Below are 144,179 nucleotides of genomic sequence, written 5' to 3'. Positions count from 1 at the left end.
TGCTAATTTTAAAGGCTTATATACAAGTTATTGACATAAAAAGTGTTTGGGGACCCGGGTCCTCCCCCAGGGGCATGTATTAATGCAAAAAAAGTTTTAAAAGAGCCTTTTTTTTGGGAGCAGTGATTTTAAGAATGGTTAAAGTAAAACAATAAAAATGAAATATTCCTTTAAATATCATGCCGGAGGGGGGTGTATCTATAGTATGCCTGTAAAGTGGCACAGTTTTCCTATGTTTAGAACAATACCACAGCAAAATCACATTTCTAAAGGAAAAAAGTCATTTAAAACTGCTTGCGGCTGTAATGTATTGTCATATATATGAAAATCATTGAGAAAAATGGCATGGCCCCCCCCAGTCCATTATCAGGCTCTTTGGGTCTGGTATGGATATTGAGGGGAACCCTGCACCCAATTTTTTTAATAAATGGCCACAGGCACTATATACTCTGAACAGAAGTGTATATATACTATATGACCTGCCCTAAATACTCTGCAGAAAATTGTGCCTTAGGTGTTGGTGGTACCAGAACACCATTAGCCCTCACAGTTGCTCTTGGTGAGTGCTTGAATGGGTCCTGCTGTGCAATACCATACCAAAATTGTAATTACATGCCCCTGATAAACAGGGGCAGAAAAATTGGGCCTTTGGTGGTGGTGCCACAACACTGTAACCCCTTACAGTTACTCTTGTTCGGAGCAGAAATGGGCCCTGCTGTGAAATATTATATCAAAAATTGTAATTACATGCCCCTGTTAAACAGGGCCAAAAAAATTGGTGGTGGTGCCCTAAACCAAAAATATTGTTGAAAGCTAGCATTATCAAATTTGAGGAGGAATAGGATAGTCACTCAGCACAGGCAGTCTTCATGGGATCCCACATCCATAGAAAATTCAGGTGCTTGATAGCTGCTGCTGATACAAGACTGATTCATTTTTATGAATATGAGCCTATCAATGGAAGCTGTGGACAGGCGCACTCTATGATCCGTTCCTGCACCATGTAATGCAGACTCTGGTGATGGTTGCTTGAAATGATCAGATCTTGGCTCTGAGGACCGAAAAATTGTCTAAAGGCATCGGTCAGTCGGCCACCTTGTCCACCGCTCTTCCTCTGATTGAACTTAGCCTCAGCAACAAATTGTCCAGCTGCAGCTAATTCTAACCCCCCAGGGTCTGGAAATGCATTGCACAAACCTTTCTTCAAGGCCTCCTGAAGATATTTCATCCTCTGTTCCCTCTGCAAAGACAGGATGAGTTCTGCAACCTTACCCTTGTAACGTGGATCAAGAAGGGTTGCCAGCCAGTAATGATCCCTCTCCTTGATACCATGAATCCTAGGGTCCTTTCGCAGGCTTTGCAGAATCAGGGAGGCCATGCAGCGTAAGTTTTCAGAGGTACTGTGTCACTAAGGATCACATGATCCATAAGAACCTCCTCCCAGCCACGTACAACTCCTTGGGTTTCTGAGGAATGAAAACCATCCCTTGAAGACTCCTGCTGAGTGTTATCCTCCACGTCCATGCTGACACAATCCTGCTCCTCCTCTTCTTCCTGTGTGTTTAGTGGACCCCTAGGAATACTATCTGGATAAAGGGGGCCTTGAGAGGTAAGGAAGTCCTCCTCTTCCTCCCGTTGTTCTGCCTTAAGTGCCCTGTCCATTATTCCACAAAGAGTGTGCTCCAACAGGAAGACAAGAGGGACAGTATCACTGATGCATGCATTGTTGCTGCTCACCATCCTCATGGCCTCCTCAACTGTTGATAGGACAGTGCATGCATCCTTGATCAGTAGCCACTGTCCTGGTGCCATACTCGCATGGGTACTCATTGATGGCTCTCTATTGCGTGTGCAGCCACTGCAGCATTGCCAATGTTGAGTTCCACCTGGTGGGCATGTCACAAATGAGGCGGTTGGTAGGCAGGTAGCATTCCCTTTGAATGTCAGCCAGCTGATCACTGGCATTGTATGACCGGCGGAAATGACCACAGACCTTTCTGGCCTACCTCAAGAGATTCTGTAAGCCTGGGTACCTGCTGAAGAACCGCTGCACCACCAAATTCAGGATGTGTGCCAAACATGGGACATGGCTCAATTGTCCCTGTCGGAGGGCGGAGAGAAGGTTGGAGCCATTGTCCCATACAACCATAGCTGGCTGAAGCTGGTGTGGCATCAACCACCCCTGCAGAGCTGACAGAATCTCTGCCCCAGTGTGGCTCCTGTCCCCTAAGCAGACCAACTCAAGCACCGCATGGCATCTTTTTGCCTGAGTGCTTGCGTAGGCCATTGGATGCTTACGGAGCACCACTGGTTCAGAGGACAAATTTGCAGAAGAGACCATAGAGGAAGAAGAAGAGGAGGGGGTTGAGGAGAGAGCTATGGCAGAATCACCACTAGCATTTTAGAGGCGTGGTGGTGGAACAAGCTTCAACAATACTGAACCCTGTCCTGCATCCTTCCCAGCTGCAAGCAGAGTTACCCAGTGCGCCGTGTAGGAAAGGTAACGTCCCGGCCCATGCCTGCTAGACCATGAGTCACCGGTAATATGCACCTTTCTGCTGCCCGCCCGGTCCAACGAGGCCAAAACATTGCCTTCCACATGCAGGTAGAGAGCCGGAATGGCCTTCCGTGAAAAGAAATGGCATTTTGGAACCTGCCACTGAGGTACAACACAAATTCATGAAAGGGGACAGCTGAAAGGCAGCAGTTGCAGTGCTAGCATTTGGATGCATGTGGATGGCTGGGACCAAATTTCTTTTTACAGTATAGCAATAGGGGCAGGGAAATTTGCCTGTTAAAATCAGATGGAGGTGTACTGATAGCAGATTGGCTGCAAGTACTTGGGACACCTATTGCTATACCTTTTATTCCTCTCAGTGCAGTTTTTGAGAGGGCTTGAGGTATAGTGGGGTTGGAGATTCCAGATGAGGAGCAAAGAGGAGTCTGCCTTTTTTCTTTGATGTGGGTCTTTCAAGTGCTGTTGCTATCGGACGCATTGGAGGTCGTCTTATGTCCGGTCAAGCATGTGGTGCCCAAGCGGCTGCTGTTCTGACCATGCTTAATCCACTTCAGACATAAGTTTCAAACAGAAATGTTGCGATCTGCTGCACACATGTCAAAAATAGCCCACACCAAGGAACTTTTCAAAATCAGCGGGGAGTCAGCAGCGACCTACACCAGTGGAGCTCTGCATGGGATGCAGTAGGGTGGCTGCCCACTAGAGGACATCCTGCCTCCTTGGAGTTGTGCCTCCTCCTCCTACTCTCTTCTATCACCCAAGTAGAGTCAGTGACCTCATCATCTCCTCCATCCTCGTCCCTGGAGCAAACTTGGCAGTATGCTGGGGAACATGACAGTTTCTTATCCTTCTTGGGCACCCCTCTCTCTAGGCTCATGCTACTCCCTTCATCAACTTGGAAACCAACATCTGAGCCTTCTAATTGATGCGCATCCTCCAGCAGCATGTAACCGACTCTCTGGTCAAATAGTTCGGGGGACTCCTCCGTGCATGATGGTGGAGCTACGGAAGGAGTGACTGTGTACAAGGAGCCAGTGGAATAGGCCACTTTGGCAGCTGCATTGGAAGGCAAATTACTCTGAGCCTGGGTGACAGAGGATGAGGACGGCTTTGTTATCCACTCCAACAACTCTTCTGAATGTTCTGGCTCAATAACACGGCCAGCAGCAGAAAAAAATGATACGCGTACCCCACGGCCACCTGCAGAAGATGCACCCCATGTCCATGATCAGTACTGTTGAATGTAGACACAGAGGCTGCTTACTGCCTTAAGTGTATTAGAAATAGTACACCACAGAATGAACTGTAGATATAGGCTACACTGGTGCAGAGTATATATATATATATATATATATATATATATATATATATATATATATATATAAATATATATATATTAACCGCTTGCCGATCACCTCACGCCGATGTACGTCAGCAGAAAGGGCTCATACAGGCAAACTAACGTACCTGTACATTGCCATTTAAGAGGCGGACTGGGGGCACGCAAGCACGCCCGCGGCAAGCTCCGTGAGTCGGTCATGGTCCCGTGGACTCGATCGCCACGGGGATACCCACAATCGTCTCACAGAGGGGAAGATGCTTGTTTACATTAGCATCTCCCCGTTCTGCCTAGTGACAGTGTCACAGATCTCTGCTCCCTATGATCGGGAGCAGAGATCAGTGACTTGTCACACGTAGCCACACCCCCCCACAGTTAGAAACACTCCCCAGGACACACTTAACCCCTACACTGCCCCCTAGTGGTTAACCCCTCCAGTGTCATTTACACAGTAATCGGTGCATTTGTATAGCACTGATTGCTGTATAAATGACAATGGTCCCAAAAATGTGTCAAATGTCCGATGTGTCCACCATAATGTCGCAGTCACGATGAAAATCGCTGATCGCCGCCATTACTAATAAAAAAAAATTATTAATAAAAATGCGATAGGGGATGATTTTATTTTGTAAACGCTATATCTTTTGTGCAAACCAATCAATAAACGCTTATTGTAATTTTTTTTTTTTACCAAAAATATGTGGACGAATACGTATCAGCCTAAACTGAGGAAAAAATATGTTTTTTTATATATTTTTGGGGGATATTTATTATAGCAAAATGTAAAAAATAATGTGTTTTTTTCAAAATTGTCGCTCTTTTTTTGTTTATAGCGCAAAAATTAAAACCAGCAGGGGTGATCAAATACCACCAAAAGAAAGCTCTATTTGTGGGGAAAAAAAGGACATCAATTTTGTTTGGGAGCCACATCGCACAACCGCACAATTGTCAGTTAAAGCGACACAGTGCCGATTCGTAAAAAGTGCTCTGTTCAGGAAGAGGGTAAATTCTTTCGGGGCTGAAGGGGTTAATATACCGCCTGAAGTATATTAGAAATAGTACACCATGGAATGCACTGTAGATATTGGCTACACTGGATGCAGCGTGTGATATATATATATATATATATATATATATATATATATATATATATATATATATATATATATATATATTATACCTGCCTGCTTAATCTAAATCAAGCTATCTCTTAGGGCTAGCGAAAAAAAATCTTGAATTGAGTTGAGAGGTCAAATCGTTTCAACAAATGTGTTTTTTTTTTTTTATCCACCAAGAACGGCGCTGACACCGCTCCGGTCCTGAGGAACTACGGGCAGCAGTTTTTAGGCGAGGCCGCAGCTTCGGCCTTGTCCGCGAGGCCAAATGCTGCAGACTAGGCCGAAGCCGCGGCGTCGCCTAAAAAATACTGCCCGCAGCTCCTCAGGACTGGCGCGGTGTCCATCAAAAAAAAAAAAAACATTTGATTTGAATCGTGAATTTAGGTTTTTTTTGTTTTTTTTTACAAAATGGCCCAGCTCTACTATCTCTCTGTCCATGCCAACAACACTACACAGGGTTGACGTGTAGGCAGCCTAATATAGTGTGGGGCGTGGACTTAGTCCCCCTGAGCCATGATTGGCCAAAGGCATCCCTTTGGCCAATTATGGCTCTCTTAGCAGAGGGTGCTGGGATTGGCCAAAGCATGCAGGTCAGGTGCATTCTTTGGTCAATCATCAAACAGCAATGCACTGCGATCTCTCAGTGCATTATGGGGCGTTCTGCGGGTGCTCAAATTTCCCTTGAACGCCCCATAATGTTCGTTCTTCAGCAAATGGCCGAACACCCGATGTTCGACCTGAACATTGAGCTCATCCCTACTGAGTATATGTAAGGATTTAAAACCACTTTAACTACTTGGCAACTGGGCACTTAAACCCCCCTCCTGCCCAGACCAATTTTCAGCTAAATGAAAAAAGACTGAAAATTTATTAGCAAAAAACGCTTTTTTCTCTGTTTCTGTGATAAAATTTTGCAAATTAATAATTTTTCTTCATAAATTTTGGCCACAATTTATACTGTGACATATCTTTGGTAAAAATAACCCAAATTAGTGGATATTATTTGGTCTTTCTGAAAGTTAGAGAGTCTACAAGCTGTGGTGCAAATCATACAAAATTGATCTCACCTGATGTACTGGTGGCCGATCTCATTTCTTGCAACCCGAACAAGTCAGGAAAGTACAAATACCCCCCAAATGATAGTAAGAGGAATTGTGAGCTTTTTGATGTTGTTTTTTTTTTTTATATGGCACTGATGACACATGACACTGATGGCAGATGGCACTGATACCTGGCATTGATGACACATGACACTGATAACATATGGCACGCGACACTGACAGGTGACACTGATGATAGATGGCACTGATACGTGGCACTGATGACAGATGGCACTAATATGTGGCACTGATGACAGATCGCACTGTGTGGCACTGATGACACGTGGCACTGATGACACGTGGCACTGATGTGGCACTGGTGACAGGTGGCACTGATGAAAGATGACACTTATACATGGCACTGGGGACAGATGGCACTGACGACAGGTGGCACTGGGGACAGGTGGAACTGATGACAGTTGGCACTGGGGACAGATGGTACTGATGACAGGTGGCAGTGGAGGCAGATGGCACTGACAGGTGGCAGTGGGGGCAGATGGCAATGGTGGCAGTGGGAACTGGTAGCAATGGGGACAGATGGGCACTTTATTTTCGTTTTTTTATTATTATTTTTTTTTCACTAACTGCTGCATCTCTCAGCGGTTCATCTCTCCCTCCTCACATGCTGTCTCTGTGTGAGGAGGGAGAGCCGGCAATGAGAGATGATCTTATATGTTTACATATGAGATCATCTCCCGTTGGGCACGCCGATCGCGCTGTAAAAGGCTGCTGTGATTGGCCGTTTACAGCAATCTGTGACGTGACTGGCTGTGTCCGAGGGACACGGCCAGCACAGAACTTCCCCGGGAAAGTAAACAGGATGATAGTAAACAGGAGAATATTTGTAAGTGCAGTTGCTGTAGATCACCGTAGAGGGGAAGCTATGAAATGAGGGGAAGCTATAAAATGAGGGGAAGCTCTGCTTATTTTATCATTCAATCATGTGCAGGCTAAAATGCTGTTTTTTATTTTCCTTACATGTCCTCCTCAGATCTACAGCGACTGCACTTCCAAGTGCACTTTCAAGGACAGTATATCATATTTACTTGTTACTCAGAATTATACTGTAGGTCTGCCAGAAAAGTAGTAGGTCAAAATGCAAGGGATTTTGTGGAAAGGTGGCTACATTTCCTGATGCTGAATTCTCACATGCATTTGGGGTTGAATGAGCACATAGCCACCGCAACCTGGTGTACCTTTTAATGCCATTCCTTGCACGCTTATTCTCTATTCTTATTCTTATTCTCTAACTTTTCACTGGAGCTGCAAAAGCAGCGGGCTAGGTTTAAAGTGGTTGTATACCCTTTTTTTTACATTTTTACCTACAGGTAGGCCTATAATAAGGCTTACCTATAGGTAAAATGAATATCTCCTAAACCTGCACAGTACAGGTTTAGGAGATATTCACTTTGAATGCAGCTGATGACGTCAGCGGCGCATGTGCTGTGAAGGTCCCTCTGACACTACCGGACCTTGCCAGAATGAAAAGTTTTTTTTTTTTTACTACTCCAGAACAGGCCCACGAATACTAATGGACTAATGTGCTAACATCTTCTAAGAAATTGGGAAATAAAATATCTCATTAGACTAATCGACCCTTATCACTTATTTTTTTGCTATTACCCCCCCCCCTCCCCCTTTTTTTTCTCTTTTTCTCACAGATGGACTTAAGTGACAATATAGCTAGATAAAACTAAGGGTAATTGGATGAAGCTGGATTGGGGAAATAAGATGGTGGTAGTTTAAGATTGGATATATCTGGAGCAGGGTGCTGGCCTTACGCAGAGCTTGGGTACAGAGGGCGATACATGCAACATACTCCACCTAGTCCAGGGGGGTATTGATTCTAATTAGTAAGGCGGTACCTTGCACCATACACCATGTGATCTCGGACCCGGGAGGCAGGTTTTTGGTTGTAGTTGCTGATATAAGCACGAGTAAGATGGTTTTAGTTAAAGCGGGGTTCCACCCTAAAGTGGAACCTCCGCTGATCGGATCCCTCCCCCCCTCTGGTGTCACAATTGGCACCTTTCAGGGGGGAGGGGGGTGGAGATACCTGTCAAAGACAGGTATTTACACCCACTTCCGGGCATAGACTCTAGTGGGAGTCTACGCCATTTCCTGTCCTGCCGCGCTGTCTGCTGGGACACACACGGGTCCCAGTGAGAGTGCGGAGAATTCCTATTGCGCTGCGCTACTCGCGCATGCGCAGTAGGGAACCGGGAAGTGAAGCCGATTCGCTTCACTTCCTGATTCCCTCACCTAGAATGGTGGTGGCAGCAGCCGAGGGCCGAGCGATCGATCGGCCTCGGCTGCCGGCATCGCTGGAACCCGGGACAGGTGATTGTCCATTTATTAAAAGTCAGCAGCTGTAGTATTTATAGCTGCTGGCTTTTAATATTTTTTTTTGGTGGAATCCCTCTTTAATGTTTATATTCCACCTCCCTTCCAGATTCAGATCTTGTATGACCTGTTGGGTAAATTAGCGCCTTTCATGCATCCTCCTCTCCTTATAGCCGGGGACTTCAATGCCATATTTTCTACCACTCTGGATTCCTCCAATGCATCTAGGATGGCTTAGGCTGACCTTTCTTCCTGGGTGGCTGCGGCTTCCCTGACAGAACTGTGGCGTTGGAAGAATCCCACCACTAGAAGCTATTCACATTTATCCAAAACACACAGATCCTCCTCGAGGATAGACTTAGCATTTGCCAATGCATCTATTTACAGTTAGTTGGTGGAGCCAGGTATCTGGCAGGTGGTATTTCAGATCATACATCTCTGTTGGTACATATTGGTCCCACTTCAGTTTTGGGGGGGGGGGGGGTGGAGGTTAAACCCGGGTTGGTTGGAGGTGGAAGAGGTGTCCTCTCAGGTTGCGCCACATTTTAGCAATTATTGGGAAGATAATGTGGGGTCCGCTGACCCTCCCACAGTATGGGATGCGTTTAAGGCCTGCATGCGGGGTCATTATATTTCAGCCATCAAACAGGCCCGCAGGTCCCACAATAAGAAGGAACAGGAATTGCAGGACAGGGAGAGGGTATGTGCCCTGGCACATGCAAGCAATCAGCCTGATGTCACCTATAGTGAACTGCTGGAGGCGAGGCGGGTACTAGCACTCCATTATACTGACTTAACTCATACATCCAGAACAAAGCTGGCTGAATCCCTTTTTGAGCAGGGGGATAAGAATGGTAAGTTACTGGCCATGCTGGTGGCAGAGCAGAGGGTACAGACCAACATACCATGCATAAAAAGTGATCAGGGGGACGTTCTCACAAATCCGACGGATATTCTGGACACCTTTTGTGGAGTATTACAAGGCATTGTATGCTCCCATCCCGACTTATAATCCCCTAGATTTGGATAGGCTACTGGCGTCTTTGAATGTCCCGGTGCTGTCTGCGATGGACAGGGACATTTTGGAAGCTGACATAACTGACAAAGAAATAGAGAGAGCCATTCGGTCCTTCCCACCTCATAAATCTACCGGTTCTGACAGTTTATGCATTGAATGGTATAGGCTACATTTGGAAGATCTGGTGCCTAGATTAAAGACTCTGTATAGCTACTGTCTGGAACACAAGTGTCTTCCTGATTCACTGTTGGAGGCGCAGGTGATCTTGCTGCCCAAGCCAGGCAAGGACCCCCTGTCATGTTCATCGTATAGGCCACTGTTGAACACTGTTGAATCAAGATCCCAAAATTTTAACAAAAGTGTTGGCTACTAGACTTTCTCAAGTCATTACTACCTTGGTGGACATAGATCAGACCGGTTTTATCCCACAAAAATCTACGGACACCAATTTACGCAGATTGTTTGCTCATCTACAGATTGAACATGACAGGATGGGAACTAGAGTGGTGGTATCCCTTGACATGGCCAAGGCATTTGACTCGGTAGACTGGCAGTATATGCTCGCAGTTTCGCGGCGTATGGGCTTTGGAGAGGTTTTCGTGACCTGGATATCCCTGCTTTATAGTAACCCCCAGGCAGTTATAAAAATAGGCACCTCGATCTCTTCCCAATTTAAAGTGGGCAGAGGCACGCGTCAAGAGTGCCCGCTCTCTCCAACCTTATTTGCACTAGCGATAGAACCCTTGGCTATAGCCCTGCGTAAATCACCTGAGGTTGAAGCATTGGAGGTAGGGGGTATTAGAGAATGCATAGCGTTATATGTGGATGACATGCTTCTCTTTCTGAGTGACGCAGGGCCATTCTTGGAAGCAGTGCTCGAGGTGCTTGACAGATTTGCCGAGTTCTCCGGGCTACGAGTTAATTAGGAGAAGTCTAATGTGATGGCTATTGACACGGAGGCCCACGCTCTGGTGACCACCAGAGTTCCCATTGCATGGGTACAGGAATTTAAGTATCTGGATGTGCGAGTGTCGCCAAGAGTGGGGAATTATCTGTCTCTTAATCTCCTTCCATTGCTGGCCAGGGTTAAGGTGCCACTAGATGCATGGAAACATTTGCCACTATCCCTAATTGGCAGAGTTAACTTACTTAAAATGAAAGTCTTGCCGATTTTCCAGTATTTTTTACGAAATTCGCCAATGTGGATTCCTTGCTATTTTTTTCGGAGAGTAAACAGTATGTTTAGTTCCTTTTTATGGGCCGCCGCACACCCCAGAATAAGTCCCCACGTTTTGCAGGGGCCCTGGGGTCAAGGTGGCTTGGCATTACCGGATCTTTTTAAGTATTTCATAGCTGGGCAGATGGTGGTCGCCATGCGCTGGTTAACAAGGGATGACAACGGTACTAGAGGCAGCCCTTCTGGGATCGTATGAGAGTCTATCCTACTTGGTATACAGGGTCTCACGGGCTTCACCCTCTATGACGGCCTCAATGCGAGTGACGGTAAGAGCTTGGGAAAAGGCACAGATCTTGATAAAGCACATAGTAGAGAGTTGGTCGCCAGACACCCCTCTCTGGTTTAATCCTAGACTGCCGCATTTTAGTGAGATTCCCGACCGGGTGATATGGGCCAGAGTTGGCATAAAACAACTGAAGCATGTGGTGGGGGGGGGGCTATTTACGTTTGACCAACTAAAAGTTAAATATAACCTTCCAAATTGGTACTTATTTCGCTAACTCCAGTTGTGGCATGCCTTTCTCTCTCAGTTCGGTTCTGATGTTCTGGAACTGGGAATGTCTTCACTGGAGAGGCTGCTGCGGACGGAGGACTTGCTGAAGCCCCTGTCCGCAGTCTATAAAGAGCTATTCGTGGACAGACCAAAACCGGTTCAAAAATGCAGAGACACTTGGAGTGCCCTAGTGACGGACTTCGGTGGGGGGGGACTGGGACGACATGTGGGATCACCCATTTCGAACCCTGGTATCAATCAGAGACAGACTTATTCAATTTAAAATTCTACACAGGGTATATTATACCCCTGTAAGGCTAGCTAGGATGTATGGTACGGGATCAGCGGGGTGCTGGCGTTGTACAGCCATTTGCGCTGACTTTGATCAGATATTTTGGCAGTGCCGGCAGATTAAGGACTTCTGCAAGGGAGTGACACACACCATACAAACAGTGCTTTCGGTGCAGATTCCTGTAACAGTCGCGGCATGTTTGCTTGGGCTGGTGGAGGAGTTAGCGCAGCGAAAGGCACAGAGGACTATGATCTCCCTGTCTTTGTGGTTGTGGGTCATATGTTTTGTATTACATGTGTTGAAAACTGTTAATAAACACAAATTTGCAAAAAAAAAAAAAAATATATCTGAGAAGTTTGGGGGAGGTAGAGGGAAGAATTTTTGAAAATAGAGGGTGGTTTATGATGCCTTGTGGGGATCAGCTTTCCCCCTTCTCCTTTTTTTTCTCTCCTCGCCTCCCCCTCCTCCATTTTTGTTGGGGCGGGGGGTGAGAGGAGGGAGAATTTTTTTTTCTTTTTGACAAAAGATATATGGATATTTCAAGTTGAATAAAATAGCTGAACACTTGAAGTTAACCAGGCTGGACACTTTACAAATTGCCTGCATGATTGGTGATGCCTTATGCAATGTTTATTTGTTAAAATTAACACACTATTAATGATTTTTGAATCTATATGGGGTAAGAGGCTTAGAATTTATGTAAAATTGTTGCTACTCGTTGCAGCTGCACTCCTTTATATGATGTGGTTGGATGTAATGAAGGATAGGGCGCTAAGTTGTAATGACCCCTACTAATTATTACTCATAAGAAACATGAGGGAACAATGTACTTTTATATCATGGAATGTAAGAGCACTGGGGACATCCATTAAGAGAAGTCAAGTATTTCCAATTATTCGAAGGACTATAACAAAAATGTTTGCAATAAACGCATATGATTAAAGAGAGTTTAAATCATCTGAAGAAACCATGGGTTAACCATGTTTATCAGTCTATACATCCTACTCAAGGGGAGTATTACTCTTGGTACATCAATCAGTGCCATGGGAGTGTATCTGCTATAAATGCGACCTTGAGCGTAGATACATATTTATATATGCAATATTGTACTCTTTGTCCTTTTGTACTCATGGGAATTATCACCCACCATACCAGGATGTACACATAGTCGGCTCCAGGCAGGGGTGGATCCAGAGTCTAGTCTCAGGAGGGGCACTGCCCAAAAATAAGATGTTGCTTACAGAATTGAATTTAACGTATCATATAGTGTACAGAGGTCAGGAGAATGTAGAGCAGTATACAGATATCAGTAGTATGTAGAGCAGTGTACAGAGGTCAGTAGTATGCAGGGCAGTGTACAGAGGTCAGTAGTATGTAGGCCAGTGTATAGAGGTCAGTAGTATGTAGAACAATGTACAGACATCAGTAGGATGTATGGCAGTGTACAGAGGTTAGTAGGAGGTAGGGCAGTGTACAGAGGTCAGTAGTATGTAAGGCAGTGTACAGTGGTCAGTAGGATGGTGTACAGAGGTCAGAGGATAGGGGGAAAGTAGGGTGGAGGACAGGGGGCAGCAGGACAATGTACGGGGCTCAGTGGAATAAAGAGCAGTGTACAGAGATTATTAGAATGTTGGATAGTTTACAGGGATCAGTAGAGCAAAGGACTAGGTGTCACCGGGGGGGGGGGGGGGTTCAGAACAGCACACACTGGGGGAGGCTGGAAGGGCACAAATCAGGGGGGGGGGTAAAAGAACACATTTCATGGGGTCAGGGGGGCATACACTGGGGGATCGGGAGGGCACACAACAAGGTGGCTGGGAGGGTGGGAGGACACACCAGGGGAGGGTCGGGAGGATACACGTCAGGAGGGCATACACTGGGGGGAACGGGAGGGCATACACTGGGGAGGATCAGGAGGGCATACACGGGGGAGGATTGGGAGGGCACACACCAGGGGGATGGAAGGGCACACACCATGGGGGCCAGGAGGGCAGGAGGACATACCAAGGGAGGGTCAGGAGGACACACATCAGGGGGTCAGGAGGGCATACACTGGGGGGATCAGGAGAGCACACAGCAGGGGGCAGTCACAATGCTTTAATGAGCCCAATTTCTCACTGTGCTATATGAAGAGGAGTTGCAATCACATTGGTAGTATCTCAGCAGACTTAGCATAGAGGTGGCAGTAAACAAATCCACAATATACTGCTAGATGATTTTTACCTTTAGGCAAGCACAATCGCACGATCCCTCTGCTCAGCTGCTCACACCTCCCTTTTCCAGGCGGGCACAATCTCGGGGGTTAGGCACTTCCCCACACAAATCAAACTCACTCAAGCAGCAGAAACCAGGAGGATTACACCCATTCAAGCAGCAGCCTGCAGGAGAGAGGCTGGAAAACTGCTGGGGGAGGTACAGGGGGCGGAGAGTTCAGTGCCAATTGTTAATGGCTGTGAGTTGTCCCGACTGCGGCTCTGCCATTTCCCGGGGCGCGCTTGGCCTCGGAGACAGAGTTGGCAATGTTTTCTCAGGGGGAGCAATTGCCCTGTTGCCCCCCCGGATCCATCTCTGCCTCCAAGAGGAAGGTGTTTATCCCGAATAGATATGGAGTGTGGGAATGGCACAGTACAACCATTGGTGCAGTCAATCACTTAACTTCCCCTTTTTTGTCATCAGCAACCCCGTTTGTTCTTTCTCCCTTGTTGGATTCATCCACATTTGCGGGTATATTGTGTGTTGTTGTGTTCGCATTGTTGCTGACAGCTGACTCTTTCTTTCTCTTCTGAGCAGCGTGGTACATGTGTCCCTGTCATGCCCTATTTGCGATGTGGCTGCTGCACTTGTGGCATATGTGCACCACCACTGCTGGCATGCTAATTTTGTTGCCATATCAACAATACTGCATTTCTTTCTGGGATGACTGTGATTATGCAGAGCGTCATCACTTTCTTACGATGACGCTTGACACCCACAAACACCATGTCTTACCATGTGACCATGACGATCATGTGGAGCACTGTGATGTTCCAGCGGTGATGCGTGATGTCGCCACTCTCTGCACTGCGCATGTGCCGGCGTCTCCTTATAACACCAGACGGCGCATCTGCTTCATGCGGACGCTGCTGCTCTTGGGTTTCTTGGGAGACAAACACCGACACCCCCTATCAAGGTATAATTTATACATGCTGCATATGCAACCATAGCATTTATATTTTCTTTTTGCTTAAAACAACGATCTGAGGGACTGGAATTGAACCTCTTTTTCAGGCCTCCATTGATTGTCTAGATTAACTGGTTCCCGACCAGCGCACGCCGATGTACGTCGACAAAATGGCACGGGCAGGCATATTGGCGTACAGGTACATTCAATCTTCAATGCCGCCCTGCCATCACTGGTCGGGGCCCCCGTGAGTCCGGTCGCGGGACCCGCGGACTCGATCGCCGCGGGCATACCCGCGATCATCTCACGGGACGGCTGAATGGAGGAAATGCTGTGTAAACAGCATTTCTCCATTCTGCCTAGCAACTGGATGCCATGTGATTGGAGCAGAGATCAGTGTTCACTAAATGAAAGCCCAACCCCCCCACAGTTAGTAACACACCCCTAGGAACACTTAACCCCTACACTGCCATCCACTGGTTAACCCCTTCACTGCCAGTGTCATTTACACAGGAATCACTGCATTTATATAGCAGTGATTACTGTATAAATGACAATGGTCCCAAAAATGTGTCAAAAATGTCCGATGGGTCCCCCACAATGTCGCAGTCACAATAAAAATCGCTGATCGCTGCCATTACTAGTAAAAAGAAAATAATAAAAAATTATTAATAAAAATGCTATAAAACTATCCCTATTTTGTAAATGCTATAACTTTTGCGCAAACCAATCAATAATCGCTAATTGCGATTTTTTTTTTTACCAAAAATATGTAGAGGAATACGTATCGGCCTAAACTGAGGGAAACATTTTTTTTTTATATATTTTTGGGGGATATTTATTATAACAAAAAGTAAAAAATAATGCGTTTTTTTTCAAAATTGTCGCTCTATTTTTGTTTATAGCGCAAAAAATAAAAACCGCAGGGGTGATCAAATACCACCAAAAGAAAGCTCTATTTGTGGGAAAAAAAGGACGTCAATTTTGTTCGGGAGCCACGTCGCACGACCGCACAATTGTCAGTTAAAGCGACGCAGTGCCGAATCGCAAAAAGTGGTCTGGTCTTTGACCAGCAAAATGGTCCGGTCTGTAAGTGGTTAAACAACCGTTATATTAAGTCATCCTATTATTATAGATTATGTTTACATATATGCAGTTTTGATTTCTAGTCTAGTTAAAATTCATTGTTAAAGAAATTTTATTTTTTTTTCTGTAGGACTGATATTCTCATAATTCAAGTTACATATTGGACTGTATGAGTTGGCTGCTGGGACCTATTTTGGGGATCCTTGTGAGGGATTTTTTGAGCCCAGAGGTTTTGCCATTCATTTGGTTACTCTTTTTAATTTGGATATATGTCTCTCCACCCATTCAGCTCCATCTTAACAACTTTTTTAACAAACATTCGAATTCACAAATATAGCACTGATATGTGATTGTCGACTGTGATGCTTCCATATTTAACACAATGTTTGCCCTGTTGTATTCCAGAAATCTAGACTTTGTTTTTTCTCTATTCCAGAGTATGTCCAACCATTATCTCCTCCATGTCCCTGAAGAATGGATTTACTTTGAATTTCCCGAAACAAAAAGTGCTTTTTCTCATATTATATATGGATATCATGTACTATTTTATGTATGGTGCTGTTTCACACCATCATACTGTTTTATGAAATAATACATTTTTCTATGTTTCTAAAATATTGTGTCTTCAAAAGTTCGCCCTTAAAATCCCATAGTACTGGGGGGTATGTTTTCTCTAAATATCTTCCTGGGGGGGGGGGACCTGACCACTTCCCGATAATGTTTAGATTAAATATTGACCCCAGTTGGAGTCACCCAACTTGGAAAATGCATCCTTATTGGCTGTCTCAGATCGGGTCCAAAGACCGCATTCCAGAACAGCTAAAAGGTTTTTTTTTGAGGCACATGAGAATCATGCAATGGATGGTATGCTTTGGGATACATTTAAGGCATATTTGGTCAGGTATTTAGGTCAACTATATCTTATCACACAGCTCACACAATAGAAGAAATTCTGAAATGCTTCCATGAGTATTATGTTAAAATGTATGCCACTTCATTAACCACTTCAGCTCCGGAAGGATTTAATGACTAGGCCATGTTTTGTGAAACTGCACTACATCGCTTTAACTGACAATTGCATGACGCTGTACACAAACAAAATTCAGGTCCTTTTTTGCTGCAAATAGAGCTTTCTTTTGGTGGTATTTGATCACCTCTGCAGTTTCCATTTTTTGTGCTATAAACCAAAAAAGACAGACAATTTTGAAAAAAAAAAAAAAACTATATTTTTTACTTTTTGCTATAATAAATACCCCCAATTAAAAAAACAAAACATTTTTTTAAATCAGTTTAGGCCAATATGTATTATTCTACATATTTTTGGTAAAAAAAATCGCAATAAGCGTATATTGAGTGGTTTGCACAAAAGTTTTATAGCGTCTACAAAATAGGGCATATTTTTATGTCATTCTTATTATATTTTTGTTCTTTTTTTTACTATAGCGGATCTGTAGCATTGCGGTGGACAAAACTGACACTTTTGACACTTTTTTGGTACCAGTGACATTATTACACAGAGCTAAAAAATAGCCACTAATCACTGTGTAAATGATGTTGGCAGGGAACAGGTTAACACTAGGGGGCGATCAAGGGGTTAAGTGTTCCCTAGATAGGTGTTTCTAACTGTGGGGGGAGTGGACTGACTGGGAGTAGAGAGAGATCTCTGTTCCTGATCACTAAGAACAGACAATCTCTCTCTACTCCCCTGACAGAACGAGGGTCTGTTTGTTTACATTGACAGATCCCTGTTCTAGCTCTCTGTGGAATGATCATGGGTGGCTGGCGGACATTTTATTTATTAAATATTAATTATTTCAAATATTTGATTACTTTAATCATTTAACCAATTATTTTAATTACTCAATTCAAGATGGTACTTAATAAACTTTTTGTGCTGTGATTGTTTGCTATGATTAAGCACTATAGCTAGTGCGAAACGTCAGCAATTTTTCCTTGTTTGCTGTGTTTGTTGAGCTGTGATGTGATTTCCAATAAAAGAATGTGGTTTTCTGAAGAGTACGGCAGTCCAGAGCTTGTTTTTCATCTGTGGCTGGTGGACATCGCAGCCGGTCACGTGCATTGGCTCCGGCACCACACTGTGGGCATGCACACCAGCTATAGCCATTAAAGGGACCGCCGTACCGTTAAGGCGAGTTGGGCAGCCAAGCCAACCTGTTGTAGTATAACTGCGGTGCCTGGTCGGCAAGTGGTTAACATGTACAGAGGAGGATATAGATGGGTATCTGGAGGAGCTAGAATATCCTGAACACTCAAGAGAAAATGTAAAATTAATGGACGGGGTGATTATGGAGGAAGAAGCTAGTGGTAAATCCCCAGGACCAGATTGTATCCCTTTGTAAGTGTATAGTTGATATGTGGATCTGGTGGCCCCATATTTACCAAGGTGTATAGAGAGGCTTTTATTAGGGGAGAACTCCCATACTCAATCTACGAGGCAATGGCAATTTTAATCCCAAAACCTGATAAGGACCCTTATGAATGCGCCTCATATAGGCCAATATCCTTGTAAAATTTTGGCTAGGAGATTCAACATCATAATAACATCTATGATCCATACCAGACAGGTTTTCTGCCAAGAAAATCAACAAATATATGCTGAACGCAATTAATGGCACAAATGTGCGAATATATTCCAGAGATGGGGGCCCTAGCATCACTAGACACAGCTGGAGCCTTCAACTCTGTAGAGTGGAGGTTTCTGCAGGCAACACTGAGAAAGTTTGGTTTTGGTAATAGATTTAGACAATGGGTCAAAATATATGCATAGCCATCCTCAAAGTTATTAATTAATGGAATACTGACCTCGTAAAAAATTTTTTAGGGGTATGAGGCAGGGATGCCCATTATTCCCTCTTTTGTTTGCTATTGCATTAGAGTCGTTGGCCTTACAGTTTCTGCAAACTGAAGAATACCAGGGGATTGAGCTGGGTGATAATATGGAACATATTGGACTTTATGCCAATGATATTATATTGGATATGCGGGATACACAGAGTACACCGGGAAAGGCAATGTGTATAATCGATACTTTTGGGCAGTATTCAGGACTTAAGATAAATTGGCAGAAGTCTTTTCTTATGCCATTGCAGCAAGAATCAGAAATGGAGGTAAGGATAAATGCCCCACTCAAAATTGTGAACTCTTTTAAATATTTAGGGATGCACATAACAAGATAACCCTTGGATGCACTGATGGCCAATGTAAATCCATATTAAGTTTAAGCTGAGGGTTTGGAGTAAGTTGCCCTTGTCCGTGGTGGGCAGAATAAACTTAATAAAAATGATTCTGCTATCAAAGAGGGTAATGTTTCCTATGTTTTCGTTGGTGCGATCAGTATGGAGGGAGGTTAAAAGGTTAATAGGATTTAGAGACAGAGTTGCCCATGTGGAATAATCCTCTATTTGAGCAATAAAGTAAACTACAAGATAATATATGTTGGAAGCAGAGAGGAAAAGTAGTATTGAAACTGGTTTATGAAAGTAGGAATATGTGCTCCTGGTTTTTTATTTTTTTCCCCAGAAATAAGTTTCTTGAAACAATACATGGAAATACATAGACAACATCATCATGTGTAGATCACAATAAGTTTCACAATAGCAGATGTTAACATTGAATCAGACAATGTAAAGAGGGATTGCTGTTAGATACATTACATTGCAAGTGGAAACAACTTGGGTATGCACATGAGAAGAGATGCATGAAGTCTAGAATTCCAGTCTTAACATAAGAAACAACTATTTGGTAGTTGTATCTATACAAGTGATCTTTTCCAATAACAATTCTGCATAATATAATGGAATCTAGGTTAGGTGTAATTGTAGTGACAAATCCGAATCAATGATTTATTGATATGTGCAATAAATAATAGTGGTAGTAATCTTACAACTGACTAACATCGCAGAAGAATAAGATAGTGTGTTAAGTCTGATATTTAGTCATAGAACATGACTGAAACCTATCATATTAGAATGTTGAGTATTCGTGGACCAAAGCATTTTTATAATTTACATTAATGTGGGAGCTGAAGTCTTTCCTGTCCCTGACTCAGCTTTGGGGCAACCGGAAAGTTATTATAAAAGGGAGATATATTCCAGATTTGTAAGCTCAGTAAACCGTTGAGTGTTGTCTTGTAAGGATATAGGTTATATCCCTTCCAAAGTGTTTGAGATTTCAGGGGGTATAAAGAAGGGGGAGTTGTAACAGAAACAATGTCTGGGTGCAAGCCTCTAGTCGAGTAATTGTATGTATTCAGGTGTTGTTTGGAAATGTTGCCAACGGGCATACATGTTTCTAAATGTGGTGGAGGAATCATGTGCTTGGTGCTGCTCCTGATTTTTTTTATTTTCTTTTCAAATGTTTTTATTGAGATTTTTAGCAGAGCTAGTTACAACAAGGGTTACAAAAACAATAATAATATATAGTAACAAAAGTAACATAACACAGTATAATGTAGTGACAGGGTTTTCTCAGCACAATATAGCATAGTAACAAATAGTCCACAATAAAGAATAAAGTAGTATTCCCAAGTATCTAATATTCATAGTCATAAAGGGACTCGAACAAGAGTAAGTCTCTTAGAACTTGTATAATAAAGTCCGTAATATAATTATTGTAAGATTTATAAATAGCGATATGGATAACGGCCACTTCTGGACCCCAAGACACCCCTCACAGGGATCTATCTGTGTCCTGGAGTACCTAGGCCAACATCCTAAAGGAATTTCAAACACAGTAGTTATCTTTTATGAAGGAAAATAAAGATCTATTCTTACTCCGCAGCTCAATTCAGATAAACAGACATGTGATATATTTTTCACTCTGCTATGAAATTATTTTTAAAGCCATCCAAAAAATATTAAAACGCACAGGAGTTCTTTCTTCTATATGATTAAAGAATCAGCATTATCTAAATTGTGGAAGTATAATTTTTGTACCATGTACTCCAAGGTTCCCATAGTTGTTGTTCCTTAATATATAGGGATTTGTCATTAGGAAATAACAATTCGTAGGAGTGGTGGAGTTGGGTTAATTCTATAACTTCTGTTATAGTAGGAAGAGAGTCAGTTTTCCATTTTCTAGTTATGGATAGTCTCGCAGCTAAAAGTATATGTGTTACTACTTTATGATATTGTTTGGGAATCGTATGTAAATTCACATTCAGAATTGCTAGTTCTGGTGAAAGTTGAAGGACAATACCTGTTACGGAAGTGAGTAAATGGGAGATTGCCTGCCAGTAGTTATGTAAGCTTGGGCAGTCCCACATAATATGAAATAGGGTCCCCAATTGGGTATAATTTCTCCAGCAATTAGGTGACGAGTTCCACTTGAATTTTGCTAGGATATGTGGAGTCAGGTATTGTCTTTGAACAATTTTTTGTGCCAATTCCCATAACACATGCAGTGGCCCTATATATGCTTCGTAGGGAAGCCATCCATTGTTTAATTGAAAAGTCTTGCCCCAAATCTTTTTCCCATTTAAGGAAGGAAGGTAGTTTGCTGGGTATGTTTTTTTCCCCTAGAATTGGGTATATTGTAGCTACTCCTTTCTGTTAGGTGGCATGGTTATTGAGGAAAGACCATATTTTAACCGGGATTGAAGCTCTGAGTTGTGGATTGTGTAGCAGACACTTTTCTATTTAAATATATGTAGATCGCTCAGATTTCGGAAGCTGTAATTCATTACTTAACTGAGAAAAAGACTTTAATGAGCCCTGTTGGAAGAAGGAACCAAGTTTGATATCCCGACCCAAATTCCAGTCGTGTATTTGTACGCCAGGAATTAATGTTGGTATGATTGTTAGAGGAGGGTTTAACACCGTGATTGGAGTTTTATCCCATTTGTATGTGATGATTCTCTGCCAAGAGTGTAACGTCGCTTTCACCGTTGGTGGGTATTGAGCTGTAATTGTGGACTTAATTTTCCTACTAAGTAACCAGAATTGCATATTAGGCTGTCACGTGATGTCTTTCTCAATTTGTCCCCATAAAGTTTTAGGAGTAGGCAAGAACCATTCTTGCAATTGGGTCAAAAGAGTTGCATCATAATAATCCTGTAGATCAGGTACGGTCGCACCACCTATATTTCTATGTTTAATTAGTATATGGTATGCGCAACGGGATTTTTTGCCATTCCATAGATATTTTCCCAAACTGCTTTGCAAGGATTTAAAGTAGTATTTAGGGATAGTGATGGACGAACTTCCGACGGGACGTTTCGCGAACGCGAAACGCGAACGGACACAAACGTTCGCGAAAACGACCGTTCGCCGCGGGCTCCATTGACTTCAATGGGAGGCGAATTTCGCAAACCTTTAGGTCGAATTTGCGGCCACGGGGTAATTATTAGGGGGTAGCACGTAGTCCCACCACCTGGACAATAGCATAATACATGTATGAGGTGAATTTGGGATCGATAACTACAAGCATTTTTTTTTTATTTGGGAAATTGTTCTGACAATTCAGGACTATGGAGCTAATGAAGGCAATGGAGGAGAGGGAAGGTCAGGGACCAGGGTAGGCAAACAAGAGGGTGCAGGAGATACAGAGCACTGACAGCAGCACCGTAATACAGAGCACTGACATCAGCACCGTGACATACAGCGCTGACAGCAGCTCCGTGACATACAGCGCTGACAGCAGCTCCGTGACATACAGCGCTGACAGCAGCTCCGTGACATACAGCGCTGACAGCAGCTCCGTGACATACAGCGCTGACAGCAGCTCCGTGACATACAGCGCTGACAGCAGCACCGTGACATACAGCGCTGACAGCAGCTCCGTGACATACAGCGCTGACAGCAGCTCCGTGACATACAGCGCTGACAGCAGCTCCGTGACATACAGCACTGACAGCAGCTCCGTGACATACAGCGCTGACAGCAGCTCCGTGACATACAGCGCTGACAGCAGCACCGTGACATACAGCGCTGACAGCAGCTCCGTGACATACAGCGCTGACAGCAGCTCCGTGACATACAGCGCTGACAGCAGCTCCGTGACATACAGCGCTGACAGCAGCTCCGTGACATACAGCGCTGACAGCAGCTCCGTGACATACAGCGCTGACAGCAGCACCGTGACATACAGCGCTGACAGCAGCTCCGTGACATACAGCGCTGACAGCAGCTCCGTGACATACAGCGCTGACAGCAGCTCCGTGACATACAGCACTGACAGCAGCTCCGTGACATACAGCGCTGACAGCAGCTCCGTGACATACAGCGCTGACAGCAGCACCGTGACATACAGCGCTGACAGCAGCTCCGTGACATACAGCGCTGACAGCAGCTCCGTGACATACAGCGCTGACAGCAGCTCCGTGACATACAGCGCTGACAGCAGCTCCGTGACATACAGCGCTGACAGCAGCTCCGTGACATACAGCGCTGACAGCAGCTCCGTGACATACAGCGCTGACAGCAGCTCCGTGACATACAGCGCTGACAGCAGCTCCGTGACATACAGCGCTGACAGCAGCTCCGTGACATACAGCGCTGACAGCAGCTCCGTGACATACAGCGCTGACAGCAGCTCCGTGACATACAGCGCTGACAGCAGCTCCGTGACATACAGCGCTGACAGCAGCACCGTAAGCAGCCCCAGGAGGAAGTCAGCACAGCACAGGGATGGTGTGATCCCCTCATAATAAGAACCCCCAGGAGGAAGTCAGCACAGCACAGGGATGGTGGGAGCCCCTCATAATAAGAACACCCAGGAGGAAGTCAGCACAGCACAGGGATGGTGGGAACCCCTCATAATAAGCAGCCCCAGTAGAAATATGACACCGCTCAACCTCTTCAAAGAGGAGGGTAGGGGCATATAGTACGGTGTGCTTTTTTGGGTCAGGGAAGTGAGCCAAATGAATTAAGAAGGTCTGTGTGCTTGATTCCAAAAATTGTTTATAGACATATACATGGTCTACTGATCACATGTGTTGAATTCCTCCGAGATCCATGCCTCATTCATTTTTAGAAATGTGAGGTAGTTAACACTGTGGTGAGCTAGGCGAGTACGCTTATCGGTCACAATCCCCCCTGCTGCGCTGAACGTCCTTTCGGACAGGACACTGGATGAGGGGCAAGCCAACAGTTCGATTGCAAATTGGGCAAGCTCTGGCCAGAGGTCAAGCCTGCCCACCCAGTAGTCTAGGGGTTCATCACTCCTCAGAGCGTCCACATCGGCCGTTAACCCAATGTAGTCGGACACCTGACGGTCTAGGCGTTCCCTGATGCTGGATCCGGATGACACCTGTCGATGGGTCGGCTGAAAGAATGACCTCATATCCGAAGTCACCAACACATCTTCAAACCGGCCTCTTCTTGCAGGCGCTGTTGGATTGGTACCCGCAAATCCTTCTCTGGGAGTGGGAATTGCTCCTCTGCCAGCGCACGCAAAAGCAGAATGCAGCATTTCTCGAAGCAAGGCCTGGAAGTGCTGCATTCTGACAGCCCTCTGCGACGGCGGTAACATTTCCGCCATTTTGTGTTTGTACCGGGGGTCTAAGTACGTTGCCACCCAGTACTGGTCCTTGACCCTCATGCTTTTTATACGGGGGTCCCTATTAAAACACTGGAGCATGAAGGCCCCCATTTGCACTAAAGTGGAAGCGGTGTGGTGGCCTGGCTCCTGCTCATCATCCAGGATAATGTCGTCCTCTTCATTCTCCTCTCCCCATCCTCGCACAACAGGGATCCCAGAAAGGTTTAAAGCATGCTCTTCTTGCTCCTGCTCATCCGCCCCGGCACCATCCTCCTCTGACTCCTCATCAGACTCCTGTTGTTGACTTGTCTCAGATAGAGTAGCCCCCCCTGGGAATTCATCCAGCATTGCGACTTCCTCATCTTCCCGCTCCTGCTCCTCCACAGCCTGATCAATGACACGACGCAATGCACGCTCCAGAAAGAAGGCATAAGGTACCATGTCACTGATGGCGCCATGGCTGCGACTGACCAGTTTGGTGATCTCCTCAAATGGCCGCAGAAGTCTGCATGTGTCGCGCATGAGCAGCCACTGGCGCGGTGAAAAAAAACCCAGCTCCCCAGAACCGTTTCTTTCGCAGAGTTCATACAGGTAGACGTTAACTGCACGTTTCTGCTGGAGCAGCCTATCAAGCATATAGAAGGTTGAGTTCCATCGCGTCGGGCAATCGCAAATAAGACGTCTGACCGGCAGATGGTGTCGCCGCTGAATGTCAGCAAGGCGAGCCATGGCCGTGTAAGATCTTCTGAAATGGGCCGAGATTTTCCTTGCCTGCCGCAAGATGTCCTGGACCCCAGGGTATTTGACAAGGAATCGCTGCACGACCAAGTTTAAGACGTGTGCCATGCACGGCACGTGCGTGATTTTGCCCTGTTTCAATGCGCTAAGCAGATTGGCACCGTTGTCACACACCACTTTACCAACTGTCAAATTGAGCGGTGTTAGCCACTCATCTGCCTGTGAACGCAAAGCTGAAAGGAGTGCCGGGCCAGTGTGGCTCTTTGCTTCCAGGCACAACAGACGCAGCACGGCATGGCAACGTCTCACCTGGCATGTGGAATAGGTTCTGGGGAGCTTGGGCGGTGCAGTGGAAGAGACGCTAGCAGCGGAAAAGGAGGAGGCAGCTGAGGAGGAGAGGGAGGAGGATGGAGTAGGAGGAGGAGAAGAAGAGTCAGGCCTGCATGCAATCCGTGGCGGTAAAACCAAATCTACACGGGTGCCACGGGTTACATGCTTGACGGCCGTCAGAAGGTTCACCCAGTGGGCAGTAAAACTGATATACCTTCCCTGCCCGTGTTTGCTAGACCACGTGTCTGTGGTCAGATGTATCTTGGCACCGACACTGTGTGCCAGAGATACATTCACTTGCCGCTGAACATGGCCATATAGCTCTGGGATGCCCTTCTCTGAGAAATACTTCCTTCCTGGGACCTTCCATTGTGGTGTTCCAATGGCCACAAATTTGCGAAAGGCCTCCGAGTCCACCAGTTTATATGGCAGTAGTTGGCGGGCTATGAGTTCTGACAAGCCAGCCGCCAACCGTTGGGCAAGAGGGTTATCCGGCGTCATCATTTTTTTACGCTCAAACATTAGGCCCACGGAAGCCTGCCTTTTTGCAGAAAAATGTGAGCTTGGCGTGATGGAAGGTGGAGTGGAGGACAATTGTGAGGAGAGAGGAGAAGGAGAAGTAGAAGACGAGGCTGGACGGTGAGAGCCTGCAGTGTGGCTTTGTGTGTTCCGTTGCTCCCACTGGGCTCGGTGATGGCTGCTCATGTGCCTTCTTAAGGCGGTCGTCCCTAGGTGAGTATTGGGCTTACCGCGACTAACGCGTTGACTGCAAAGATTGCAGATGGCAACGCTATTGTCAGCAGCGGACACGTTAAAAAAAGCCCACACTGCGGAGCCATGTGCCGGTGTCCTGGGAGCGCCAGATGTGACCGTACATGGTCGATGACTCGCTCCTGATACATTTGCAGTCTGCTTTGTCCCTGCTGTGCAATGTAAGTCATTGCTGCTTCTCCTCCCTATCTGCTGGTCCATATCTCCCTCTGAACTCCCCTCCTCTTCCTCTCTTGTGGGCACCCACGTGACATCACTAGACACGTCATCATCAACGTCACCTTCCCCACCGCTATAAGTAGAGTAGGCAGCAACACCGGGGACCAACCTCCTCCTTGGGCTGATCTGGGTACTGGCGTCAGACTGCTGAGTAGCGCTTGTTGCTACCTCCTCTTCCTGATCCAATACCAAGAGTGGCTGCGCATCAGAAATGTCCTCTTGATATGGATCGGAAAATAATTCCAGTGACTCAAGCGGAAGGTATGTGGTGGTGGTGGTGGTGGTCGTGTTGTTGGTGGTAGTGTCTTTGGGGGTGCACATAGCAGAGAGTGAAGAAGAGGGTGCAGATCGAGAGGATGAGGAGGGTGCAGAAGAGTAAGGCTGAGCGAGCCACTCAACCAAGTCTGGTGCATCCTTTAAAGTAATTGAACGCACCTTCTGCAACTTCCCACTTTGGCTCAAGCCTGTTGCTCCTGCCCTACCCCTACCACCCCTGCGGAAGGGCCTGCCTCTTCCTCTGCATGTCATTTTTTAAATGACCCTGTGACAAAACTCTTAGTCCCTATACCGCTGAAGGACTGCTGCAGTATAGGTGAGCGGTCAGCAGTGGTGCACGTCAACCCTATCTATTGTGGACCGATAGCGGTCCTTACAGAACAGCAGACTGTACCGCACTCAAGCCTATGTACCGTAGCACCCTATACCAAGTTACCAGTCCTTATAAGAACTTTTGTGGACCAAGCAGGTTGTGTATTAGTGTTTAGCAGACTGTACGTCAGTCCCTATACCGCTGAAGGACTGCTGCAGTATAGGGCAGCGGTCAGCAGTGGTGCACGTCAACCCTATCTATTGTGGACCGATAGCGGTCCTTACAGAACAGCAGACTGTACCGCACTCAAGCCTATGTACCGTAGCACCCTATACCAAGTTACCAGTCCTTATAAGAACTTTTGTGGACCAAGCAGGTTGTGTATTAGTGTTTAGCAGACTGTACGTCAGTCCCTATACCGCTGAAGGACTGCTGCAGTATAGGGCAGCGGTCAGCAGTGGTGCACGTCAACCCTATCTATTGTGGACCGATAGCGGTCCTTACAGAACAGCAGACTGTACCGCACTCAAGCCTATGTACCGTAGCACCCTATACCAAGTTACCAGTCCTTATAAGAACTTTTGTGGAACAAGCAGGTTGTGTGTTAGTGATTAGCAGACTGTACGTCAGTCCCTATACCAATGAAGGACTGCTGCAGTATAGGGCAGCGGTCAGCAGTAGTGCACGGCAACCCTATGTATTGTGGACCGATAGCGGTCCTTACAGAACAGCAGACTGTACCGCACTCAAGCCTATGTACCGTAGCACCCTATACCAAGTTACCAGTCCTTATAAGAACTTTTGTGGACCAAGCAGGTTGTGTATTAGTGTTTAGCAGACTGTACGTCAGTCCCTATACCGCTGAAGGACTGCTGCAGTATAGGGCAGCGGTCAGCAGTGGTGCACGTCAACCCTATCTATTGTGGACCGATAGCGGTCCTTACAGAACAGCAGACTGTACCGCACTCAAGCCTATGTACCGTAGCACCCTATACCAAGTTACCAGTCCTTATAAGAACTTTTGTGGACCAAGCAGGTTGTGTATTAGTGTTTAGCAGACTGTACGTCAGTCCCTATACCGCTGAAGGACTGCTGCAGTATAGGGCAGCGGTCAGCAGTGGTGCACGTCAACCCTATCTATTGTGGACCGATAGCGGTCCTTACAGAACAGCAGACTGTACCGCACTCAAGCCTATGTACCGTAGCACCCTATACCAAGTTACCAGTCCTTATAAGAACTTTTGTGGAACAAGCAGGTTGTGTGTTAGTGATTAGCAGACTGTACGTCAGTCCCTATACCAATGAAGGACTGCTGCAGTATAGGGCAGCGGTCAGCAGTAGTGCACGGCAACCCTATGTATTGTGGACCGATAGCGGTCCTTACAGAACAGCAGACTGTACCGCACTCAAGCCTATGTACCGTAGCACCCTATACCAAGTTACCAGTCCTTATAAGAACTTTTGTGGACCAAGCAGGTTGTGTATTAGTGTTTAGCAGACTGTACGTCAGTCCCTATACCGCTGAAGGACTGCTGCAGTATAGGGCAGCGGTCAGCAGTGGTGCACGTCAACCCTATGTATTGTGGACCGATAGCGGTCCTTACAGAACAGCAGACTGTAACGCACTCAGGCCTATGTACCGTAGCACCCTATACCAAGTTACCAGTCCTTATAAGAACTTTTGTGGACCAAGCAGGTTGTGTGTTAGTGATTAGCAGACTGTACGTCAGTCCCTATACCAATGAAGGACTGCTGCAGTATAGGGCAGCGGTCAGCAGTAGTGCACGGCAACCCTATGTATTGTGGACCGATAGCGGTCCTTACAGAACAGCAGACTGTAACGCACTCAGGCCTATGTACCGTAGCACCCTATACCAAGTTACCAGTCCTTATAAAAACTTTTGTGGACCAAGCAGGTTGTGTGTTAGTGTTTAGCAGACTGTGCGTCAGTCCCTATACCGCTGAAGGACTGCTGCAGTATAGGGCAGCGGTCAGCAGTGGTGCACGTCAACCCTATCTATTGTGGACCGATAGCGGTCCTTACAGAACAGCAGACTGTACCGCACTCAAGCCTATGTACCGTAGCACCCTATACCAAGTTACCAGTCCTTATAAGAACTTTTGTGGACCAAGCAGGTTGTGTATTAGTGTTTAGCAGACTGTACGTCAGTCCCTATACCGCTGAAGGACTGCTGCAGTATAGGGCAGCGGTCAGCAGTGGTGCACGTCAACCCTATGTATTGTGGACCGATAGCGGTCCTTACAGAACAGCAGACTGTAACGCACTCAGGCCTATGTACCGTAGCACCCTATACCAAGTTACCAGTCCTTATAAGAACTTTTGTGGACCAAGCAGGTTGTGTGTTAGTGATTAGCAGACTGTACGTCAGTCCCTATACCAATGAAGGACTGCTGCAGTATAGGGCAGCGGTCAGCAGTAGTGCACGGCAACCCTATGTATTGTGGACCGATAGCGGTCCTTACAGAACAGCAGACTGTACTGCACTCAGGCCTATGTACCGTAGCACCCTATACCAAGTTACCAGTCCTTATAAAAACTTTTGTGGACCAAGCAGGTTGTGTGTTAGTGTTTAGCAGACTGTGCGTCAGTCCCTATACCGCTGAAGGACTGCTGCAGTATAGGGCAGCGGTCAGCAGTAGTGCACGGCAACCCTATGTATTGTGGACCGATAGCGGTCCTTACAGAACAGCAGACTGTAACGCACTCAGGCCTATGTACCGTAGCACCCTATACCAAGTTACCAGTCCTTATAAGAACTTTTGTGGACCAAGCAGGTTGTGTGTTAGTGATTAGCAGACTGTACGTCAGTCCCTATACCAATGAAGGACTGCTGCAGTATAGGGCAGCGGTCAGCAGTAGTGCACGGCAACCCTATGTATTGTGGACCGATAGCGGTCCTTACAGAACAGCAGACTGTACCGCACCCAAGCCTATGTACCGTAGCACCCTAGACAGACCAAGTTACCAGTCCTGATAAAGAGCTTTGTGGAACAAGTGAGTTGTGAATGATTAGCAGACTGCAGCAGAAGGGCAGCAGTCAAGTATAATATTCTTTCTATATTTGGAAGAAAGAATATTATACGTGTACAAGCCTATTACCGTACCACTGATACCAGTCCTGAAAAGAACCTTTGTGGAACTAATAGTAACAGCAAGTCTTTAAAATTATCCTCACTGCCTGACACACTGCTTCCTGCCTGTCCCTATACAAATTGGCAAAAAAGAGTAGGCTGGAACGATTAGCTGGAACAGCTCTTTTGTGGACCTGATAGTAACAGCTAATGATGATGATGATGATGATGATGAAGAAAGACTAATCTGGCTGAGCTGTCCCTAAAATAGCAGCATACAGCGCTCTGTCCCTTTATCTAAACTGACAAAAGAAACTCAGGCTGCTGACCTAACACCTATACCAGTCCTGAAAAGAACTTTTGTGTACCAAATAGCTAGCGTTTTCTCTGTCCCTACTCCACACAGGATCCTTTCCCTACAGTGACAGAAGAAAGAATGTAAAATGGCCACCGGATCGGGTGTATTTATAGGTTAGGGGGAATGTCCAAGTGTCCATGAGCTGTCATGTCTCAATTGGTTGTCCTGTAACACATGATAAACGTGTCACGAAAGGTTAAAGTTCTTGTATACATTAAACACGTAAGTCCGCCGGGGCGAACGACGGAAAAAGGCGTTCGAACCCGCGGACGGCGAAAGTCGGAAATTCGCCGCGAAACGACCGCCGGGCGAACCGTTCGGCCATCACTATTTAGGGATACATATTGGAAGGGACCTGAGTTGATATAATAATTTTGGTAAGGTCATCATTTTGAAAGCTGCCAGGCCACCAGCCCATGTAAATTCGAATTTACTAAGTGTTGTCAGATCTGTTTCAAAATGTTTCTTAAATGGTAAAAAGTTTGTTTTAAATAACTGTTTTGTTTTGTTAGTTAGAGTGATTCCTAAGTAAGAAATCCCCCTGTCTTTCCAGTGGTAGGGGTATTTATTAGACAATAACTGCCTGGTTGTGTTATCTAATCCTAGGTCTAAAATATGGGACTTGGTTTTATTGATTTTATAATATGATACTGCTCCAAATGTCGTTAGTATATTTTGGAGATTCGGGAGAGATGAAATAGGATCAGACACTATAAGCGCTATGTCATCTGCGAACAGACTTATTTTATTATCTATTTGCCCAATTTGTATACCAGATAGTTTTGTGTCAGATTGTATACGTTCTGCTAGAGGTTCGATGGCTAAATTAAATATTAAAGGAGATAAGGGGCAACCTTGTCGTGTTCCATTCGAGATGCCAAAGGGCCTAGACATCATATCATTTGTGTATACTCTCGCTGAGGGGCCCTTATACAGTGCAAAAATTGCCGATAAAGTATTTCCATGAAAGCCGAATTTTAAAAGCACTGACTGTAAATAGCCCCAATGGACCCTATCAAACGCCTTCTCTGCATCCAAAGAAAGGAGCAGAGAAGGCGTTTGATGTCTCTCAGTGAAGTGTATAATATCAATCAGACGTCTTGTTGCATCTGAAGATTGTCGACCTTTAGTAAAGCCAGATTGATCTTTGTGAATGAGGTCTGGTATGTAGTTCATCAGTCGATTCGCTATTGCTTTGGCGTATATTTTGATGTCAATGTTCAATAATGAAATCGGTCTGAAATTTTGAGGAGCGTTGGGATCTTTGCCTGGTTTCAGCAGTGTTATGATCAAGGCCTGAAGCATCTCAGCCGGAAATTCTGATTTGGATGCCGCTTCGTTAAAAAGTGAGCATAAGTGGGGAGCCAGTATATCTCGAAGTAATTTATAGTATTCTCCTATCATTCCGTCTGGGCCCGGAGATTTATTGTTGGGCAGGGAGTCTATAGTTCTAGCAATTTCTTCCACTGAAAATGGGACGTTAAGATCAGAGATTTGATCAGTAGTTAATGATGGGAGACTAATAGTATCTAAGAAATCACTTATTATCTTTGGGGTAGGTGTGGGAGTTTGAGAATCATCTTTAAGATTGTAAAGGGAGCTATAATAACAGCTAAATGTATTCGCTATGTCTTGGGGGTCTTGCAATTTTTCTCTAGTAATAGGGTGGTATAGATATGGAATCTTTGATTTGGAATATCTGCCTTTGATCCGAAGTGCCATGTTTTTTCCTGCTTTGTTGATAGTATGGTAATATTTAGCTTTAAGTTTTCTAGTATGTTTTTCAAATGTATCCAATAAAGTCGTTCTGAGTTCCTGTCATAATATTTGTAGTTTAGTTTTCAGTTGTTGTGATGGGTGAGATTGGTTTTGGGAATCTAATGTTTTAATGTCAGCAGTAAGTTTCTCAATGAGTTTCGTTTTATTTTTCCTGAATTGAGCATTCAGTTGCATTAGGATTCCCCTACTAAATGCTTTATGAGCACCCCATAGGGTGGCGGAGTCTGACACCGATCCCACATTATATTTAAAGAATTCAGTTATCTGGTTTTGTATAGCTGTAGCATAGGTAGGCATTTTGATAAGATATGCATTTGTTCTCCATAGAAAATGGGTCATTTGAGAGTGTTTAGGTAGAATAGTCATACTAATTGGGGCATGATCAGTCCAAGTGATGGGTGCAATGTCAGACTCCCTCACCCGCTGCAATAACCACTTATCTGTAAAAATATAATCGATACGAGTATAGGTATTATGTACCAGGGAATGATATGTGTATTCACGATCTCCAGGATGATGGCATCTCCATACATCATAGAGATCGCTTTTATTCAAAAAAAATTTAAGTGCACAGTTGGTTCTGGTTTTGGGATTAGAAGTGTCTAGTTCTTGTTCATGTATTGTGTTGAAGTCTCCACAAATTATTAAGGCACCTTTTCGGCATTTACCTATTTTTCTCATCAGGCCATTCAGAAAATGGGACTGCCTTTTATTAGGCGCATACACATTTACCAATGTAGTAAGTGTATTATCAATGGTACATATTAATATGAGGTATCATCCATTGGTATCTACAATAGATTCATGTAATTGAAAATTAACTGAATGATGTATGGCAATAAGTACCCCTGTTTTTTTCTGTTGGCCTGAGGCTGTAAATATGTGAGGAAAGTTCTTATGGGTGCAAGTGGGAATAGCGCCTGTTTTGAAATGGGTTTCTTGTATACACAATATTTGACATCGCTGGGTGTTAGCCATTTGCCACATCGACGCTGTTTTTGCTGGATGGTTAAGACCATTAGTATTTAAAGATATTTACTTTATACTCATAAAATGATATTAATAAGATGGAAAAAGTAAGTACATACTAGCCTGATAATAGCTTTAAACTCTACTTCCATGTGAACAATCTGTAGTCTGAAATTACTATGAATGTCCAAAAATTTAGTGACTGAAAAGTTTTGATTCAAATTTTGTAGGTTCACAACATACCTGTCCCTTTGAACGCTATGAGTTGTGTATAGGATACTGTGAAGAAAAAAAATAAAAGTAAAAACACAAACAAAAATATAACCAAACATTAAACTTAACTTGCAGTGGTAAACATTTCAATGCATACTGCAACATTAGAATGGGGAATTAGTTCAAAGGTCAGCTGTTCCAAAGATTTAGTATCGCACGGCACGGCGGGCAAGCTGATAGATCGGTTTCCTATAGATAGGATTTTATTTTGACCGGATCTAGTCAATGAAAGCTAATGCCATTGTGGCGTAAGTTTCTCCGGATTCTTCTTAGCTCCGATAGGTGGAGTTGGTTCGGGGATAATACCCCATGTGTGAAGTAACTTAATGCCTTGTTCCACAGAAGTGATTGTATGGTAGGTGTTGTTCTTCTGTATCAGTAGTTTAGATGGTTGTTTCCAACGATATTCAATTTTATGATTACACAGAGCTTTTGTAATCGTGGAAAGTTGTCTTCTCATATCTAGAGTATGTTTAGACAAGTCAGCATAAATCTGGATTGTATTATATGGTTGTGGAAGTTGTCCTAGATGTCGCACTTTATATAGGATTTGTTCTTTAACATGGTAGAAGTGTACTCTAAGTAGTACGTCACGTGGTATCTGTGGAGGGAGAAATGACGGTTTCGGAATCCGATGCATACGATCAATTGTGAGCTCTAAGGCTGGTATAGCTGGCAGCAAGTTGGAGAATAAGTCAGTGGCATATTTTTTAAGATCAGACTGCTGTATATTTTCAGGGATGCCCCTGATTTTGAGATTGTTCTTCCTTAAGCGGTCTTCTAAATTTGCGATTTTAAATTTAAGCCACTCTTTTTCAGCTTTATTTTCTTCATGAGCATCTATTAAGTCATTAATAGTATTTGTCATGTCTCCCATAGAGTTCTCAATAGTGTGTACTCTCTCACCTAAGGAATTCACTGCTTTGGAGAATTGATTTGTGAGTTGTAAAATATCCGTATGAAGCGAAGTATGTAAAGTTAATAGCATTTCTTTTAATTGGGTGTCCAGAATAGGCTGGTTATTAGTGGGGAATGCGGCTATAGGCGAAGCTATAGGAATTATGACTGTGTTATCTTGACTAATATGAGGTATTTTATGGCTTACCTCCTGGCCTGTGAAATCCAGTTTGATAAGAGTTTTAGCCGGGCTGCGACATGTAGGGCTGAGGCAATCTTCCTCATGAGGAGATTACAGATGTGTTTTGTTAATTGATTCTTCTAGAGCAGCATCAGGCATGTCAGTGTAGTGCGCTCTCCCTGAGGAGGCCGTTGCTGGTACAGCAGCTGTGAGGATCTGCGCCATCTTTTTTTCTCCCTCCCGCTGACTGAGAGGAGAATGTCGTTAGTTTTTTCATTTTCCGTTCGTCTTTCCGCTTTTTCGACATCACCTTCGGATTCAGGAACTCTTCCGTCGTCTGTTCGTATCTTTTTTACCGATATTCGCTGTGAATTGTCGCTAATATGCCCATTCGTGTCATGGAGCTCTCTCACAGAGCGTCCATTCGGCTCGTGCGCTGGCCGCGCCCCCCTGCTCCTGATTTTTTTAAAACACAATATAGCCTATTTTTTCACATTCCTACAATTAAGGTATGCATTACAGGCTCAGTTTGGTAGCCAGAACCTTAGTATATCTAAGTTCCCTCTTATTGGAGTATTAAGAACTTAATGGCCAAAGAGGTTAGTATCTACAAGTGGACATAAAAAGTCTACACACCCCTATTAAAATGTTAGGTTTTTGTTATGTAAAAACAGAAAATTGAACTCAAATACTTACCGTAATTTTCCATTCCTGACGAGCTCCATGGCAGCACAGCTGGGTATAGGCTCCACCCTCATTCCTCCAGGACTTAACTCATATAAGCTTGAGCCCACCTACAGCCTTGGCGTTCTGTAACTAGTCCTACCAAGCCTATGGTCTGTGCTGCCATGGAGTTCGCCAGGAAAGGAAGATTACGGAAAGTATTTGAATTCAATTTTCAGTTTTCCTGATGGCTTCATGTCAGCACAGCTGGGAACTAACTAGCCAAAACAGAAGCTAGGATGCCTCTGCCAACCTCAACTGTCATTAAGCCATGAATATTTTGGTGCCCACGTAGCTGCCTTGCAGATAGTTTCAGACACTCAGCCTGCTGCCACTCTCAAGGTCGAGACCCTTCTAGTGAAGGGTGCCGTGATTCTCCTGGCATGGCCAACCCTTTTAACTTGTAGGTCAAGGAGATTAGCTTTACCAACCAAGAGGCAAGATGTTGGTAAAGATGTAAGAAGCTGTAAAATCATTATGCGTTCAACCTGGAATGACAAACAGATACTTGGACTTCCTGATAGCAGAAATCCCCTTGATTAAACATTTTAAAGCTTGGCCCACATCCAATGGGCTTATTTCTTGAGTACTTCCCAAAAGGAACGTAGGAGGACAACCCCTTGTGTGATATGGACTCTGAAGGTCAGTTCAAGCACAAAATTTGAGCCACCCTGTCTGCAAGTACGCAAATATGGGTTCCTTATACCCCAAGGCCACCAATGCTGACTCTGCTGGCTGATGTTATTGCCACCAGTAAAGCTGTTTTCAGTGAGAGAGGTACTACGGGTTGATTGAAGGCATCTGATGCAATAACGTCCAACAGCAATGGGAGATCCTATTTTGGAAACAATTTGAGGTTTTAACCAAATTGCATCTTGAAAAACAGTATAATTAAGTGTTGGATGCCTACTGTATGGCGGTGAAGGCAGAGATAGCCGAAATGTGTGCCTATAGCATACTTGCGCATAGCCCTAAATCAAATTTCAGAACAGCCTTCTGAAGAGTCCAGTGTAAAATCTTGATCAGTAATAATACTGGGAATTTATGACATATTCTACTATAGGCACAGTTAGCGCTGTCCTTTCCTGTTTTCACAAGAGTATTTACAATCCATTAGCTTCTGCTTCTCTAGACTAGGGATGAGCCAACCCCCTCCCCGGTTCAGTTCGCACCAGAACCTTTCGAATGGACCGAAAATTTGTGTAGAACTTTAGAAACCTATTAAAGTCCATGGGACTTGAATATTCGAAATCAAAAGTGCTAATTTTAAAGGCTAATATGCAAGATATACAACAGACAACACCAGCAATAAGGGGTATCTTCAGGTGTATACTGTGATGGAGGCACACAACACCCACTTTAACTCCTGTAGATGCCTGTATTAGAGAACACCAGCAATAAAGGGTAGATACAGGTGTATACTGTGTTGGAGGCACACAACACCCACTAACTCCTGCAGATGCCCGTATTAGAGAACACCAGCATAAAAGGGTAGATACAGGTGTATACTGTGCTGGAGGCACACAACACCCACTAACTACTGCAGATGCCTGTATTAGAGAACACCAGCATAAAAGGGTAGCTACAGGTGTATACTGTGCTGGAGGCACACAACACCCACTTTAACTCCTGCAGATGCCTGAGAAAAGAACACACTGTCCCTGCCTATCTTGCTCTTTCCCTGCATGCCAGAACACACTACACAAGGCTGCCGCGCTGCCGCGCTGGCGACCTTATATAGTGTGGGACGTGTACTAAACCCCCTGAGCTATAATTGGCCATAGGCATCCTGCCTGTGGCCAGTTATGGCTCTCCTCACTGCCGGTGCTGTGATTGGCCAAGCATGCGGGATCACAGTGCATGCTTGGCCAATCATGAGCCAGCAATGCACTGCGATGGCGTAGTGCATTGTGGGGCGTTCATGCCACACGAATTTGGCGCGAATGGTCCACAAAGTTCTGAATTCGCGGAACAGATGAACGGCCGATGTTCGAAGTCAAACACCGAGCTCATCCCTACTCCAGACCTAGGCCATCAGCCTGAGCCTGTCGGATGCTGGATGAATGGGACTTTGGAGAAGATTTGATCTTACAGAGGGAGTCAATCCTTGATACTAGGGATGAGCCGAACATCCCCCCCGGTTGGGTGCGCAGAAGAACATGCAAACAGGCAAAAAATTAATTCGAACACGCGAACAACGTTAAAGTCTATGGGACACAAGCATGAATAATCAAAAGTGCTAATTTTAAAGGCTTATATGCAAGTTATTGTCATAAAAAGTGTTTGGGGACCCAGGTCCTGCTGTTTTTTCGGGAGCAGTGATTTTAATAATGCTTAAAGTGAAACAATAAAAGTGAAATATTCCTTTAAATTTCATACCTGGGGGTGTCTATAGTATGCCTGTAAAGTGGCGCATGTTTCCCATGTTTAGAAAAGTCCCTGCACAAAATGACATTTCTAAAGGAAAAAAAGTAATGTAAAACTCGCGGCTATAATGATTTTAAGGGGAACACCGTGCTAATTTTTTTTTTTAAATGGCGTGGAGTCCCCCCAAAAATCCATACCAGACCCTTATCCGAGCATGCAACTTGGCAGGCTGCAGGAAAAGAGGGGGGAATGAGAAAGAAGCCCCTTCCCCCTCCTGAACCGTACCAGGCCACATGCCCTCAACATGGGGACGGTGCTTTGGGGTAGCCCCCCTAAGCACCTTGTCCCCATGTTGAGGGGGACAAGGGCCTTATCCCCACAACATTTGCCCGGTGATTGTGGGGGTCTGCGGGCAGGGGGCTTATCAAAATGGTAAAAATGACAAGACACAGCATGGGACAAGTCCTTTATTAACCTCTAGAGATCCGCGCTATAGCCGAATGACAGCTACAGCGCGGACCTGCTTTGCCAGGACACGTCTATTGACGTTGTCCCGTGCACTAGCGGCCTGCGCGCCCCCTGAGGGGCGCGCTTGGCGCGCTCTGTGATCAGTGAGTCTATGAGACTCACCTGATCACGGATCGGAGAAAGGGGTCGATCCCGACCCCTTACCACGTGATCAGCTGTCAGCCAAGGACAGCTGATCATGTGAGACAACGGCGTCCATGATCGGGACATCAGTCTCGATCATGGCCAGCGTATCAGTGCCCACCTGCCCCCTGACAGTGCCACCTATTTAATAAAAAAGCGCCCCCATCAGTGCCACCCATCAGTGCCCACACTGCCACCCATCAGTGCCCACAGTGCCACCTATCAGTGCCCACAATCTGCCTCAACAACAGTGCTGCACCCCAGTGCCACATATCTGTGCCCATCAGTGCCATCTACCAGTGCCCATCAGTGCCGCCAATCAGTGCCCAGCAGTGCCACCTATCAGTGCCCATCAGTCCCATCTATCAGTGGTACCTATCAGTGCCCCTTTGTGCCACCCATCCGTGCCACCCATCCGTGCCACCCACCAGTGCCATCTTATCTGTGCCCATCTTTGCCCATCAGCCTTTTATTACTTTTTTACTTTATTCATTATGCAATTTCTGTTGAATTGTAGTGTTGGCTGCTATGTTTGTCAGACCTCAGCGCACTCATTTTTTTACAACATTTCAATATTTGCCCACTCTTCTTTGCAAAAACACTCAAAATCTGTCAGATTGCGAGGGCATCTCCTGTGCATAGCCCTCTTCTGGTCACCCCACAGATTTTCAATCAAATTCAGGCCTGGGCTCCGGCTAGGCCATTCCAAAACTTTAATTTTCTTCTGGTGAAACCATTCCTTTGTTGATTTGAATGTATGCTTTGGGGTCGTTGTCATGCTGTTCAGCTTTCTAGCAGAAGTCTGAATGTTTTATGCCAATATTGACTGGTATTTGGAACTGTTCATAATTTCCTCTACCTTGACAGCTAGGAGCATAGGATGCATTAAGGTGAAAAAAATATATGAGGGTTTACAACCCCTTTAAATTGGGGATTGGGTAATAGAAAAGCCAGTTTATCACTGGACTGATAAGGTCCTGACCTCAGTGACCAGATTATGTATTGGATAACTAAAATAAAAGGGTGGGGGCAGGGTCACTGTGGTGTGCCCTTTACAAGACAACATGGCTGAGGTGAGCTGAGACATAACAAAATGGCTGCTACTCACACAGCTATGCATTAGCCCAGTACTCATGACTATTACAACACCCCTAAGTGAAAATGTCCAAATGTCAATATTTTGTGTGGCCACCATTATTTTCCAGCACTGCCTTAACCCTCTTGGCATGGAGTTCAGCAGAGCTTCACAGGTTGCCACTGGAGTCTATTTCAACTCCTCCATGATGACATCATGGATCTGGTGGGTGTAAGAGACTTTGCACATCTCCACCTTTCGTTTGAGGATGCCCCACAGATGCTCAATAGGGTTAAGTCTGGAGACATGCTTAGCCAGTCCATCACCTTTACCCTCAGCTTCTTTAGCAAGGCAGTGGTCATTGTGGAGGTGTGTTTGGGGTTGTTATCATTTTGGAATACTGCCCTGTGGCCCAGTTTCCAAAGGGAGGGGATCATGCTCTGCTTCAGTATGTCACAGTACATGTTGGCATTCATGGTTCCCTGAATGAACTGTAGCTCCCCTGTGCCGGCGGCACTCATGCAGCCCCAGACCATGACACTCCCACCACCATGCTTGACTGTAGGCAACACACACTTGTCTTTGTACTGCTCATCTGGTTGCCTCCACACACGCTTGACACAATCTGAACCAAATAAATGTATCTTGGTCTCATCAGACCAAAGGAAATGGTTCCTTTAATGCATGTCCTTAGTCTGCTTGTCTTCAGCAAACTGTTTTCAGGCTTTCTTGTGCATCATCTTCAGAAGAGGCTTCCTTCTGGGACGACAGCCTTGCAGACCGATTTGATGCAGTGTGCAGCGCATCGTCTGAGCACTGACAGGCTGACCTGCCACCTCCTCAACCTATACAGCAATGATGGCAGCACTCAGGCCGCGTACACACGCGGGGACTGTCTGCCGAAACTAAGTTCGTCAAACAGTCCGCTCAAACTTTTGAATGAACGAACGCGCCCACACACGGCACTTTTTGAGCGGACAAATACGGCAAACTTTGTTCGTCGTACTAAGTCCGCGCAACTTTTGAAATTAACGGACTCGCCCACACACGAGGCAACAGTCCGCTCATTTCGAGCGCGTGTGCAGGTAGGCGGGGCCCGCGACGGAGACGTTGCGGGCTCCGCCGCCTGGAATGTACTTAAAGGGGAACCCCAACGCCGGAAAAAATCGGCGTGGGGGTCCCCCCTAAGTCCACAACAGACCCTTGTCCGAGCACGCTACCCGGCTGGCCAGGAAAGGGGGGCGAGCGAGCGCGCCCCCCCCCCCCGAGCCGTACCAGGCCGCGTGCCCTCAACATGGGGGGTGCCTTGGGGAAGGGGGGGCCGCGCGGCCCCCCCCACCCCAAAGCACCTTGTCCCCATGTTGATGAGGACAAGGGCCTCTTCCCGACAACCCTGGCCGTTGGTTGTCGGGGTCTGCGGGCGGGGGGCTTATCGGAATCCGGGAGCCCCCTTTAATAAGGGGGCCCCCGGATACCGGCCCCCCACCCTATGTGAATGAGTATGGGGTACAATGTACCCCTACCCATTCACCTGTAAAATAAAAGTACCCAAAAAAAAAAAACACAACACGCGAGATAAAATATTTTATTGCACAGCTCCGGGGGTCTTCCGTCTTCGGGGGTCTTCTCGCCGGACTCCTCCGCTATCTTCTTGTAGCTCTTTTGCTAGCGGAGGAGTCCGGCTTTCTTCCTCCCCGCCGCCGGCCTCTTCTCCCGACTTCGGGGGTCTTGTCCCCCTCTTCGGTTCTTCTGCCGGGCCACCGCGCCTTCTTATAGCTCTTTTGCAGGCGGTGGCCCGGTCTTCTGTCGCCGCCGCCTTCCGTTCTTCTGCCGGGCCACCGCGCCTTCTTATAGCTCTTTTAGAGGCGGTGGCCCGGTCTTCTGTCGCCGCTGTCGCCTTCCGGTCGCCTTCCGTTCTTCTTCTTGTTCTTCTTCTTCTTCTTCTCCAGGAGATGTTGACACGTCGCTCTCTCCGGCCGGAATGCCAGAGCCGCGCTGTGCGGCCACTTATATAGTGACAATGGGGCGGTGTCACATGGTATATGTCACATGGGTTGGTCACATGGTGACCCCGCCCCCTTACGATGTCATAGTCCCCATGTGACATCAACCCATGTGACCAACCCATGTGACATATACCATGTGACACCGCCCCATTGTCACTATATAAGTGGCCGCACAGCGCGGCTCTGGCATTCCGGCCGGAGAGAGCGACGTGTCAACATCTCCTGGAGAAGAGGAAGAAGAAGAACAAGAAGAAGAACGGAAGGCGACCGGAAGGCGACAGCGGCGACAGAAGACCGGGCCACCGCCTCTAAAAGAGCTATAAGAAGGCGCGGTGGCCCGGCAGAAGAACCGAAGAGGGGGACAAGACCCCCGAAGTCGGGAGAAGAGGCCGGCGGCGGGGAGGAAGAAATCCGGACTCCTCCGCTAGCAAAAGAGCTACAAGAAGATAGCGGAGGAGTCCGGCGAGAAGACCCCCGAAGACGGAAGACCCCCGGAGCTGTGCAATAAAATATTTTATCTCGCGTGTTGTGTTTTTTTTTTTTTGGGTACTTTTATTTTACAGGTGAATGGGTAGGGGTACATTGTACCCCATACTCATTCACATAGGGTGGGGGGCCGGTATCCGGGGGCCCCCTTATTAAAGGGGGCTCCCGGATTCCGATAAGCCCCCCGCCCGCAGACCCCGACAACCAACGGCCAGGGTTGTCGGGAAGAGGCCCTTGTCCTCATCAACATGGGGACAAGGTGCTTTGGGGTGGGGGGGCCGCGCGGCCCCCCCTTCCCCAAGGCACCCCCCATGTTGAGGGCACGCGGCCTGGTACGGCTCGGGAGGGGGGGCGCGCTCGCTCGCCCCCCTTTCCTGGCCGGCCGGGTAGCGTGCTCGGACAAGGTTCTGTTGTGGACTTTGGGGGGACCCCCACGCCGATTTTTTTCGGCGTTGGGGTTCCCCTTTAAGTCCATACCAGGCGGCGGAGCCCGCGACGTCTCCTTCGCGGGCCCCGCCTACCTGGAGACGCGCTCGAAATGAGCAGACTTTCCTCCGAGCGGGAACAGTTTGCTCATTTCGAAAGTGGCCTACACACGGGCGGACTGTCCGCTCAAACCTAGTTTCAGCGGACAGTTTTTCGGAATTTCCGAAAAACGTTGTTCGTCAAACTGTCCGCTGAAACTGTCCGCTGAAGCCCCACACACGAGCGGACTGTCCGCTGAAACACTGTTCAGCGGACAAAGTTGAGCGAACAGTCCGCCCGTGTGTACGCGGCCTCATGCATTTATTTCCCAAAAACAACCTCTGGATATGACGCTCAACTTTGGTTGACCATGGTAGGCCTGTTCTGAGTGGAACCTGTCCTGTTAAATTGCTGCATGGTCTTGGCCACCATGCTGCAGCTCAGTTTCAGGGTCTTGGCAATCTTCTTATAGTCTAGGCCATCTTTATGTAGAGCAACAATTCTTTTTTTCAGATCCTCAGAGAGTCTTTGCCATGAGGTGCCATGTTGAACTTCCAGTGACCAGTATCAGAGAGTGGGAGCGATAACACCAAATTTAACACACCTGCTCCCCATTCACGCCTGAGACCTTGTAACACTAACGAGTCACATGAAATCAGGGATGGAAAATAGCTAATTGGGCCCAATTTGGACATTTTCATGTAGGGCTGTACTCACTTTTGTTGACAGCGGTTTAGACATTGATGGCTGTGTGTTGAATTATTTTGAGGGGGCAGCAAATTTACGCTATTATACAAGATGTACACTCACTACTTAACATTGTAGCAAAGTGTAATTTGTTCAGTGTTGTCACATAAAAAGATATCCTAAAATATTTACAAAAATGTGAGGAATGTACTCCTTTTTGTGAGATACTGTATGTAAGGTGGCCATGGCCAGAAATGCTAGGGAGTGTTTTTAAAAGTGATTTCTCAACAAAATAAAGCATGAAGACATGGATGGAATGGCGAGATTGCTTTGAATATTATAAAGGAATTAAATAGCATTTTTGGTTTATAGTGCTCAGATTCAGTGTAGTTCCACTTTAAATCTACAGCCAGCTATGGTTTTCTAAAAATGCCAATATTTTGAATGTTCATTCTTCAACCATGGTAACACTGGGGGTGTTTATATTGCATACAGAACTTTTCCAGAAATCTCACGTCCTGCTTATGTGATTAAATAACTGATTTTTAATGGTATGCAACACTGTGACTGATCATGTTAGTTGAATGAACTTTCAGTTTCCACAAAGCACAAGGTATGGTAATTATTGGTAATTGCATTTGAAATTTAAATTAGAAGCATGTGGATGACCTAAAACAACAGTTCATTTTTTTCCCAATTTTTGAACTTCCCTACCAAAATAACATGATGTCAGGAAAATTGCATAATTTTGTGAAGACCAGGGCAGCAAAATTTATGTCAATTTCACCTTCCTTTTGAATGCTGCTCAGTTTATTCCTAGAGTAAACTGATCCCTGTGGATAATTTATGGATAGCAAATATATGCAAATGTGGGTATTATAGAAGAATTTATTTCCTTAAAGTGGTTGTAAATCCTCACATATACCCAGTGAAGTGAATAGCCTCAGATGATACACAGGGATTTAACAAATCCTCCTACATAGGTTTTACTGGTATATCTGCTGTCTTCCCCTTTCTACACCCTTAGAAAAGTGCAGACTGTGTTAAAAAAAAAATGTCATCTTTCAGCAGTACATAGGGGTGAGTGGGGAAACTGTACTTACACTAATTATAAAAATAAGAAAAAAACAAACCATCCATTTTTTTTAATTAAAAAAAGGTTAACTCTTGATTTTTTTTAGATTTTAGTATTTAAGTTGAAAAACAAAAATTGCAAAACTGTTTGAAGAAATGCTTCTCTTCCATTAATAAACTACCTATCCCCTCTAATTGTGGGAGAACCCCATTAAATAGTAGGCCCTGACTGAATTTTTTCTCTAAATTCTCCTCAGATGTTATATATTGTGTCAGTGGGTACTGGGAATGTATTAAATACAGCTCTGTCTGTACTTTAGATGAGACCCATGTTCTTACAAATGGCCATGTTGCCTTGCCCATGTTACCTCCTTCAAAGATAATTCATCTGCATCTCTTATACTAGCCCACCCCAATTTACTTTTAGGTATCTCCCCCCTCCTTCCTTGTCACACAATTTCTTCTCTGTGCTTTTGTAAATACCTAGTTCTTCTGGATATTGGGGAGCATGTAATCCCTTCGCAGCATGCAGTACTCAAATGACCATGCTAAAACACTCTAACGTGAGGGAGGGTGTAAGCATGGGGGAAGGGAGTATCATTGTTTGGGATGCTGACTAGTAAGAGACTTTGTCGTGAATGGACAAAGTGACAAAGTTCCATTAAGCAACATTTCTTTGGCAGTCATTACATCAATGGTACTATTGCTATTGGCAAAAATTAGGAAAAACAGAAACTTGGACAGAAATTAAAATGGACAGAAATAAAACCTCTTCCATCCTCTAGAATTCCCTACCCAATCTGTCCAGTTATCCCCTACCTTGTCTCCCTTTAGGAGATCCCTGAAAACTCATCTTTTCAGGAAACCCCTCCCCACCCCTACCTAAAATCTCTACTGTGACCATCTCCATCAGTCTATCTCTACTAATCTCTACTTTGACCATCTCCATCTGTCTATCCTCACAGCTATTACCTTTTGTACTATTTCCCCATCCTTTTAAATTCTAAGCTGCATGAGCAGGTCCTTCTGTATTGAACTGTTGCCACTATACAAATCCTGAATAATAATAATAATCATCATAATAGTAGAGTAGAGAAAGAAGAACCTCAGTCCGTGTTTTCATGATCAGAGAGGAAAACGTATGGTACTGAGCTTGAGTTAATTCTTTTCAAGTAGAGTTGGTGAACAATTAGTGTATGTAGGCAGCTCTCATGTGCAGAAATTCCTCTAGGGTCTAAACTTCTTTTATTCCACTAAAACCCTTTTAGCAAGTCTGTAGGTGCAGACAATACATTTTGGGGGACAAAAGTAGTTGCTGTTTCTGTTTCCCTCCAACGTTTTGTTACCTTCTGTATCTAATTTTTGTATGGTATTCACCACAGCAAGTGAGAAGGAATCTTCCTGTTCATAATAAACTGTTACAGATTTTTTTCTTCAACATGGGACCGCATCACCAGAGCAGCCAGCCAGGGTACCTGATCATTAGCCACCCCAGTACAGTGCGCCTTGTTCAGCATCCTGTATTTCCTGGGCAGTGAACATAGCATTCTTGGGAGCAACCACATATCAGAAGGCTAAGTTTGCATGACTATGGGGGCTTCTGTAGGTGGAGCTACATTAAACTCCATTAAGCTATATTCCCTGACCCCTCGTACAGAGGTGAGCATTCAAGTACAATGTTGGTTGGTTTTTGTAAAGCGCAAGATATAAATTCCAGTATATAATCAGTTCAAACATTGAAAAAGTCTCACACTACTCAGGAGGTGTAACAGAATGTATTTTTTTTTGGGGGGGGGAGTAATTCTAAGTATGCCTATGTCATGTGTGAGACATATCTCATTAAATTGATGTATTTTTGCAAATTTGTATCTTGCAAAATTGTATTTTTCTTTCCACAATTTCCAAAAATAAAAAAAGCATGTGTAAAAAAAAAAAAACCCTCCAAAAAAAACCTTGGGATATCTGTTTGGGTTTTAATACTAACTTGGCACTCCAGGCCCTCAAACATGTGATAGACAGTCAGGAAATGTATGCCCTGTGAAAGCTGGAAGGTGCTTGTGACGAAACCATCCAGCTTGGGCGCTTCCATCACGATATATAGCTTCCTCCAATCTGGATGTAGGAACCAGGTATTATAGCTGAGCAGTCAAGACTAGATGACAATAGCTTAGGCATATACAGCACAGTGGTGTAGTGGATGGAATTTTCACCTAGCAGCAAAAGGGTCACTGGTTCAAATCCCAACCACACCACCTGCCTGGGGTTTGCATGCTCTGCCTGTGTGGGTTTCCTCCCACATTCCAAAGGCATGTTGGTAGGTTAATTAGAGCCTGTCTAAATTGGCCCTAGTATGAATGTGAGTTAGGGACCTTAGAGTGTAAGCTCCTTGAGGTTAGGGACTGATGTGAATGTACAATGTATATGTAAAGTGCTGAGTAAATTAACAGCGCTATATACAGTATCTCACAACCCCTTACATTTTATTCTATCTGTTTATGTGACAACACTGAAGAAATGACACTTTTCTACAATGTAAAGTAGTGAGTGTACAGCTTGTATAACAGTGTACATTTTCTGTCCCCTCAAAATAACTCAACACACAGCCATTAATGTCTAAACCTCTGGCAACAAAAGTGTGTACACCGCCTAAGGGAAAATGTCCAAATTGGGCCCAATTAGCCATTTTCCCTCCCCGGTGTCATGTGACTTGTTAGTGTTACAAGGTCTCAGGTGTGAATGGGGAGCAGATGTGATAAATTTAGTGTTATCACTCTCATTCTCTCATACTGGTCACTGGAAGTTCAACATAGTTACATAGTAGGTGAGGTCCAACCTATGTGTGTGATTATATGTCAGTATTACATTGTATATCCCTGTATGTTGTGGTCGTTCAGGTGCTTATCTAATAGTTTCTTGAAACTATCGATGCTCCCCGCTGAGACCACCGCATGGGGAAGGGAATTCCATATCGTTGCCACTCTTAAGCCGCGTACACACGTGGCGGACTGTCTGGCCAACTTAGTCCGTTAGACAATCCGACGGACAGTCCGTCATACTTTCGAATGAACGGACTTGCCCACACACGGCACTTTTTGAGCAGACTAATACGGCGGACTAAGTCCGCCATACTATCCGCCCTACTTTTGAAATGAACGGACTCGCCCACACACGCGGAGGAAAGTCCGCTCATTTCGAGCGCGTCTCCAGGTAGGCGGGGCCCGCGAAGGAGATGTCGCTGACCCCGCCGCCTGGTATGGACTTAAAGGGGACCCCCAACGCCGGAAAAAATCGGCGTGGGGGTCCCCCCCAAGTCCACAACAGACCCTTGTCCGAGCACGCTACCCGGCCGGCCAGGAAAGGGGGGCGAGCGCGCTCCCCCCCTCCTGAGCCGTACCAGGCCGCGTGCCCTCAACATGGGGGGGTGCCTTGGGGAAGGGGGGGCCGGGCGGCCCCCCCACCCCAAAGCACCTTGTCCCCATGTTGATGAGGACAAGGGCCTCTTCCCGACAACCCTGGCCGTTGGTTGTCGGGGTCTGCGGGCGGGGGGCTTATCGGAATCCGGGAGCCCCCTTTAATAAGGGGGCCCCCGGATACCGGCCCCCCACCCTATGTGAATGAGTATGGGGTACAATGTACCCCTACCCATTCACCTGTGAAAAAAAGTACAAAAAAAACAACACAGGGTTAAAATATTTTATTGCACAGCTCCGGGGGTCTTCCGTCTTCGGGGGTCTTCTCGCCGGACTCCTCCGCTATCTTCTTGTAGCTCTTTTGCTAGCGGAGGAGTCCGGCTTTCTTCCTCGCCGCCGGCCTCTTCTCCCGACTTCGGGGGTCTTGTCCCCCTCTTCGGTTCTTCTGCCGGGCCACCGCGCCTTCTTATAGCTCTTTTACAGGCGGTGGCCCAGTCTTCTGTCGCCGCCGTCGCCGTCGCCTTCCGTTCTTCTTCTTCTTCTTCTCCAGGAGATGTTGCCTCGACGATCTCTCCGGCCGGAATGCCAGGGACGCACTGCATGGCCACTTATATAGGGACAATGGGGCGGTGTCACATGGCTTTATGTCACATGGGTTGGTCACATGGGTTGATGTCACATGGGGACTATGACATCGTAAGGGGGCGGGGTCACCATGTGACCAACCCATGTGACATAAAGCCATGTGACACCGCCCCATTGTCCCTATATAAGTGGCCGCGCAGTGCGTCCCTGGCATTCCGGCCGGAGAGATCGTCGAGGCAACATCTCCTGGAGAAGAAGAAGAAGAAGAAGAAGAACGGAAGGCGGCGGCGACGGCGGCGGCGACAGAAGACCGGGCCACCGCCTGTAAAAGAGCTATAAGAAGGCGCGGTGGCCCGGCAGAAGAACCGAAGAGGGGGAAAAGACCCCCGAAGTCGGGAGAAGAGGCCGGCGGCGAGGAAGAAAGCCGGACTCCTCCGCTAGCAAAAGAGCTACAAGAAGATAGCGGAGGAGTCCGGCGAGAAGACCCCCGAAGACGGAAGACCCCCGGAGCTGTGCAATAAAATATTTTAACCCTGTGTTGTGTTTTTTTTGTACTTTTTTTCACAGGTGAATGGGTAGGGGTACATTGTACCCCATACTCATTCACATAGGGTGGGGGGCCGGTATCCGGGGGCCCCCTTATTAAAGGGGGCTCCCGGATTCCGATAAGCCCCCCGCCCGCAGACCCCGACAACCAACGGCCAGGGTTGTCGGGAAGAGGCCCTTGTCCTCATCAACATGGGGACAAGGTGCTTTGGGGTGGGGGGGCCCCATGTTGAGGGCACGCGGCCTGGTACGGCTCAGGAGGGGGGGCGCTCGCTCGCCCCCCTTTCCTGGCCGGCCGGGTAGCGTGCTCGGACAAGGGTCTGTTGTGGACTTGGGGGGGACCCCCACGCCGATTTTTTTCGGCGTTGGGGTTCCCCTTTAAGTCCATACCAGGCGGCGGGGCCAGCGACGTCTCCGTCGCGGGCCCCGCCTACCTGGATATCCGCTCCAAATGAACGGACTTTTCTCCGGGCGGGAAAAGTCCGCTCATTTCAAAAGTACGGCGGACTGGCACACACACGGGCGGATTGTCCGCTGAAATGCGAGTCCGACGGACTGTATTACGGAAATTCCGAAATACTTAGTCCGCCAGACTGCACGCTGAAAAAGTCAGCTGAAGCCCACACACGAGTGGACTGTCCGCTGAAATGTGTTTCGGCGGACTAAGTAGGCCAGACAGTCCGCCCGTGTGTACGCGGCTTTAGAGTAAAGAACCCTTTACATAGTTTGAGGTTAAACCTCTTTTCTTCTAATTTTAATGAGTGGCCACGAGTCTTGTTAAACTCCCTTCCACTAAAAAGTTTAATCCCTATTGTGGGGTCACCAGTACGGTATTTGTAAATTGAAATCATATCCCTTCTCAAGCGTCTCTTCTCCAGAGAGAATGAGTTCAGTGCTTGTAACCTTTCCTCATAACTAGGAATGATCGAACACCCCCCGGTTCGGTTTGCATCCAGAACATGCGAACAGGCAAAAAATTTGCTGGAACACGCGAACACCATTAAAGTACTGGTGGCTTTCCCGTGGAGTCAGGGGAGGCGGGGTCACCCATCATTATCTCAAATGATTCTAAAGAAATTCAAATGGAACTATGTGCCAGAAAGAGATATCAGCATAGATGAAAGTCTAATGACTTACAAGGGAAGGCTCAGCTTGGTACAAACATTGCATCGAAGAGAGCAAGATTTGGCTGCAAATGTTTGGCAATAAGAAGCTGAAGACAGGAGAACTGGTTGCCTGGCAGAAAAGCAAAATGATGGCACTGCGATGGCGTGACAAGAAAGATGTGTGCCTAATAAATACAGTTCATAATACCTGCACTGTTATGGTACACACTAAAGGTGGGAAATAAATCATGAAGCCACAAGAGTCGACAGAGCCGACCAAACAATAACATTATAACTAGCAATCAGGAAACCGCAAAAGAAGTACTATAATGCCCCGTACACACGAGCGGACTTAAGTCCGACAGACTTCCAAAGGAGTTCCGTCGGAGTTCTGCTGGAATTCCGACGGAGTTCTGACAGACTTTTCGGCCGAACGGACTTGGCCACACACAATCACACTAAACTCCGACGGATTCGAACGTGATGACGTACGACTGGACTCGAATAAGGAAGTTCATAGCCAGTAGCCAATAGCTGCCCTAGCGTCGGTTTTAGTCCGTCGGAGTAGCATACACACGAGCGGAGTTTTCGAAGGGGACCGGGTCCGGCGGAGTTCCGTCGGGAAAATTTGAAGCATGCTTCATTTCTAAAGTCCGTCAGACTTTGGCGAATCAAAAGTCCATTGCAGCCCACACACGATCGGATAGTCTGACGGACTCGGTCCTTCGGACTTTGGATGTTGAAAAGTCCGCTCGTGTGTACGGGGCATAAGAAGATCTTCAGGCATCTTCTTGAGCAAGAAAGGATGGATCTTTGTGAACCACCAAACACTATCAATGGCTGTGAATAGAGCTGGATGTTGTGCTGTTGGCATTGTCAACCCGGAATGCCTGACTGGTCGTCACTTCATGGACTACACCCCACTAACCGAGAAAAAGTAAGCACCTACAAGGATGTGTGTGGTTTGTTGCTCGAAGCAAGATGACAGTAGAAAGAATATCCAAAAGGAAACCAGGTTCCATTGTCCTGATTGTGATGTCGGACTTTGTGCGGCCCCATATTTAAAAATGTAAAATACCGGGGATGTTTACTAAACTAATATGCAGTGTCTAGTATTACAGTGACTAGTAATATTGCACCCTTGTTTGGACAAATTTCCGTGTTTTTGATTTGATTACATTATTGAATAAAATATATTATTATATATTTTTTTATAATGATTTATAGTTATTTATTATATTATAATTTATGATTTTGTGTTTTTATCATACCCGGGATGTCAACTAGACTCTTGTTTGGACAGACTTAAGTTAGTCATTCTTAAGAATTACAGGCCTACAATATAAAACAACAAATTTCCATGCAAAAGAATGTACTGCTTTGACATTCAAAAATCAGACATAATCAGACTGCCAGGGAGGTTAATCACATCCCCAAGATATGAGCAGACAGGCAGAAACAACAGGTGACTCAATTAACAAGGGGAATGCATACCTAGGTGGCACACAATGGGAGAGACAATAAACAAACAACAACAGTGATCCCACCCCACCTAGGACTGTCCTGGTAACAGTCTAAAACAGTCTATGAGACAAAACCTATACAATGCTCCAGCAGTCTAAAAAGGTAGAAATATTGTATCTTCATATATTTGGGGGTTCTTGTTTGCTATTTTTGTCCAAAGTGAAGGAGCCTCGCTAACCCAGTCTGCAGGAGGGCCACCATATTCCCTCTCCCCATTAACCTGTACAAGATTAAGATTACCTCTTTCCATTGACTCCAGAAGGAAAGCTTTATTGTCCTTATTCAAAGGAATGCAAGCCTCTCTCTCAGCATTCATCATGTAGTTGTCCATCATTAGAGAATGATTTGCTTTCTCCATGGGCCATAATAAGTGGGTAGGTGGCTTGCCCCTAGTCCTCTCCAAAAGCCCCTGTCCTGGTTGGGTCTGTCCCCGTGCTCCTTGGATTTTGGACCCCTCTGGCTTGGCTGCAAAAAAGTCCCACATATATGGTATCTCCGTACTCAGGAGGAATAGCAGAACGTTTTTTGGGGGTGTGATGCTCATGCTATGTGAATTCTATGTGTATGTGTATGTCTATTCTCTGTGTGAAAAATGTCTTATTAATTTACAGCCATACGTAAAAAAAAATTAAATCTTAATTTTCTTCATTTTTCTAAAAAACTTGTTGCAAAAAATCTTCAAAATATTCACCATTCCTGTAATTAAATGCTCTGAAAGGTCTACTTTGCAAGATAGGGTCATTATGTGGGTGCTTCTGTCCTGGCACTTCAGAGCTTCACAAAATGTGATAGGTAGTCATGAAATCAGATACAAAATGTATAAGCCTACAGAAGCCCATTGGATTTTGGGCACCCTCTATTCACCTGGTCAGTGAATAAAAATCTCACACAGATGGTATCCTTATACTTAGGGGGAGTAGAAGAATAGGTTTTTGGGTGTAATTGCAAGTATGCCTATGCTGTGGGTGAGAAATAATTACAGGCATACCCCACTTTTAAGTTCACAATGGGGTTTATTTACTAAAGCTAGAAAGTGCAAAATCAGGCTCACTTCTGCATAGAAACCTATGAGCGTCTAGCCCCAGCTTGTTCAATTAAGCTTTGGTAATAAAACCTGGAAGCTCATTGGTTTCTATGCAGAAAGGAGCCTGATTTTGCACTTTCCAGCTTTAGTAAATAAACCCCATTGAGTACTTAAAAGTGGGGTATGCCTGTAGTTAAAATTACAACTTTAAAAAACCCTTAAATTAAAAATTTTACTTTTTCCATTTTCCAGAAAACTATGGCAAAAAAATTAGAACTTCAAAAAAACTACAATGCTTGTTCCTAAATACTTTGGACTGTCTACTTTCCAAAAACGTATATGTGTTTGTACTGTCCTGGCATTTTATGGCCTGAAGAAATGAGACAGACCAAAAGAACATAAGGGTTAATAAATTTAACTTTCAATAGATTTTTATTGAAAATTTCTAGGTACAAAACATGTACTTAAAGACTTTTTGTACTTCCCAAGAAGATGTTAGACAGCTGGAATGTAGCTGCCTAGGATGTGATAATATCCAACAGTATAAATAGCATATTAATAAGCAAAACGTGTAGCCTGCAAGTTAAGCCCCATACATAATATCAGATTTTCTGCAGATTTTTTCCTATAGTTTTACCAAAACCTTATAATATGAGGTAAAACCTTAGGAGTTTCAATTTGTATGCAATCAAGCAGGCCCTTGTACTACATGGTTTTGGTAAATCTGAAGACAAAAATCAGCAGAAAATCTGATAGTGTGTATGGGGCTTTAGAGTAGGTATCAATGAGCCAGGTAACTTTGTCACAGACCGTGAAACATTAAGCCCATCAAAACATCAAATCTAAACAGTATTATCTGCAACAATAGAATAAGGAAGAGGAAAGAAGGATGTTCACAGTAGAAAGGTGGGAAAGAGAGGTAAGGTGAAGGGTAGGGGAGTGAACGTCAGGAATGCCCAAGACAGGTGTCCCTAAGCTGGACTATTCAAATGAAGTATAACCCACTATGGACAGTGATGGATGGGCATATTGTATCCATGGGATCCAGATCAGGGAGAATTTGTCTTGCATGTCCAGCAGGATACTGGTCAGTTTCTCATTAACAAAGAACCCGTCGATCTACTGATGAACTTCCTCAAAGAAAGCAAATTGTTTCTTCCAGGCAATAGCTGTTTTGCTGCTAACAAAATGTAAGTCACCAATTTGAATAAGACATACCACGAGTCTTAAGCCCCATACTCAGTTTTTCTGCTGAGTTTTTCCTTCAGATTTACCAAAACCATATAATATGAGGTCAAACCTTAGGAGTTTCAATTTGTATGCAATCAGGCAGGCCCTTTCACTACATGGTTTTGGTAAACCTGTAGGAAAAACTCAGCAGAAAAACTGATATATATAACCCCGATATAGGGCACAAAGAAAAATAAATAGACAAAAAGTGCAGCGCTGGGTAATAAATTAATAATTCAAGTGATTATGAATAAAAACGTGATTATACAAAGGAGTATTCTAAATAAGTGATCAAAAAAAACATCATAATAGTCCACATGTGATCAATCCATAAGCAACAAACACTTTTTATGTGTAAACATTGTATGTTGGGAGACCCAAGGTTTTTTATTGGAACATATAAAGCGAGATACATGGTTTTGAAAGGATTTCAGCATGTATAATAGGATGGGGACTGGGATAGTGCGGAAAAAATACTGCAGCTTCAGCAGTATTGTCATAATAGCAGCGTTGATCCTCCCTATTCAAAAGAAGTAGTAGAGGGTTAATACATTTCAAATATATACAGTAGTACTTATATTCTAGGCTCCAACCACCAAAAGAAAGAACTTCCTGTCTCAAAAAATATATAAAAATAATTTGAGTACAGTGTTGCATGACCAAGTAATTGTTAGTCAAATTATCACAGTGCTGAAAACTGGTCTGGACAGGAAGGGGGTTTAAGATGTTGATGTGCAAGTGGTTAAAAGAATGTTACAGCCAAAAAAGGAAGAACATATAAAAAATATGTACCAGATAAGATATTTAGAAAATAACACCAAACTATATTTAGAAAATGGGAAAGTGCTGAAATATATAAAAAACTGAAAAGGCAAAAAAGAAAATGCATTCAAAGTATAAACATGAACTGACAGATATTAATAAATGAATTAAAAATACAGCTAATTATGAATAAAAAAGAAGCAAATTAATGATGTGATGCAAAAACATGCCTCTTATAAATATGTATAACTACAGTAAAGTGCTCAGTTCCATAGATGAAAACACTAATTACAGTCTGTCTGTATACTGTCTGACACTTCTAAGAATATACAGCTGTGTATGAAAAGGCAGATGAAAGCATCGGGAAAAAACTAAAATCTAAGAATTTAATAAACATTTGCAAAAATAATACCTTAACTCTTAATCTCCCATTAACCTCCCTGGCTGTATGAATATGTCAGATTTTTGATGCTCAAAGCAGTATAATGTTTTGCATGGAAATTTGGCGTTTTATATTCTAGGTCTGTAATTCTTAGTAATAACTCATTTAAATCTGTCCAAACAAGAGTCTAGTAGACATCCCTAGTATGATAACATTTGAAATACGAAATCATAAATTATAATATAATGAACAACTATAAATAATTATAACAAATAATAAAAATTATTCAATAATGTAATCAAATAAAAAGCACTGAAATTTGCTCAGTTGCTGAATTGTCGCTGTCTTCACTTTCAGTGTTTGATGACCAATTTCCCCACTAATCACTATCGCTCAATTTTGCAAGTCATTCTAATTTATTATCGCTGTTTTCTAGCTGATCTAAAGGGACACTTTTTGGTTGCTATGGACAATCTCCAGTTTCCAGGCAGAAAGAACAGTATATATAATATAAAACTGCATGCAGGGCACTTGACAAAGCATAGGGACAAAACAGTTGTGAAATGATTTGATACAATAACGTAATCTGTAAGATTACAGTGTACTGTATGTGTTATGTTTTATGTACTTTTTAAATTTTCACAGGGAACGGGGTCCGTCACACAGAGCATCGGGCAGAGTACACAGCCTGCAGAAACGGCAGGGGGGACAAAAGGGCTGTGAAATGATTTGATAAAGTAATGTAATCTGTATTATGTGTTTTTTTAAGTTTTGAGTTTGGCACCGGGCTCCGTTTCTGTTCATCGCGGCGCTCGTAGGGAACGGAGCTCGGCACTGTGATAGACTGAGCGGAGACACAGTTCTCACACACAGCGGGGAGACATCACAGGATCCTGGGGACAAGGTAAGTAAGCTGTACATGTATCTTGTGATGCAATCCCGGGGTTATCGCTTTTGGTAATGAAAATTCCCCCCGAGCCACACACAGGAAAACTGCCAGGAAGGTTAAGCTTAAAGTAATTTTTTTTACTTTAAAATAACAAACATGTTATACTTACCTGCTCTCCTCTTGGGTACCCTGCTAGCGCTCCTGGCTCCTGCCCCCTGCAATGTAGGCCCATAACAAGCCCCTTGCTATGGGGGCACTTGTGTATGCTCCAAAAGACACACCGAACAGGGCTTGGCCCCACCTCTGCTCCCTCCTCACTGGCTGTAATTGACAGCCATGGGAGCCAATTGTTCCTGCTGCTGTCTCTTAGCCAATGAGGAGGCAGAGACCCAGGAGAGGCCGCGCTCTTGTGCACGTCGCTGGATCGCTATTAGGCTCAGGTAAGTATTAGGGGGGCATAGAATGCATGAAGGTAAAAACCTTCAGCCTTTAGAACCACTTTAACTAAATCCAAAAAAGAAAAATGTACTATTTCGCAGTCCTTAGATGTGTTGTTTGCTTTAATTTTCTTTTTATTCCTCCTGTGATCCTGCATATAGCACATTTCCTTTCCTAGGGTCCATAAGTTCACTCACTGTACTGCATTTACAGAGAAACAATGGGGTAATCCCAGGATGGATCACAGAACACCTAGTATAAAGGCAATATGGACAGGTATTTTTTGCACATCGAACAGCTATGCAGTATTATGAAATGCTGGTATATTTACCAGACCAAAAAGGACAACATGGAAGAAGTAAATTTTTAGAGGTGTATTTTGGGGCTAACTGCCTATGAAGAATAGATCAGAGATAGCCATACAGTTTTGATTTACATGCAAGGCCATAGTTTTAAGCTATTAATGGGTAGGCTTCTGTTCTTCTTTCTAAAAGACACAAACTGCAAAACATGTTTTCCTGCACCTGGAATATATTAGCTGATTTAGACTGAAAGTTTATTGAATTGGAACGCGTTTAAATACAGGTTAATATTTAAAAATATAAGTCCAAAATGATGTATTTTACTTACTTTTGGAGTGTGCAGTGTGTGTCTCTTCAACAGGCATTTAACCGCTTTCCACAAGACCAATGTACATAAACAGCCAGTTGGGAGCTTCACCATTCTGAGTGGACGTACCCGTATGTCCCTCAAAATGGGAGGCCAGGCATCGGTGCAATCCTTTGATCACAGGACACAGCCAAGAAGGGATTGGGATATGGGGGCTGTGATTGGCCCTCCCAATCACGTGACGACTGTATCCAATCACAGCCTTCACAGTGTAAACAGATACATGTCTCTGACAGTTCTCCCCTCTGAGCTCAGTGAGAGCAGGAATCTGCAGCCTCTGTGACAGCTTTGTGTGTACAGATGATTTTACACAAAGATCTGTCACAGATCCCCATACACGTTACACTAAGCACCACTGTCCTTGTCCCATGAACATCTGTCAGTGTCCCCATAAACATCTGTACCGCTGCACAAAAACATCTGTCACCGTGCCCAATCATATCTGTACGAGTGCACAAAACATTTGTTCCATTGTAACATCAAGATCTGTCAGCCGGAGGACGATCAGCATCTCTTATAGTGTACAAGTGCACAATAACATCTGTCAGTGTATCAGTGTCCTACCGAATAAATAAAACATTTAAAGCGCCCCGTGCTCACGTACAAAGGCAAGTGAACGCGTTGGTCCCATACACATATGTAAACAACGTTTGTATCACACATGTAAAGTATCGCTGCCAATTTCAGAGCGAGAGCAATAATTCTTGCACCAAACCTCCTGTATAACTCTAAACTAGTAACCAATTAAGGCTTATAAAGCGTCGCCTATGGAGATTTTTAAACATCAAAGTTTTGTATAATTTCACAAGCATGCACAATTTTAAAGCACAAAAAAAATGTGGGTATTATATTGTCTCTGTATGCATTCAAATTCATCAAAATTTATTTATGCGTTAGTGAGCAAAATTGCGTTAGAAAAAACTGCTGCGCAAATACCGGGTGACATACAAATTTGCAAAACCTGGGGTGGGAGGCTGGCAGCCTTTAAGATGAACATACTACCCCAACTTCTTTATCTTTTTAGGACTCTCCCGATATTGCTTCCAATTAAACAATTGATAACCCTGTCGAGTCTCCTCCATAAGTTCATCTGGAAGGGGACGAGGGCACACTGCTCAGGTACTTTTCTCATCAAACGTAGATCCATGGGGGGTGCAGATTTACAAGACCTACTAGATTATTACTGGGCAGTGCACCTGGATGGATCAATTAAAACACTGGTTCCTTTAAGGAGAAACTCCCTTATGGGTGAAAATAGAAGAAAATCTAGCACCAATCAGAGATCTCCACACATTGCTATTGAGTGATCTGTGGAAAACCTGGGATCTTGCTTGCTCCCTCTTCCTACACAAGGCTAACTCAAAGCGTGAAGACACCTCTCTAAACACCAGGATTCTTTTGATTTAATACCCAACACCCCTCTCCCTTTGAATACCCTAGAGGCCATGATGCCTTTGTTAAATACCGAATCTCTTTGTAAATGTGGACTGCACAATATCCATCAATTCTATAATAACAACAAGCTTAAAACCAAAGAGTTTTTGATAGAAGAATTTTGCCTACCATCAGCAGACGTTCACACTTACCCACATACTACATTTTCTGTAAAAAAAAAACCCCTAGAAAGATTAGTCACGCATCCAAAAGCATGGAATTTTTATACGTCCTCAAGTTACAAAGCTAAAGGAATCTCTCTTTTCAATCGTATTTTGCAAGACAAATTCTCCTCTTCACACTCTCCGTAATTGTGGACAAGTAGGGAACCTACTGCACATTCTATGGCATTGCCCAGCTATAACAAGCTTCTGGAACCAAGTTTTTAAACGTATTTCCTCATGTACAGGTGTGCTACTGCCCCCCTGCCCTGAACTAGCCCTCCTCAATATAGGTATAGACATCTACCCTAAGAACTATCAACAGGTGGTTACACACGTATATATATTCCTGTCGGCTAGGTCTATAATACTTAGGCGGTGGAAGTCAACATTAGCTCCAAACCTGTCAGAGATAATTGATATAGTCAAAATGAATAAAACATATGAGGCACTTCTAGCTTTTATCTCACTGTCTTATAAAAAATTTCAAGAAGCATGGAGCATTAGAGTTTATTAACTTTTTACTGTTTACGTACCTCACACATGCAACACATATGAATACTTTAATTTCTATATTCACTTCTTTCATGTTGCTTTGCAGTTTACCTTGTATTAACATATGTATAAAAACTAATAAAAACGTACTGTTTAACCACTTCACCCCTGGAAGGATTTTCCCCCTTAATGACCAGGCCATTTTTTGCGATAAAGCACTGCGTTGCTTTAACTGACAATTGCACGGTGCTGCAGTGCTGTATCCAAACAAAATTGACTTCCTTTTTTTTCCACAAATAGAGCTTTCCTTTGGTGGTATTTGATCACCTCTGCAGTTTTAACTTTTTGCGCTGTAAACAAAAAAAGTGTAAATTTTTTTTTAAAAAAGCTATATTTTTTACTTATTGCTATAATACATATCCCCCAAAAAATATATAAAACATTTTCTTCCTCAGTTTAGGCTGATATGTATTCTTCTACATATTTTTGGTAAAAAGCGTATGCTGATTGGTTTGCGCAAAAGTTATAGCGTCTACAAAATAGTGGATGTATTTATGGCATATTTATTATAATTTTTTTTTTTACTAGTAATGGTGGTGATATGTATTGGGACTTTTATTGGGACTGCGACATTGCGGTGGACAGATCGGACACTTTTGACACTTTTTTGGACCATTGACATTTATACAGCGAACAGAGCTAAATATAACCACTGATTACTGTATAAATGTCATTGACAGGGACAGGGTTAACACTAGGGGGTGAAGTGTGTCCTAGGGAGTGATTCTAACTATAGGGAGAGCGGACTGCCCTTGAGGAGGAGACTGATCGCTGTTCATACTTAGTATGAACAACAGATCTGTCTCCTTTGCCCTGACAGAACGGAGATTTGTCTGTCTACATTGACTGATCTCCGTTTTGTTTCTCTCAGGAGCGATCGCGGGTGCCTGGCAGACATCACGGCCTCTGGGCACGTGCATCAGCTCCGCCAGCTCGCCCCCTAGTGGTCTTAAAGCGGCGGATGTATAGCTATGGCGATTGGCCCAGGAGAGCCAACCTGCCGCAGTATAACTGCGGCGGCTGGTCCTCTAGTGGTTAAAAAAAGAAATAATAATTTAAAAAACCCACCATTTTATTCTCTAGGGCCTCTGCTACAAAAATATGTAATGTTCTAGCAAAAATTTCTAGCAAAAATACAGATTTTTACTTGTAAACAAAGTGTCTGAATAAAGTCTGGTCTTAACCTCCTTAGCGGTAATCCCGAGTGTGGCTCGGGGTGAATTTTCATTACCAAAAGTGGTAACCCCGAGCCACACTCGGGATCGTATTGCAGGATCCAGGCAAAGTTACTTACCTCATCCCCAGGATCTTGTGATATCTCCCCACTGTGTGTGCGAGTCGTGTCCTCCACCCAGGGCCGCTGATAGGGCAGTACAACCAGCCCCATTGTACGGGGCCCGCCCCCATCAGCTACACAGTGGGGCCCGGGCATCTTACAGTTTGTTACTGCATTTAAAAAAAAAAAAAGTTTCCTAAATTCCTCTCCCACTCCTACTTGCTTACAGAGGGGGGGTTATATAATTTTCCAGGAGGGGAGTGCAGGCGCAGCAGAGGGACTATTTCTTTATTTTCGGGCACATGTACATCATGCCGCCCCACTATTCTATTAGTACCGGCTGGCGGAGTGATACAGTGATTCTCCGTTCGTCTCTAGGCTGCATTCCTCATTAAATATAGAAGTTGGCTGACAGAGGAGAGCAGGAGGACAGCGTGGCTGCAATGGACACAGTGAGTGGGGAATAGAGGAAAGAATACTCACTGTGTCCTATCATGTATCTCACAGCACAGCAGGTTATCAGCATTACAATTATCACAGGTAGCACAATAAGCAGGTGCTCTGTCATGGCTCTGTCATGGCTCTAGGTCACATTGCTTTTGGGTGCTCACTGTATTATGGCTGTGCTTTGTTACAGTCTGTTACATACAGTACAGCCATAAGTTAACACAGTGAGTACCCAAAAGCAATGTGACCTAGAGCCATGACAGAGCCATGATAGAGCCATGACAGAGCACCTGCTTATTGTGCTACCTGTGATAATTGTAATACTGATGATCATAAGAAACAACGAGATGCTACTTGAGGGTCGGTTCACACTGAGGCAGCGCGACTGCCTCAGGCGACCCAGATGCGACCGCTGCAGCGACTTGCAAAACGACTTCTGTATAGAAGTCAATGCAAGTCGCCCCCAAAGTCGTTCAGGAACCTTTTTCTAAGTCGGAGCAACTTGTATCACTCCGATTAGAACGGTTCCATTCTACAGAACGGGATGCTACTTGTCAGGCTCGTCCTAGTGTGAACCGACCCTTACACTTCATTTGGGGGAGCAGTAAACATGCAGCAGAGCTACATTTTTACGGCTCCCCAAACCAATCCCCTTTAACTGCTTCCCATCCAGCAATGTACCAGTAAATCGCTGGGATAGACGGATGATATCTTGGTCATCACTACAGCAATGATCAAGATATAATTTTTTTTAGTCCCAGCAATTCTGCACAAAGTAAAGTAATCCTAATGGCTAAGAAGCCACTGGATTACTTTTACAGGCAGCGGAAGGGGGTCCCATCACCACCTTTACTGCTTTTAAGATGTGACCAGTAGCATCCCGTCCCGTGTGACGCCAGAAATGGGAAGTGACAAGGATGTTGTCACTGCCGGTTATGTAAAGAAGCCATCACTGGCTTGAACAAGCATCCTAATCAAACTGATCTTAGTTTGATCAGATGCTTTGGAGGGCAGAGGACAGATATGGGGTCTAAAAGACCTCATATCTCTCCATAAAGAGGACCTGTCATGGCCCATGCTATCACAAGTAATGTAAAGATGCAGTGTAAGATTTTTTTTTATTTGTACTAAAATACAATTTTAAATAATTTTAAATTGCCCCCCCCCCCCTTCATGCTTATTAATTGCAAAAGCATGCATTGGCTCCACACGCACATGTAAATGGCAACAAACCTGCATTTTGTTTCAAGCCGGGATCAGGGGTGGGGTCGAGGGTGGTTGAAGGGGGCCCCATCAGGTAGGCTGTACGGGGCCCCATGATTTCTAACAGCTGCCCTGCCTCCACCGGATCTATCACAGTGCCAGGCTGTCGCAACACTCGCAGGGAACAGAGCACCGCGCCAAATTCAAAAAGTTAAAAACACAATACACATACAGTACACTGTAATCTTAAAGATTACATTACTGTATCAAATAATTTCACATCCCTTTTTTCCCTAGTGGTTTGTCCAGTGCCCTGCGTGCAGTTTTATATTACAAATACTGTTTTTTCTGCCTGGAAGCTGGAGATTGTCCATAGCAACCAAAAAGCATCCCTTTACATCAAAAGTGGTTTTTGACCAGCTAGAAAACAGCGATAATAAATTAGAATCACTTGCAGAATTGAGCGATAGTGAATCGTGGGGAAATTCATCATCAAACACTAAAAGTAATGATAGCGACAATTCTGCAACTGAGCAAATTTCAGTGTTTTTGATTTGATTACATTATTGAATCATTTTTATTATTATATTATTATTTGTTATAATATTAGCTAGTATGCTTTATGCCGCGTACACACGCCGGACAATTCGATCGTGTGTGGGCTCCAGCGGACTTTTTCATCGTAAAGTCCGGTGGACTTAGAAAGTATTTTTGACTCAAAATTTGTCCGCCGGACTTGGCTTTCAGCGGACAATCCGTTTGTCAGTGTGCTAGTCCAGCGGACTAAGAATGAAGCATGCTCAGAAGCAAGTACGAGAAGGAAGCTATTGGCTACTGAACTTCCTTTTTCTAGTCCCGTCGTACGTGCTGTACGTCATCGCGTTTGAAATCGCCGGACTTTGGGAGTGTCCATGTGTGGCCAAGTCCTGTTGTTAGAAAGTCCGGCGGATTGTTTGCCAGGCTAAGTCTGCCGGACAATTCGATCGTGTGTACACGGCATTATAGAACCCAAAAACACAAATGGGAATATTTTGAATGTCCCTACCCCATTCCCATTAATTGTACTCCTAGGGTTACACTGGTTGCTAAACTTATAGGACTGACAAACAGTAAATATTCCAGTTGACCTTCATTTCTAGAAACAAAACCTAGTCCTTTGTGGATGCCTGTACAGATCCAATATATTGTCTAGTTGTTATTGTACTAGAGAGAGAGAGCAGGAGATTGGAGGCTGATTTACTAAAGGCAAATAGACTGTTCACTTTGCAAGGGATATTTTCCCAGAGCTTAGTGAATGCGGTGAAAATTCACTTTGAAAAAAAAAATACCCAATCACATGCAAGGAAAATTACAAAAAACTGTATTTTTGTTTGTATATTATTTAATGATGGAGCCTGCACACCTTCCCCACATTCAGTAAGCCAAAGGAAATGCCCTTGCAATATGAAAATCCCTTTGTAAAGTAACAACTTACTTCCGATCTTTTTCTACCCACTGCTAGTTACAGCATACAGAGCACTGGTTAGCATTACAACAGAAATGTACTTACTGAACAGGTGAAAGTAGGCTTTATCCATAAAATGAAACCTCCATTTTGTGAGGATAAAAATTGGTGGTATACCATTTCCTTTTTATTAATAAACCATACAGCAATACAAACAGGACACACTGTAACATTTCATTAGATTTATTTACATATATTTTGTTACAGGGACATAATTGTCAAACTATTGTGAAAAGAAATAAGCATTACAATGTTATTGTGTGGCTTAAAGTAAACTGAAACTCTGCAAGATTTGTGTTAAAGTAATAATAGAATCTCTCCAAAATACATAATTAATATACTCATTGGATGCTAGGTAAGAGCATATAAAAAGTTTTCCTTTTTAAGCATTAGCAAGAAAGTTAGTAACATGAATGCAAGGAGGTTAAAGAAGAACTCTGGTCTACGGGAAAACACGTTCCCCTTGTTTATACTGGCACAGCTGATAAGAAGTCTCAGTGAGACCTAGCAGCAAATTTGTAGATTATTTTTGTGTTATAAAGCTAAGAAGCGAATGATCTGAAATTGGCTATTAAAATCTTTTATGAGTAGCTGCACACTGATTTTTTTTCTTTCACCTTGTTAACACAAGTTTGAAGAACATTATTATTCACTTTCACAGTAGATTCACTTTTTAAATCCTTTGGAAATGCTTGCTTAGCTTATTGTTCCTTATACTAGCATTTACGAGCAAAAATTAACAAATGCCCTTGTGTACATATATAGCCTAAATCATTTTTTTTATATGGGTCCACATTGCTTCATGATTATTAGGGAGCACAAGGAAATAAAACTCTGTCAATGGCCCACCTCACAGGGAAATGTATGGCTTATAATGCCACGGAAGGAAAGCTCCTATTGGTTTACATCAACAGAGCTTGTTTTTGGCTCAGACCTACAGTTTTGTTCACTTACTGATCCTAATTTTATTTTACGTCTTATGCATGTGTATGACTTGTAAGGCATAAGTGTAGTTCTTCCTAAAAATGCAGTATCCAAAAAATTCTTAGCTGAACCTGAAAATACCTAAATGTAACCTACTACTGCCGTTCAATAGACATCCTTCCTTAAACAGCCTTGTCACATAGGTTTACTTCAACACATTTAAAAGGGACAGACATTTTAACAAGGATGGTGACTATGTCAGTGTCTCTGCTCAATGATTTGCAGTCAGTAATGGCCTTCGTGTCACAGGAACAAACCCATCTTCATCTATGTCTAGAAGCCCATCTCTCAGGGATTCTAGAAAGCTGATACTAATGTAAATGCTAGCCAGTGATGTGCAGGTCAGACAATGTGAAAAAGTCTTCTTCTGCCACTGGTAGCCTGTTTTATTTTGCTATTTGTAGGGAAGGCTAGTCCATTTTTAGAACTGCATTTTGTTACAGAAAAGGATTAGAAATATTTCTGAAATTGTACTGTAATGTATATTATTTGGTCAGATTAGATAAGTAGTGCCTGGCAGAGTTCTTCTTTAAACAAGTGATAACACCATGTTTGCATTTCAATTTACAAGTCTAAAGGCAAGAGAAACTAATATTCAGTGGTAAAAATAAAACAACATCAAAAGTATAAATTGCAAATATTCACATTTCTTCATATATACTAGAACTCACAGCTGTCATCTTTATTATTTAAAATGATAAAAAAAATAAAAGACAGACAATGGGGTAGATCAATTAAAAACTAGAATATGTACATATGTGTTAACTGATGAAATCTACCTGGTAGATGTGGAAGGCAATAGACAATCTCTCTTCCAGTTGTATTCATTTTCACCCATTATTAAGAAAATCATACAAAACTTATCAAAAGTTTACTAATTTCATGTAGTCGAGTCCCTCTCTGTGACCTAACCCTTGCCAAGGATGGGCTCTGTAGAGTCCACATGTATGGATGGGAGGCTAGTTTCTGGGAGTGTTGGATTCATGTTCCTTAGGAATGGTAATGTCACTGGCAGTAGATTTAAAAGTGTTAGGAAACCCTCCCAGATAGTGGTATATTTTGCTTACATAAGACCACCATTTTCCAAACCCACCCCAGGCATAAAATGTGAACAGAAAGGGATCAGGCTGTTGTAGATTTCACATGACTTTGAGAATTGGATCCTGAACTTAGAAGAATGCAGAATAGTTGTTTGTATTGTTACTAAACATATAAGAACACAGTGCTGCATAATGGGTACCATAGGGAGCCGATGGAAGCTTTTGCCTACAGCACTGTCATGGATTTTCTAAAGTCGAGTAGGCACAACCCAATCTCACAATACAACACTTAAGGAACCTATAACCAGACCCAACTGCTTTCAAATAGGGGTCCACTCATGGCTATGCAAACAGCGACTTTCAAAAAGTGGGTTCAGTGGCACTATTAGACAGGTGTTTGTTGCAAAATAGGTGTGAACAAGCCTACAGGACATGGTGCCCATAATCTTAACGTCTTAAAAATCATATAATGTTTGGTAACAATACAGTTTTCATTTATATAAACTACAATGAATAACTTTTAGGGGATGTTTTACTTTTCCAGTTTCATCCTCAAAATCACAATATTCTTGTTTTCTGTATTCTTAAAAAGATTAAATATTGAATATATTATTATCCATCCTCTTTAGTTATTATATTATTCCATATTCTGATCTCTCTAGTAACATGACAAACCAAATGTAAACAGGTAATTTATTTTATACCATTTTTTTTGCAGTACAAGAGTTGTGACATTTCCAAGTTTTGCAGTAAAGGCAACAAGGAACGCGGTTCTTCACCCTAAAGGGGAAGTTCCGCTAGTATTATCCCTCCCCCCCTCCGGTGCCACAATCGGCACCTTTCGGGGGGGGGGGTGCAGTTACCTGGATAATCCAGGTATCTGCACCCACTTCCGGCCAGACCGCCGCATGGCTCCGCCCACCCCCGCATGGCTCCCCCCCCCCCCCCGTTGTGTTCTGGGAAACACACAGTTCCCAGAGACACAGCGGGGGACCATAAGAGAAGCGCAGCGCAACTCGCGCATGCGCAGTAGGGAACCGGGCAGTGAAGCCCTCATGCTTCACTTCCCGATTCCCTGACAGAGGATAGCGGCGGTGGCTGCAGCGAGACGAGCGATCACTCGTTATCTGCCGCCGACACCTGGGACAGGTAAGTGTGATATTATTAAAAGTCAGCAGCTGCAATATTAGTAGCTGCTGGCTTTTAATATTTTTTTTTTAGGTGCAGCTCCTCTTTAAGTTCAACTTATCTAAACCAAGACAGTTACAGTAAAGGCACTGCTACCCTCCTACGGGTAGACTAAACATAGTAGTAAATGTGTATAAAATATAAATAGAACTGGGTATTTTTGTTATGTTCTGTCTTCTTTGCAATGTAGTCACAATGTATTGCAAATTGTTTTTCTGGTATTAAAAATGATACCACACATTTCCCAATATTAATCCCAGGCTGACAGCTTGAGTGGCTGTTAGCAAAAATACTATAGAAAGAATGATAAAATCTAGAACCTGAAAATCTTCCCAAACATTCCACCATAACAAATAATTCAACAACAAACACTTCCTGCTATAGTATTTTTTCCTTGAATGACATATTAGCGACAATCATGGTTCTGTTAAAAATAGGTTATTGTTTTGATAACATACAGTGTATGCAATCACCTAGTTAGATAGGAAGATATAAGGACATGGTCACTGTTCTTTTCATTCTTCTTTCAACCACTACTATAAACAGTATACAGTACAATATGTATTTTTAGACCTGCAAATTGCAGCAGAACATGGAATAACCAAATTGTGTTTATGAAACAAACAGGATATTCTTTTATATAGCATAAAAATAGGATTTTTATAGTGACAAAACAAAATAAAATCACCTCTTGCATTATAAGTCAATATACAGTATCTCACAAACGTGAGTACACCCCTCACATTTTTGAATTTTTTTTATTATATCTTTTTATGTATCAACACTGAAGAATAGACAGCTTGTAAAACAGTGTACATTTGCTGTCCCCTCAAAATAACTCGACACACAGCCATTAATGTCTAAACTACTGGAAACAAAAGTGGGCCCAAAGTGTCAATATTTTGTGACCACCATTATTTTCCCACACTGCCTTAACACTCTTGGGCATGGAGTTCACCAGAGCTTTACAGGTTGCCACTGGAATCCTCTTCCATTCCTCCTTGACAACAGCTGGTGAATGTTAGAGACCTTGCACTCCTCCACCTTCTGTTTGAGGATGCCCCACAGATGCTCAATAGGGTTTAGGTCTGAAGACATGCTTAGCCAGTCCATCACCTTTACCCTCAGCTTCTTTAACAAGGCAGTGGTCACCTTGGAGGTGTGTTTGGGGTTGTTATCATGCTGGAATACTGCCCTGCGCCCTAGTCTCCGAAGGGAGGGGATCATGCTCTGCTTCAATATGTCACAGTAAATGTTGCCATTCATGGTTCCCTCAATGAGCTGTTGCTCCCCAGTGCTGGCAGCACTCATGCTGCCCCAGAACATGACACTCCGACCATCATGCTTGACTGTAGGCAAGACACGCTTGTCTTTGTACTCCTCACCTGGTTGCCACCACACACGCTTGACACCATCTGAACCAAATAAAGTTATCTTGGTCTCATCAGACCACAGGACATGGTTCCAGTAATCCAGCAAACTGTTTGCGGGCTTTCTTGTGCATCATCTTTAGAAGAGGTTTCCTTCTGGGATGACAGCCATGCAGACCAATTTGATGCAGTGTGCAGCGTATGGTCTGATCTCAGACAGGCTGATCCCCCACCCCTTCAACCTCTGCAGCAATGCTGGCAGTTCTCATAGTCTATTTCCAAAAGACATCCTCTGGATATAAGGCTGAGCACGTGCGCTCAACTTCTTTGGTGGACCACGGTGAGGCCTGTTCTGAGAGGAACCTGTCCTGTATTGTCTTGACTATCATACTGCAGCTCTGTTTCAGGGTCTTGCCAATCTTCTTATAGCCTAGGCCATCTTTATGTAGAGCAAAATTCTTTTTTTCAGATCCTCAGAGAGTTCTTTGTCATGAGGTGCCATGTTGAACTTCCAGTGACCAGTATGAGAGAGTGAGAGCGGCGATAACACCTGATAACAATTGAACATACCTGTTCCCCATTCACACCTGAGACCTTGTAACACTAATGAGTCACATGACACTGGGGAGGTAAAATGGCTAATTGTTCCCAATTTGGCCATTTTTACTTATAACCTATACACTCACTACTTTACAGTGTAGCAAAGTGTAATTTCTTCAGTGGTGTCACATGAGAAGATATAATAAAATATTTACAAAGTTGTGAAGGGTGTTCTCACTTTTGTGAGATACTGTACATACATTGCATTTGATCTTGCTTTAGCACACATATTAGTAGTCATTGAAATTAACATTTGATATACATTTAAGCCATAATATAAGTAAAATTAGTTTGTTTTAAACAAACTTTATTAATGGTCTTCTGCTGCTAAAAGAAAAACTGGTGCTTTTAATTATGTTGCATATATTATATTTTGTTGATGAATGCTTTGTAAAATCACATGATATACCCAGGAGTATATATTTTGCTTAAGCAAAGTGTACTCTACTTTGAAGTTGCTTTTTCTAAAATTAACCAACAACACAGTGTTTGATGAATCACACATCATTATAAACAATTTATTTGACCCCCAACTGCTTGTTGTTACCAGATGTGAAACTAATATTTAGTGGCCATAGCATAACCAAATTTACAGGAAACCGGCACTGAGCAAAATGTTAAGCAAGCAATTTTCTTTCCTGAAATCACAGGTTGGAGGAAAGAAAATCACTTGATTTCCCCATCAAAACAGTCACCTGTCCCTGGTCTGAGAACGTTGTGATTACTGCTAGTGGTTATAGATGCTGGAAATAATCACATACTAAAATCCAACATGCTGGTTGTACCCAAGTCTGTCGATGGAACGACTTGGATACAATCAGCCTGCCAATAAATGGTTTGAATCTTGGCTGGTCACCGGTGCACTGGCTGAGATTCAATCCATTTATGACCAGCTTTATTCTTCTGGTTGTTTAGCCCAGTGGTCATCAACCCTGTCCTCAGAGCCCACTAACAGGCCAGGTTTGCAAGATAACTGAAATACATCACAGGTGATATCATTTGCTGCTCAGTGATTGCAGTATTCTAGTCTCCATGTCCCCAATATAATACATAAAACCTGACCTGTTAGTGGGACCTGAGGACTGGGTTGATGACTACTGGTTTAGCCAATCCAAAGGCTTCCTTTATTTTAACTTGCTGCATTCTTGTTCTGAGTCAATGATTCAAAATGCACTGAGAACAAAGTCAGCCAGGCCATTAATATCTTGCCTCCTTAATCTCTCAGCAGGGATTTCTTTTAACTGATAAAAAAACTGATAGAAAACAAATCTATACAACCTTTCTATAGCACAACTAAATACATAGATCTGTAAAACCTTCCTCTGTCTTAAATTTATTAAAACATGTCTTAACATTTGGTCATTCAAAATCAGACAAGCACATGCAATGAAATTTCGTTTCTGATAATTAAATACATTCAGCAATTAAGATGTATTTAAAAATTCAAAAGAAGCAGGGAATATAATATCAAACATAATAACATAAAAATAATTTGGAAGTTATATGTGTCATAGAATTGTCAGTAGATGAATAGGCGTTCCTATATTACTATTCAGTGTTTAACGTTTTTGTGCTTGTTTATGCTTTTATGCATACTAATTTTATTAGTGAATATACACATGTTCATGTGTATCTATTCAGCCATAGTGCATCTAAATATAAACATAAGATTTTGCCATAATTCTCTATAAAGGTAACTTTGTCTGGTAAGGATTTTTTTTATTTTTTATTATTTTAACCTTCCCAGCATTCTGCAGTAGTTATTCAAAGTTACAGTCTTTACTATATATCTAAACATAAACATATCTGTATCAGGGTTGGACAAATTAGTATGGCATTTTACATCTAGTTATTCTGAAAACTGATGCCAGTGAAAAAGAGTCCAAACAGCACCCGAGTCTTGAATGCTTAAGGCTACACTCAAAAAAAGCAAATAAGAGTTGGCTACTGCTTGTGGGGAGCATTAAAAAGCAACTGAACCCTGGGAGCAGTGACTTAAAAAAAGAAAACAAAAGACCAGTCATCATACCTTACTGTGCACTTTCTTTCTGTGGAGGCATCCATCTTGGTAGAGGGGTCATCTTGGTAGAGACAGAGTTTTGCTTTCTTACGCCAGAGCCTCCAGCAAGGTAAACAGTGGATAACATAGTGGTGGCATTACCAAATCTTGCATCAAATCTCCTGAGACTTTTAGTCAGATGCAGCAGAGCCTTAGATCTCACACTGCAGGTATCCCCTTATAATGACATGGGTACAAGAGTGCCTAGGCACCCTCACATACCAGGAAGTGCACTACTATTTTTTAGAAGGAATTCCAAACAAAATATCTTTCAGGTTACAGCTTAGGCACAATTAACATTACTAGATGTTCTTTATAAGATAGTAGCACTTCACTTTTTTAGTTTAGGCCTACTTTAAACCCAACTGGCAGAAAAAGAGGTGCTCAATTTAGGCTCTTAAGCAGCACCCTTTGTTCTTAAATAATATTGTTAAATAGAACTGAAAAGGCTATTTTCTTCAGAGGCAGAACTGTATAGCTCATGAGATTTGTCCAACCTGATCTGTATATGTCAAATATATAATAGTGAATGTGCAATAAAAATGCAAACATGCAAAATATTTGTATGTTTAGAGCAATAGTACAAAACATGATTAAAGTGATTGTTTAAAAATAAGTATATTTTCTTTTTAGCCCAATAACTGAATACTACATCTTCAGTTTTAATTATATATGAATGAAAAAAATGCAATTGAAGATAATAAAACTATTTGTTCAAAGTAAAGTTGAGGGGAATTGCATAAATAAAATTATCCCTCTGAATTTGACTGTAAATTTAATGTAAACATAGTTTAGTATATTATAAATTTAGTTTGGCAATCACATAATATTATTATGTAACACCCTTTTAGTTTTATATATATATATATATATATATATATATATATATATATATATATATATATATATATATATATATTTTTTTTTTTTTTAACTGTGTGTGTATTCTATTTCTTAGGAGCACTGCTTATCCTCCAATAACCATCATCCACCTTGGGTAAGTACAAAGCAAGGCTAGCATATGTTTCATTTCTCCTGTGTCCTTGCAGTACAATACACCTAAAGGAACTGATGCTTGGGGTGCTACAGTGCATTGCAGTTCCTGAGGAGGTGAAGAGCAAGGTCTACTGTAAATTAACCTGCCATCCTTACTCAGCCATCAAGGAATTGTCCCCTTCCTCTCTATACCTATATAACTTATTTTACTCATAGACACTTGGCATTGTCCATTCGATTCTGAAGATGTAACCATTTCATATTTGGATTAAATATCTTTTTATATATGTAGACATCGCAAGATGCTTATTAATGACCTGTTTTGTCTTGCTATGGTGTGCAGATGTACAGTTGTTTAACTCTCTATGGTATATTGTAATATTCAGGGCCTGATTTACTAAAGGATATGCGTTTGGGTTGGCACGTATATTGTTCAAATACATCTAAATCATATCCATAATATATTGACTATGTGCCAGTGTGTGGATGTAGGAAAATAAGCCGTGGTTGGCTGTGAATTGTCACACTCCGGTGTCTGAATATAAGCCAGCTCATGACATGCCTTCCTTAAATACAAGGCATGTTCTCTTGTGTTTTTGGATCAACTAGCTGTTGTTTTTTTAAAGCTGGATTCCAGGTATGGAAATTTTGCATAGTTACATTGGTCCAGCTTGGACCAATTTAGTTATGCATGTGCCATAAATGTGGATGGAAATCACTGTAATAGGTACCACTACTACAGTAATTGCTGCTAGCTTCTGGGTCACATGCATGGGCAGTGCACCACCCTGGAAACAATTTGCAATTTCTCCACCATACTTAGAGGGGTAACGTAATGTACATCTCATATCATAGTATGTATGTGCAGAAACTCGTGCACCAACCGGTGTAGCAGATTCCATGTGCTGATGCTTAGAAAAGAGATTCCAATAACAGTATAAAAAACTTACACAAAAGCTGACTTTTCTTCTTATAGGAGTACAGGATAAGGGTTTTTAAGACCTTTGCTTTGCCTGACACTTGCATATTGCATTCCTTATTGAGATGGTCACATTAGCGTGGTTTTATTTTTTATTTTTAGGTAAAATATTAAACATGCAACCCTTTTTGCACTTCATCTGAACAAAAGGCACAAATGCACTATTATTTGGGAGTTAATTGTCATTGGTAAACTAGGACTGCGTCGTATGCATTAGATACATTGTGCATGCATGGGTACATCCTCATTCTCCTGCAGGCCCACAATGGAAGCTCACTATAGGGATTCACCCCTCCTTTTGTTTATTTTCTTTAATAAATCAGGCTGTGATTCACCTATTATTTTTTTTTTTTTACTTGAACAAGCATTTTGAATGTATTATTTACATGTCATCAGCTTATTATGTATACATTGCATAAGGTACAGCATAGCTTCACTTGGTGACAGCATGTTTATATTACAGCTATTTTGACTACAATCTACATGAAATAATCTATCAACTTCTACCACAACATACACCGCGCACACTTAAAAGCAAAAAAACACTTTGTGTGAAGCAAGCGGGTAAAAAGGTTACAAATATGTCTGGTGAGTAAATCCCGCCCCCCTCTCTTATATTGAGACCCATTGTTAATAACAACTATCCATTAATATCTTTAGATATTTATTCCGCACCTGCTTCTGATGAGTGGAGGTCTTCCACAAAACGCGTCAAGCTATTTTGATGCTACTAACGTATTTATATTTTAGGATTATCACAATCAATTTCTACTGTACCATGCTGTAACAAGTATGAATGTTTTATATATACAGTGACTATATGGATCAAAAAAGTCTAATATGACAGAGAAGGGGAGCCTTGGATATAGAATTACCAAGATAAAGACACAGTGGTGTAGCAATATCACAAACTATAAAATATTTATTAACGCAATAAAAGTTCCACAACAAAAAGAGCAACCTTCACCACACCATAATACAAACTATTTAAGACAACGTTGTCAGAAATCAGATATAAGAAAGAGGACCAGGGCTCACAGTCATCATTACCCACTCATTACCCATAGTTGTATGTCTTTGTATAAAGAAGATTGTATGGCTAACAGTTGTATGACTAACAGTAATTAGACGCCACAACATGACCCAGCTCCTTCTACACGGCTTCTCTTCACCTGCCGTCCCACCTTACCAACTTCTAGCACGCATAGATACTCACATGCATGGCTCTCATCAAGCCTTACAGGCTATGAAGATTTAGAGGAGATTAGAGGATCACTATTATCGTGAACAACCTATCAATGAGGATTGAGCATCAGTGAGTATCTGGGTGAGCTTGTTCCAGGGAAATGCCATTCCTGATTTTCCATCTCTTTACTGTACCGCTGCTACCACCGCAGTGTGGAAGTATCATCACCTCTGTACATTAGGCTGAAGTTCACCAATTATCCTTCCCTTCCTTCACTCCCCTGCTAGCCTACATTACATGGCGGTTGAACTATACTCTAATCTTCCACCTGCGCCTGCAAGCACCTGAAAATACAGCATGAGTTTACACAACATGGACCTTTCAGTCACTTCTCCACTGTTTTCAAGGACTATTTTTTGATGTGCCCCCTAATTGCTGTTAGCCATACAACAATTGCACTGAAACTAGCACTGGTTTTCACCTAAATATCTTAATTAGTACATATGGTTGTCTGGAGGTGTGCAAGTGGGTAATGAATGTCACCTTTCTTTTATCTGATTTCTGACAACGTTGTCTTAAATAGTTTTTATTATGGTGTGGTAAAGGTTGCTCTTTTTGCTGTGGAACTTTTATTGCAGTAATAAATATTTTCTAGTTTGTGATATTGCTACACCACTGTGTCTTTCCCTTTGGAGTTATTTTTATCTTGGTAATTCTATATCTAAGGCTCCCCTTCTCTGTCCAATTGCTACCTACCTCCGGGATCTCCCACCCCTCAATAGGGGTGAGTTGATGAACCTTCACACTAGTATCTGTCCAAGTGTTAATTCTCCATTTTTATATTTAATCATAATAAACTAGGATGCTTATATGTATTACATGTATGGAATTAAGTTTATTCAACATAAAATAATTTTTTTTTTATATTGTATTATGATATAGCGTTTTTAATACCATTACAATTTACTCCCCAGACATATTTGTAACCTTTTTAACCGCATGTTTCACACAAAGACCCAACCCTTTTTCTTTTTAAGTTAGTCTCATAATTTAGGGATGGAGGCCACAGACTCCCTCGTCCTATGCCTCATATAAAGTCCCAACCTTCCCGTTTCTTTATCAATACACTGTGCATACATATGTGGCCTCTAATCTGGCAGAATTTCATCATATCTGTGTTATATCAGTTTAATAATTGCATCTCTCCTAATGCATACCTGATTTCCTACAGAACTGAAGCCCCACCATACTGTTAAATGAAGTAATGATAATTATCCCAGGTATCTACATTTTTTGTTTTTCTCTTGTCAACAGTATTAGCTCTGGTCAGCTTGGGTACAGCAATGAGTAAATGACATAATAGCATATGATGAATAGATACAGTGCGATCCAGGAAAGTGATATTATTAGCCATATGGATGTGCTTTTAAACTTTAATATTTATCTGTGACATGGACATCATGGTCATGAGAAATTACTGGAAATAAGGACAAAACTGACAAAAGTGTCTAGGATTTAAAAAAACTAAAAAACTGTCTGCTCCGCTATCTATTCTGCAAATTCAGAGTCAGGAATGATAAACATGTGACAGGTGATGGTACAAAGTAATAGCATCCCATGGCTTATTCCATAAATATGCCATTTAAATATTCTAAAACCATCAGACCTTAGTGCAGCCAGAATAAAGAAACTGAAGAAACAGATGCGCACATTGTGTTCTGGTAAAATAACTAATTACCATAATATACACAGTGTCCATTTACTCAATACATCACAGCAGTTAGAACATTTAACTATATAAATGTAAATTGTACACTATCTATGCCACCTTCTGTTCATCACTGTGTCTGCATTCAACAGCACGGCACACTATAACACATATACAATTTTTCCTGAACTTGCTTATATTACACAAAAACTAACTTTTTGGTAAATTTAAGATTGCAATCATGCCATGTACTTACATGACCCAAAATACAGTCCACACCACAAGAGCAAGAATTTGGAGCCAAACATGAGCCTCCCGTTGACTGACATGTACATTTACTTCTCCAGTATAACTGTAGATCTGCGATACATCACCATCAATGTATGCTGTGTCTATGTATCAGTACCACCTGTACTATTATATTTAACCAGGTGGACCCCCCAGCTACACTGTTACAACACTGGTTTAGCTTTAGAAAATGCTACTGATCAGGGTTATCCAGGAACTGTAAATATGTTTACTGGTGTGTTTGTGAAAGCTCAAATGTATAGGGCATTGGGTCTTAAAGCTGACCTATAGACATACCATTAATGTTATATTTATATTTCTAGTGATAAGAAATGCTGTGGAAGTGAATTCCAAGCATTCATACACAAAATCACTTGCAATTTCCTCTACTGACAGCCTGTGCTGGACAGCAAGGGAATGTTTGTGGCAGTTGGTGCAGATAAAACAGTGCAGGCTCCAGCACATCCCAATCTCTTTTACAGAGTAGGTAGTGCTGTTGATTAGTGGGTGGAGGACAGTTTCCTGGCGCCCTCTGGCAGACCTGTCCCTATATTATCACTCGGCAGCCAGGCAACCTGGCAGAAGCAAACTTTTGAACAATTATTTAAGTCACTAAAAGTAAAGTGATAACGACAAACTTTAACAAAATGCACTCGATTAACTGCATAACGTTGTATTTTCTAGAAAGCTAGAGTTCAGCTTTAACTGTCGGGTCTGTGGGTACTAACTGCCATATGATCTGTCTTTTCATGAAAAAATTGGTCAACAATCTGATGTCTAAAATGGTCCTTCGAGGTAACTGCTTACTTTTAGGGACAATGGTCAATTGATCAAGCTGGAAACCTGATCAACCTTTCCCACTGATATGCTGCATTTCTTCCGTTCTTTGCAACGCCTCCCATCCTTTCTCAGTAGAGTTTATCTGCAAGTTAAATCAAGCAGAGCTTGCAAGTATATGTGACTTGTCTTTTGCTCCAGCTGCCTTGGGACGTGCAGACTGTATTTCTACATCTGCTGCCCTGTGTGTATATGGGCAGCAGTAAGAGAGGCAAACATGGTGAGTTTGTAAAGTGTACCTGTTTATCAGAATACCAGCTGTTTTTCCTTCAGTCACTGCCAAATAATCTCACTTGCTATTTTACCTATGTAAACAACACATTGGTATGAAGTGGTCCTACTCTAGTCATTTTTATACACATCTTGGAGGAAAGGATTGTACAAAATGACTGAAAAAGCAGCAGAGTAGTCCTAGGCAGTTATCAAGTCTAGGCCATACATAAGCATAAACTATATAAAAATACATACAGACATAAGCAAGCCAAATATACATGTTTATATTTTGTGATGTGTGGATTATTAACATTAATTCAAAAATGTACACAGACATCAGCAAGCAGATATATATTTTATATTTAGTGTTAATAGTGTCTCTTTCATTAAATATTTCCCTATTGTGTGCATAATGTCCAAATTGCTAATATTCAGATTATTTTGGCAGTTTTATATCACACACGTATAGTTAATAACAAATAAGGGGCAATTTCAGAGTGGCTACTTTATATATTTCTTGAGAGCTGCGGTAGTTATATTCTACTTACTATATACAGTGGTATTTTGGGTGAGTATTTAAAACAAGAGGTTTTAGCTTTATAGACCCTCTCTACTCCCTTAGACTACCTAAGGTGATAATGATGATAATAACGATATTACTTATTCCCCGGTGTTCCTTAAAAATGTGTGAGCCTATTGTGTCAAATTCTTAGTGAAACTACAAAATGTCTCAAATATGTGAGAACCGTATTCCTCCAAGCACCAATACTATTTTCTACTGCCTTTAAATCACCCCCACCAATAATTACAGTAAATTGAGCTATAGAAAGCAGTCTATATACACATTTCAAACACACACATATACAAACATACAGCTGTTGTCTACTGTTTGCTAATGTAGTCAAAACTATTAAAATCTTTATAAAACTGTGGCTAGATCACTGGATAATAAATGTAAAGGAAAACTATGTCCTTTTGTTAATTTAGACCCTTTTTATAAAACAGAATGTTACTTAAAGCAACACATCTGATGAAACCCTGGGTGACTTAATTTAAAGAGAGCCTGTCGGGCATTTTAAACCTTGGACAATACAAGTCCTGCCCAAGAGTAGGAACTACAAGATGTCTGCCATTGATTTTAGAAGGTATATTTCCTTCCTTGTTAGGTACACTTTGAGGTTGATTTACAAAAACTGGAGAATGCAAACTCTGGTGCAGCTGTACATGATAGCCAAACAGCTTCTAACGTCTAGCTTCTAACTTCAGCTTGCTCAATTAAGCTTTGATAAGAAAAAAAAACTGGAAGCTGATTGGTTTCTATGCAGAACTACACAAGATTTTGCACTCAGTTTTAGTAAATCAACCTCTTTGTTAGTAAGTAAGCATTGACTTCCCAGGCTTCTTCCCTATGAAGTCAGACATGCAACATCCTACCTGTGCTCATGTAAAAAATTGTCATTCATTTCTCCTTTTTTTGAAAGTTGTGATAACCACTGCAGACAGATTTCAGAGCACCTCATGGGGTCATTCAAAGTGTACTTCCTAAAGTCTTAGCTCTGTAATATCTTCCTTTTTGTAAGGAAGAGCTAGCAGTAAGAGTGATTGGGGATACCTCTCCAGGACTGATGCACTATTGCAATGTCTGGATTAAACACAAAAGCTCTAAACAGGTAAGTTGTGTTCTCCCATTTCAATTTCAGTGGTGTGTACCTTTAAATATTTAAAATGACAGGCAGGCTAACTTCATGTAAATTGAGGTGTGTTAATACACAGATTTTCAAACTTTTTCAAATTTCTTTTATAATAATCTGTCATTAGAAGAAGCCCCTCTCTCAGAAGCATCTGATGAATGATTTCTAGGCTACATAGAAGTTCTCAGGTAGTGACTTCACTCACATTAATTCTAAACAGGCTCAGTTTCACTGCCCGGAGACAAACAATCAATCTGTAAATCATGGAATGGCAGAGGCAGATAGTATCAGAAGCTTCAGAGACAGGTGTTTTTTCATGTCATATTCCCTTTAGGTGCTTATACCAAATGCATTATAACTTGCCCTAGAGGCAGCTGTGTTTAACAGTTCTCTATCACACAGAGCACCTTGCATACTCTTTTGGCCAATTAAATGCTAAAAACTAAAGAATGATGAAACTTGGGAGAGAAGTGAGAGTAATGTGTCATTTACACTTAGAGCTGCATCCTTAACCCTGGCAAAAACTTTTGAAAGGCCAAGTCTGAGAATTTTTCAGGATTAGAGAATGATGAAGTTCCTGGACACTGGAGATGTCCAATTGATTTGTTGTAGCTGGCAGCTGGTGGAGAGAAAATGAAGGTTCAGGACAAAGTTCCCATAAGTCACTCAGACTCAATTAACACACTATACTCACATCATTCTCTGACCGATTCCCAGTTTATACCTTAGAGCAGTGTATTCTCTAATCTCACAATGTCAATGTGTGTGGTGCACTTCTTAAAGGCCCAATAATGATTAATTACCACAAGTTCTTTCAAACTATAAAACTACAATACATTATTGTAAATGTATTGGATAATATTGCAGTTACTGTTTAACGTGATATAAATTCAAGGTTAATATGTTAGGAATAAAATTAACAAAAGATTAAAAATTGGTAGCTATTTGCAAGACTTTCTAAGAGATAAATGTATAAGCAGCATCCTCATCAAAATATGTTGCTCCCATCTAAAACAAGATTTTTCTTTATCAAAACATATTACCACCTGTACTCTTTTAACAGCTTTCATTTCCATATAAACCAATGACTTAAAATCAGAAGCTTATAAATCAAATTCAACTTATGCACTTTGGTCTATTTGGAGAGCAGTTGACTGAGTAGGTGCTTCATAGGAATCTTCTAGTTCCTCGGGTTTTGGCTTATATTCAGGGCTAAACGGATTCTCACTTTCAAGGTCTATTTCACTCTCATCTTCATCTTCAACAATAGCCAACTCTGTACTTTTCCTCACCACATGTACTTCATCGGTTTTGTCTTCTTTATCTGTGGCATCTTTAGTCACCTTTACTTCTTCATGCATCTTTACATCCTCTGTTGGAGAAGTGTTTTCATGTTCTGGACTGCCATTCTGCTCATTCTCATCTTGTTCTTCTACAGCTTCCTTTTTTTCCTCAGTCTCTGTATGTTTCTCTTCATCGTTAGATTTCTTTACACTAAAGGCTATTGGAGCTTTGAGTGATGAACCTTTTGAAGTTTTATTATGGGATGGTGTAAAAGACTTTTTAATTTTTTCTCTTCTTTCTGGAGACACAATTCTAGTGCTAATCTTGCTCATTTTCTTTTCTATATTTTGACGAGAAAAAGCTTTTTTCAGGCTATCTACTTTCTTTAGACTAGATCTCTTCATTTTCTCAGCTCTACTGGGCTCGAATTTTTCATCTATGCTGTCATCATGGCCATCCTCATCGTGATTAATTTCATCATCTGAAGATAGGTCAATTGTTTGCATGGTCTCCTCCTGTACCTTGTTTGGGTCAGTAGGTTCTTCATTGCCTTCTGTAATGCTGGGAACTGGTGTTGGTTCTTTCACAAAGACGCTAGCAGGTATTTCATTTTCTTCCTGAACACAAAAAAGGCATGACATTAGTAAAGTTTCGATAATTCACACGTGGGAACATAAATGACAAAGTATATACCTCAAAACTTAACATTTGAAAAAGTCATTTTTACTAACATCACCACATAATCAAATTACACTTTTTTAATAATTTTTCAAAAGTAATGAGCTTGACAGGTAAGAATGTCTTTCACAATGCATACATTCATAAATTACCATTCACTTGTCAATTGGCCTATATATTTGTATAGTACGTTTTAAAGGAAATCTGTAGTAAGATATAAGACACAGACGCACAGTGAAGATTTTATATTGATGTTTTGACAAGGTACACGCACACCCTGAGCAAAGTCCTTAGGAAGACAAGCTTGTGCCTCGTTGAAACGACAAAATGAAATCTGCATTCAATTGTCAAGACATGAGTGCCACTATCTCTTTTGGACTATATATATATATATATATATATATATATATATATATATATATATATATATATATATAAGAATCTAGATACACCGTAAAAGACCTCCCCTCTAGTGTATCACCACAGCGCTCAATCTCCTCTCCTAGTAGCTGCCACTTAAACACTTAATATATAACCCAGAAGGTGAGACAAAAGGAAAAAAGGGAAAAAAATAAAAGTAAAAATAAATCACAAAAAACACCTTGTGGCGCTAAATAACTCCTAAACAGTGATGTACTATAATAATAAAATTAATCCACGTGAAAAATATAAAAACATTTACATGTGCATAATAAATTTCAAACAGATTCCAAAAAATATATTAAAAAAGTACTGTGATCCAAATGTCAGATAAATTGCTAAAAGCAATCACATGTGCATATTAGTGTTCTAATACTAATACAGAAAATAGTGATCAAAGTCCCAAAAGAAAAATGAAAAAAATAATAATACTGTAAATAAACCCGAATCAGTTCAAAGACTCCTTTTCAAGTGAAAAAAACACACATAAAACAAAGTGTCCATATATTGAAAAACCTCCACCGCACCCTTGGTGTTCGTGCCCCCCTCGTTTGGAACACTCACCAGCTGTATTGCTCAGCACTCTCGTGTCGAGCCAAAAGAGCTTATGAGTTATTTAGCGCCACAAGGTGTTTTTTGTGATTTATTTTTACTTTTATTTTTTTCCCTTTTTTCCTTTTGTCTCACCTTCTGGGTTATATATATATATATATATATATATATATATATATATATATATATATATATATATATATATATATATATAGGCTACCATCGCTAATCACCTTCTGAAAATACTAGTTCCATGGCTGTTTCTTAGTGCAATATTTCATGCACTCACCTAGAATAGGCATGCAGATCTGGATAAGCAAAAAGTCAAAGGGGATTGATTTAATATGAATGAGTGAATGAGGTGAAGCTCTGCTGACTTTCATCATCAAATCACGTGCACACAAAGTGCAGTTTTTATAAATTTCCTTGCACATGATTGGCCATTCTTTTTCTCTTGCAAAGGGAACAATCTAGTTACCTTAGTAAATCAACTGCATTGTCTTAGCAATTACTAAAGCCACTGGATCAGCATACAGTTGAGGGAACATGTATTTTGATTAGAAGTCAACAGTGACAGCTTCAAAATGTTCTTTTTGCAAGTTTTACTTTGTCTGTACTTCCTGTCACTTCAAAGTTATTCATAAATAATTATTGAATTCCTTGTGACTGGTGGAAACGAGGTTTAACCTCCACATACAAAAGGGCTATTTACTGTAAGGGCTATTTAAATGTGGGAATGTCTTCCACGGGAACTGGCTCTAGCTGACTTAGTGGAATTAATAAAAAGGGCTGAGGGCCAGTTCACACCATAAAAACGCAGTCCAGGGTGCGTTCCAGATGATTTTCTGCATGTGCGTTTTTTACACATTTTGATGCATTTTTGGTGCGTTTTTGATGCAGTCCCGTGCATTTTTCCCCTATTTTTTCTTAACCGTAATTAAAGACATGTGTGTTCCATTGCGTTTTTTGTGCATTTAGGTGTGTTCCTGTGTGTTTCAGGCTGGATTCACACCTATGCATTTTTATTGCTTTTTTGCATTTTGCAGATTTGCACTTCAGTCCATTTAACATTGTTTCCTATGGAAAACCTTTTGTAGTGCAAATCTTCAAAATGCAAAAAAGCACAAAAAATGCATAGGTGTGAATCCAGTCTAAAGTCCAATGCAGGAAAAATGCAGCATGTTCTACTTTTTTTATGGAATTGGAATGCACTGGAACTGCAAGCACTGTTGTGAACTATGCCATTGGAAACCATATAACTTACTTTCCATGTGTTTTGATGCAGAAAAAAACACACTGGATTGCATGCGGTGTGAACTGGCCCTCAGGCTGGATTCACACTTATGCATTTTTTGTGCTTTTTGCATTTTGCAGATTTGCCCTACAGATCGTGTTCCATAGGAAACCATGTTAAATGGACTGTAGTGCAAATCTGAAAAATGCAAAAAGCACTAAAACTGCATAGGCGTGAATCCAGCCTAAGGCTCGATTCACATCTATGCATGTTGCTTTTGAGCGTTTCTGAAGTGCTTTTTGCAGTGCTTGCCGCATTTTTGGACACATGTTTTTACCACGATTTTGCCGCATTTTGCGTTTTTTTTTACACTGTGGTTGCTTAGCGACCAGCTATATACAGTGTAAAAAATTGGAGGAAAAAAACGCAAATCGTGGCAAAATCGCGGTAAAAACACAGTACTTGCGTTTTGGATGTGGGTCCATTGACTTCTATTACATGCAAAACGCTGCATTTTGCATGAGAAAAAGTCCCCGACCCTTTCCAAAAACGCAGAGGCACAAAAATGCATTGATGTGAACATGTTCCTTAGGAACCCATGTTAAAAAATTTCTGCAAAATGCAAATGTGACTCGTGGGGAAATTTATTTTATTACTATTATAGTATTTTTTATAATTATTTATAGTTATTTATTATATTATAATTTATGATTTCGTGTTATAAACTTTAACATACCCAGGATGTCTACTAGACTCTTGTTTGGACAGATTTAAGTGAGTTATTACTAAGGCCGCGTACACACTGTTCGCCCAACTTTGTCCGTCCAACAGTTTCGGCAAACAGTCCGCTCAAAATTAGCATGGACGGACATGGCCACACACGACGAACGAACAGTCCGCTGAAACCGTGCGCGATGACGTGAACGGCACGTACGACGGGACGAAAAATACGATGTCCTATACACTGCATTATAACTTTCGGCGTGTAAATCCTTTCTGAGCATGCGCGGAACTTAGTTTGTCGAACAAGCCTACACACGGGCGGACTGTCCGCTGAAACAAGGTTTCAGCGGACAGTTTTTCGGAATTTCCGAAAAACCTTGTCCGTCCAACTGTCCGCTGAAACTGTCCGCTGAAAGCCCACACACGAGCGGACTGTCCGCCCAAACACTGTTCAGCGGACAAGGTTGGGCGAACAGTCCGCCCGTGTGTACGCGGCCTAAGAATTACAGACCTACAATAAAAAACGGCAAATTTCCATGCAAAACACGCAAAAATATGACAATCATACCACCAGGGCGGTTAAGAGCTTTCCAGTCCCTGCCATTGACTGTGCTGGGTGTTTGCTTTTAGCATGGAAGAGTGTTTACATAGGGCCGCATATATGCGCCTCTCAATGGCGTTAAAGCCTGCACGCCGAGAGGCTGCATATGTTAGAGGGAAGAGGTTAAAATTACATACTGTGAAGTGCAGCAAGATCACCAGTGCCACTGCAAACCGCTCGCCTGCATAATATGATACTTTAAGATGTATTTTATACATTAATACACTTGTAAAATGTATTGTGGTTTTGTTTTACGCAGTGTTGTTTTGTTAGTAATATTTAATTTTTTTTTACATATTTTTATATCACTTGATTATTGAAAGTTTTTTTTTTCTGTGAATTTGGTGAAGGCAGTACTGCACTATATATTTTATTATTGGTAGCCACCAATGGTCATGGCTAGCTTGGAGCAAAACAAAATATATCTAACAAGCATTTTATGAGGTCAGTTGTATGCTAGACCTGTGAAGGCAGTTCATCTGACATTCTGAGAACAATGTTTCTATCTGCTGTTCTATTTTGCTCTATGAAAAAAAAAAAAAAACATAAAAAACCCCAAAAAACAATGGAAAAAATAATTCCTAAAAAGCACTTAAAACGCTGGTGAGGTGCAAATGGGTGCCTCCTAAATACTTGACAAATACAGCCATTCCCTGTATGACTGCTCAAGTAAAAGGCAGCGGTGAACAATACATTTTCCTGACACACACTATTGCAATGTAACATGTCAACACTAGCCTAAGGGTTGTGTCATACGTCCAATGTGCTGACTTTTGTCCTTCCAAGATACTTGCCATTCAATATAATAGTAAAAGAACCGAAAATGCTGCATGTACTAATCCCTTTATTTTTCTAGCTTATGGCAATGGCATAGTAGTTAAAAAGTAAAGCACAACAAACCTTTATTATGTGTAACAATGACACCTTCCACATGGCTTCTACAGGCCATCTGAACTAGGGTATTCTCTCTCTGAGGTGCGAGTCTGCAACACCAACCATCAGCAAAATAACAGTATCATCCTAAAATCTTAACCCTCAGCACTTTCATATCACCAGCCTCAGTGATGCGCACAGTTAACAATTTATACCATTGTTAGAATACTCCAGCTAATTCAAGTGGTAGTTAGTGACATTTAACTGGACTTCTTTTATTATTATTATTATTCAGGATTTATATAGCGCCAGCAATTTACGCAGTGCTTTACAATATAAAAAGGAGACAATACAGTTACAATACAATAAAATACAAGAGGATTAAGAGGGCCCTGCTCAGAAGAGCTTACAATCTAATAGCGTGGGGAAGGTGGTACAAAAGGTTATAACTGCCGGGAATGAGCTGATGGAAGTGGTAGGAGATTAGTTTGAGACATGATAGGCTTCCCTGAATAGATGAGTTTTCAGGGATCGCCTGAAGGTAACAAGAGTAGGGGATAGCCGGACCAGTGGAGGTAGCGAGTTCCAGAGGATTGGAGAGGCTCTGGAGAAATCCTGGAGAAGAGCATGGGAGGAGGAGACGAGAGAGCTTGAGAGTAGGAGGTCTTGAGAAGAACGGAGGGGACGATTTGGGTGATATTTGGAGACAAGATTGGTGATGTAGCTCGGGGCAGAGTTGTGAATGGCTTTGTATGTTGTGGTTAGTATTTTGAATTTAATTCCCTCTGTGATTGGGAGCCAGTGTAGGGATTGGAGGAGAGGGTTGGCAGACACTGAGCAGTTGGTAAGGTGGATAAGTCTGGCAGCAGCATTCATGATAGACTGAAGAGGAGATGCAGGCCAATGAGAAGGGAGTTGCAATAGTCAAGGCGAGATATAATAAGGGAGTGAATGAGGCCTCATGCACACTTGAGCTTAAAAACACTACTTTTACAGGGTTTGAGCTTTTTTTTTTTTTGGCCTCCATATTAACCTATGTGTCCATGCACTCTATAGACATTTACAAGAATTTACAGGCAGGGAAGTTTCGAGGCAGAAAAAAAAACATCACCTATGCATTCAGGAGAGGAGCTTTGGAGCACAAAAAATGCTTGATGAACCTAAATGCATCTAAATGCTAACATTTAGGCACTTTTAGCGCTTGAGCATTTTTTCATTTCAATGGCAAGAATAAATTAATATTCTACCCAATTAAATTAATAAAGGCCCAAGTGATTGACGCACCTAAACATGCTTCAGAAAATGTGGCTTAGGAGTGTTTTTGCAGCTTCTTTTCTCCTGCCAGGAGAAAAGGCAGGCGTTTTGTAGCTTATCCAAACCACTTCTTCGGTTATAGTGAGTATCAAAAAAATACCCCAGCATTTATATTCACATAGGTAGCACCAACACCTGGAGACAATCACCATTGTTCAAGAACAGGATGGGAGGTGTGAAAATTGTGGAACCACCCTGTTCTAGTTACATAATTCCATCCTTGGTGTCAGGAAGGCTTCATGGATGGATCAGAATTGCCAGCAAATACAAATTTAAAAAAAAACTGGGTGGGCCCCCCCCCAATCCATACCAGGGACTTTGGGTCTGTTAGAGATTTTAAGGGGAACCCCAAACCAAAATAAAAAAAAATGGTGTAAGGTCCCCCCAAAATCCATACCAGACTCTTATCTGAGCATGCAGCCCAGAAGGAAAGGGGGAAACGAGCGAGGGCCCCCTGTCCTGAACCATACCAGGCCACCTGCCCTCAACATAGGGAGGGTTCTTTGGGGCCCAAAGCATCTTGTCCCCATGTTGATGGGGACAAGGGTCTCTTCCACACAACCCGGGCTTGGTGGTTGTGGGGTTGCGGGTATTGATTTATCGGAATCTGAAAGCCCCTTTTACAAGAGTGCTCCCAGATCCCGCCCCTGTGTACCCCTACTCATTCACCAAAAAATTAGTTAAAGCAGACCTTCAGTCATTTTTTTCAACTTTCCATCTATTAAATCTTCTGCCCTTGTTGTTTTAACTTTGGATAGTAAAACATTTTTTTCTGCCAGTGAATACCCTATACAGCCCACTTCCTGTTTATTGTCTGGTAAAAAGCCTAGGCTTATGACATCATGCACAGCTCTCTCTCTCACTCTCATGAAAGTTTGCCAGGAAGGGGGGGGAGTGAGTCATAATAGGGCCAATGAGAGCTGCAGAGCTGGAGGTGTGCCTCTGTATGTCTGTGTAAACCCAAGAAGTTAACAGGCGGCAACAAAAAAACATCATCTGCTGAACACGACTTCTCCTATCCAGGGACACAGCCCAATGACAGGTATACATAGGGGCAGGGTTACCTGGTGACGTACCCAGATGACCCTGCCCCCATGTCTATCTCCCATTGGGTGAGTGTCATTATGGGGTGGGATCACCCAATGATGTCACAGGTAACCTGCCCCTATGTTTCTGTCATTCACAGATAAACCCACCCCTTTGTAATGTCATTGACCCAGCATGCCCCATTCTTTAAAATTTGTCTGCAACTCTGTGTACATTCAGCTGTCAGCGGGCAAGCCCACTGACAACTGATGAGTCATTGGTTGTTAAGGATACAGCGACTGGCTTCCCGGCCTGCTCCTTAACAACCATCTTTTTCACACAAAATTTGCATCTGATATTTCCTCTGGATCATATGTAATTTCCCCATTTGGTTTTACAATTTTTTCTATATAACTTGGGGGTTGTTGTTTTCTTAATGTTCGGGCTAATATTTTCCCAGGCTTATTTCCAAATTTATACCATTGTGCTCTATCTTTATCTCTTATCTGAAGGGAATCTTCATCAAGCACTGACTGCAATTCCAGTTGTTTTTCCTTTAATCTAGCTCCATCATACAATTTCCTACTTGCTTTATGCATTTCTTCTAGTTCTTTAATCTCTCGTTCCAACTGAGATTTTTTTTTGTATTTTTTCTTTTTTTATTCTTGCTCCGTGTTTGATGAATATTCCCCTCAGCACACATTTTAATGTTTCCCATTGAATTGGAGGTGAAGTTTCATCCCCTTCATGAGTTATCAAAAATTCTTCTATAACTTGTTGTATTTCTGCCTCACATTTTTTATCTTTAATTAAATTATCATTCAGTCTCCATATCCCATTCCTTTTCTTCGTTTCAATCACTGAAAGTTCCACATATATTGGGGCATGGTCCGACCAGAGGAATCCCCCTATTTCTGTTATTGGTTTCATCATTAAACCATCTTTATTTATAAAAAAATAATCTAATCCGTGATATGAGTTATGAATATTTGAATAATATGTATAATTTTTTTTCCATTTGATGTTGAACCCTCCATATATCTGTTAGTTGATATTTTCTCAATATACCCTTAACCTCCCTGGCGGTACGATTATTTCGGATTTTAGGTGCTAAAAGCGGTACCATTATTTTGCATGAAAATTTGGCGTTTTATATTGTAGTCCTGCAATTCTTAGGAATAACTCACTTAAATCTGTCCAAACCAGAGTCTAGCAGACATCCCGGGTATAATAAAATTTTGAAAAATGAAATCATAAATTATAATATAATAAATAATTATAAATAATTGTATCAAATAATAATATAACAATAATAAAAATTATTCAATAATGTAATCACATCAAAAACACTGAAATTTGCTCAGTTGCAGAATTGTCACTGTCATTACTTTTCAGTATTTGATGACGGATCTCCCCACAAATCGCTATCGCTCAATTCTGCGAGTGATTCTAATTTATTATCGCTGTTTTCTAGCTGGTCTAAAACCATTTTTGATGTAAAAGGACAGTTTTGGTTGCTATGGACAATCTCCAGTTTCCAGGCATAAAGAACAGTTTTTATTACATAAAACTGCATGCAGGACACTGGACAGAACACTAGAGACAAAGGGGATGTGAAATATTTACATACAGCAATGTAATCTGTAAGATAACATTATACTGTATGTTTACTGTTTGTTTCACTTTTTGAATTTGGCGCCGATCTCCGTCCCCGTGCGTCGCAACGCTCGCAGGGCACGGAGATCGGCGATGTAATGCATCGAGCGAGACACGGCTCGCTCGTACAGCGGGGAGACAACGCTGGATCCGAGGGAGAAGGTAAGTAAACCTCCTCCTGGATCCAGCGATGCAGTCCCGAGACTGGCTCGGGGATACCGCTTTTGGTATGAAAATTCCACCCCGAGCCAGACTCGGGAATACCGTCAGGGGGGTTAAATTCCTTTATTCTACTGTTGTTATATTTTTTTTGTAATTGAGTATTTGTAGTATCTTTCTTTACATCCATTAAAAAATTTATATCACCACCCACTATTACTACTCCCTCCGCCTTCTCCATTGCGTCCGATAGGGCTTTTGTACCATTCTCAATTTGTCCATAATTAGGGAGATACAAGTTAATTATAGTAAATTTTTTCCATATAACATAAACTTTATTATTAAAGATCTCCCATCTTTGCCTTCATGTTTTTGTAATATTTGGACCTGTAAGTCCCTATGGAACGCAATTGATACCCCTTTTGATTTGGAATATGGAAATGTATCATGTATCATCACTGGAGAAATATCATGGACCATAGGGAAGATAAAGATCAGGAGAGGAAAGAGAGAGGTAAAAAAAAAAAGGGAGAGAAAGACAAGGGAAAGAAGGGAAAAGGGGGGGGGGGAAGAGGGAGAGTCCCCCTATACTTTATTAGTGTTTATATTAAAATTGGACCTATAGCAAAAAAAAAAAATTGCTATTACTTCCTGGTGGGGATATTAAAAAAATAGCAGGAATAAGAAAATGGGAGGAAGAAATGGGGCAGGAGTTGACAGAGAAAGAATGGGAAGAGATTTTTGAAGGAATATATAAAACACCCTTAGCTATTAAGTATCAAGAAAAAAACTATAAAATTATATTAAGATGGTATAGGAGCTCAGTAGTTATGAATAGAATAAATAAAGAGAACTCTGAACTCTGTTGGAGGTGTAAGAATGAAAAAGGTACTCTAGAGCATATTTGGTACAGTTGTTGGAAGATAAAAATATTTTGGGGTAAGATAATAGAACTATATCAGAAGGTGACAGGTATAAGAATACATTTTGATATAAAGACAGTATTATTCTCCCATACATCTGAAAAATTAAAACAAAAAGAGATGGAATTTTTGTACCAAATGACTACAGTAGCTAAAACCGTAATAGCACGTAAATGGAAAAAGGAAGAAGCTCCAATAATAATAGAGTGGAACTATGAGATGAGCGAAATGTTTTTCATGGAGAAACAAATTAGACAAGAGGGTCATGTAGAGAAACAGATTTCAAAATACTGGAAAAAATGGGAGGAATTGAGTACCTCGGGAAAAATGTGGGAATTCATGTAAGAGAGGGGTAGGGGGGTTGAATGGGGTAGTATTGATAAGATGTTGTATGTTGTATGGTTTTTTTTTTTTTTTTCCTTCTGTAATGTATGGGAAATGTTTTATAATGAGGTGAAATTTGAATGGTAAATGTCGAATGTATGTTTTAAAATATAAAATAAAGAGAAATTTGAAACAAAATTTGCATCTGAATTTAAATTGTTCTGAAAATGTTGTAATTTGTTAGAAAACGAATATACAAAACAAATAAAAAAAAATCCATTACTATTTCATTCGGAGATTTGGATACATTCAAACCTCCGAATAACCAAAGATTTCTCTGAATTCATATTCAGACCGAAATAAATTGCACGTGTCTAGTTAAAAGTGCTTTATATGTGCAAGACAGATGGTGTTGCCCCACCCCTGTTTAATGATGTTTTTTTTTCTCTTTTGATGTAGATGGCCTCTTTCATGCATCTTGTAAACATGTTGTCCTACTGATACTTATTGGAACTGAAGAAGTGGCTTTAAAAAGCTACAAAACTTCTTCAACATTACAAAACAAGTTCAGTTAGATGTGTCTTACTACTTGATATACCATGACCTGGATAAATGAGAATCTTCACAGACATACTCCAGGTAAAACCTGAGGAGAAATTAGATCTTCCTCTATATCCAGGTGGAAACAAGTTTTTCTATTTGCAGTGGTGGGCAAGTGAATGAGAGGTGAGTAATATATTGTGACACACCTGACTTTCTTAGCTCAATGGTAGTGCTAAAACAGTGAGTTTACTCCACACCAGATATAGTTTTCAGGGCTTTCCTGACCACTTTTATTTAACCACTTGCTTACTGGGCACTTAAACCCCCCTCAGTCCCAGACCAATTTTCAGCTTTCAGCGCTGATGCACTTTGAGTGACAATTGCGCGGTCATACAACACTGTACCCAAATGAAATTTTTATCATTTTTTTCCCACAAATAGAGCTTTCTTTTGGTGGTATTTAGTTACAGCTCGGAGTTTTATTTTTTGCTAAACAAACAAAAAAAGATGCAAAAAAAAAAAAAAAAAAAATCATGTTTTAATAGTTTGTTATAAAATTTTGCAAACGGGTCATTTTTCTCCTTCATTGAAGTGCGCTGATTAGGCGGCACTGATAGGCTGCATTGGTGGGCACTGATGGGCTGCATTGGTGGGCACTGATGGGCTGCATTGGTGGGCACTGATAGGCTGCACTGGTGGGCACTGATAGGCATAGTTAAGGCGGCACTAATAGGCACAGATAAGGCGGCACCGATGGGCACAGATAAGGCGGCACTGATGGGCAAAGATGGGCACAGATAAGATGGCACGGATGGGTGGCACGGATAAGTGGCACGGATGGGTGGCACGGATGGGCACTGATAGGTACCACAGATAGATGGGACTGATGGGCACTGATAGGTGGCACTGATAGGTGGCTCTGATAGGTGGCACTGCTGGGCACTGATGGGCGGCACTGCTGGGCACTGATGGGCGGCACTGCTGGGCACTGATGGGCGGCACTGGGGTGCAGCACCTGAGGCAGATTTTGGGTGGCACTGTGGGTGGCACTGCTGGGTGGCACTGTGGGTGGCACTGTGGGCACTGCTGGGTGGCACTGTGGGCACTGCTGGGTGGCACTGTGGGCACTATGGGCACTGCTGGGTGGCACTGACAGGGGGGCACTTACTTTATTCAGGATGGCACTGCGGGTGGCAGGTGGGCACTGGCAGGGGGCAGGTGTCCTTTTATATTGCTGGCCGTGATCGGGACTGATGTCCCGAACACGGCCGCCGGCGATCGGCTTTTTTTTTTTCTCCTCGCGCTGTCAGCGCGAGGAGGAATACTAGCCGATTACCGGCTCCGTTTTATCACATGATCAGCTGTCATTGGCTGACAGCTGATCACGTGATAAGGGGTCGGGATCGACCCCTTACACGGATCGGTGATCAGGCGAGTCTCACGGACTCGCCGATCACAGAGCGCGCCGCGCGCGCCCCTCAGGGGGCGCGCAGGCCGCTCGTAACCGGGACTACGTCAATAGACGTAGTCCCGAAAATGTGGGTCCGCGCTATTGCCGTCATTTTGCAATAGCGCGGATCCCAAGTGGTTAAATGATCATCAAAAATTTCATACAGGTATGTCTTCCCACGCAGGGGGTTCTCACCATCACTGCACTAACATAACATTCAGGCCTCTGGCTCTCTTGCGGCAGGTTTACTGCTCCAAGTACCTCTTCAGGGCCTCTCCTGAACTTTTAATACCTTTGTGGTCCTCCTGACCACTCCAGCTCTGCTACCTAGCTGTTTGTCTCTCGTAGACTCTGTACAGTTTCTTAGCTGCACCGTCCCTCGTGGATTTTCTCTTAGGCTTGGTCCTTACTCTGTCCCGACCCGAACACCATGGTGCACAACAGCACCTTTGTCTCCCTTAAAGACTCTGACCCCTTTGGAAGGATGGGGCTCTGAGCTCAAACTCTGGCTCACCTATGGATGCAGTACACACCTGAGCCATTAGTGTGCTTTCTACACTAAACCTAGTGTAAACAGTAGCATGGGGTCACCCTGCTACAATATTAATGATATAATGGACAATAATGTGCACCTGTTGTTTTACCCTGCAAAGGCAAGGCGCAGGTTTACTTAGATGCCTAAACTGAAACAAACCTTAGCATGCTTTTACATCATTAAAGCAAATTAAAAAACTCACATGAAAAAAAATCAAAATCAAAATAACCCACACTATGGTTCTTCTGTCATAACCTTGTAACAGCTATGGCTGGAGGCAGAAGATGAGTTCTATGCTAGTCCAATTCATAATTCATCATTTCTGTTCTGCTATTTTTATACATAAAATTATGAAAAATAACTATTATATTCTGTCAAAGGGAATTTATGGTGTATTTTTCATGAAAACATTTTGCAATGTTAATGTATTTGTTTTGTGTTAGTATTTAAAGTAAGTGCTGTAGTTCACAACTTCATCTCCCAAGAACAGGCTCTTGGTAGTCAAGGCAGCAGTATTGTTTTTTTTATTTAATTCAATTTATTTACCGTACTCAAGAAATGTTTAATATACAGACATAAGCATATCCTATCAACCAGACATACACCCCCCCCCCCCCCAAGAAAATAAAATACCCCCACTGCCCAAGCAAATATATAAAAGTAATCACAAAATACAAATACATACAGATTACAGGTTATCGAAATATGTAGGCTCCAACCAGTATTTCCATATATGATCAAATTAAAACTTAAAGTGTTACTAAACTCATAACAGTAAAATCAGTCTGTATATGCAGTAAAGCATGCTTGTTATACTGTGGAAACTAAAGGGTTAATCTCCCTGCACTGTATAAAAAGGCTGTTTGATCCTGGCTTCTCTGATACTCCCCTCCTTTCACTGCCCCCTGATAATTTCCTGATAACACAGAGTCTATTGAGTCATGCTCAGTTTAGTGTGTATTGCTAGAAAGTTTTTTTTTTTCTTGGGAGGGTGCACGTGATCAGCACAGGGCCAATCAGCACTGTCCAGACAGAGAGTTAGGGGTCTTATAGTCTCATAGGACAGTCAGAAAACTCCTCCTACAAGCTTTAACCAGTGCTTGGCTGGACACTGATAGAAGTCACAAGACTGTTCTAACTGCTGATGAGAAAAGATATTTAGCAGTTTATATTTACTAAAATAATTGCTTGTTCTGTGTACTGTGGGAGACCAGATATAGTGAATGCAGGGTCCTGGGTTTAGTAACACTTTATTACTCTGTGAAACACATGTTTGCCTCTCATATAGAATACATCTACTCAATTCCTGCAGCCATTCTACTACTATTACTGTAAAAGAAGAGGTTGAAACCCCTTTAACCAATTGCCGACCACTGCACGCCGATTTACGTCAGCAGGATGGCACGGGCAGGCAAAAGGACATACCTTTGGAATTTGCCGCCTAGCACAGTGGGAGCATGCCAGCGGGTCCTGTAAACTCGATGTTTAGCTGCAGCCCTCAATTGCGGCGAGGAGAGGCAGAACAAGGAGATGTAAACAAGGCATTTCCTGTTCTGCCTAGCAACATGACAGGGATCTACTGCTCCATGTCATTGGGAGCAGTGATCTTTGTCATGTTGTAGTGAGCCCACCCCCCCCCCCCCACAGTTAGAACACATCCAGGGAACACACTTAACCCCTTGATCGCCCCCTAGTGTTTAACCCCTTCACTGCCAGTGTCATTTAGACAGTAATCAATGGCTATTTGTAGCTCTGATCACTGTATAAATGTCAATGGTCCCACAATAGTGTCAACAGTGTCCTTTCTGTCCACCATAATGTCGCAGTCTCGAAAAAAATCACAGATTGGTGCCATTAGTAGTAAAAAACAATAAAATAATAGAAATGTCATAAATCTATACTCTATTTTGTAGACATTATAACTTTTGCGCAAACCAATCGATATACACTTATTGCGATTTTTTTTTTAACCAAAAATATGTAGAAGAATACATATTGGTTTAAACCGTGGAAGAAATTAGTTGTTTTATATATTTTTGGGGGATATTTATTATAACAAAGTAAAAAATATTGTTTTTTTTTTTCAAAATTGTTAGTTCTTTTTCATTTATAGCGCAAAAAATAAAAACAGCAGAGGTGATCAAATACCACCAAAAGAAAGCTCTATTTGTGGGGAAAAAAGGACGTCAATTTTGTTTGGGTACAACGTTGCAATTGTCAGCTAAAGCGGCGCAGTGCTGAATCGCAAAAAACGCTGTGGTCGGGAAGAGGGTAAATCCTTCCAGGGCTGAAGTGGTTAAGCACAAACATTCTGTGAGCCATGAAAAGTTCCCTGGAGGCTACAAGAGATTTATACTCATCTAATGAAGAGGACTCAAAATGCCCCAAAATACATGTTCAAAAGCAGTGGTCATCATCCCTGACCTCAGGGCCCACAGGTCAGGCCAGGTTTGCGAGATAACTGAAATGAATCACAGGGGATATCATTTGCTGCTCAGTGATTGCGGTATTCTAGTCTGCATCTCCCCAAGGTAATACATAAAACCTGGCCTGTTAGTGGGTTCTGAGGACTAGGTTGATGATCACTGTTCAAAGGGGCTACACTGAATGAAAGCCCTATTACTAACATGAATAACTTGAGACCAGTAACGTCTGAGTTTGGGACAACGCCAAAACAGATCAACCAAATTTGAGGTTGACTACACCAATTACAGTAAAAGTCCTGACACTATTGTTTTGCTGGGGAAGAAATAAATCTATGAACGTGGAGAAGAACAGAAAGCCATGGGGGAAAGGTGAAGTTGTGGTGTTTAGCAGACAAGGATGGAGCTGCTTTTGATTTTGGAGCAAGGGAGTGTTGTCAGCTATTTCCTGGATTTCCGGCAGTAAGGTGATGTTTTTTTATAGACATACTGTACACTTTAACAGCTGTTGAATGATGAGATTTCAAGCTACACACACAAAGTGCATTGTTTTCAAGTTTGTTTTCAAGTTGTCCTACAAATTCGCTTTGTGTGAAGGAGCAATAAAGCACAGACAATTTGCAGTGAAGCACCGTACAACAAAAAACGGAGCACTACACATATAAACACACATATAATTACACACATAAAAGTTACCACACATTTCTTAAAGAGATTATTTATTTCTGATCTTTTTTATATATACAAATTACACTAAACACAACCTAAATTCTCTTCAAGCAACACCATGGGTGGGTTTACGAAAGGCAATTAGGTTGGTCACTTGCAATGAAAGTAATTTAACCAGAACATAGTTCAGTAAGTCTGGAAGTCAGCAAAACTTCACGTCATTTACTAAGCTCTGTGGAACGGTTTCTTGTAAAGTGAATGGTCTATTTTTCATCAGTGAATCAACCCCTATAATTAGATGGGTTAAACATTTTCTTCCCATCTTTAATTTAAATGATTTTATATTTCTAAGTAACTATTGTATAAAAGTGTAGCGCTTCTCAAAACTTCAAACACCAAACATAATTATGCCTTCCTTACATAAGCATAATAACTGCAAAATTATACCAATGCATTTAGTGAAAAATTCCACTATGAAGTGGTGCACATAACACATAAAATCTTACGTAAGTATTGATTACTATGTAGACATATATTTGTGACTATAAAGTGAGAGGAAAGAATTTTCCAAAAAATCCAGGAGACAAAAAAAAGGGAGAAAAAAGGAAAGAGTCCCAATAAAACAGTACAGAGTCCTTTGTGTATAGTATCCTTCTATGGTCCGCAAGTGTGCAGGAAATATGTTACACCTCCTTCATGAAAAACTCGTGCATTAACCACGTGAAGTTCCCGCCACCAGGCGAATTGAACGCTTACCGGAATTATTGGATCCTCACAAATTTACATTTGGGGGATCATACAGACTTTTGCAACCATATGCAGATTCTCACAGCAACCAGTTATCCAGGGGGACCTTGAGTATAACCAATCCCTTCATATGTTGAGAGGTATTTTAATTCCAGCCAGATATATCCATAGGCATGTTTAAATACATATGAAGAAAAAAACAGGGACCAAAAATTTTTGGTCCCTGTTTTTTTTCTTCATATGTATTTACCCTAGTGATTTACCCTAGTGATGTGTTAGCAGCTCTCCTGTGTGTTTCATTTTTTCATTTTTTGGTAAGAATAGGGCAGTGTTTTGTTACAAAAATTTAAGTAACTATTGTAAACAACGTGAGGGGAATGTTTTGAAATTGGAGAAGCCAGTATCTGAAACATATATGAATGGCAACCAATCAACTTCTATCTTTCATTTTCAATGCAAAGCTTAAAACGGGAGTAAACCCAGTTTTAAGAAACACTTACTAACTTTCACATTGGTTGTGATCTCAACCAAACTTTCAAACCATCCAATGGCTGGTGTCATAACTGATCACATGTGCAGCATTATGGCAGTTGAAGAATTATTAGAGGCCAAGATGGCAGCTTCCTTAACTAAAAACGATAGGAGGGTTTACTTCCACTTTAAGTAAAAAGCCGTTCGGTCGCCATGCACAGCTGCCCAAGATCCTATCTGCTTCAGCTTTGATAAACCCCCATACTGGATTTTAGTATATATATATAGATTTTAGTATATAAATACCGTACTTCATTTTTTTTCTAATTTCAGAAAAGTTTAAGAAAAGATTGTACAAGGGGAGTTACTGTATTTTCTAATCTATGTTCAGGTTAATAAAGCAAAGGCATTTAACCCATCACCTAATGTGTTATTCTCCTGTCTCAAAGGCTGTGTCAATTCACAGTCTTGTTTGCTACATCAGGAAGGGTTTGCCAAGGAATGCTCAGCCATTTGCAGACAATTATCACAGCGAGAAATACCAATTATATCTTTAAAAATGAATGTTTTTTTTCAAATCCAATCACGAATAACTTCTTTTCATCCTGTGAGCTATTAGATAATAATTATAAAAAATGAATTAAGCACTATTCTCATTGTCACTTTATCCTGAGGTAGTAATGCTTAATGAGATTACTTCCTGATGCTTGGCTGGCTTGTGTTCAGGAGTTAATGACCAGTAAAATGGACAGAAAATGGTTTTGAAACAGGGAAGCTGTGCCACAAAACGATATTATGATTCCGGATTCCTAAACTCTAGCAGTTAGATATCAATAAGGCGTTGAATAGCAGTGGGGAGTGTTGATATCAGTCATCCTCCTTTGTATTAAAAAAAGGAAGTTATTTTAAAAAGAACTTATATGACGCTTTAGTCTCTTCTGGTATTACCGGTGCTTGATCTGGCTGCTGAAACCATTTTATCTGCCTGTTGGTGGTGGTTATTTTTAACATGCCAATCCTTTACAATATTCTTCTCAGGTATGCTGTGGCATTAAAATGATTTTCAGTTGCTATTAAGGAAGCAGCCTAATGTGTGCTAACAGACCCAAACCTTTGATCCAAGACAAGATGGACCCACGCTGTGCACATCAAATTAGGACCCAATTATCTGCACGCTGCAGGGTAATTTATAACTCATTTGGCCAGGCATCCATTGATTCCCCATTTTCGGCGAGTCCATGTTTACTTTGGTCTCTTCTTTCTTTGCTGACATGCTCTTCTTTTGCTTAGCACTACTTTTCAAAGATCACCCCATGTAGTGCATACCATGAGATGAACTTCGTTACACCACTGTTGTGTGGGCTGTGGGCATTCAAGGAGTTGTGGACTTCACTATTCTACATTTACTATCCACAAGGTATTTTTTCTCACAGAACCGATGCTGACTGGATTATTTTTTTCTACACTTTTCTCAGTTTTTACAAAGACAACATAACATCTTGACCATGTCAGCATGCCTATATTTGAAATTTTTGCCAAGGGTATCTTTCTCATATTTCTGGCACACAGGATCTTCTTGCTTTTAGCTGGCCATACATATGGATTAAAACTTGGCTGGTTCAGCAGGGACTCTCAATCCAAGTATGGTCACTGAGTTTGAACAGACATCATTCTACCGATCAGCTTCTGCTCAACCACCCTATCAGATTTTAGCCACTTAAATACCAATGCAGGCTACAAATAGAAGCACTGATCTGTGTATTCTGACAGTGTGGAAGTCTCCGTGCTGTCAGAATACAATTACACTATGTGGAAGATTCCCCCATCCACCTCAATTGTTTGGATTGGGGAAATCAGGTCAGTTTTATTATTCATATTATATCATATTATTAATATGTATGGGCAGCTTTATTATATACAAAATGTAGGACAGCTATTGGAAATCTAATTAAAAACAACAACCTTTAATTACTAAAGCTCACCATAGATATTACAATCTGACCATACGATCTTTGTACAATCTGAAGGGGACTGAAGAGGAGAACCTGTGAGTAACCAGGTCTGTTGGGTTTGGATCAACATTGTGAATGGCTAGCAGCTCCTGGACCATGTAGTGAGAACTATCTGTGATCTTCGGTTTCCTGTATAGCTTATGCCCACTTCCTGGCTGGTGAGTCCTGTTTTGTTAGCCAGTGCTGATAAGAAGCTGTATATTTGATTTACTGAAGAAAATCCTTTTTATGGTAAGATCTGTGTGTTACTATTACATTTCTGTTTATTATGTCTGTAGTGATCGTTAATTTTTAGGTACTAACTTTTTTTTTCATTAAATGGGCATTTTACTGTTAAAAGGCTTATTTTCGCCATATATATTCTTCTCATGAAACATTATTTTATCACCAGCTCATTGCAATCTTTTCCTGCTCTCATCAATAGACATCCAAATAAAATTCATAGGTAACTCCAGCCTGAAGTTAACATTCAGGCTGGATTCACATCTCTGTGCAGAGTGGCTGACAGCAGGGGTCCGGTGTGTTAATGTTCACTGTTTCAGGCCTGATTTCAGTCTGAATTTTTGGCTGAATTCAGACCTGAAACGGACCAGAAGACGCACAGGACTCCTGTGCAATTCACTTGCAGCCGTCTCGGAGCTGTAAGATCTGACTCCACTGAGAGCCGGTTACAGGCTCCTGGCATGCGTATTGAGTGCAGGGAAACTCACTTCCAGTTCACAATTGTCATGGATATGCAGTAATGTTTGTCTGCCAGCTTACCTCTCCATGTGTTCAGCTTAAGAGGCCATCTACTCTCACCTGGCTGCTTAAGTAATCTCTACCCAGTCCCTATCAGGGAACTCTATATTAAGTTATGCACTTCAAGCCAGCCCTGCTGATAAATATTGTGCTTCCATGTGCTACTTGATGTGTGTTCTACGTTGATTCCAGTTACCGATCTTGGCTTGTTCTTGACTATCCTTACCTGATTGTTGCCTCGACCTTTGGCTATCCCCTGACTATCCTTACCTGCTTGTTGCCCTGACCTTTGGCAATCCCCTGACTATCTTTATCTGCTTGTTGCCCCAACCTTTGGCTATCTCCTGATTATCCTAAGATGTCGCAGTCTGCTGCTTCCTCTCTACCTCCCTGTAGTCTACCATGAGCATGAGCTGGGAGGCCCTAGGAGTTGCGACCTGGGAAACACCCGCTGGCTCTTAGATTCTGCGCACTCAGGTGACCTGACAGCAATATTGTAAACCCAGCCTAAAATTAATAAGAAAAGCTGGGTGGTAATTTTTGGGAACTGACTTTTACAGCCTAAATACCACAAACTGTTAAATATATAGGTAATCTCAAGGCTGTAAGGGTCTGTGCACATGTGTGCTAGCTGTTCATGTTTCCCTATTTGTACATTAGAGACATAAGAAAGTCAGGTTCTTGAATTAAAACCATTTATTTTGGTGGATTGAAACAGAATGGACATTAGCAGCAGTGAAATGCCTTTGAAAGGCATTGAAAACAGGGTGTCAGCATATGATCATTATCAGCTGGAAGCTGTTCAGGATTATCAGTCACTTTGACCCACAACTAACATGTCTCAGCTGCTGAAAATAATGTATGTAATATTTGAATTCTTCACTGTTCAAGTTACGTAACATATTTCAAATGGAAAAATATAAACTGTAACAAATGCCAAACCAGTATTGTTTGTTTGATTGGAAAAACCTTACATTAACATGCCACATTACATGAACAAGAAAAGAAAAGGCCAGACATTCAACTTCTAGTTCGTAATGTTGAAAAGTTGCGAGCTTTATAAAGTGTTATTTAGTTTAACATAAGTGAAATGATTTATTTTCAGTTTATACTTTCAGATTTCCCCTAAGGTGAAGCTGAGATTGTTTAGATAAAACTTTCATGGAAGAGGTCCAAGCTCAGTATGACATTTCATATACCACTACTATAATTATGTAAGTGTAGTAAACTAAAAATAATTTCAAAAAGGAAGGAACATATTGAAATGGAAATTTGTGTAAACAGATAAATGTACTCTTGGATGTGTTACTGACTCAGCAATAGCTAAATGACGTCTTTCACATTTTTGATGCTGCTTTACCTTGTTAACATCACTGTACACATGGCTGGCCCAGCAGCTTGTGTTCAAGATATGGCTTCCAATGGCATTACTAAGCTCACTACTAGCCTTCAGTTAGAAGACTACTTATATTGGAAAGTGTCTAACCTAACTTCTCCTTCTCCTTCCTGGAATATAATGTCCCTGGGTTTTGGGTGGCAGCAAAGGTGTTTTGACGTTCTCCTTTCTCTTTTCTCTAGCCACCTCCCATCCTGGCCAATTCTGACATTTCTCTCATACATGTAAAATTCATAATTTTTTTACTAGAAAGTTACATAGAACCCCCAAAAATGATATATTTTTTTTTTAGCAAAGACCCTAGAGAATACAATGGCAGTCATTGCAACTTTTTATCTTGTACGGTATTTGCGCAGAAATTTTTCAAACAGTTTTTGTTGGAAAAAAAAAAGTTTCATGCTTTAAAAAAAAATTTTTTTTTATCTTGGCCCATTTTTTTTGCATAATGTGAAAGATGAAGTTACGCCGAGTAAATAGATACCTAACATGTCGCGCTTCAAAATTGCACACGCTTGTGGAATGGCGCCAAACTTCGGTACTTAAAAATTCCCAAAGGCAATGCTTGAACTTTTTTTCTGGTTACATGTTTTAAGTTACAGAGGAGGTCTACATTCGTGGTGATATCTCACATGTGTGGTTTGAACACCTTTTTTATATGTTGCCGGGACTTACAGTACATATGCGTTCGCTTCTGCGTGCGAGCACATGGGGACAGGTGCACTTTACATTTTTTTGTCTTGAGACGTACAAAAGTGACATTTCTTTCTAACAATATGCAATATGCTGAAGGTACGTCACGATATTTTTTTCCTATATATATATATATATATATATATATATATATATATATATATATATATATATATATATATATATACCCTGTTTCCCCCGAAAATAAGACCTAGCGTGATTGTCGGTGATAGCTGCAATAAAAGCCCTACCACCCAAATAAGACCTCCTTGTAGGTCTTATTTTCAGGTTAGGGCTTATTTGGGGGGTAGGGCTTATATTGCAGCCATCATCGACAATCACGCTAGGTCTTATTTTGGGGGAAACAGGGTATATATATATATATATATATATATATATATATATATATATATATATAATTTGAGTGTGTGTGTGCTTGTGTGTGTGTACAGTATATAATGTTTTGCCTTGCATTTCCTAAATGGGTTGTTTTACAAGGTAAAGGTTCACATACTGTAATAGGCTGGGCTACTTCCATAAGTTTTCTGATGTTTGGTGTTCATATTGCAATTGTTGCCTTGACTTTTGCATACATGTAAAAAGTGTCAGGCAGGCAGACTATTTCCTGCCTAGTTCATATATCGTATTTATCGGCATATAACACACACTTTTTTCCCCTGAAAATTGGGGGCAAAGCAGGGGTCCGTGTTATATGCCAACAGTGTACCTCACCTACCTGTCATCTCCTCCACTCGGCTCTCACGTCACACACACACAGTCCCGCCTCCGCCACCGGCATTGGACCAGTGTTCTGCCTATCACAGGAGCTGGTCCAATGCCGATGGTGGAGACGGGACTGTGTGTGTGTGACGTGAAAGCCGTGTGGACAGGAGATGACGGCCCTGTGATTTCCTAATTCAGGCTGCTAGTGAAGGAGATGGTGAGGCTGCAAATGACTGTAGTTTAAGCACTTCCCTACCGCTCTATTGTCATATGACGCCCACAGGAACCCTTCGTCCCTCCAAGCTGGGTGTCATATGACGTCCTGGGATTCCTTGCATTGTGGAGAGCGTGCGCATGCCGCGATGTCCGCCGGGCACCCCTGATTGCCCGTTAACCAAGCAGGACCATGGATTTGTGTGTGTAAACACACAGATCCACATCCTGTCAAATGAGGATATTGATCCGTGTCTTCCGATTACAGAGGAACACCGATCGGTCTCCTCCCCTTGTGAGTCCCCTCCCTCTACAGTTAGAATCACTCCTAGGACACACTGTTAACCCTTTGATCACCCCCTAGCGGTTAACCCCTTCCCTAGCAGTGGAATTTATATAGTAATCAATGCATTTTATAGCATGGATTGCTGTATAAATGTCAGTGGTCCCAAAATAGTGTCAACAATGTCTGATATGTCCGCCTCAATATCACAGTCACAATAAAAATCGCAGATTGCCACCATTACTAGTAAAAAAAAAAAATAATAAAAATGCAATAATTCTATCCCCTATTTTGTAGACGCTATAACTTTTGGGCAATCCAATCAATATACGCTTATTGCGATATTTTTTTTACCAAAAATACTTAGAAGAATTTTGCCCTAAACTGAGATTTTTTTTTTTTTTTAAATGGCAAAAAGTTATAAATATTGTGTTTTTTTTCAAAAATGTTTTTGTTTATAGCACAAAAAATAAAAACCGCAGAGGTGATAAAATACCACCAAAAGAAAGCTCTATTTGTGGGGAAAATTATCAAAATGAATTTGGGTACAACGTCGCATGACTGCACAATTCTCATTCAAAGTGTGACAGCGCTGAAAGCTGAAAATTGGCCTGGACAGGAAGGGGATCAAAATGCCCTGTATGGAAGTGGTTAAAAAAGGCATTAATCAGGCTGCATTGAGGACAATAATCAGGCTACATTGATGCATTGATCAGGCTTCACTGAGGACTTTATTTGGGCTGCATTAAGGACATTAATCAGGCTGCAGATGGACATTGATGGGCACTGACACTTAATTTGCTTCAAAGTTGTTTATTTTAAAAATATGTCAGCATAGAAAAAATATGACTCCTCAATGACTCATCGCACTATGGGCTCAATTCATTAATGGACACTGCATGTGATATTTGGAACACATGACTTATTTGATCCGTATATTACTGTACATGCCATATTGCAAAAGTGAGCTCACTATCAGTTATGTAGCATTTACCCCAAAAATAACGAATGCACGGAAAATACTGCATAAACTGACAAACTTAAATCACGAAAATAAATGACATTCGTTAAATAAGTAGTGGCCTAGCACATGTTATTTAAGGAATGCATTAATGTTTGAAAGTAACAGAGCCAGTTGTTAAGGAGTGGCACCCATCAGCATCCTAATAACCATGACTCAATCCTACTGTCAGCAGAGGATTCCCCGCTGACCGCAGAATGTGAACAAAAGAGCCCACATTAAAAAAATTATACTATACTATATTAATTAAAAGTCTGATATAGGCTTTCATGGGGAATCCCGAAAACAAAATCTCCCTAAAAATGCATTCCAGACCCTTTTCTTTGATGAAGGCATATTATGTGTACACTAGGTCTAACCTCAGGTGACCTCCTAGAAAAAAAAAAGGAAAGGAAAAAAACTACATGGGGTCCCCCTCAAAATTCAAAGAATCCTGAATATAGCTTTTGTACACTTGTTGCTCGGTGGAAAGGCTGATGCCGCGTACACACAACTGGACTTTCCGGTAGACTAGGTCCAATGGAATCAGTCTGTTGGACAATCCAATCGTGTGTGGGCTAATCCGATCGTTTTTCATTTTAAAAATCTGAGGGACCTAGAAATAGAACAGGTTTCAAATCTGTCCGACGGATCAATTCCTATCGGGAAAACCATTCGTCTGTATGCTGGTCTGACGGAGCAAATATGACGCAAGAGAAGCTATTGGCTACTGGCTATAGAACTTCCTTTTTTAGTCCCGTCTTACGTCATCACGTTCAAAACGAACGGACTTTCAAATGGACTTAGTCCACTTGTGTGTGGGCAAGTCTGTTCGTTCGGAAGTCCATCGGAACTCCGCCGAAAGACAGTCGGGAAGACCGTCTGACCTTTTCTGCCGGAAAGTCCGGTCTTGTGTATGTGGCATGACTGTTGACGGAATGCTTAAAAGGTACCACAGCTCTTTGGGGAACTTATTAGCTAGAAGAGCACCCTGTTAGCCAAGAACTTCAGTTTAGTTAGCGGTTTCAACGAGCAGATGTTTTGTTTTATGCTATAGATGTGCTGTTCAAAGCACTCATGCATTGATGATCCTGTATGCTTTTTAATGCTGTGCTGAATAAAAGTGCAGGGCAAACCTGCATGGATTTTTCCTGGGTGTTCCCGTCTTGTGACCACTGCCAATACCAGATACATCTGTGCCCCTTACAAAATACACAAACATATAAAAATAAACATAATACACGGCAAAGGGTTCCTATTACACAAAGGTTAGCTAAAGAGATGTGCAGCAGTGACTGCCTTCTCTGTCTGAATAAATGGTGGGCTTGAGCTGGCCATTAAGCCCATTCAATTGTGTGTACATATCAGCTTTAGCTAGTGAGCTGTGTAAACAGCAGACTTACTACAACACCAAGGATAAGCTGGAGGATAATAAGGAAAACATGTGAAAAGGAGATTAAAGCTCCATCTGGTGGCTTAAAATACAAATACTAATGATTAATATGCAATGGTTTATATTTAATAGACTGTTTAGACTTGATCATAATAAAAACAAGTGTATCAAATCAACTTATATTCCCTTTAATAACTTTGGGTCAAATGATCAAAGATTTTTCAACTTTACAGTACTTGTGCACAGCAAAATGTTTTATTTCCAATCAAAAATTCAACAGTTTGGTTAATTTCTGTTTACAAGAATTAAAAAAAAAGTACCCATCTGTATTTAGCACTATGGAATTCTTATTATCTTATATACTGAATGTATGAAATACTACTTGTTTTAAATATGGAAATTATTTCACAAAGTCATGTCCAAGGGCTTGTTTTAAAGTGGAACTATACTCACCTAGACTTCAGTGATGCAACATCCTAGAGCTACCCACTGGCTGCTGACATTTTTGAGTGCCCGGCTTCTGGGTATTAAACATTGGCCAATATTAAGTATTGGCTGGGCCAATACGTCACTCCTACGCATGGGTGGGATTTCAGTTGGCTTTGACATTGCCAAATCTCTCCAGTGAGCCGTATGTGTGCAGCTCACTGTACAAGGATGGACAAGCAGGTTGGTAAGTTTAGTGCCGTGCTGTAGTGCAGTGCTGTTTCGCCAAAAATGGCCTGGTCAGGAAGAGGGCATGTCTCTTCTGCTTTAAAAATCCTGCCTGTTCACCCATTTTTATCATTTACATAAAGTTCCACTTTAAGTTATCTAAGTGAAGCTGCATAATAAACATTGCAGAATTCCTATTTTTTTTGTTTTTTTTTTAAGTTATTTTAGACACAAATCTCAACCCTTGCAGTTCACAACACACACACCCAATAAAAAAAAAGTAAAAACTCCAGAGGGCCAGGAACATTTTCTTTTAGAGAAGTACTGCCAGTGTTAAGGATTCTGGGCTCAGTGCCATTCTCTGATGCTGATTCTCCAAGTTTATATTCTGAAAGTCTGGGACAGAATAAGGAAAAAATTACACTGTGGAAAATATACAAATACTGCATCATCTGTTTGCCAGTCTTCTAGTGGAAACACGAAAAGATGGAACAGTATGGTCAATACAGTATGGCCTTCTAGTACTCACATCAGTCACCAATAAGATTTATTTAGGAAGCTAATTTGTTGTACAGCTTGGCTTAAGGGGTCCTTGAAAAACCTCAGCATATGTTATATGATTACAGGAAACTCATTAAGGTAGCCAGACATGCCATCCAACAGGTAAGCTTTAATGTGCTATTTTCCCATGGTATTGCAGCTCTGTTTTTTTCAACCCTCTGAAAGACTCATTTTAAATAGTTTAACCACTTCAGCTCCGGACCAATAAACACCTTAAGGACCAGAGGTCTTTTTCCAATTTCGCACTGCGCTGCTTTAACTGGTAATTGCGCGGTCATGCAATATTGCACCCAAACGAAATTTGCGTCCTTTTCTTCCCACAAATAGAGCTTTCTTTTGATGGTATTTGATTGCCTCTGCGATTTTTTTTTTTTGCGATATAAATGGAAAAAGAGCGAAAATTTTGAAAAAAAAAAGATATTTTCTTCTTTTTGTTATAAGAAAAATCGAATAAACTAAATTTTAGTCATACATTGAGGGCAAAATTTATTCAGCCACATGTCTTTAGTAAAAAAAATGTCAATAAGCGTATATTTTTTGGTTTGCGCAAAAGTTATAGCGTCTACAAACTAGAGTACATTTTCTGGAATTTACACAGCTTTTAATTTATGACTGCCTATCTCATTTCTTGAGGTGCTAAAATGGCAGGGCAGTACAAACCCCCCCCAAATGACCCCATTTTGGAAAGTAGACACCCCAAGGAAATTGCTGATGGGTATGTTGAGCCCATTGAATATTTATTTTTTTTGTCCTAAGGGATTAAATAATGACAAAAAAAAAAAAAAATTTTTCCATGGAATATTTTATATTTTGCCACAAGTTGCGGGAATATTACAAACTTTTTTTTTTTGCACAAAGTTGTCACTAAATGATATATTGCTCACACATGCTATGGGCATATGTGAAATGACACCCCAAAATACATTCTGCTGCTTCTCCTGAGTACAGGGATACCACATGTGTGGGACTTTTTGGGAGCCTAGCCGCATACGGGACCCCGAAATCCAAGCACCGCCTTCAGGATTTCTAAGGGCATACATTTTTTATTTTACTCCTCACTACCTATCACTACCTATCACAGTTTTGAAGGCCATAAAATGCCAAGATGGCACAAAACCCCCCCAAATGACCCCATTTTGGAAAGTAGACACCCCAAGCTATTTGCTGAGGGCCATGTTGAGACCATTGAATATTTTTTTTTTGTCCCAAGGGATTGAATAATGACAAAAAATAAAAAAAATTTTTACAAAAAGTTGTCACTAAATGATATATTGCTCACACATGCCATGGTTATATGTGGAATTGCACCCCAAAATATATTCCGCTACTTCACCCGAGTATGGGGATACCACATGTGTGGGACTTTTTGGGAGTCTAGTCGCGCACGGCACCCCGAAAACCAATCACCACCTTCAGGATTTCTAAGGGTGCAAATTTTTGATTTAACTCCTCACTACCTATCACAGTTTCGAAGGCCATAAAATGCCAAAATACCACAAAACCCCCCAAAATGACCCCAAGTAGACACCCCAAGCTATTTACTGAGAGGCATGTTGAGTACATGGAATATTTTATATTTTGCCAAAAGTTGCGGGAATATTACAAACTTTTTTTTTTGCACAAAGTTGTCACTAAATGATATATTGCTCACACATGCTATGGGCAGAAGTCAAATTACACCCCAAAATAAATTCTGCTGCTTCTCCCGAGTACGGGGATACCACATGTGGGGGACTTTTTGGGAGCCTAGCCACGTACGGGACCCCGAAAACCAAGCACTGCCTTCCGGATTTAAATATAAAATGCTACCAAAAAAACTGTTAGCGATCGCAGGGATCAGGCCTGACTCTGCGATCGCTGCAGTTATGTGTTTAGTGTTTTGTAAGTGACAGTGATCGATCGATACTGCACTTGGATGGGCTGGGCAGAGGGGCAAAACGCAGGTGCTAGCAGGTATCTGGGCTGATCCCGCTAACAATGCGTTTTTTTGGAACCCTGAACTGCTGGGGATGCTAGTATAGATCTGATCAGATCAGATATTGATCTGTTCAGATTCTATTCCACTACGGGAGGTGTATGCTTTGCGCGTGGGTGTTAGCGGTACTGGCACTAACCTAGCGCTGCCTGGGGCGACGCAGACCCTGACCCTAAAACCTAATTGATATCACCCGCCGGGTGATCAGGGGGTTAAACCTTTATTGGGTAATAAATGGTGGGTGCCCTGATGCTATAAAAAGCAAACTAACCAGAGTCACCCGTAACACTTATACGGTGATCAGTGGTGAAAGGGTTAACTAGGGGCAATCAGGGGGTTCAAATTTTTATTAGCTAGTATATGGGGGTCCCTGGCGCTATATAAAAACCTGACGGGGAACCTAAATAACTAACTGGCTAACCAGCGTCACCAGTGACACTTATACTGTGATCGCTGGTGAAAGGGTTAACTAGGGGCAATCAGGGGGTTAAAACCATTATTGGGTAGTATATCGGGGTACCTAGCGCTATAAAAACCTGGCGGTGAACCTAAAAAAATAACTAGCTACCTAGCGACAGTAGCGACACTGATGCAGCGATCAGAAAAATTATCGCTTAGTGACACTGGCAAAAGGGGGTGAAAGGGTTAACTAGGGGCAATCAGGATGTTAAAACCATTATTGGGTAGTATATCGGGGTACCTAGCGATATAAAAACCTGGCGGTGAACCTAAAAAAATAACTAGCTACCTAGCGACAGTAGCGACACTGATGCAGCGATCAGAAAAATGATTGCTTAGTGACAGTGGCAAAAGGGGGTGAAAGGGTTAACTAGGGGCAATCAGGATGTTAAAACCATTATTGGGTAGTATATCGGGGTACCTAGCGATATAAAAACCTAGCGGTGAACCTAAAAAAATAACTAGCTACCTAGCGACACTAGCGACACTGATGCAGCGATCAGAAAAATTATCGCTTAGTGACACTGGCAAAAGGGGGTGAAAGGGTTAACTCTAGGGGCAATCAGGGGGTTAAATCTTTATTGGGGGTGATAGGGGGCTACCCTGGACCTAACACTAACTGCCCTGACAGTTTTTACTTTTACAACTGACACTGAATGCATTGATCAGTAAAGAAATGATCAATGCAATCAGTGACACTGTGACTGGGGGGGGGGGGGGGCGGGGGGGATCGGGGGGCGATCGGGGGGGGGTTTGTGTACCTATGTGTCAGTGTAGTGTTTTGGTGCACTTACTTTTAGTCTTCTCCTCGTAGTCCGGTCAAAAAGACCGCCCGAGGAGAATGACATCACTTCCTCCTTCCTGTGTAAACAATACACAGTGGGAGGAAGTTCGTCATTGGCCAGGAGCGATCGAGAGGGGGTGGCCAGAAACCAACGGCCATCCCCTCATCACGGATCGCTCCCGGAGGGAAACGGACCGCCGTATCCAGCGGGAGGGGGTCCGATCGGACCCCCCACCCGCTGGAAGGCAGGCACGTACATCTACGTGCTTGTGCCTGCCTGTGCCATTCTGATGACGTATAATGGCAATACGGCGGTCCTTAAGTGGTTAATTTGAAACATAACCTCATGTGCTCAGGTGTGGTGCTTAGGGGTAAAATGTACTCTCCTCTCAGCTTGATCTTGCAAGTACAGAGCACACCCATCTTGCTGCCCTTTTAGGACTGCTGGTATTCCTTGCACAAACTATAAAACAACAAAAAAGAGGGCGCACCGGCCTAGTGCATTATCATAACTAAGTCTTTATTAAGAAAGTAAAACAACAAGTGAGTACTCATAGACAAGACTACCTCCAATACTCCATACTTAGATAATGGCATGGAAGATCTCTAAACGTTGATGAATTTCGAGGTTCAGGCCCTCTTCCTCAGAGTTCTGAGGTCTTCCAATGCCATTAGCTGATGGTGTATTGGAGGCAATCTCTTCTGTGTCTCTAGACATGCTTGTATTAACCACTTGCTTACTGGGCACTTAAACCCCCCTCAGTCCCAGACCAATTTTGAGCTTTCAGCGCTGATGCACTTTGAATGACAATTGCGCGGGCATACAACACTGTACCCAAATGAAATTTTTATCATTTTTTTCACACAAATAGAGCTTTCTTTTGGTGGTATTTAATCACAGCTGGGAGTTTTATTTTTTGCTAAACAAACAAAAAAAGATGCAAAAAATAAAATAAAAAATCATGTTTAATAGTTTGTTATAAAATTTTGCAAACAGGTCATTTTTCTCCTTCATTGAAGTGCGCTGATGAGGCGGCACTGATAGGCTGCACTGGTGGGCACTGATAGGCTGCACTGGTGGGCACTGATAGGCTGCATTGGTGGGCACTGATAGGCTGCACTGGTGGGCACTGATAGGCATAGTTAAGGCGGCACTAATAGGCACAGATAAGGCGGCACCGATGGGCACAGATAAGGCGGCACTGATGGGCAAAGACGGGCACAGATAAGATGGCACGGATGGGTGGCACAGATGGGTGGCACGGATGGGTGGCACTAAGGGGCACTGATAGGTACCACTGATAGATGGGACTGATGGGCACTGATAGGTGGCACTGATAGGTGGCTCTGATAGGTGGCACTGCTGGGCACTGATGGGCGGCACTGCTGGGCACTGATGGGCACTGATGGGCACAACTGCTGGGCATGGATATGTGGCACTGGGGTGCAGCACCTTTGTTGAGGCAGACTGTGGGCACTGCTGGGTGGCACTGTGGGCACTGCTGGGTGGCACTGTGGGCACTGCTGAGTGGCACTATGGGCACTGCTGGGTGGCACTGACAGGGGGGACACATTTTTTATTCAGGCAGGCAAAGCAGGGGGCAGGTGGGCACTGGCAGGGGGCAGGTGGGCACTGGCAGGGCTGGCCGTGATCGGGACTGATGTCCCGATCACGGCCGCCGGTGATCAGCTTTTTTTTTTCTCCTCGCGCTGTCAGCGCGAGGAGGAATAATAGCCGATTACCGGCTCCGTTATATCACATGATCAGCTGTCATTGGCTGACAGCTGATCACGTGATAAGGGGTCGGGATCGACCCCTTGCACGGATCGGTGATCAGGCGAGTCTCGTAGACTCGCCGATCACAGAGCGCGCCGCGCGCGCCCCTCAGGGGGTGCGCAGGCCGCTCGTGCATGGGACTACGTCAATAGACGTAGTCCCAGAAAAGGAGATCTGCGCTGTAGCCGTCATTCGGCTATAGCGCAGGTCTCAAGTGGTTAAAAACTTATTTGTGAGTACCCACTTGTTGTTTTACTTTCCTAATAAAGGTTTAGTTATGATAATGCACTAGGTCGTGCGCCCTCTTTTTTGTTGTTTTGTAGTCACTTTAAAATCTGTGCCACCAGTATCTGATATTTCTAGCTCTGGAAATGCCAAGCTAGGTGCTATGTCCTCCATACAATGTTGCACAACTAGTTTTTTTATGGCACAGCTGCACTTGGCCAAATCTGAGCTCACATGTTGTGATATTGTATTTTGGACATGGACTCCTTCAAGCAAGCATAGAAAGATACAAAAATTATGGCAGAAAAAGACCAAAGTAGTCCATCGATTCTGCTCACTACCTCTGCTGGACGTTTATTTCAATCCTCAACTACCCTTTTAGTAAAATAATACTTTCTAAGATTTGTTTTAAACTTTCCTCCAGTTTGAGGTCATGTCCTTGTGTTCTTGATTTTGGTTTCATATTGAAAAAACTGCCTTCCTGAACCTTATTCACCCCCTTGATGCATTTAAAGGTTTTTCAATCATGTCTTCCCTTTCCCTTCTTTCCTCCAGACTGTACATATTAGGTTCCTGAAGTCGCTCTTGATATGTTTTATCCCCCAAACCGCTCACCATTTTAGTTACCCGTCTCTAGACTCATTCTCAGATCTTATGAATATCTTTGTGTGAGGTCTTCAGAACTGGACATGGTATTTTAAATAAGGTCTCACTAAAGATCTATATAGGGGGAATCAGGACCTCCTTCCTTCTGCTGGTGATCCCTCTAATGATGCTTCCTAGAATTCTATTTGCTTTTCCCACCCGGTCATGCTGTTTGCTAATTTTGCCATCATCTGAAATACGTACCCCCAAATCTTTTTCCCCTGTAGTGCTGATTAACACTGTATTTTACAGCAAAGATAAGAGTTATGCCCCATACACAAGGTCGGACTTTCTGACCACAAAATTCGTATGGATTGCCATCTGTCAGCCCCAGTGCCATCTGCCAGTAGTGCCAGTGCCGCCAGTGCCACCCGCCAGCGCCAGTGCCACCTGCCAGTGCCAGTGCCACCTGCCAGCACCAGTGCCACCTGCCAGCGCCAGTGCCATCCATCAGCCCCAGTGCCGTCAGCCCCAGTGCCGCCAGTGCCGTCAGCCCCAGTGCCGCCAGTGCCAGTGCCGCCAGTGCCACCTGCCAGTGCCAGTGCCAGGGATTCTTTTTCCCTCAGTGCATTATTTTACAGCAAAGATAAGAGTTATGCCCCATACACAAGGTCGGACTTTCTGACCACAAAATTCGTATGAATTGCCATCTGTCAGCCCCAGTGCCATCTGTCAGTAGTGCCAGTGCCGCCAGTGCCACCTGCCAGCGCCAGTGCCACCTGCCAGCGCCAGTGCCTGTCATCAGCCCCAGTGCCGTCAGCCCCAGTGCCGTCAGCCCCAGTGCCGCCAGCGCCAGTGCCACCTGCCAGTGCCAGTGCCACCTGCCAGCACCAGTGCCACCTGCCAGCGCCAATGCCATCCATCAGCCCCAGTGCCGTCAGCCCCAGTGCCGCCAGTGCCGTCAGCCCCAGTGCCGCCAGTGCCAGTGCCGCCAGTGCCAGTGCCGCCAGTGCCACCTGCCAGTGCCAGTGCCACCTACCAGCACCAGTGCCACCTGCCAGCACCAGTGCCACCTGCCAGCGCCAGTGCCATCCGTCAGCCCCAGTGCCGCCAGTGCCGTCAGCCCCAGTGCCGCCAGTGCCAGTGCCGCCAGTGCCACCTGCCAGTGCCACCTACCAGCACCAGTGCCACCTGCCAGCGCCAGTGCCATCCGTCAGCCCCAGAGCCGTCAGCCCCAGTGCCGCCAGTGCCAGTGCCACCTGCCAGTGCCAGTGCCACCTGCCATCACCAGTGCCACCTGCCAGCGCCAGTGCCATCCGTCAGCCCCAGTGCCGTCAGCCCCAGTGCCGCCAGTGCCACCTGCCAGTGCCACCTGCCAGCACCAGTGCCACCTGCCAGTGCCATCCGTCAGCCCCAGTCCAGTCAGCCCCAGTGCCGCCAGCCCCAGTGCCACCAGTGCCACGTGCTAGTGCCACCTGCCAGTGCCACCTGCCAGTGCCACCTGCCAGCGCCAGTGCCACCTGCCAGCGCCAGTGCCATCCGTCAGCCCCAGTGCCGTCTGCCCCAGTGCCGTCAGCGCCAGTGCCACCAGTGCCAGTGCCACCTGCCAGTGCCACCTGCCAGCGCCAGTGCCACCTGCCAGCGCCAGTGCCACCTGCCAGCGCCAGTGCCACCTGCCAGCCGCAGTGCCATCTGCCAGCCCCATTTGCCAGAGCAATTAGCCAGAGCAAATAGCCAGCACCATCTGCCAGTGCCATCTGCCAGTGACAGCCCCAGTGCCATCTGTCAGCGACATCTGCCAGCGACATCTGTCAGCCCCATCTGTCAGCCCCATCTGTCAGCCCCATCTGCCTCCAGTGCCATCTGCCTCCAGTGCCATCTGCCTCCAGTGCCATCTGCCTCCAGTGCCATCTGTCAAGGCCACGTGTCGTCAGTGCCACGTGTTGTCAGTGACACGTGGGGTCACTTTGTGGGCATTTCCATTGTCCTGGTGCTCCAGGGCCTTCAAAACTGTAATAGGTGGTTGAGAAATAAGATGTGTAATTTATGCTCCTAGAACGCCTGATGGTGCTATTTCAATATTGGGCCTCTGTATGTGGCCAGGCTGTGTAAAAGTCTCACACATTTGGTATCGTTATACTCGGGAGGAGTAGTAGAACGTATTTTGGGGTGTCATTTTTGCTATGTACATGCTATGTGTTGGAAATATCTTATAAATGGACAACTTTGCGTAAAAAAAATGCGTTTTCATTTTTTTTCCACATTTTCCCAAAACTTCTGGAAAAAAAATGAACCATTCAAACGACTCATTATGCCTCATAGATTATACGTTGGGGTGTTAGCTTTCCAAAATGGGGCCACTTTGTGGGCATTTCCATTGTCCTGGTGCTCCAGGGCCTTCAAAAATGTAATAGGTGGTTGAGAAATGAAATGTGTAATTCATGCTCCTAGAACGCCTGATGGTGCCATTTCAATATTGGGCCTCTGTATGTGGCCAGGCTGTGTAAAAGTCTCACACATTTGGTATCGTAATACTCAGAAGGAGTAGCAGAACGTATTTTGGGGTGTCATTTGTAGTATACACATGTCATGTGAGAGAAATAACCTATTACATTGAAAATTTTGTGAGAAAAAAAAAAAAAAATCTTAATTTTGCAAAGAAATGTGGGAAAAAGATGACAACATCAAAAACCTCACCATGCATCTTAGTAAATACCTTGGAATGTCTACTTTCAAAAAAGGGGTCATTTGTGGGGTATTTGTACTTTCCTGACTTGTTTGGGTCGCAAGAAATGAGATAGGCCACCAGTACATCAGATGTGATCAATTTTGTGCGATTCGCACCACAGCTTGTAGACTCTCTAACTTTCACAAAGACCAAATAATATCCACTAATTTGGGTTATTTTTACCAAAGATATGTAGCAGTATAAATTGTGGCCAAAATTTATGAAAAAAAAGTATAATTTGCAAAATTTTATCACAGAAACAAAGAAATATGCGTTTTTTTAAAAAAAAATCGGTCTTTTTTCATTTATAGCGCAAAAAATAAAAACCCCAGAGGTGATCAAATACCACCAAAAGAAAGCTCTATTTGTGGGAAAAAAAGGACACAAAATTCATTTGGGTACAGTGTTGCATGACTGAGTAATTGTCATTCAAAATGTGAAAGCACCAAAAGCTGAAAATTGGTCTGGTCAGGAAGGGTGTTTAAATGCCCAGTAAGTAAGTGGTTAATCACCACTGTTTTTTTTTTTTTTTTTTTGCTGTATGTACAAAAAAATACCCAAAATTTTTTAGTCTCTGTTAGAAAATTTTTCAAACAAATATTCTTTCTTCAGAAATGTAGGTCAAAATGTAGTTTGCTGCATTTCTTTAGTAAACATAACCAAAAACAGTGTATATTATTTAGCCTGTGTGAAAGTTCTAGCGTCTGGTATAGATATTTGAAATCTGATCAATCCTGATTAACTGATTTCTTGAGGCCCTAAAATGCCAGGACAGTACAAATAGCCCCCCCCCCCCTCCCCCCAAATGATCAATTTTTGAAAGGTAGCCAGTTCAAGGTATATATTAAGAGACATAGCAAGTTTTTTTAAGTTGTAATTTTTTGCCATAATTTTTTGGAAAATGGAGAAATTTTTTCCACTTTTCTTTCCATACTGTCACCAGTGCAGTACAGTGTTATCATATGACTACCGTGGCAGTAATCAGGGGTACTGACTGGTGATGGTATGTAAAAAAAAATATATCTTTTTTTTTTTATTCATTTTTCAAACATTTTTTTTCTTCTTTTAATGTTTACTTATTTGTTTACAATTTATTTATTTTTTACATACTCTCATCAGAGTAGTTTAGTGACACACCATAGTGACACTGTACTATGGGGGAGGGGGGATCAGGGATTTTTTTGTTACAGAGATGATCACTGTAACAGCAATAGTTTGAAAAGTGTTTGAATGTCTTTCATTCATGACTTGTTTATTATTGTGGTGCTGTCATTGGACACAGCTATCGCATGGTACAGGGTGCTGTAATTGGCCCAGGTACCCTGTGATCACTGGTGACCAATCACAGATCACGCACAGTAGTAAACAATGATGTCATAAATGAATTCCATTCATAATTGTTGTTCACTAGATGTCATGTGATCGCAAAGCGATCACTTGGTATCTGGGCTTCTCATAGTGGCCTGATACCAAGCACAGCAATCTGCTATATCCCATGGGCACATGAATGGGGCAACGTACTGTTGGTCAGCAAGTATCTAAGAAACCCTTACAGATTCCCCACCCCCACAGCCTTTGATTGGACAGTGAAAGGAGAAACAGAACTCTATTGCTCTTTCCGTCGCTCTGTTGTCTCCTCCTATTATCACACATGAGCACTGCAGCAGAAATGATAGGTTTACTTTGATACTTCTCCCTCTCGCCTTTCAGTCTTAGCTCTGCTGTACAGGGGCTGTAAGAGACTCTTTTATATCTGCCTGGAGTTTGGTTTCATATCATAGCTGTAGTATTTGCTTGGCACCCAAGGCATCCACCGTGATCATGCAGTGGTAATAATTGTCACCCACTATGAGGTCATTACAGTCCATTTAATACTCACCACAAGCATGAAGCACAGTGCAGAACCACATGATACAGTCCCAGTCATTCACATCACTCATCTACTCCACCAACAGCACTCCAAGGTTCGGCAGCTTAGAAAATAATGCATAGCCCCAGGCAACAATGACATATACTGAACCGTAGTGAAGTTATTTGTCAAACTAGAACAGAACTGCTGCCTTTTGCAGCTGCAAAGCAATTTACTGCATGAGACTAAGACAATGAATGATCAAAGTTTAAAATAAGAGTACTAAAAAATCAAATAAGCAGTGTGCAAATTTAAAACTATAAAAAGTATGCTGGTGTTCGAAAAGATGTATGAAAACTAGCTACTGTCGGGGGAAATAACAATGCAGCTCAGTCTTATCCTGGGTTGGGCCTATGTGCACAAAAGGAATGTAAACTATTTAGAGCTGGGTTTACACCACATACAGAAATGTGACAGGAGTCCAAGTATTTCCTAGTTCATGGAGAAACAGCTCAAACAAATACTTGCTACAAATTACATTTACACAACCAGCAGCCGTACCAAAAATGTTCATTAGCAGGGTTGTTATTAGAAACAATGGTACACTGTATATCATGCAAATTGCAATATTAAAGCAGCACTAATGCACAAATACTTTCATTTAAAAATATTCTACAATAGACGCATAGGAGATAAATCCACTTTATGTACATCATGTGCTTTTACAAACCCAGATATTATCATTTAAAAGGAGCGGTGACATCATAACTTGCGCAGAGAGCAACACTGTAGGAGGGGCCCAGCGGGATAACCCACTATTGGTTGTCTGAGGATAATTACAGGAGGGGGTGGATACAAGACCAATCAAAAAAAAAGACACATGTCCATCCAGTTCAACCAACAGAAAGAAAAAAAAAAGAAAAGAAAACCAACACTCAAATAGAAAACCTCAATATACACTATCCAATAGCCATAGTTGATCATAAGGAAGGCAGAAAAAAACCCCTATAAAGAATGATTCAATTTGCTTCCTGATCCCCCAAGAGACAATCGGATATTCCCTGGATCAACTTTACCTATATAAATATATATTTGTATCCAGTTATATCATGTGCATTTAGGAAGAATCCAGGCCTTTCTTAAAACAATCTACTGAGCAGGCCAGTACCAGCTCTGGAGGGAGTCTATTCCACATTTTCACAGCTCTTACTGTGAAGAAGCATTTTCCGGATTTGGAGATTAAATCTCTTTTCCTCCAGATGTAAAGTGTGCCCGCTTGCTCTGTGATGATTATCTTAAAATGGATCGACAGTGGATTACTGTATACATATGAAAGAAATATACACATATTAAAAACTGACCTGCTACTGCAGATCCCTTGACACTGTTAACATAATCCACAACAGTGTCTTTGAGATTTTTTACTAAATAACTTTATTACATTATAAACAAAACAAATTATACCCACCTCAGTCCAATGCTGCGTCTGTCCCCCACTGGCTCCAGACCGAGAACTGAGCGATCAAACACCACTGATTGCTCAACTCTCATTCTCCAGGCTGCAGAGAGCTGGTGACTGTGAGCCTCTGGCACTCTGCACTGCCCTTCAGTGCTCACTGGAGCCCTGGGCTGTTGAGGGGGTGAGAGCGGCTGGCTCAGGATCTCAGTGGCTCGCTGAGAGGCTGAGCAAACTGCCAGTCCAGGCATCTGGGTAGATCCTGACTATAAAGTGACAGCTTTTGCCTACTGTTGGCTGAAAATGGATCACAGGAGTACAGAACGCACTGTACTCCTGTGATCCATAGGAAAAGTGTGGCCAAAAAAATCTTTGGCTATACTTCTCCTTTAAGGCAGTAAAGTTACAGTACAGTTACAATTGCCATCTTGGGGCAGTAGTTTTATATAATAACTACTAATAACTGCAGAATTTAGGCTATGAAAAAATTAGAAGAACTTTTGGATGTGTCAGACTCTTCTCTTTGCTAGTTGCCCACTGCTGTTCCTTCCCTTTCCTACTGCTATGTCACTAGTCTTTGGGAGCGCCACCTGAACATAGGCTCATGATTTCACATGTTAGCTCTGAGGCTGTGTTTGGGAGAGAAATGATGAAGTAACAGCATCATCAGCAAGCTGAATATGTTGCCTATGTAGCTTACTGGTCGTCGAACAATGATTATTATTGGGCCTTTGCCGCAAATTCGAGCACTGCGGAATGCCCCGTAATGCACTGCGAGATCGCAGTGCATTGATGTCTGATGATTGGCCAAAACAAAACATGCACTTGACTTGCATGCTTTGGCCAATCACAGCGTGCTCTGCTGCGAGAGCTATAATTGGGCAAATGCTGGCTCAGGGGGACCAAGTCCACGCCCCACACTATATAAGGCTGCTTGCATAGTAGCCATGTGTAGTGTGTGACTGTGGATGGCGACAGATTGAGCTAGATTAGGCAGGCATGTTAGTTAGTGGCAGTATATTTAATATATATATATATATATATATATATATATATATATATATATATATATCCATCCATTTACCCCCTCCTTTCCTTACCCCCCTCCCGGAAAAAAAAGCCCCCCATTTAATTTCTGAATTTTTTGACATTTATCTGGGGTTCTGTACCATTGTGGAATGTATTTTGGTACATATTGCTGTCTTAAATATTAAAAAAAGAGTCCTGCAATGTCCATTCATCTTCAATCACAGCGCGGGTACAATGTACCCCTACAATCACGGGGTACAATGTACCCCTACCCAATCTCATAGGGGGCACCAGGACCTGGGGGCCCCCTTGTCAAAGGGGGGCTTTCAGATTCCGATAATCCCCCCGCCCGCAGACCCCCACAACCACCGGGCAAGGGTTGTGGGGACGAGGCCCTTGTCCCCATCAACATGGGACCCCAAAGCACCCTACCCATGTTGAGGGCAAGCGGCCTGGTATGGGTCGGGGGGGGCGTTTGCTCATCCCCCCCTTTCCTGGCCTGCCATGGCTGCTTGCCTGGATAAGGGTCTGGTATGGATTTTGGGGAGACTTCCATGCCATTTACAAAAAAAATTGTCTCAGGGTTCCCCTTAAAGTCCATACCAGACCTGAAGGGCCAAGTATGGATTTTGGGGGGACCCCCACAAGCAATTTTGAATGACATTTTTTTATTTAGAAATGTAATTTTGCTGCGGTACTGTAATAAACATCAGAAAGATGCGTTACTTTACATGCCGACTGGGTACATTGTACCCCTACCCAGACTAAGAGGACCCCCAGACACGCTATTTAAAGAAATATTTCATTTTTATTGTTTCACTTTAAGCATTATTAAAATCACTGAAAAAAAATTTAGTTTTTAAAACTTTTTCTTGCATAGATACATGTCCCCTGGACCCAGGTCCCCATACACTTTTTATGGCAACAACTTGCATATAAGCCTTTAAAATTAACACTTTTGATTTTTCATGTTCGTGTCACATAGACTTTAACAGTGTTCACATGTTTGCACAACATTTTTGTCTGTTTGCATGTTCTGGTGCGAACCGAACCGGGGGGGTTCGGCTCATCCCTACTTACTGGTGATGCTGCCCCCGCACACGCGCTCTCCCAAGCACAGTGTTATAGCTGTAACATGATATCGAGAAGCTGTCCTTCAAGAGCCACCGTCAGAGACTACTGATATAGCAGCAGAGAAGGGGTGAGGGGAGCAGCAGTGAGCAGCCGGAAAGCCACAGAATCTGACATGGAAGTGCTATGGAAGTGTTGGATTCTTTACATTTTTCTTGTCATCTACAACCTTGCAGTTCTGAAATAAAAGCATTACCCGAAGGCAACACATGTATTAAAAACCAGCTACATGAATTTGAGAAAAACCTACACTTACAGTGGAGCTCCCCATCTTGCAAGAGTTAAATTCTCATTTTGTTTATCAGTACCAGAAAAAAGAGTAAAGTCTTACTATACTACGCAGTCCAGCATGGTCTCTCCAGTTTTGTGGCTGGTCCCCCGCAGCCTCCTCTCTAAAGTCTTCCTGGCCTCGGTCACATGCTCTCAACCACCAGGTGCAATGGAGGGTTACTACCCCTGCATTGTACGTGTTGACATTGAAGAATTAGCCACAACCCAAAGCTTTGGGGAGAAGAGGGCAGCACTAGAGCTAAGGGATAGGGTAAGTAACAAAGCCTGTTTCTGTATCCCTAGACATACAGTAACAAGGGCCCCCTAGACATATTGGAGGACCCCATTGCAAGGGTAGTTGGGCTTTGACTTATAATAAAATATTCAATATGGTGACAAAGTTCCTTCAATTAGATGCATCTCCATAGATCAGTGTGTGTTCTCATCATTAAGTAATGAGCCCACAGCAGTAAGCACAACTCAGGGCCAAGTTTCTATATGGACTGGACTAAAGTGGCAAATTTTCATAATGTAAAATGTTTTACAGTATATATCCATCGTATGTTCCTAAGGTATCTACACAAATTTTCTTTTCAGTAACTCTAGCTATTTTGTGAGTGAATATGAATATACTAGACATGTGCGCCGTCAATAAATTTGTTTTGTTTAGTTCCATTTGGTATTAGCCGTTAATTCAAATTTTCGGTAGGTTCGTTAACTTTTCCTAACAGTTACCAACGTTTGTTACTATGACTTTAAAAAGCAACAAATACCTTTCTCAATATGGCAGACGTTGACTCATTATGTTCAATATGAGGGGCTCCCACCATCCCTGTGATGTGCTGACTTCCTCCTGGGGCTGTACCTCTGCTGTGCTCATTATGAGGGGCTCCCACCATCCCTGTGCTGTGCTGACCTCCTGGGTTTGTACCCCTGCTGTGCTCATTATGAGGGGCTCCCACCATCCCTGTGCTGTGCTCATTATGAGGGGCTCCCACCATCCCTGTGCTGTGCTCATTATGAGAGGCTCCCACCATCCCTGTGCTGTGCTCATTATGAGGGGCTCCCACCATCCCTGTGCTGTGCTGACTTCCTGGGTTTTAACTTTATCATAACGAATAATTGTAATTATTATGACAATAATAAAACAATATTAACGAACATTCTTATTTTTTCCGATTCTGAATCTCCCATCGACTATCAGTACCAGTCTCCCAATCCCATATTAAAAAAGGTAATTTTCCCAACCCTCATTCAGCAGCAGAAGAAAACCTCTGATTGGTCAACAAAACACCAGTCACGTTTCCATTGTAACGGAATTTGGAATCCGAAATTCGTCAATGAAATTTCGTATTTCATTTACAATTCAGAAGCATAGAAATTCGTATTTCGGATGCTTCCGAATGAACGAAATTTCGTAAATTCGTACAAATTTTTGATTCATACAAAATGAACCACACATGTCTAGAATATACACTATTGGTCCATTGGAATCTCATAATGCCCAAACACCCATGCTCTCCCAATACTAACGCCACCAAGCGTAGGTCCATACATGGTGCAGTCAACATCCAGTGGCACATGGATATGTACACACCATTTGGTCCTTAATGAAACTAATATTCAGCTCCATTCATTGCATCGCCACCATTTGGAAAATGCAGCATATTATAGACACACACAAAACTGTACATTCACTTACACACTCCCTCTCATTTTCTCTGGCTCTCTCTAAACTGGGAAATTCTCATGGCAAAAGTTAAACTAGGATTTACAGACCAAAAATGGACATACGTATGATAAAAGGCTGATTAATGTTTCCATTTTTAGACTGCATTCCCTCTATAATCTTTAGCAGATAATATTAATATTTAGTGAAACCTAAAAGTCAGAACTTTATGCAAAATTATTTATGACCAATTCATTATAATATTAATTTTACTGTATTCAGTGCAAGTTTTTTTATTTTAAAATTACATTTCTATTCTGTGTGACACTGAACTGAATTAATATAGCTTACTTACAATAACACAAACAATGTACTCAAGTGTGTTTATATACATACATAGGCGTGCGCAGCCTATTGTGTTAGGGTGTGCACCCCAAAGCTCAAACACACTTATATGTACATACAATATACATACACACACACACACACACACACACACACACACACACACACACACACACACACACACACACACACACACACACACACACACACATTATATTGTCAAAAGTATTGGAACACCTGCCTTTACACGCACATGAACTTCAATGGCACCCCAGTCTTAATCCGTAGGGTTCAATATTGAGTTGGCCCACCCTTTGCAGCTATAACAGCTTCCACTCTTCTTGGAAGGCTGCCCACAAGGTTTAGGATTGTGTCAAATATAATGTTTGACCATTCTTCCAGAAGCGCATTTGTGAGGTCAGGCACTGATGTTGGATGAGAAGGCCTGGCTTGCAGTTTTCACTAAATCATCCCAAAAGGTGTTCTATCGGGTTGAGGTCAGGACTCTGTGCAGGCCAGTCAAGTTCCACCACTCAAAACTCACTCATCCATGTCTTTATGGCCCTGCTTTGTGCACTGGTCCAAATTATTTGGTGGAGGGGGGATTATGGTGTGGGGTTGTTTTTCAGGGGTTGGGCTTAGCTTATTAGTTCCAGTGAAGGGAACTCTTAAGGCATTATATGAAGCCATATCTTTTTTCGGTTTTTGATACAGTAGAAAATAGTTACATTTCTTTTTATATTTTTGCGATCTGTGTCCTGTTAGGGAAATATCACTTTACTCATGCAGAGGTGGGTGATGGTTAAGTGTTAGAGAGTGCTTTGGTATACGACATCTTTAATTTTCCCCCTTGATGACACAGCAGAGTTTTCATTTATTTTAAGTGCTGGGAGCCTCTTGACAAAAATTAGCTATGTAAGAATCACGAGTGTAGCAAGAGAAGGCTCCATTCACACTTGGCCATTTGGATCTGAGATAGGATCGCCAAGATCGTCAAATTGAGTAGCGATTGCTGCAAAATTTGCAAAATGCCTTTGGGTATCATTCATTGTAAACTGCAGCACAAAGATGGTGTGAAATTGCAGCGGTTGTCGTGAGACAAAATCACGATGCACTTGTGTCAAAATGCGCTTTTTAAAAACGCGGAAAGCTTGTTGTCCAAAAAGGAGCAGATGCTTCTTTTGGGTGACAAACGCACAAAGGCCAGCCTATTGAAGAGAAGCTGAATGAATTTCAATCCATGTATGGGCACCCTGGCTGTACAAAAGTTGATCTACTGATACGTATTTTTCCAAATCAGCGCCACCAGCTATAGAACAATGGGAGTGATTTCCCATCCACATTGCATGTGTACATGGGGGAATCAGATTTTTTTTTTAGTTGAATGTGAAAAAGTGATTAATGTATGGGCTGCCATGATCTGAGGATAATCAAGGCCGTTTTTAAGGCAGGGCAAAAGAGGCAGCTACCCTGGCCCCTGTCATTGTTGTGGGCCCCAAAGCAGCTGCCTCATACTTGCCAACTATCCTGGTTTAAATTCCCTTGTCCCTTGAGGTTTTTGTCCCGTGCTGTGTACTGATATCTCAGTGTGAAGTGCTGCTACTAACGCTGCCCAGCTTTGCCCTATTGTTGTGTACAGATGACTCACCTGCAGACCCTGTGTTTACATGTAAATTACTGTCATTCATATGTAAATAGCGGCGGCCGGCAGCATTGATATGTATATCATGCCCCCCTGAGGTCATATCCACAGTAATCTCTAGCAACCAATCAACAAGCAGAAATCATGTGCTGTTACCTCTAGCAACTAACTAGTGAGCTGTAATGTGTGCTGTAACCTCTAGCAACCAGTCAGTGAGCGGTAATGATACACTGTAACCTCTAGCAACCAGTCAGTGAGCGGTAATGATACACTATAACCTCTGGCAACCAGTCAGTGAGCGGTAATGATACACTGTAACCTCTGGCAACCAGTCAGTGAGTGGTAATGATACACTGTACCTCTAGCAAAAAGTCAGTGAGCAGTAATGATACACTGTAACCTCTGGCAACTAATCAGTGAGCTGTATTGTGTGCTGTAACCTCTAGCAACCAGTCAGTGAGTGGTGATGATACACTGTAACCTCTGGCAACCAATCGCAATAGCTGCCTGATCTGATTCAGTAAACTGATTTTGAGTCTAGCTGCTATTTATTGTATGTCTCAGGGCAGGTGGAGAGCAAAGCTACATGGGGGGGGGGGGGAGCCAAGAAAAGTTTTGCCCAGGGTCCAATCAATATTAAAGATGGCCCTGAGGATAATGGTTAATGCTAATAAATAGTATTGCTATCAACTTCTCTTATTTGCTCACTTTTAGTCTGGTATATATGCAATTGAAAATGTTTTGTTGATAAGTGCAAAAAAAAAAAAAATGATCTTAACAGAAATCTCGTCAGCTGATGACTTCCTGCGCTCTCTGCTTGTGCTTGACTGTTATCAGTTATATTGTAATTGAGGATAACAGGATGATAGTGATCTATATATCTATATTATGGGAGGTGGGGAGTTTGTAGTAGTCCTGTCCTGTTGTCCTCATACAGTGGGGTAGGTGGGAGTTCTCATACTTGGACTAGATGTGTATTATTGGCAAATATACTGTAAAATCCCAAGCTGCACTGCCTGTGTCTATAGACCCTACTTGGCCCTACACTCCCCTTCTACTTTTTCTACAGTTGGCCCTACTCCCTCTGCTCCCTCATCACAGTATTTGATTGACAGCAGCAGGAGCCAATGGCACAGCTTTGGATCAAGATTGGGGTCAGGTAAGTATTAGGGGAAGGGCTGGGTAGGTACTGATCACAGAAGGTTTTGTACCTTAATGTAGAGAATACATTAATGTAAAAAAACCTTAAGGCTTTGGAACCACTTAAGTGGAAGTCCATGCAAAATTGAAAATCCCTGCATCTATAGACACCAGGGACCTAACACTAACCTCTGTATCTCTGTAAAGCAAAAATGAGTTTACATCCTTTTTTGGAAGCTGATCTGACCCGCTTCCGAATAAATTCCATGCTGAGGTGTCAGCTACGGCTTCTCTGTGTAGGCTGGTGCAGAGGAGATGGAGGACAACAGAATCCCCATAGTAACTCTATGGGTGACGTCACTTCCCATTCATTTCACAGCCGTTGTCGGTCGTGTCCTCTGCAGAGCTTCTGGCGCTGGAGATCGGGTTTGGAGTGGGTCAGATCGGCTTCCAAAAAGGTATGCATACTCATCTTTTCTCTACAGGGATAGAGAGGTTAGTGTTAGATCCCTGGTGTCTATAGATGCAGGGATTTTAGATTTTGTATGGACTTCCACTTTAAATTCGTACAGGGAATGATGTACAGGAAGTGATAGGCAATCTGCAACAGACTCAGAAAGCAGTAGTCTTTTCTTTTTTAAAGATATTAGGTAAGAAAGGTAAGAACTCCAGTAAGATTTGTATTGCTGTCTGTGTCCATGTTGGAAATGTTCCCTTTACTTTCTGTCCTTGACCTTCGGAAGACTTACCCCCTTCATGACCAGGCCATTTTTTGTGATACGGCACTGCGTTATTTTAACTGACAATTGCGCGGTCGTGCCACATTGTACTCAAATAACATTTATTTATTTTTTTCCTCACAAATGGAGGTTTTTTTTTGGTGGTATTTGATCACATTTTCATTTTTTTTTTTTTATATATTTTGGAATTTGTATTTATATTATTTTTTTATACTAGTAATGGCGACATTCAGCGACTTATATTGGGGCTGAGATATTGAGGTGGACAGCCAGACTAATACTAACACTAACTGACACTTTGTGGGAGCTGACCCTAATACTGTGATCAGTCCTAAACATATGCACTGTCACTGTACTAATGACACTGGCTTGGAAGAGGTTAAACATCTAGGGCAATCAAAGGGTTAATTGTGTGCTTAACCAGTGTTTTGTGTGTAAACTGCGTAGTGCTTTTACTAAGGGAAGTGATGGATTTTATTCCCTGCTTTGCAGGAACACAAAATCCATCACTTTCTCCCTGTCAGAACAGAGCTCTGCCTTGTTTACATAGGCAGAGCTCCGTTCGACGATCGGCGGGTGTCGGCGGAAATCCATTGCCCTGGCACCCGCAGATCGGCTTCTGCTGTGAGTAATCACAGCAGAAGGGGCACGCCCCCTAGGCGGAAGTGCAGAATCAGGTATATACAGTATACATGGCTCTGCACAGAACAGTTGCCCTGTAGAAGTATATCTGCTATAGGGCAGTTGGGAAGAGGTTAAAGCATATCTGAACACAAATGTATTATATTTCAGCTCAATATGATGTATTAACTACTATGCTTCAGATTTTGTTCCCCTTTTATTTCACGTGTGATCCTGTCAGTAACACGTGTTCTGTACTGCGTCTATAAAGGAATAGCGCTGTCTTCCTAGGTTGCTCTTCAGGTTTGGACCACCAAATCTCCTCTTCTCCTCGTCTCCATTACATAGGGAGGATGAGAGCTGGGAAAGCTGATAACTTTGTTTAAAATATCACTTCAGTCCACAGGAAGGTACAAGGACGCTGGAATCCTGGCAAGACCTTACTATTCAGGAAATGTGTTTAGCCTGATAAAAAGAAAACAAATGCAGCCACCATATTTAAGGACTAATAAGCTGCAACAAATGCAGCGTAGTTCTTGGGTTTAGATTACAAGAATCATTCAAGCAGGGCTGGGTTTTCTTTGCTTTGCAATCTGAGTGTTATGGAAACACCTTGTAATAAGGTTTATTAGTAAAAATTTTATAGAAAATAATATACAGCACCCCTTTTTTCTCTCTTTAAGATTTCATTTTTATGCACCTATTCACAAATAGACTAAAGAAGAAATGGAAAGACTAAAGAGAAGGGCAACTTAACCACTTGACCACTGGGCACTTAAACACCCTTAATAACCAGACCAATTGTCAGCTTTCGGTGCTCTCGCATTTTGAATTACAATTACTCAGTCATGCAACACTGGACCTATATGAAATTTTTGTCCTTTTTTTCAAACAAATAGAGCTTTCTTTTGGTGGTATTTAATCACCGCTCGGTTTTTAATTTTTTGTGCTATAAAAGAAAAAATACCGAAAATTCTGTAAAAAAATGAATTTTTCTTTGTTTCTGTTAGAAAATTTAGCAGATTAGTAATTTTTTTTCATAAATTTTGGCCAAAATTTATACCACTACATATCTTTGGTAAAAATAAGTACAAATTGGTGGATATTATTTGGTCTTTGTGAAAGTTATAGAGTCCACAAGCTATGGTGCCAATATCTGAAAATTGATCACACCTGAAGTACTGACGGCCTATTTCAATTCTTGAGACCCTAACATGCCAGAAAAGTACAAATACCCCCCAAATGACCCCTTTTTGGAAAGAAGACATTCCAAGGTATTTAGTAAGAGGCATGATGAGTTTTTTGAAGTTGTCATTTTTCCCCAAAATTCTTTGCAAAATCAAGATTTTTTTTACTTTTTTTTTTTTCACAAAATTGTCATATTATCAGTTTATTTCTCACACACAGCATATGCATACCACAAATTACACCCCAAAACACATTCTGCTATTACTCCCGAGTACGGCGATACCACATGTGTGAGACTTTTACACAGTGTGGCCACATACCGAGGCCTAACATGCAGGGAGCGCCATCAGGTGTTCTTGAGCACCCAGGACAATTCTGACATTTCTCTCCTACATGTAAAAATCATCATTTATTTGCTAGAAAATTACATAGAACTCCAAAACATTATATATGTTTTTTTAGCAAACACCCTGGAGAATACAATGGTGGTCTTTGCAACTTTTTATCTCGCACTGTATTTGCGCAGTAATTTTTCGAATGCTTTTTTTTGGAAAAAAAACAGTTTTGTGCTTAAAAAAAAAAAAAAAAAAAACACAGTAAAGTTAGCCCAATTTTTGCATAATGTGAAAGATGAAGTTACGCTGAGTAAATAGATACCTAACATGTCACTCTTCAAAATTGCACACGCTCGTGGAACGGCGCCAAACATCGCTACTTAAAAATCCCCATAGGCGACGATTTAATTTTTTTTTACTGGTTATATGTTTTGAGTTACAGAGGAGGTCTAGGGCTAGAATTATTGCTCTCGCTCTAACGTTCGCAGCGATACCTCACATGTGGGGTTTGAACACCGTTTTCATATGTGGGCGGGACTTACGTATGCGTTCGCTTCTGCATGCGAGCACATGGGGACAGGGGCGCTTTAAAAAAAACATATTTTTTTATTGTTCATTTTACTTTATTTATTTTAGTTTGACATTTTTTTCCCCAAAAATACTTTTTTTGATCACTTTTATTCCTATTACAAGGATGTAAACATCCCTTGTAATAGAAAAAAAAAAGATTCTGGCTTTGATCGTATTAGTGATTCGGTAGAAGCACCGGAGGGCGGCGGGGGGGGGGGGGATGCAGAGCATTGCAAGGTATTGGCGGGTGTTGCAGAGCATTGCAGAGTGTTGCAGGGTATTGGCGGGTGTTGCAGAGCATTGCAGAGTGTTGCAGGGTATTGGCGGGTGTTGCAGAGCATTGCAGAGTGTTGCAGGGTATTGCAGAGTGTTGCAGAGCATTGCAGAGTGCTGCAGGGTATTGAAGAGTGTTGCAGGGTATTGCGGAGTGTTGCAGGGTATTGCAGAGTGTTGCAGGGTATTGCAGAGTGTTGCGGAGTGTTGCGGAGCATTGCAGAGCGTTGCAGAGTGTTGCAGGGTATTGGTGGGTGTTGCAGAGCATTGCAGAGTGTTGCAGGGTATTGCAGAGTGTTGCAGGGTATTGCGGAGTGTTGCAGGGTATTGCGGAGTGTTGCAGGGTATTGCAGAGTGTTGCAGGGTATTGCAGAGTGTTGCAGGGTATTGCAGAGTGTTGCAGGGTATTGAGGAGTGTTGCAGGGTATTGAGGAGTGTTGCAGGGTATTGAGGAGTGTTGCAGGGTATTGCGGAGTGTTGCAGGGTATTGCGGAGGGTTGCAGGGTATTGCGGAGTGTATTGCAGAGTATTGCAGAGTATTGCAGAGTATTGCAGAGTAATGCAGAGTATTGCAGAGTAATGCAGAGTAATGCAGAGTGTTGCAGGGTATTGCAGAGTAATGCAGAGTAATGGCAGGGTATTGCAGGGTATTGCAGGGTGTTGCAGGGTATTGCAGAGTGTTGCAGAGTGTTGCAGAGTGTTGCAGAGTGTTGCAGAGTGTTGAGGGGTTAATTTTCGGTGAGCAGCGATGTGGACACTGCAGATGCAGCCCACATCGCTGCTGACACCGATCTCTTCCCCCTCCGCTGTACCGATCGGTACAGAGAGGGGGAGGGAGGAACCGGCGTCATAACATGACGCCGGTTTGTTTACAAGTGATCGCTCCGTCATTTGACGGAGCGATCGCGTGGTAAACGGCCGCGATGAGCGGCCGTTTACCGTGATTCGTGATGCGCCGGGTCCACTGGACCCAGCGTTCACGGATGCTCTCGTGTGCGCGCCCCAGGGGGCGCGTGAGAGCAGAATTCTGGGAGGCCGTTAATTAACGGCCTCTCAGAGTTAAACAACCGCCCTGAAGCCGTTAATCGGCAATGGGCGGTTGTTAAGTGGTTAATATAAAAGATGTTCTGTATGCTTTAATGCACTTGTTTGTGGGTTAAGGTGTTTTGTGTTAAGCAGCCTATCCAATGTGAATGGACTGTCAGTGTGCTCAACACAAGATCAAATCCAGTGACATGGGAGTGGGGGGGCGGGGCCGAGTCCCGCTGTCTGTGTCAATGGACGCAACGGCAGGACAATGGATGAAAGCGGCTTTCCATGGGGGGCACCCGATGAAGAGGAGGGGCCTGAAGTGCCAGCAGGGCACCCTAAAAAAGGAGGATCAGAGCTACTCTGTGAAAAACTATTGCACAGAGCAGGTAAGCATAGGCATGTTTGTTATTTTTATATATATATAAAAAAAAAAAACCTTTAACATGTTCAAAAGGTGAACCAATCCTTTAATATTGACCAAATGCATGCAAATTTTGTTTCTTTCAAACACCAATGTTACTTGGCTTCAAGATAGCAAAAGGCAGAAAATGAACAAAATACCCTTTCAGGTGGCACAGTGGCTTTTTGATCCACTTCCACTCCATTTGTGATTATTTGGTCACATGGAATAAAGAAAGAAATATGACTATGGGGTTGATTTACTAAAGGCAAATCCACTCTGCACTAGAAGTGCACTTGGAAGTGCAGTCGCTGTAAATCTGAAGGGAAGATTTGAAATGGGTGGAAGCTCTGCTGATTTTATCATCCAATCATGTACAAGTAAAAATGCTGTTTTTTTCTTTTCCTTGCATGTTCCCATCAGATGTACAGCGACTGCACTTCTAAGTGCACTTGTAGTGCAAAGTGGATTTGGCTTAGTAAATAAACCCCTACAGGCCACTAAATTGCCTTATCTATGGTGAGCATAACACCTTAATTTTAATGATTATTATATACATACTGTATCTGTAGAAACTTTAATCAGCCAAAAAATGATTTTTTCACCTAATATCTGAATAGTTTAGTTCATAGCCCATACCTAGGTAACATACTTTAAATAAGTGCACCTTTCCATAGACTGGGTTCCCAATGAAATACGTGTCAACTGTGTGTATACTGTAGGTACCCTTCATTGTGATACTTCATACTGCAGCTAATATAAAGGTAGTGCGGGCTGTTATTGAAAAAAATCAGCATCAGCTTATTACAGTTTAACAAAGTCTAGGATATCATACTTAGGCCGCGTACACACGGGCGGATTGTCTGCCCAACTTATCCGCTCGTGTGTGGGCTTCAGCGGACTTTTTCAGCGGACAGTCTGGTGGACTAAGTCTTTCGGAATTTCCGTAATTTTGTCCGTCCAAACTTGGTTTCAGCGGACAGTCCGCTCGTGTGTAGGCAAGTTGGACGGACTAAGTATGGCGCATGCTCAGAAAGGATTTACACGCCGAAGGTTGCATTGCAGTGTATTGGACGTCGAATTTCTAGTCCCGTCGTACGTGCCGTACACGCCATCGCGCAAGCTTTCGGCGGACTGTCTGCTCATCGTGTGTGGTCAAGTCCGTTCATTCAAAAGTAGGACAGATTGTCTGTCGGATTGTCTGACGAACTTAGTTGGCCAGACAATCCGCCCGTGTGTACGCGGCCTTAGATTGCATTTTTAATTAATTACCATTTATGGGAAATTAGATTTGTAGGAAGCCATTGCTGACTCTCCTTCCGAAATTACTGATTGTACTGGTTGTCATTGTAACCCAATAATTGTCAATACACTGGGGGTTATTTACGAAAGGCAAACCCACTTTGCACTGCAAGTGCACTTGAAAGTGCCCTTGGAAGTGCAGTCGCTCTAAATCTGAGGGGTAGATCTGAAATGAGGGGAAGCTCTGCTGATTTTATCATCCAATCATGTGCAAGCTAAAATGCTGTATTTTATTTTCCTTGCACGTCCCCCTCGGATCTACAGCGACTGCACTTCCAAGTGCACTTTCAATGCACTTTCAAGTGCACTTGCAGTGCAAAGTGGATTCTCCTTTAGTAAATAACCACCTTTGAGTCATTGACCAGGGATAGGCGCAAGATCAGGAATTCTGACATCACTGACTTTCCTTGCTGCATGCTTGTTCCAGACCACTTACACAGAAAGGATTGAAAACAGTGGTAGCCAGGCTAGCGATTTTACAAGGTTAGCAATGATAGTCCTTATGTTTCTCACAGTACAAGTTTCCTTGTGGCCATTCCTTTCGCGGCATTTGGGAAATACAGTTTCTGCCAAAAGACCACACCCCTTCAGCCATGTATGGTTTCAACCCTACAAAAAAAGTTTTTATATTATTTTGAACTATGCAGCCTAGTTGAACTTGTCATAGATAATAACTTTGTTGTAATGTGATAATCTTTTATCAGATTGGTAGTGCAAAAGGAAAATCTCTACCGTTTAGATATATAATACTATTTTGTATATTTAGGAGAAGTTATCCATGGCTTTCTGATCATAAGCCTGGTCATTATATAGCTTATTAATGTACGGTTCAGTCTCCGCTAGCCTGCAGGCAATCATAGAAACAGAATGACAGCAGAAAAAGACCAAGTCGTCTATCAAGTCTACCTCTTTTTTTTGTTTTTTAACCGTTTTGCTTGACTTACTGTTGACTGAATCTCTACCTCTGCTGAAAGTCTATTCTAAGCATTAACTACTATTTTGGTAAAATAATACTTCCTAATGTTAGTTTTATTTCCTCCTGCTAGTTTGAGGTCATGCCCATGTGTTCTTTATCTTAGCTTCATAGTTAAAAAAAAAATAATAATAACTGAATTTAATATTATACTTCATAATCATAAAGGTTTCAATCATGCCCCCTCCCTTTCCCTTCTTTCCTCTGTAGACTGTACTTATTACGTTCCAACGGTCTCTCCTGATATGTTTTGCAGTCAGTCCAAGCAGCAAGGTGATACTCAGAACTGCTAACGTTAATAAAGCAAAAGGGGACCGAAGAAGGTTTTATAAAGATATAAGAATGTAACTGCGCAGATCAGGTGATTAGATGACAATAATACAGGATACAACTAGTCCCAGATGAAGAATGTAGATATTCCTACATAGTATGAAACAACCAGCTGCACAACAGTAAAACAGGAGTGGCTTTGTCAGGGTACCAGCTTGTATAAATCATAGCCAGGGTGGAGCTGGAAAAATGAACACATACATGGCGACGTATAAAGAGTCTGACACTGCCCAGTTCTCCAAACATCACCAATCACCTCTAAGTGTAACCTACCTGCAAGATCAGGACTTTAATGTCCCCATGTAACCTACCTGCAAGATCAGGACTTTAATGTCCCCATGTAACCTACCTGCAAGATCAGGACTTTGAAGTCCAAGTGTCACCTACTTGGAAAATCAGGACTTTGAAGTCCAAAGCTCTCCAACCTGAAAAATCAGGACTTTGAAGTCCAAAGCTCTCCAACCTGAAAAATCAGGACTTTGGCCCCTTATCTCATGGGCGGACCAATCGGGTCTGCCGGTCAGTTTTTCAGGCGCACCCAATCGGAGCCTCCATTAACCTCTATGGAGCAGCGGATGTAAACGGACGTGTTCATTTACACCCGCTCACATCCAATCCGATCTGCTAAAAACAGATGAATGGGGATCTGTTTCTTATCTGTATAGTGGATCAGGTCGGGTTGTGTCTGTGTCGACTCTGCAAAAGCGGAGTGGACATGGACCAGCCATCCGCCATTCTCCGCTGAGCAGGCGGAGTCTGCCCCATGTAAAAGGCGCCTTTGAAGTCCAAGTGTCACCTACCTGGAAAATCTGGACTTTAAAGTGTAAGGGGTAGATTTACTAAAACTGAAGCACACAGAATCTGGTGTAGCTCTGCGTAGAAAACAATCAGCTGGTAGGATTTATTGTTGAAGCTTAATTGGACAAGCTGAAGTTTGAAGCTGATTGGTTACTTTGCAGAGCTACACCAGATTCAGGGTGCTCCAGTTTTAGTAAATTCTCCCATGAATGTCACCTACCTGGAAAATCAGGACTTTGAAGTTATTCCTTCTCAGTAGCTGGCTTTGGTTGTTCTCCAGTTTCTTCACTTGCGCTGTCTGCTTGTCCATGCGATCCTTAACTTCCCTCATGTTAGTACTGACTTTGCGGGACTTTTCCAGAAGTTTGCTGACAGTGTTACTTGTAGATGTGTGACTCTTTGATAACTTTGTGATGTCGTTCTGAATCCCCTTGATGGAGTTTTCTATGTCGATCTGCCTCTTTTCCATTTTTTGCTGGTTTTCTTGTACCGAGTCCAGCATGTTGACCAGTTTATCTAGCAGGGTGAGAACGGTGATGGCGTTGACCTGGTTGGTGTCTTTAATGGAATCCACTCCATGTTGTTGAGGTGTGGGGCTGGAGCTTGGTGATTCTGCAGGGCTGTGGCTGGGCACCACCAGCTCCTGACTTTCATGCTCACCAGCCTTGTGAAACTCTTCGCTTATGGCATGCTCTAATTGAATTGAATTCTCTTCCATGATTCTGCTGTGATTTAGTCAGATGCCTAACTTTTCTTCTGACTTGTATTAGAAGGCAAGCCGCAGACAGTCTGCTTGTACAGAATAGTAGGCGATGTACCAGGCTGCTGCAAAACACTCCTAACAACTACATTCCAGCTTCTCTTGTAAGCCTCTGCTCCACCCAGGGGGAGGCGAAAGATGAATTATCCAAACTACAAAAGGCTAACTCTCAGATTCAGGGGTGTGTCGCATGCATATCCTCAATCTGAGCGAGATTTTAGAAGTGAAGGTTTACATTTTTATTTTTTTTTAACTTGTGGAATATCAGTAATGACTTCATGCAGGCAGAAAACTCCCTCTCCTGGGCAGCTGCCAGCTCCTCTTCCCTTAGCTGCAGGGGAAAACTTTTGGCTGGCTGCTGTGATCCACTGGAACACTAAGCATGTTTTTTTCCTGGATGAAGTTATTTTCAGAGAGAAGCATTGTTTGCATTTGCCAGGGGAATAATAACTCATTATGATATGTTTTCACATCTACATTTCTTTTCACACTACAAGTGCGGGTTAGAAGGCTCACTTTCCCAGAGCTCTTTCAGTGGAGAGTACTGTTACTGTTTAAAGTTTCTTTTTCTTTGTTGCATTCGTTTTCTCAAGCACTAGACTCTGATATGTTTCCTTAAAGCTGAACTCCGGGCTGACTTTTTTTAAAATGTATTATGAATCTCATTTCTTGCCTTTCAGCAATTTCTCCATGTTTTCAAATACAGATGAGAAATAATCTTTGGTAGTAATCATAAGGATTACCACTTAAAGCAGAACTTCACCCAGACTATATTATCCCCCACTTTGTCGCTATTGTTAAAAATAAGTGCGTGCGCAAATCTCTGATGTCTGTATTTGAGACCTGGCAGAGATCCACTCTATGGCTGTGAAGGCACTGGGGATTCTCGTGTACGTGCACGGATCTTACTAGTTTCTGGTATCATGAATGTGGCAGAAACCCAGAACATCTGTGCGCATGTACAAACATTTCCTGGCATGCAGGTCAACTTTGAAAAGATATTAAAGGCAAAAAAGAAAACAAAAACAAAAAGGTGTTATACTTACCTGCTCTATGCAGTGAGTTTTGCTCTGATCCTCCTCTTCTCTGGTCCCAAAGCTCCTGGCCCCTCCCACCTGTCAAATTCCCCCGGAGCAAGCAGCGTGCTATGGGGACACCCAAGCAGGCTTGTTCCCATTCACACACTGAGCCGTGGTTCACCCCCCCCCCCCCCTTCTCATTGGCTCACTGGATGTGGTTGACACTGGCTCCCTCTGCTGTCTTAGCCAATAAGTAGAAAGAGTCCTCAGAGAGCCGTGGCTCTTGTGCACCATCACTGGATCACAATGAGGGTGGGCGGGGGGGGGGGGGGCTGTTGGACACAGAAAGTTTTTTTACCTTCATGCATAGAATGCATAAAGGTAAAAATCCTCAGCCTTTACAACCGCTTCAAACACTACAATACAGGCCAGTTTTCAGCTTTTAGTGCTGTCGCACTTTGAGTGACAATTGTGCGGTCATGCAACACTGTACCCATATAACATTTATATCATGTAGCTGAGCTACACATTTGGAGGGACGCAGACCGCACTGAAGCAGCCGTACATCCCAAACTGTGCCTCAACACAGACCACGTGATACAGACATGGCAGGCTTTTCCCTAAAAAGTTCCAGAAACAGGGTCGCTCTGACAATGGAAGGCCCGTACTCCAGATTACAGTGTAATCTGTGTAAATGGGGAGCAAGGCAAGGCATGGGTTGTGGGGTGAAGCATGTGTTAGGGAGGAGACGGGTTTCCCGGGAAGGCACAGTTTTCATAACACAGGCAGCTACTCAAAACCACTGCTGCTGCACCCATCCCCCTTACCCCTTCTCTCTTTCTCACCCCCTCTCTCTCTTACTCACCCCCTTTTGCTCTTACCCCCTCTCCCCTCTATCCCTGCTCTTCTCTCTGTCCCCCCACTCTCTCACTTCCCCCCTCTCTCTCATCTCCCCTCTCTCTCTCCCATCCCCTCTCTCTTTCTCAACCCCACTCTCTCTCTCATCCCTCCCTTCTCTCTAATCCCCCCCTCTCTCTCTTTCACATCCCCCTCTATCATCCTCTCTCGCTCACCCCCTCTTTCTCTCACCCCCTCTTTCTCTCCCCCTCCCTATCATCCCTCCTCTCTCTCTCTCTCATCCCTCCCTGCTCTCTCTCACCCCCTCTCTCTCTCTCCCTCTCTCATTCCCCCCGCTCTCTCATCCCCCCTCTATCTCTTACTCACCCCCTCTATCCCTGCTCTTCTCTCTGTCCCCCCAATCTCTCACCCTCCTTTTTCATTCCCCCTTTTTCTCTTTCACCCCCTCTGACATCTCCCCTCTCTCTCTCATCCCCCCTCTCTCTCACGCTCTCCCACCCACCTCACTCTTTCTCATCCCTCCCCTCTCTCTAATCCACCTTTCTCTTTCACATTCCCCTATCTCAACCCCCTCTCTTTCTCTCACCCCCTCTTTCACCCCTCCACCCTCTCTCTCTCACCCCCTCTCTATGTCATCTCTCTCTCTCTTGAAACCCCCTTTTCTCTCTCATCCTCCCTCTCACTCCCCCCCTCTCTCTCTCTCTCCCATCCCTTCCCTCTCTCATCCCTCCCTGCTCTCTCTTTAATCCCCCCTTTCTCTCACCCCCTTCTCCCTCATTCCCCTCTCTCTCTCATCCCTCTCTCTCGTCCCTCCTTTCTCTCCCATCCTACACCTCTCTCTCTCATCCTTCCCCTCCCTCTCATCCCTCCCCTCTCTCTCAACCCTCTCGTTCACCCCCCTCTCTCACCCCCTCTCCTATAACCTATAACTGGCTTTATGTCAGGGGGGTTTGGGGGCACATATTACTTGCCTTGCCCTGGGTGCTGACAACCCACGCTACGCCACTGTGTTGTACACATACATATTCTCCTGAAAACATTACGGCACCCTGTCTCAGTACTACTCTTAAAGTAGATCTCCAGAAAAGAACAAATACTGTCTAATTACTACTTGAATATTGGTGTGCTTTTTGTATTTTCTCCAGGTTCATGCAACAATCCAGTGTGAGCGTGCTTCTGTAGAGGAGCTTAGTGTAACACTGACTAGTCACCACTGCCCTCTCTCCTTGGATGACTGGTTTTGTATCCACCCCTCCTGTATTTCTCTGCAGGCAGCCTATAGTGGGTGGGTTTGCTAGGCTTTTTGCATAGGCTAGGTGCAGCAAAATTGTGATGTTACCAATACTTTTACAAGGTAATACCTGGGTTTTCAAAGGCATTTAGTGCATGCATTGGGTGAATTGAAATCCTTTGTGTGTAATAAAGTACAACCTTTTTATTTATATGAAAGCTTTTGTGCCTTCATGAGTTCTCAGCTCTGATGCAATCTGGCATCACATCTGACTGAAATTGACATTGCAATGTATTATAGGTTTTCATAGTTGCCAACATTGTAAAAAAAACCCGGGACAATTTTTTGGCTGTAGGCGGAGTTGTATTATAATTAGGGGGTGAGGCATGCAGTTACAGGGGGGGCATATAGGCGTGGTTTACGTTAAATTGTGGGCGTGGCTTACATGGGCGTGGCTCAAATGAGTGTGGTTAGAGTCTGAGATGAATGCGGGATGGAGAGGGAAAGGGGGGGGGATGGAGAGGGAAAGGGGGGGATGGAGGGACAGCAGCCCCAGATCCTACACCACAATAGCAATATGTGTTTTCCAGAGTTTGACAATCAGCAGATAAAGATACTCCAAATACCTGGTGTTAGCGCTTCAATCATCCCGGCGCCATGATTGTTATGGTGTCAGGATGATTGAAGCACATTATTTCTATTATTACATTGTAATATAAAATGAAATCTTTCAACTCACCATAATGCAGAATCAGTGGGAGCCATGAGCGTGTCACTAGCCATGTTGCCTGCTACCAGATGCCATCAGGTGCCCCCAACAGAGTCCCTCCTTACATCAGGTGCCCCATCAGAGCAGCCTTCCTCACATCTGTGTCTCCATTAGCGGAGCCCCTCCTTACATCTGGTGTCCCCATCAGTCCTCCTTACATCTGGTGTCCCTATCAGTCCTCCTTACATCTGGTGTCCCCATCAGTCCTCCTTACATATGGTGTCCCCATAAATCCTCCTTACATCTGGTGTCCCCATTAGTCCTCCTAACATCTGGTGTCCCCATCAGTCCTCCTAACATCTGGTATCCCCATCAGTCCTCTGTACATTTGGTGCCCCTCTGACATCCAGACTGCCCCTCTGACATCCAGACTGGCCCCCCTCTGACATTCAGACTGGCCCCCCCTCTGACATCAAGACTGGCCTCCCCTCTGACATTCAGACTGGCCCCCCCTGACATCCAGACTCCCCCGATATCCAGACTGCCCCCCCTCTGACATGCAGACTGCCCCCCCCTCTGACATCCAGACTGGCCCCCCTCTGACATCCAGACTGACCCCCTCTGACATCCAGACTGACCCCCTCTGACATCCAGACTGCCCCCCGACATCCAGACTGGCCCCCCCTCTGACATCCAGGCTGTCCCCCCCTCTGACATCCAGGCTGTCCCTCCCTCTGACATCCAGACTGGCCCCCTCTGACATCCAGACTGGCCCCCGACATTCAGACTGGCCCCCCTCTGACTTCCAGACCATCGTTGCCGCGCGGAAAGAGATTGAGCTGTGGTGCCGCCCACCTTCCGCCCCTTTCCAGTACAGTTCACAGACACTGGCAGTGGGGCAGGGGTGGGCGGCGCCGCAGCATCTCTATTGTAGCCATCCGCCGTGCCTTCTGGTCTTCTTTAAAATGTCCTGGGAAATTCGGGACAGTTGGCAACTATGGGTTTTATACAAGTAATTAGAGATGGACAAATGGTTGGGGATGAGCAAAAGTTCAGCAAGAGCATTTTCTGTTCGCCCGTTCAGGGAACACCTGAATTTGTGGGCGCTCGGCTGGTGTTTGCCTGTCCAGCACCTACAATGCACTACACACTTCACAGTGCATTCCAGGGCCCTGCTTGGATGAAGCAACCACTGGTTAGGTGCAAGGCTTTGCCAAGTACGACACAGAGCACTGTCAGAGCCCTGATTGGACAAAGTGATGATGACTTTGTCCAATCATGGCTCAGGGGTCATAGTGGCCAACCCACACAATAAAAGGTTCCTTCCCACAGGAAGCTATTGCGGTGTGTTGTTGGAGTGGAGATAGAGCAGGGTTCAGTTTGCTACTAGAGAGTTGGTGTGTTCACTTCTTGTGACTCAGAGTGTAGTGTGAGTATAGTGTAAGTATAGTGGGCTTTTTTTTAGCACATGTGCAGCTGACCGCACTGTTGCAATTTGCAATCTCTGCCGCAAGCAGATCATGCGTGGCAAAAACACCAGCCACTTGGGTACCACATGCTTGACCAGGCATTTAACCTCCCAACACTCAGCCCTTTGGCATGAGCACCTGAAAGCCAAACACAAGGGACACAATTCTTCTCGCCCAAACTACTGACCTTTCATGTCTACCTCCACTATATCTCATGACCTCTCAGCAGCCTCCACTGACAGGGATGATGGCATAGTAATGAGTGTCACAGGTCTTTGTAACACATCTGCCAGCAGCACACCACCAGCTGTAGAGTATAGCAAGCAAATTTATCTGCTTTAGCTGCTGCAGGGAAAAAATAAATACACTACCTGCTACTTACATGCCCAGCATCTAAATTTCAGCTCCAAACTGCTGGCTTTACAACTCCTGCATTTCCGTTGGGTGGATTATACCGTCTTCCGTGAATTTTCAGAATGTGCTGTATCACAGTGGCAGGTTCCTAGTTGATATTTCTTTTCACGTAAGGCCATTCCAGCTCTGTACCATCAGACAATATTTCAGCATCATTGGGCAAGGCAGTTAGCAGAAAGGTCCACATTACTGCTGTCACATGGTCCAGTAAGCAAGGTTATGGACAATATATTTAATTTAAAGCACACTGGATAACTCTGCTTGCAAATAGGAAGGATGCAGGACAGAGCTCAGTGCTGGAGCTTGTTTGCCTCCGTGTCTCCATACAGCTGGTGGTCATGATGCGAGATCTGTCAGCTTGACTCCCTCCTCCTCCTTCTCCTCCATGTCTTTCTCTACTGAATTTTCCAAAGATCTACCCCCTAAACATTCTAAAGAGGCTAAAAGATGCCATGCAGTGCTTCAGCTAGTCTGTCTAGGGGACAAGAGCCACACTGGAGCAGAGATTTGCTGGGGCAGGCCCAGAGGTGGTTCACACCACAGCAGTTTAAGCCATGAATGGTGGTGTACCATAATGGCACTAACCTTTTATCCACCCTTTTGAAATAAAAAAAAATCTTCTTCAGGGATTTTTACCACTCTGTACCATAGAACAACTTTTTTTTTCAAATCAATATGTCATGCTCACATACAGTATATTGAGCTTATTTAATACATTAAATGACACTTACCGGTATATAGTGTGCTATCTTTAGATAGGGTGCTCTCACAGTTCAAACTGCCCAAATAATAGTTTTGTGGTTTATTGTTCATGATACACAAGGACTGTTTGATCATGTCCATAAATCCGACACCATAGCTTAAGAAATTGAGCAGAAGTTCTAAGGAATATTAAATTTACCCCCATTTTAACATGATATTTAACTCCTAAAGTTTGGAATTTGCCTATCTCTCACTTTAAAAGATAATTATCCAGGGACGTTTTATTTATGTAGTAAAGAGTAGAAAGCGGGTTACTTACAAGTTATTGTGAAATTCTATAGTATTCACTATAGGAATCAGGCCATCAAGTTAAAGCGGAGCTCCACTCAAAAGGGGAAGTCCTTCTTTAAACACTCCACCCCCCATTTTTTAGGGGGAGGGGACCAGGTACCTAGTTTTGATAGGAACTTCTCCTCTCCCCCTCCCTCCTTGCAATCTTCTGGGACATGTCACAGGTCCCAGAAGATTGCCTGACCAATGGGGAGGTGCTGCTGGACTCACAGTGCACACCCAGCTGTGAAGCCGCAAGCTGTCACAGCCCACACTTGCAATGCCGGTGCCACAGAGAGGCGGGGGAGGAAAGCAAGGGTTTGGGTGGCCACATCACTGGATCGTGGGACAGATGAGTATGTATTTATTAAAAGTAAGCAGCTACACTTTTTGTAGCTGCTGACTTTAATAAACAAAAATATGAGTGGAATTCCTCTTTAAAGAAAATGATCAGAGGTTCTGTAGTATGTCTCCTTGGGGGGCCATTCCATCTCTGTATAGGTGTTGCAGCTCTTCCCCACACACTGCCGGTGGAACAGGAAAATTACATCTATTGTGATTTCCGGCATCCCCATATATTGCGCATGCGCGTTGTGTTGACGTCATGCGCTGCAGCGTCATTTCCGGTCTCTGTGATGAAAACATCTGGAGACCGGCTGGTGGCCATATTGGAGAAAATTGTTACCGACACAGGAATTGGACTCTTGAACAAAAATAACTTGCATATACGCCTTCAAAATGGGGACTTTTGATTTTTCTAATTTGGGTCCATAGACTTCAATGGGGCTTGCGGTTGGAGTCTGAACTTTTGCAATGTTTGAGAGTTCTGGTGCAAACCGAACTGGGGGATATTCGGATCACCTCTATAGGCACTTAAAATTCAAAACTTCCTTATTTATTAATCAATACAATGCATTGAATAAAAATGTACCATAAGCACAGACAAAAAGACTCCCACTGCAAATCTACAAGCACAAGGGAACATTTAAGTAATTTTGTCCAGTCAGAGCATGTGACACTACCACATACTAAGTTCATACATTAGTCATTTTTTTTCCATTCAACCAGTGGGTTGGACAAAATATCTCTCTCCCTCTCACCAGAACACATCTATATACACAAAGTAGATTAGGGAGAGGAATGCATCTGCACAGCCTGTAAGGAGCATGTAAAGCATGTTGAATAAACAATCCTGCCAGCAGGGCCATAAACCCTTGTGGGTGGTACTTAGGCTCCTAGGTGGGGACAGGTGGAACTGCACCCACTAATGCTGCATGACACTTCGATGACATTGTTAACTCCTTGCCTTCTGCGCTGACTCCATTGCACTGATGACACTAAGCCCTTGTACACACGGTCGAAGAATCCATCGGAATGTGTCCTATCGGACCGTATTGTCGGATAATCCGACTGTGTGTGGTATGCATCGGACTGATTCCGTCCGAATATCCATCGGACCCAATTTTCCAACATGTTGGAAATATTTCCCAACCAACTGGTTTGATCGGACATACTCCGATCATGTGTAGCGAATTTTGATCGGACCAAGTGCCACGCATGCTCAGATCAAATTCCTACATCAAAGCTATTGGCTACTAGCCTGAATGTAGTCCCATCGTAACGAAATTACGTCATCACGTTCTGAAAGATCGGATTTTTCGACAACTTAGTGTGTATGCAACAGTTTCGGACACAATCCGTCGGACTAAATCCGACGGACAAAATCCGACGGATTTGGTTGGCAGAATCTCCGACCGTGTGTACAGGGGCTTAGAGCCCTTTCACACCGAGGGCGTTTTGCAGTCGCTATAGCATTAGAAATAGAGCCTGAAATCCACCCTCAAACTGCTGCACCATTCATTCCAGTGTGAAAGCCCCGGAGTGGTGCGCTGGCAGGACACGGGTGGTTTTGACCCTTTCTCGGCCACTAGCGGGAGATAAAAGTGCCCCGCTAGCATCCGAAATGCGCCGCAAATCCGACAGTATAACGTTGCTAAAAATAGCAGCATTTAGCGGCTTGGCCCCCCCACCCCAAAGCACCTTGTCCCCATGTTGATGAGGACAAGGGCCTCTTCCCGACAACCCTGGCTGTTGGTTGTCGGGGTCTGCAGGCGGGGGGCTTATCGGAATCCGGAAGCCCCCTTTAATAAGGGGGCCCCCAGATACCGGCCCCCCACCCTATGTGAATGAATATGGGGTACAATGTAACCCTACCCATTCACCTGGTGAAAAATAAAGTAAAAAAAACCCCACAACACAAGGGTTTAAAATTATTTATTGCACAGCACAGCTCCGGGGGTCTTCTTCCGTCTTGGGGGGGTCTTCTCGCCGGACTCCTCCACTATCTTCTGCTCTTTTACTAGCTCTTTCACTAGCGGAGGAGCCTGGCTTTCTTCTTCATCGCCGCCGCTGTCCAGGGGTCTTCTTCTGACTTCGGGGGTATTGTCCCCCTCTTTGGTTCTTCTTGCCAGGCCTCCACTCCTTCTTCCAGCTCTTTTACTAGCGGTGGCCCGGTGTTCTGTCGCCGCTGTCTTCGCCGCCTTCTCTTCTTCTCTTCTTCTGTTCTCCTCTT

The 144,179-nt window shown here is 42.8% G+C and overlaps 1 protein-coding gene across 1 annotated transcript; it reads right to left on the bottom strand.

Annotated features, from left to right (window-relative positions):
• Positions 1-74,900: 74,900 nt before the first annotated feature.
• Positions 74,901-135,003, bottom strand: CAVIN2 (caveolae associated protein 2). Its single transcript, XM_077448744.1, has 2 exons — positions 134,336-135,003; positions 74,901-80,119 (listed from the first exon to the last, which is right to left on the bottom strand). Exons 1-2 carry the CDS (start codon positions 134,831-134,833, stop codon positions 79,340-79,342), a joined length of 1,278 nt encoding a protein of 425 aa, XP_077304870.1. The 5' UTR covers positions 134,834-135,003; the 3' UTR covers positions 74,901-79,339.
• Positions 135,004-144,179: the final 9,176 nt, after the last annotated feature.

This window comes from Lithobates pipiens, unplaced genomic scaffold, assembly GCF_037356315.1.
Source record: "Lithobates pipiens isolate NorthernLeopardFrog02 unplaced genomic scaffold, aLitPip1_a1.2 Scaffold_22, whole genome shotgun sequence".
In the NCBI taxonomy this organism is placed as follows: Eukaryota; Metazoa; Chordata; class Amphibia; order Anura; family Ranidae; genus Lithobates; species Lithobates pipiens.
Note: the sequence above shows the minus strand (reverse complement) of the source record. Positions and strands in the feature narration are given on the sequence as shown.

What these genes read in the sequence shown, in the direction of transcription:
- CAVIN2 (XM_077448744.1), bottom strand. Translation starts at nt 134,833, where the DNA reads ATGGAAGAGAATTCAATTCAATTAGAGCATGCCATAAGCGAAGAGTTT. An exon ending in TCAAAGTCCTGATTTTCCAG is followed by an intron (nt 80,120 to 134,335) that starts GTAGGTGACATT and finishes TTTTGTGTTCAG; the next exon opens with GAAGAAAATGAAATACCTGC.